Genomic DNA, 105,197 nt, shown 5'->3' with positions numbered 1-105,197 from the left:
GCTCCACACTTGCATGTCCCCACTTCCCCCTTTTATTCAGGCTGGCAGTGAGGAGAGGAGGTGCAGCACAGCGGGAGGGAGTACAGTCCAACGCTGAGATCCACACAACTGCACAGCCGTTGACACCATAGCACAGCGCACACTGACAGCGCACAGCACACATTGAGACCAGTCTGCTCACAGTGCTCAGGCTGAACTGCTGGACACCTACATAGAGCACAAGGAGAAGAAAACTGCACAAACTGGAAGGCTGCCACTCTCATGTCAGGGTAACTTTCAGTGAGCGCTGCACTGCATACCTGGGACACCCGGAGTGGTAATTTTCGCAATCCTCCACCTGACTCATTACTTCCTGCTCTCTGCTCTCCAGCTACATTGGTCGGGGGGAGGGGGGCAGGCTCAGAGAGGTCATACTGTTGGGTCCCATGGCTTAATGAGAATTGTAAGGAGAGCACCTGTGTACTGCTCTGCCTGTGCACGGCTCACCAGACTACTTTTCCCGAGCATGCACCTTTCCTCTTCGGCCGCCAATCGCATCGGGGCTCTAAGTGTAGGCACAGATTGAAGGGACATTGGTCATCCAGCCCTGTCATCACTCGCCCCCAGCTTAAATCCACTCGCCAAATGCTAGCAGGCGAGTGGAAATTTTGAGGGCTGACATATAATAAAAAAACAGAGAGGCACAGGATCTGTAGGAAGAGTTCTGTCCTCTTCTCTGCTGCCAGCTGTTGAGATGGGGGAAGCAGAGACAGGGGGGGTACCACAGCTTCAGGAGAGGTGCTTGGGCCACAGAAATTGGGCCTGGCAGACCAGATTCGGCCCACGGGCCTTGTGTTTGACATATGTGATTTGTACCATTTAGCTAAATGTGTGGAATGATTCAAAGGATCAAACTACTTTGAAGCCCTTCCACTATCCTGGATGAAAGTGTGTGCATTACTTTTAGGAAAATAAATCCAAAGAGAATTTAAAGCGGAGTTCCACCCAAAAACGGAACTTCTGCTTTTCTCCGCTGTCACATTTGGCACCTTTTAGGGGGAGGGGGGTGCAGATACCTGTCTAAGACAGGTATTTGCACCCACTTCCGGGAACAGACTCATGCGGGAGTCATGCCCCTTCCCGCACCCCCGCTGTCTTCTGGGAAACACACTGTTCCCAGAAGAGAGTGGGGAACCAGTGACGGCGTGCCGCGTTACTCACGCATGCACAGTAGGGAACCGGGCAGTGAAGACGCAACGCTTCACTTCCCGATTCCCTCACCGAGGATGACGGCGGGTGCAGCCGGGGGACGAGCGATTGCTTGGCCTCGGCTGCCGACATCACGGGCACGCAGGACAGGTAAGTGTCCATATTTTAAAAGTCAGCAGCTGCAGGATTTAAAAAAATCTGCGGATCCTCCGCTTTAAGGATGAGTTTCACTGTTTACCTTCTGCTTACCTATCGCTTGGTTGTCCTCATTTCAGATAGTTGCCCATCTAGCATTGTCCTGCTGTGATCTGCTTCTCCATGGCCATTGCTCAGGTTCTGCGCTCCCATCATCTGCCCAGGGAGATGATGGGAGCACTGGAGGGGGGGAACTCCGCCATAACAACTATTGACAGCAGAAGAAAAAAAATCATATATAGTAGTAGGAGATCAGATCAAACTGCTAACTTATCCCTAGTGAAGAATAGCCTATGTAATGGAAGAGTTTGTATATTAAAAATGATCCTTTGTTCTGAAGTTTATCTGTGTCTGCGATCTGTCACTTGTTTGCCGTTTAAAGTGGCCACGCATATCATTCAAAGTGGCAGTCGTCGGTGTGGCCCAGTATGTCTGTGTTTTGCTTACACTGTGTATAACATTAAATTATTTTATTTCCTTATTAGTATTTTTTGACATTTTTTGGCGTCTGCTTTTATTATAACTTGAGGCTCCAGACTTTGGGCTTATCTCCTCCACTTATATTGTCAGCACCAGCACAAAGTACCGAAACGACGATTTGTTGCGCTAAACAACAATAAATAATAAATGAATAGCTGCTAACACAATATTGTTGGGTGCAATAATAAAAAATAGGGGATAAAGGTGTAGCGCTATAAAAAGGGTGGTATTAAAAAAAATTCATATAAAGTAACCCCAAAATAATGAGGCTACAAAATGGATGAGAGCACAGTCCATCATTGGAGAAAAACGGTGAGTTGAAGAAAAGGGAAGAGCCGTCACCAACACCCAATATAACTGACCCTGATCAATGTTTTTTTTTTTTTTTTTTTTTGAAAAGCCTATGGCGTGCAGAACACACCCAAAAGCTCCACCCGGTGCCAAAAAATTGTGCACACACATCAAAAGTGAAACACAAAAACGTGCAACGGGTGCTACGTCTATCCTCCATAAAGAACGACCTGACCCTGATACCCCGGGACGTTAGGCTCCAGATAGGTACTTCACATGGTCCGAGCAGCCAAAGCCACACGGATCCCATTCTTTGGAGGGTCTGCCGAAACAGAACCCACCGAAGTACTAGGTGGGGCTCCCCCGAAGGGTGACCCCATGAGAGCAGGCGAACTAAGCCAGAAGGCCATGTCCACCCACTCCCAAGACGTTCAGGGCAGGCCCAAGGACCGCCACCCTACTAATCACACTGTGACAAACGTGACATCAAACAAAAAAATACATAAAAGTGACAACACGGGTAAATAAAAAGATAGTGGAGAAGGAAGATGAGGAGAGTGAAAAGTGACCATCGTGCAATACGATGGCCGGCCCTCCGGCCAGGAAACAAAAATTCCTCTGGTCCCAGCAAAAAGGCCCGACCCTAGAGGCAGGTGTAATAAAAGTGTGTATATGGTGAAGTGACCACGGTGCCAAAAAGCAAAAGTGCTGAGAGGACACTAGTGCAAGTATGGCACCCCTGAAATGCAACTCCAGGGGTACATTCACCATAGGCTTTTCTCACAACCCTGACCAACAGCCCGGACAGTCACAGCCCCCTTCCCCACCAGGAAGGAACGAGAGCTCAGGGAGAGAGCCCATTCAATCAGCAAGCTCTCCCCGTCGCCTCTTTCGCTCCCTACCTAATTATACTCCAGAGGTACTAGCCATACTATTGTCCCCCCTTAACAGTAGGTTGAGGACGACGTTCCCTCTCGAGAAACTGGCAAGGTTAGGAAGGAACTGCATCAAATCCAGGCCAGAAGGCCAGGGACCCGACCCTTCAGCTTCGACCGCATGTTTCTCTGTCCCGATCAGAAGGCTTCCACCTCCACGCCAGCAGGTTTTGCATCTGCCACCGCAATCCCTTTCCACCTCGCCGTGTACTAAGGACGGTTAGCATCAGTATATGGGATATAAATATATATAAATTACTAAAGGTAAGAAACACGATTCCTCATTTTCACAAAATGATCCACTAATTGAGAGTGATGTCCTTCTTCTACTGGCCCACCAGGTATAAGCAAACTTAATCACAGAAAAAGCACGGCTAAAGATTTGCTCCAAAAGTATAACAGTGGTAACATATGTACGGAAATGAAAGAAAAATTCTCATTGCGCAGACATCCAAAAGAAGGCAGATTTATTGTTTAAAAGCTATAGGTACACTCACATGTAGTATATGTAAAATAGACAAAAGAGGAAAGCGACCAGCGGTCGGCCGACAAGATGGTGGCCACGCCTCCGTCAACATCGATACGTCAATAGTCCCTCACTCCACCCGACTGTTCATCTTCAGGGGCACAGTACCAACAGAACAAAAATGGCTGGAGCTCCCTTGTCTATGTAAAGGGAAGAATCATAAATCAGAGATAGGGACATCGGGCATGTGAAGGTGAGAGTGTGCCTGTGAGACATGGAGGAGACGACATAAAACAAAAGGGATAGATAGCATCATCGAAACAATAAACATGAAGTTAAAGTGGTTGTAAACCCTTACAGACCACTTTTACCTACAGGTAAGCCTAGATTAAGGCTTACTTGTGGGTGCAAGAAATATCTCCGAAACTTACACGGTTTGGGAGATATTTCCAAAAGACATGCACCGATGTGCAGGCGCACTGAGCGTGTCGTTTCTAACGGGATCATGTCGTTAGTGGCGTCACCCGCGTGCATGGGTGGGAGTGACGTCATCGCGGCTCAGGCCAGTCACATCCGGAAGTCACTCCGGGAGAGAGGCAAACGAGGATGGCTGCGGGGGCTTTGATCTCAGGTAAGTACTTCACAATGAGCTAGTATAGCTCATTATGCCTTTGTCTTGCAGGGTGTATTTTTTTTTTATGGAGGCTTTACTTCGTCTTTAAGCAAGCTACGGGAGGCAATGGAGGATAGAAACGCCTGATGGGCTATGATCCATGTGGTCACAAAAAGTCAGACACGACTGAACAACAACAATTATTTCAGGGTGGCCAATTTGACAATGCATAATGTCCCCCACATACTTCAAAAGCTTGATTGTATAAAGTTGTAGAACGAAAGCTGCAATTACTTAGTTCCACACAAGATGGCAGACTCATCCATATGACTCACACAGACAGGAAGTGATTTTAGAAGCAAATGGGAAGTGATGTCACATACAAAATAGGAAGTTCCGGGTGAGAGGTGAGTCGGGAGGAAGTATAGAGGAGACATTGCTGGAACTGGCAGCAGAGGAGGTAATAAGATCTTATTTTCTATTTACACCCAGTAACCCCCGTCTTGTCCGTCCTCTTCCTTCATAGTCACTGTGATGTCTTACAAATATATAAGTAATACGGTTTAGCTACATATGTAGAATAAATGTTTAATCTGTATATACTAATGGCCAGACACATATAGTATATATAATAATATCTAGCTAAAGGCACTCCTAGTGTAATCCTTTACTATAGTGATACTGACGACAATCACCGCAATCAGTAGACTTGGAGGTCCATGACAGTCATAATAGTCCAAAGACAATTATTAAAAGATGTGGGCTGTATAGTGCAGAGCCCTAGAGTTCAAATATTTCTCAGATTATTACCCGTCCTACAGAGAGGAGAGTCCTGTATAGATCACATGACCACCTCGATGAAGATGGACGAGGAAAACTTGACTGAGAGGATTTTGGACCTCACCCTTGAGATCATCTACCTATTGACCGGAGAGGTGAGGAGGATTCTGGGAGGTCACATGACATCAAACTTATCTCTATTAATAAAACACAGACCTGACCGGAGAGGTGAGGAGGATTCTGGGAGGTCACATGACATCACACTTATCTCTATTAATAAAACACAGACCTGACCGGAGAGGTGAGGAGGATTCTGGGAGGTCACATGACATCAATCTTATCTCTATTAATAAAACACAGACCTGACCGGAGAGGTGAGGAGGATTCTGGGAGGTCACATGACATCACTCTTATCTCTATTAATAAAACACAGACCTGACCGGAGAGGTGAGGAGGATTCTGGGAGGTCACATGACATCACTCTTATCTCTATTAATAAAACACAGACCTGACCGGAGAGGTGAGGAGGATTCTGGGAGGTCACATGACATCACACTTATCTCTATTAATAAAACACAGACCTGACCGGAGAGGTGAGGAGGATTCTGGGAGGTCACATGACATCACTCTTATCTCTATTAATAAAACATAGACCTGACCAGAGAGGTGAGGAGGATTCTGGGAGGTCACATGACATCACACTTATCTCTATTAATAAAACACAGACCTGACTGGAGAGGTGAGGAGGATTCTGGGAGGTCACATGACATCACTCTTATCTCTATTAATAAAACACAGACCTGACCGGAGAGGTGAGGAGGATTCTGGGAGGTCACATGACATCAATCTTATCTCTATTAATAAAACACAGACCTGACCGGAGAGGTGAGGAGGATTCTGGGAGGTCACATGACATCACTCTTATCTCTATTAATAAAACACAGACCTGACCGGAGAGGTGAGGAGGATTCTGGGAGGTCACATGACATCACTCTTATCTCTATTAATAAAACACAGACCTGACCGGAGAGGTGAGGAGGATTCTGGGAGGTCACATGACATCACACTTATCTCTATTAATAAAACACAGACCTGACCGGAGAGGTGAGGAGGATTCTGGGAGGTCACATGACATCACTCTTATCTCTATTAATAAAACATAGACCTGACCAGAGAGGTGAGGAGGATTCTGGGAGGTCACATGACATCACACTTATCTCTATTAATAAAACACAGACCTGACCGGAGAGGTGAGGAGGATTCTGGGAGGTCACATGACATCACTCTTATCTCTATTAATAAAACACAGACCTGACCGGAGAGGTGAGGAGGATTCTGGGAGGTCACATGACATCACTCTTATCTCTATTAATAAAACACAGACCTGACCGGAGAGGTGAGGAGGATTCTGGGAGGTCACATGACATCAATCTTATCTCTATTAATAAAACACAGACCTGACCGGAGAGGTGAGGAGGATTCTGGGAGGTCACATGACATCACTCTTATCTCTATTAATAAAACACAGACCTGACCGGAGAGGTGAGGAGGATTCTGGGAGGTCACATGACATCACTCTTATCTCTATTAATAAAACACAGACCTGACCGGAGAGGTGAGGAGGATTCTGGGAGGTCACATGACATCACACTTATCTCTATTAATAAAACACAGACCTGACCGGAGAGGTGAGGAGGATTCTGGGAGGTCACATGACATCACTCTTATCTCTATTAATAAAACACAGACCTGACCAGAGAGGTGAGGAGGATTCTGGGAGGTCACATGACATCACTCTTATCTCTATTAATAAAACACAGACCTGACCGGAGAGGTGAGGAGGATTCTGGGAGGTCACATGACATTGAATTTTTTTTTTCTTTCAATACAGAGTTTACCTGCTGTCAAGAAGTCTGGTGACTGTGTGACCATCAACGTGCCTCCACCCCACTTCTGGACACCCGATAGACAGAACAATAGGAAGATTCTGAATGTCACCAACAAGATCATTGAGCTGCTGACAGGAGAGGTGAGGAGGATTCTGGGAATTCTGGGACATTATCCAGTAACAAACAAGGGATGTGTCTGGATGGTGACTGTATCATTGTGTGTGTCAGGTTCCTATAAGGTGTCAGGATGTCACTGTCTATTTCTCCATGGAGGAGTGGGAGTATTTAGAAGGACACAAGGATCTCTACAAGGACGTCATCATGGATGACCACAAGAACCCTAAGGATTGTCAGGTAGAAGCTTAACAATAGATGCAATTTATGGTTCGGCCTGTACACATTCTGCCTCGTTACTATTATTATTCTTTTTTTTTTTATACATTCAGAGCGAAAGCCTGAGTTATTTTAATGTTATTGTTAAAGAAGAGGTTAATGATGAAATAGATGAGGATGATGTTACAAAGGAGTGGAAGTATTTAGAATACAAGGATCTCTACAAGGACGTCATGATGGAGAATCAGCCGCCCCTCACATCACCGGGTAAGAGGAGACTTTATTGTAAAGGAGAGAGCAGTACGGAGGCTCCACCTAGATCCCCCATCATCTGATAAACACATAGAAACAATGTATTCAGTCAGTGTGTGTGTTTCCTACAGATGGATCCAGTAATGGGAACCCACCAGAGAGATGTCCCCGTCCTCTGTATTCCCGGGATTCCACACAGGAAGATCACACCATCCCTCACCATCGTCAGGTAGGTGGGACTGAGCAACTAGAACTTAAAAGTAATTCTAATTTGTGTGAGATTGTGTTTCTCTTTGTAGTCTTGGAATATTCGCACTCTCAATTTAAACATCTTTTCTTCGATTATTTTGTGACTTTTAGATTGATGTACCAATTGACATGAAAATGGAAGTTAAAGAGGAAGAACAGACGTTTGTGAGAGGTAATCCGCAGTCGGCAGAGGAGGTTGGAGAAACAATTTAAAAAGAGAGTAATGTTGAGATATCGGCTTCATTTCTCAATATAATGTCATGTTCCCAACAAATGAGGAGGAGATACTGTACACCATATGAAAGATCCATCTCCATTCCTCAATATAACGTCATGTTCCCAACAAATGAGGAGAAGATACTGTACACCATATGAAAGGTCCATCTCCATTCCTCAATATAACGTCATGTTCCCAACCAATGAGGAGGAGATACTGTACACCATATGAAAGGTCCATCTCCATTCCTCAATATAATACGTCCTTTATCTTCTTTCCAGAATTTAAAGAAGAAGATGATGTCATAATACAACACTCTACAGAAGTAAAGGATGTTACTCAAAATCTACATCCAGGACTTTACCATGAAAACAGATCATCACATCTGTCTAATACTCAATCTTCTCCTAATAAGTCCCGTACTGTTTCCAAAAAAGTACAACCAAGAAATAGCAGTGTGGATAGATCCTCTGATCCCTCTAAACCTCCTGGGATTACTTCTGGTAGTTTAGATAATGATATACTTGGAGAAGATAACAAGTCCCCATCCTCTGAAGCTGATAAATGTCTAATATCAAAATCATTGCTTGCTGTAAATGAAAGGACAAACAAACCCGAAGTACCATATCCATGTTCCGAGTGCGGGAAAGGTTTCACTTCGAAACAGGACCTCCTTAGACACCAGAGAAGCCACACGGGTGAGCGACCTTTTCCCTGTCCAGTGTGTGGGAAAAGTTTCGCCCAGAAAGGAGACCTTCTTAGACACCAGAGGACTCACACAGGCGAGCGCCCTTATTCATGCTCAATTTGCAGCAAATCTTTCAGCCGTAGGGGGCACCTTCTTACCCACCAGAGAGCACATACCGGCGAGCGTCCTTTTTCGTGTTCGCAGTGCGAGAAATCTTTCGCTCAGAAAGCAGCATTCGTTATTCACCAGAGAAGTCACACGGGGGAACGTCCTTATTCATGTACGGAGTGCGGCAAATGTTTTGCACAAAAAAAGTTACTTACTATCCACAAGAGAAGTCACACCGGTGAGCGTCCTTTTTCTTGTACAGAGTGTGGGAAACTTTTCACTTACAGAGGAGACCTTCTTAGACACCAGAGGAGTCACACGGGGGAGCGTCTTTTTTCGTGTAGCACTTGTGGCCAGTCTTTCTTCCGGAAAGGGCACCTTCTTACCCACCAGAGGAGACACACGGGTGAGCGGCCGTATCCATGTTCGTATTGTGAGAAGTCTTTTGCGTATAAAGCTGCAATTGATGCTCATCAAAGAGTCCACACGGGCGAGCGTCCTTTTTCATGTTCAGAGTGCGGGAAATGTTTCACTCAGAAAGGAGTACTTACTGCACACCAGAGAAGACACACAGGCGAGCTTCCTTTTTCCTGTTCGGAGTGTGGGAAAGGTTTTGTAGAGAGAGGACGCTTCCTTAGACACCAGATAAAACACGCAGGTGAGATACCTTTTTCCTTCTAAGAGTGCGGGAAAGGTTTCACTGAGAGGAGTAGTTGTTGTACACAAGAGAAGTCATGTGATCAAGTGTCCCTCTTGTTTTTTAGAGTCCAGGGAAGGTTTTGCTTTGAAAGGAAATGCGGATCCCTTCAAGAATGCAACAGTTGACAATCAGCCACCCCTCACGTCACTGGGTAAGAGGAGACTTTATTGTAAAGGAGAGAGCAGTACGGAGGGTCCAACTAGATCCCCCCATCATCTGATAAACACATAGAAACAATGTATTCAGTCAGTGTGTGTGTTTCCTACAGATGGATCCAGTAATGGGAACCCACCAGAGAGATGTCCCTGTCCTCTGTATTCCCAGCTAACAGTGGGGCCCAAACTGTAGGGTGGTGCACATGTTACCGCCTCTTTAGAACTGCATGCAATGAACTACTTTTAGGGCTGTTATGCAAAGGTAGTCTCTGGTTGGATTACTAGCAGTGGAAAAAAAACACAGCTGAATCCGCTCACTAGTCCTGGTATACCGCAATCCTTGTCCTGGGCACTTGGTGGTCTGCAGTCTTTAGGGTCCTGATCCTTGGTGGCTTACCTCTCTGGTGCAGGAACAGACAGGCCAGAGCAGCAGGTCTGTACCCCACAGTCTGAAGCACAAGACGCTTTCAGGAGACTTTATTGTAAAGGAGAGAGGAGTACGGAGGCTCCACCTAGATCCCCCATCATCTGATAAACACATAGAAACAATGTATTCAGTCAGTGTGTGTGTTTCCTACAGATGGATCCAGTAATGGGAACCCACCAGAGAGATGTCCCTGTCCTCTGTATTCCCAGCTAACAGTGGGGCCCAAACTGTAGGGTGGTGCACATTATTGTAAAGGAGAGAGCAGTACGGAGGCTCCACCTAGATCCCCCATCATCTGATAAAGACATAGAAACAATGTATTCAGTCAGTGAGTGTGTTTCCTACAGATGGATCCAGTAATGGGAACCCACCAGAGAGATGTCCCCGTCCTCTGTATTCCCGGGATTCCACACAGGAAGGTCACACCATCCCCCACCATCATCAGGTAGGTGGGACTGAGGATCTATAAGTCTAATATTGATTCTTAACCTGTGAGATTATATTTCCCTTTTTAATCAGGCTATTAATGCCCACATTTTAAGTTTTTTTTTTTCTTTGTTTTTTAGGATAAAGAAACCAATGATATAAAAGTTGAGGAAAATGAGATTGATGTCAAGGGTAATCGCGAGTCTACGGCGGAGACGGGAATGAAGGTGACCATTAAGGAGGAGGAATATCCTGTAACTATAGGCACAGGTGAGTAGCGAGGGTTAAATCGAGAAATGGTTCATGTCTTTTAATTTTAAAGTTTAACCACTTCAGCCCCGGACCATTTGGCTGGCCAAAGACCAAAGCACTTTTTTGCGATTCGGCACTGCGTTGCTTTAACTGTCAATTGCGCGGTCGTGCAACGTGGCTTCCAAACAAAATTGATGTCCTTTATTTCCCCACAAATAGAGCTTTTTTTTGGTGGTATTTCATCACCTGTTTTTTTTTTTTTTTTTGCGCTATAAACAAAAAAGAGCGTCAATTTTGAAAAAAAAACAATATTTACCGGTATTACTTTTTGCTATAATAAATATCCCCCAAAAATATAAAAAAAAATAATGTTTCCTCAGTTTAGGCCGATACATATTCTTCTACATATTTTTGGTAAAAAAAAAAAACACAATAAGCGTATATTGATTGGTTTGCGCCAAAGTTCTAGCGTCTACAAAATGGGGGATAGTTTTATGGCATTTTCATTAATAATTTTTTTTTTTTTACTTGTAATGGAGGCAAAGAGCGTTTTGTTTTGTTTTTTATCGTGACCGCGACATTATGGTGGACAATTTGGACACTTTTGGCGGTATTGTGGAACCATTCACATTTAAACAGCGATCAGTGCTATAAAAATGCACTGATTCCTGTGTAAATGTGACTGACAGGGAAGGGGTTAACCAGGAGGGGGCGCTGAAGGGGTTAAGTGTGTCCTAGGGAGTGATTCTAACTGTAGGGGGATGGGCTGTGTATGATACATCACTGATCACCGCTCCCGATTACAGGAAGCAGTGATCAGTCCTGTCACTAGGAAGAATGGGGAAATGCTTGTTTACATCAGCATTTCCCCGTTCTTCCTCTCCGTGAGACGATCGCGGGTTTGTCCGCGGGACCCGCAATCACACTCACGGAGCTTGTGGCAGGCACGTGTCCACAATGCCGCGTCTTAAAGGTAAGGTATATATACGTTGATCTGCCAAGCCGTGCCATTCTGCTGACATATATCAGCGTGAGCCAGTCCTTTACCAGTTAAACTATGCCGATTAAATAAACATTTTGGAGAATTGGCAGACCTTCACGTCATCGGGTAAGATGAGACTGAATTTGAAGTGTTGGACCAATAATGTTTGAATTGCAGTATGATTTGCAAAAGTGCAGGTATTTGGTTTACTGTTGGAGATACTGTACACCATATGAAAGGTCCATCTCCATTCCTCCATTCCCAACAAATGAGGAGATACTGAGATTGCAGGCTTGGCTGGCTTAAATAAGGTTTGGTCTCCACCCGGAGACTGGCCACATTAATCACCTTGCAGGTGGACAGACAGATATAAAGAAGGCCATATGAAAGGTCCATCTCCATTCCTCAATATAACGTCATGTTCCCAACAAATGAGGAGGAGATACTGTACACCATATGAAAGGTCCATCTCCATTCCTCAATATAATGTCATGTTCCCAACAAATGAGGAGGAGAAACTGAGATTGCAGGCTTGGCTGGCTTAAATCAGGTTTGGTCTCCACCCAGAGACTGGCCACATTAATCACCTTGCAGGTGGACAGACAGACATGGAGAAGGCCATATGAAAGGTCCATCTCCATTCCTCAAAATAACGTCATGTTCCCAACAAATGAGGAGGAGATACTGTACACCATGTGATATTAGGTATTTCTTTCCCGCTGATAGACACAATGTTCAGAATTCCTCAGATCCATTTTTTTATCTTCAGGTTATAAAACAGAAGACGGCCTCGTACAATATTCTTCACAATTAAACCAGGTTGCTCAAAATGTACATCTTGCTGTAGATCAAAGGCCACAGAAACCTAGGAATCCGTATCTATGTTCCGAATGCGGGAAATGTTTCTCACAGAAAGGAGACCTTCTTAGACACCAGAGAATCCACACGGGTGTGCGTCCTTTTTCATGCTCCGAGTGCGGGAAATGTTTCACTCAGAAAGGAGACCTTCTTGCGCACAAGAGAAGACACACGGGCGAGCGTCCCTTCTCATGCTCGGACTGCGGGAAAAGTTTCACTCAGAACGGAGACCTTACAAGACACCGGAGGATCCACACGGGGGAGCGTCCTTTTTCGTGCGCAGAGTGCGGGAAATGTTTCACTCAGAAAGGAGTCCTTACTGCACATCAGAGACGTCACACGGGCGAGCGTCCTTATTCGTGTTTAAAGTGTGGCAAGCGTTTTGTCCAAAAAGGACAACTTCTTACCCACCAGAGAACACACGTGGGGGAGGACCCTGCTTTATGTTTGTAGTGCGGGAAATGTATTACTGAGAATAGAGCAATTGTTACACAGAAGGGAAGTCACATGGGTGAGCTTCTGTTCCCTAAATCTTCTGTTTTGAGGTCCACTTGATACAAAGTCTTCCTTCACCTTGTATATCTCTCCTGGTGGATGAAAGGGACCTTAATGACTATTGTATAATCAAGTAGTATTCATAACAGAACTATTCATCCTGTGAATCTACATACACATTTGTTCTCTGAGGCAATAACAAAAGTTATTAGGCTATTTTTCCCCCAGGCTGAATTTTTTTCCTCATAGGCTGGATAGGGAAAATACCACATTATGGCCACTAGATGGAGCTAACAGCCACAGGAAACCAATACGTATTTTCTATGATCATTATCTCCATCTAGTGGCTGAAATGTAGTATTTTCAAGATTTACTTTATACTGTATGAAGAATAGACATGTGCACTGCCGAAAAATGTGTTTGTTTATTATTTTTGTGGGGTATTTCCTTATGATCGCAATTTGTAAAATCGTAAATTTGAAAATTTGTAGATTGGAAAATTAGAATATTCGCAAATTCATAAATTAGAAAATAAGAAAGAAAATCTGAAAGAATAACTTAACTAATAATAAATAACTATTAAATTGTAGGTATTGTAATTTAAAAATGTAAAAAAAAAATATTATTGTAATTTATTATTATTAATTTGTTACATTCCATTCGTTTAGAAACGACATCCGTTAGTTTGGATAATTCGTAACTTTGGATAAATTCCTATTCGTTACATTCACAAACATCAAATTTGAAAGGAAATTCTAATACTAAAAAAAAAAAAAAAAAAAAATTATAGGTATTAGAATTTCCTTTCAAATTTGATGTTTGTGAATGTAACGAATAAAAATGTATCCGAAGTTATTATCATTTTTAATTTGTTCCATTTGTTTAGATAAGGCATTCGTTATTTCGGATAATTCTTAACTTCGGATAAATTCATATTCGTAATGTTCACAAACATCAAATTTGAAAGGAAATTCCAATACCTACAATTTAATAGTAATAGTTAAGTTATTATTAGTTCGTTTTTTTTTTTCAGATTTTTCAGGTTTTCGAATTGGCAAATATTCATTCCTAAATAAGAGAACCCGAAAATCGGAAATAACTTGATACCTATAGTTTTTTTATTTATTTTTTTAGTATCAAGTTATTTCCGATTTTCGGGTTCTCTAATTTATGAATGAATATTTGCCAATTCGAAAACCCGAAAAATCTGAAATAAAAACGAACTAATAATAACTTAACTATAACTATTAAATTGTAGGTATTGGAATTTCCTTTCAAATTTGATGTTTGTGAATGTAACGAATACGAATTTATCCAAAGTTACGAATTACCCGAAATAACGAATGCCGTATCTAAATACATGGGATGGAAGGAAGTAATAATAAATAATAATAATTAAAAGTTTTTATTGTTATTTATTTTTTTGTTCCATTTGTTTAGATAAAAAATAACAATAATAATAATAAAAACGTTTTATTTATTATTAATTTGTTCCATTTGTTTAGATGCAGCATTCGTTATTTCGGATAAATGCGTATTCACTAACAGCCACATTTGAAAGGAAATTCTAATACCTATAATTTTAATAGTTAGTTATTATTAGTTTAGTTATTCTTTTGAATTTTCAGATTGTCTTTCTTATTTTTGGAATTTACGCATTTTTTAATTTACACATTTCCGATATTTGTCAAAATTAGTTAAAAAAACAAATTTGGAAAGAAACTAATTGCACATGTTTAACCACTTAAGCCCCGGACCTTTAGGCAGCTAAATGCCCAGGCCAGGTTTTGCGATTCGGCACTGCGTCGCTTTAACAGACAATTGCGCGGTCGTGCGACGTGGCTCCCAAACAAAATTGGCGTCCTTTTTTCCCCACAAATAGAGCTTTCTTTTGGTGGTATTTGATCACCTCTGCGGTTTTTATCTTTTGCGCTATAAACAAAAATAGAGCGACAATTTTGAAAATAATTCAATATTTTTTACTTTTTGCTATAATAAATATCCCCCAAAAACATATATAAAGAATAACTTTTGACCTGGAGAGAAAATAGCCTAATAACATTCGTTTTTTTTTATTAAATACACCCCAAAAATGTAACATCATCATGGAACATTTGGAAATCTTTTAACAAACTTTTCCCTTTGCGTCTACGATGCCAATTATTCTGCAAGACAATGTGATTGGATGTTCAATAAACGCTTTTTTTTTTTTTTATGGTTATAAAAGCTTTCATCTAATACTCCTTTTTATTAGGATTATATGTTATATTTTATGCCTAATAATTCATTATTATGAGACAGTCGTCTGGTTTTGGTTAATAAACGTCATGTAAAGCAGTCTTGTGCATTTCATTTTCTATGTTTTTTTTTTTTTAATACATTTTTTGGAAGAATAATTTAATGTTATAAAAAATGTCCTTTCCTACAAACAACCGATGCAATATGGCAACCTGGAGGCTTTTTGTACACAGCGGACTTGATGTCTACCGGGACACGCCGATCATCCAGCAGAGAGGCAAAACAAGCAGTTTGCTTATGTAAACAAGGCAGATCGCTGTTCTGACAGGAGGGAAGGCACTGATCCTGTGCTCCTGCAAAGCACAGACAAGGCTACATGTCTTCCCCTAGTAAAAACACCTATCATGTAGTACACTAAAACACTGACTAGGCACACAGCTAACCCTTTTGATCGCCCCTGATGTTTAACCCCTTCCCAGCCATTGTCTTTAGTACAGTGACAGTGCATATTTTTTTTAGCACTGATCACTTTATTAGTTGATTGAAGAACATATGACTCGTTCTAATGGTTTTGAAATGGTGAGATGAATTCAGCTAGTGTAGACACCACAGCAGAGGCAGCTCTTCAATTAGGCAAATTAGGCGGTCGCCTAAGGCCTCGCTCTCACAGGGGCCTCGCGGCTGCCTTACTTGCCCAATGCATTAACCCAGTTTTGAGGGACAGGGGACCTTAATGCTGCTGTGCTCAGGCTGCGTTGAGAGCCCTGACTCAGGAGCGGGGCCGCCAGTGTCCCTAAAAACCAGTGAATATCGGTGACACCACCCCTTGTGACGTCAATGACCCTACATGCCCTCAGTCAATGATGTCACAAGGGACGGGTTCACCGGGTGGCCTTCGCCCCTTAGTTATTAAAGAGAAGGATCTGGGGGCTGCCTTGTTAAAGGGGGCTTCCAGATTCCGATAAGCCCCCTGTCCACAGACCCCCACAACCACTGGCTGGGGTTGTGGGGAAGAGGCTATTGTCCTTGAATTAGTGGTTAAGTAAAAAATATTGTACTTACATTTAAAAGTTTAAAATTTGCACATAAAATAAGAAGCCGGCCGGCTACAAACAAACTCCCGTCCTCCTGGGGAGACAGCATGGCAACATCAGCACGTACCCTCCGCCCGACGCGTTTCATCATACGGGACAACTCTTTTTTTAGAGTATAACTAGCGTGGCTTATCCTAGACAATTACATATTTGTGTATATCTCACATTAAGCTGCTGCTTTTTCTGGACTATATTTTTTCATTATTAATTTTTCTTCCTTCTATTAGCGCGTTTTTTCCCCCCTTTATACTGTATTAGTGTCACTGGTTCCCACACAGTGTCAGACTGTCCACCGCAATATCGCAGTCCCACTATAAGTATTATACACATACACACATACACATTATGGCACAAATTTATGAAGAAATTCGATTTTTTTAAAGTTTTTTATTAGATATGTTTTTTTTTTTGTAAATGCTATAACTTTTGTGCAAACCAACCAATATACGCCTATTGCGCTTTTTTTTTTTTACCAAAAATATCTAGAAGAATACATGTCAGCCTAAACTGATGAAGATTTTTTTTTTTTTATATTTATTATAGCAAAAAAGTGTAAAATATTTTTTTTTTTTCAAAATTGACGGTCCTTTTTTTTTTATAGTATATAAAATCTTTATTTTTGACACATAGAATACAACATAGCCAACAATGCCTCATTGATGAAAGTTTTCAAATTAGCAAAAATAAATGCATCAACATGTCTGATTCCAAAAACAGGGAAAACAAAGGGGAATGGGTAGGGGGATTAGGGAAGTGGAGGTAACATACAAGGCCACATTTCCAAGGAGGTATCTCCTAAGTGATCCTGAGTAGTAACAGGAACCATGCTATAGGTCAACATCATCCAACAGCGTCCTTATGCGTGTTTAAAGTGTGGCAAGCGTTTTGTCCAAAAAGGACAACTTCTTACCCATCAGAGAACACACGTGGGGGAGGACCCTGCTTTATGTTTGTAGTGCGGGAAATGTATTATTGAGAATAGAGCAATTGTTACACAGAAGGGAAGTCACATGGGTGAGCGTCTGTTCTTTAAATCTTCTGTTTTGAGGTCCACTTGATACAAAGTCTTCCTTCACCTTGTATATCTCTCCTGGTGGATGAAAGGGACCTTAATGACTATTGTATAATCAAGTAGTATTCATAACAGAACTATTCATCCTGTGAATCTACATACACATTTGTTCTCTGAGGCAATAACAAAAGTTATTAGGCTATTTTTCCCCCAGGCTGAATTTTTTTCCTCATAGGCTGGATAGGGAAAATACCACATTATGGCCACTAGATGGAGCTAACAGCCACAGGAAACCAATACGTATTTTCTATGATCATTATCTCCATCTAGTGGCTGAAATGTAGTATTTTCAAGATTTACTTCATTCTGTATGAAGAATAGACATGTGCACTGCCGAAAAATGTGTTTGTTTATTATTTTTTGGGGTATTTCCTTATGATCGCAATTTGTAAATTCGTAAATTTGAAAATTCGTAAATTGGAAAGTTCGAAAATTAGAATATTCGCAAATTCATAAATTAGAAAATTTGAATATTAGAAAGAAAATCTGAAAGAATAACTTAACTAATAATAAATAACTATTAAATTATAGGTATTGGAATTTCCTTTCAAATTTGATGTTTGTGAATGTAACGAATAAGAATTTATCCGAAGTTATGAATTATCCAAAATAACGGATGTCGTTTCTAAACGAATTGAAAATCCCCCGACTTTTACCACAGGAGGGTCAACAAAACTTTCTGTAACCGTCTGCTCTGCTCTGAAGGAGTTTAAAAAATAATTCATAAAAAAAAAAAAAAAAAAATATGTGTGTCCATCATAACCAGTTTGTCAAATACAGTACTGTACGATGTAATGAAGGCTGCAGTTCGTGTATTCTCCACAAGGTGTGTATGTTGACAGGAAGTGATGTCACACACAAGCAGGAAGTGACATATGTGTACAAACAGGAAGTTCCAGGTGAGAGGTGAGTCGGGAGGAAGTAGAGAGAAGACATTGCTGAAACTGGCAGCAGAGAAGGTAATTATTGTGTTTAAAAAATGTTTTCTACCCCCTCCTTCAGTGGTGGAGTTCTGGTTACAGCCGGGTACACACTTGTGCAGGCGCTGCGTCTCGCGTTTGCTTGGGCACAGCAGTCCCGTCATTTGAAGTGGCTACCGTTCCTACCGGGAAAATGTCACTGACTTTTTTAAACGGTGCTTCGTCGTGCTTTTCACGCACACGACACGAAAACATGCTGCGTTTTCCAATGTATGGGGATGCCGTTAAACCTGAATGGCACCCCTGTGCGTTTGCTAAAGAGCAGATTGGGGGATGTATTAAATTATACAGGGTTCCCGACCTGGACAAGTGTGAGCCTAGCCTATATCAATACAATGTATAAATAGCAGCATTGATCAACATGATTAAAAAATAGTATAATGTATAAATAGTAATATCCAGATAAAAGCATACAAAGGATAATAACACAAATGTATAAATAGTAATATCTAGCTAGAAGCAGCCACCGCCATTGGTAGACTTGTATGATGAATGATTATTGCAAACGGCAGAGACGGTTTATGTTTCATTATATATTAATAACACTGTCTTTGCCGTTTACGTGTCTGTATTACAGTGAAAACACATAGCATCATAGTCCAGATAATTCTCAATGTATTGTCACTCTACAGAGAGGGGCATACTGTATAGATCACATGACCAGATCAATGAGAATGGACAAGGACTGGAGTCACATAACCGAGAGGATAATAAACTTTACCCTGGAGATCATCTACCTGCTGACTGGAGAGGTGAGGAGGATTCTGGGAGGTCACATGACATCACTCTTATCTCTATTAATAAAACACAGACCTGACCGGAGAGGTGTGGAGGATTCTGGGAGGTCACATGACATCACTCTTATCTCTATTAATAATACAGACCTGACCGGAGAGGTGAGGAGGATTCTGGGAGGTCACATTCATCACTCTTATCTCTATTAATAAAACACAGACCTGACCGGAGAGGTGAGGAGGATTCTGGGAGGTCACATAACATCACTCTTATCTCTATTAATAAAACACAGACCTGACCAGAGAGGTGAGGAGATTTTTGAGGGTCATGTGACATAAAGTGTTCCTCTTTTAAAACAGAGTTTTCCTCCGGTGAAGTCTGGTGATCAGGTAACTATCACAGTGCCTTCACCTCACATCTTGACACCTAAGAGAAATAATGAGCAGAAGATTCTAGAAGTCACCAAGAAGATCTCTGACCTTCTGACAGGAGAGGTGAGCGGTGCCGGGAATTCTGGGACATTATCCAGTAACAGACAAGGGATGTGTCTGGATGGTGACTGTATCATTGTGTGTGTCAGGTTCCTATAAGGTGTCAGGATGTCACTGTCTATTTCTCCATGGAGGAGTGGGAGTATTTAGAAGGACACAAGGATCTCTACAAGGACGTCATGATGGAGAATCAGCCGCCCCTCACATCACCGGGTAAGAGGAGACTTTATTGTAAAGGAGAGAGCAGTACGGAGGCTCCACCTAGATCCCCCATCATCTGATAAATACATAGAAACAATGTATTCAGTCAGTGTGTGTGTTTCCTACAGATGGATCCAGTAATGGGAACCCCCCAGAGAGATGTCCCCGTCCTCTGTATTCCCGGGATTCCACACAGGAAGGTCACACCATCCCCCACCATCATCAGGTAGAAGAAACCGAACATATGCAACTGAAGGTGATTCTAAATTGTATAAGATTATTTTTCTCATTGTAATCTCAAGCTAGTAGCACTTACATTTTGTTTTTTTTTGTTTTTTTTAGGGCAATGACCCAATTGATATGAAAGTTGTGGTTAAAAAGGAAGTAGAGGAGACATGTATGAGAAGTGATCAGCTATCTATGGAGGAGGCTGGACTGACAGTGATAATAAAAGAGGAGGATTCTTCTTTAGATATCAGCACATGTGAGTAATGATGTCCAAACAGAGAAATTCTTTTCAGTTTTGCACACTGATGGACACATTTTGTTGTGCCCCTTAACATAAAATGTGCCTATCAGGCGTGCACATTTAAAATATACCCATCAGCGTGCCCCTTAAAATAAAAGGTGCCCATCACTGTGACCCTTATTTTATGTTAAGGGGCATGTTTTGTTGTGCCCATCAGAGTGCCCCTTAATTTAAAATGTGCCCATCAGCGTGACCCTTATTTTATGTTAAGGGGCAGCGTGTCCATTAACATAACATAAGGGTCACGCTGATAGGCACATTTTATGTTAAGGGGGACTCTGATGGAGAGATCTAAAGTAAGGAGGCATTTTAGTGGGAATGCCTGATGTAAAGGAGCGCTGTTATTGGGACATTGATGTAAAGGGGCACTGTGATGGGGACACCTAATGTAAAGGAGCGCTGTGATGGGGACACCTAATGTAAAGGAGCGCTGTGATGGGGACACTTGATGTAAAAGAGAGCTATGATGGGACACCTGATGTAAAGGGGCACTGTGATTGGGATACCTGATGTAAGGGAGCCCTGTGATGGGGACAAATGGGGACTTGAGATTCGGACCTCGGCCCAAAGAAAATGTTAGTGACCGGACCTCCTTGAATTTTAATTCAAGACCCCTGCTGTACACCATATGAAAGGTCCATCTCCATTCCTCAATATAACGTCATGTTCCCAACAAATGAGGAGGAGATACTGTACACCATACGAAAGGTCCATCTCCATTCCTCAATATAACGTCATGTTCCCAACAAATGAGGAGGAGATACTGTACACCATATGAAAGGTCCATCTCCATTCCTCAATATAACGTCATGTTCCCAACAAATGAGGAGGAAATATTGTACACCATATGAAAGGTCCATCTCCATTCCTCAATATAACATCATGTTCCCAACAAATGAGGAGGAGATACTGTACACTATATGAAAGGTCCATCTCCATTCCTCAATATAACGTCATGTTCCCAACAAATGAGGAGGGGATACTGAGATTGCAGGCTTGGCTGGCTTAAATCAGGTTTGGTCTCCACCCAGAGACTGGCCATATTAATCACCTTGCAGGTGGACAGACAGACATGGAGAAGGCCATATGAAAGGTTCATCTCCGTTCCTCAATATGAGGTCATGTTCCTAACAAATGAGGAGAAGATATTGTACATCATATGAAAGGTCCATCTCCATTCCTCAATATAACGTCACGTTCCCAACAAATGAGGAGGGGATACTGTACATCATATGAAAGGTCCATCTCCATTCCTCAATATAACGTCATGTTCCCAACAAATGAGGAGGAGATACTGTACACCATATGAAAGGTCCATCTCCATTCCTCAATATAACGTCATGTTCCCAACAAATGAGGAGGAGATACTGTACACCATATGAAAGGTCCATCTCCATAAATATGCTTTTATTAATCAAATATTAATTTCTTACAGATGGCCGTGACGTTCGGAATTCCTCAGAGGGACATTATATGTCATCTCCACTATATAATGCCATCATGAATTATTCTTCAGAAGTAAATAACGATACTCAAAATTTCCATCCCGAACTTTACCATGAAAATAGATCAACAGATCCCCTTAACCCCGAAAATTTTGATGATAAGCCACATCCGAGACTTCACAGTGCAGACAGATCCTCTGATCGATCGACTCTGCAGGGATCATCGTCTAGTAGCTTAGACACTGTTGCACACAGGGATGAAAAGACGCTCCTCTTGTCTGAAGCTGATAATTGTTTCATTTCGAAACCATCCCTCGCTTTCGATCAAAGAGTACACAACCGCAAGGTTTCGTTTCCATGTTCAGAGTGCGGGAAAAGTTTCACTCAGATGGCAGACCTTCTTAGACATCAGACAACTCACACTAGGGAGCGTCCTTATTCACCTCCAAAATTGGAAAAATCTTTTTTCCGGAAAGCAGACCTTCCTACCCATGAGGTAATTAACTCGGTCGAGCGTTCGTTTTCATGTTCCCGGTGCGGGAAATGTTTTGCCCAGCAAGCGGACCTCCTTAACCATGAGATAATACACATGGGCGAGCTTTCTTTTTCATGTTCCTGGTGCGGGAAATGTTTTGCCCAGCAAGCAGACCTCCTTACCCACCAGAGAACTCACACAGATGGGCGCCCTTTTATATGTTCAGAGTGCGGGAAATGTTATACGCAGAAAGGGACGCTTATTGCACACCAAAGAAGACACACGGGCGAGCGGCCGTTTTCCTGTCCACAGTGCGGGAAATGTTTTATAGAAAAAGGACACCTTCAAAGACACCAGAAAAGGCACACGTCAGATCGCCCTTATTCGTGCCCCGAGTGCGGGAAGCGTTTCTTTCAGAAAGATGAACTTGCCACGCACCAGAGAAGCCACACCGGGGAGCGGCCTTTTTCCTGTCTAGAGTGCGGGAAATGTTTCACTCAGAGGGGAGTGCTAATTGCACACCACAGGAGTCACGTGGGGGCACGCCCCTATTGCTGTTCAGAGTGCGGGAGAGGTTTTACCGTCAAAGGGCATCTGGTTATTCATCAGAGAATCCACACGGGGGAGCGTCCTTTTTCCTGTTTATTGTGCGGGAAACGTTTTATAAGGAAGGAACATCTTGTGAAGCACGAGAAAAGTCGGATATGTTTGAAACCAAAATCAAAGGCAGCTTCACATGCCAGCTAATGCTAGGGAGACGTGAATGGGGGAGGGGGGGGGGGTTCAGAATTGCTTCTTTGACCTCAATTAAAGTACTTTGTATGTTTTTTTACGACCTTTGTCTATTGTAATGATGTTTCATTTTAATTGGAGGAATCCAATTACCCAGCACTGTATATGTGAAGGGGAGAAGAGGACCTTTCTTCAAGGCGGATGAGATGTAGAAACTTTATGAAGTTCAGGGATCACAATTTTACAATTTACAGGGGTAAAAAAAAAAGGAATTTGGAGATGCGGAGGAGACTGAGATCTACAGAAAGGACTTTTTTTGGGTTAAAAAAACTTACCTTAACCACTTGCAGACCGGAAGATTTTTTTCCCCCCTCAATGACCAGGCCATTTTTTTGGCGTCGCTTTAACTGACAATTGTGCGGTCGTGCGACATTGTACCCAAACACAATGGACGTCCTTTTTTTTTTTCCTACAAATAGAGCTTTCTTTTGGTGGTATTTGATCACCTCTAAGTTTTATTTTTTGCGCTATAAACAAAAAAAAGTGACAATTTTGAAAAAAAATATTTTATACTTTTTTTTTCTATAGTAAATATCCCCCAAAAAATGTATTACTTCATCAGTTTGGGCCGATATGTGTTCTTCTACATATTTTTGCGTAAACCAAAAAAAACCTGCAATAAGTGTATATTCATTGGTTTGTGCAAAAGTTATCGTGTCTACAAAATAGGGGATAGATTTATGGCATTTATTTTTATCTTTTTATTAGTAATGGCGGTAATTGCGATTTTTTTTTTAGCGGGACTGCGACAGACACATCGGACACATTATTGGGACTATTGACATTTATACAGCGATCAGTGCTATAAATATGCACGGATTGCTGTGTAAATGTCACTGGCAGGGAAGGGGTTAACACGAGGGGGCGATCAAGGGGGTTAAATGGGGGGGGGGGTGTGATAGGACTGACTGGGGGAGGAGACCTACTATACTTAGTAGGAACAAATGATATGTCTCCTCTCCCCTGACAGGACAGGGATTTGTGTGTTTACACACACAAATCATCGTGCTGGTGCTCATGCACGCGATCGTGTGTGGCCGGCAGCGATCGTGGCCACGCACATCGGGTCCCCCCACCGTGAAGCTGGCGCATGCCTGCTATCGCCCTTAAAGGTGTCGACGTACACCTACGGCGATTTGTCTTTTTTTTTTTTTTTTTAATCCTACCTAAAACACACTGATACGAATTAAAAAAAATAATAAAAATTCCTGACTCTGACCCCAACACTAATCCTAGCACTGACCTAGATCAATATCATTATTATTATTATTTATATATATTTTATTTATATTTTATTATTTTTTTCTACGCACACTTTTTTTTTCCTTCTATCTCTGCAAGAAAAGAAAGTGATGGAATATCTCTCGTCCAATCACAGAGACAGAAAACGCGGGGGCAGGCTTCATACTGAGTGGCCAATCGGAGGCTTTTACACCGATCGGGTGGAATCGGACGTTTCGGGTCCCGATCGTTAGATCAAACCCTGATCTAGAATTTTTTTTTATTATTTAGTATCTCTCTCCTCCATTCACAGAGAAAGAAAACACGGGGGCGGGCTTCACAGAAACAATAGTGCACATTTTTGCTTTTTCTTTTTATTCTACATAAATATTTTTTCCCTGTGTACTTCCATTTTATTACACAGAACTTCATTTCTGAATGTAGTTGTTTTGGTGTTTTTGTACAAATGGATTACATGGGTTGTTACCGACATGTGGTAAAAATGTAATGTCAATATCACCTTTACCAATATATTTACCTAGAAAAATAGTGACGTGTTCAATACTTATTTTACCCGCTGTATAGTGCTTTGAAAAAGTATTCATACCCCTTGAAACTTTCCACATTTTGTCATCTTACAACCAAAAACATAAATGTATTTTATTGGGATTTTATGTGATAGACCAACACAAAGTGGCATGTAATTGTGAAGTGGAAGGAAAATGATAAATGGTTTTCCACATTTTTTTTACAAATAAATATGTGGCATACATTTGTATTCAGCCCCCTTTACTCTGATAACTAAAATCTAGTGGAACCAATTGCCTTCAGAAGTCACCTAATTAGTAAATATAGTCCACCTGTGTGTCATTTAATCTCAGTATAAATACAGCTGTTCTGTGAAGCTCTCAGAGGTTTGTTAGAGAACCTTAGTGAACAAACAGCATCCTGAAGGCCAAGGAACACACCAGACAGGTCAGGGATAACGTGAAGTATAAAGCAGGGTTAGGGTATAAAATAATATCCCAAGCTTTGAAGATCTCACAAAGCTCTTTTCAACCCATCATCGGAAAATGGAAAGAGTATGGCACAACTGCAAACCTACCAAGACATGGCCGTCCACCTAAACTGACCGGGCCGGGCAAGAAGAGCATTCATCAGAGAAGCAACCAAGAGGTCCATGGTAACTCTGGAGGAGCTGCAGAGATCCACAGCTCAGGGGGGAGAATCTGTCCACAGGACAACTATTAGTGGTCTCTCCACAAATCTGCCCTTTATGGAAGAGTGACAAGAAGAAAGACATTGGAGAAAGAAAGTCATAAGAAGTCCTGTTTGCAGTTTGTGAGAAGCCATGTGGGGGAGGGGACACATCAAACATGGGGAAGAAGGTGCTCTGGTCAGAATTTAACTTTTTGCCATAAAAGCGAAACCCTATGTGTGGGGAAAACTAACACTGCACATCACCCTGAACACACCATCCCCACTGTGAAACATGGTGGTGGCAGCATCATGTGGTGGGGATGTTTTTCTTCAGCAGGGACAGGGAAGCTGGTCAGAGTTGATGGGAAGATGGATGGATCCAAATACAGGACAATCTTAGAAGAGAACCTGATGGAGTCTGCAAAAGACTTGAGACCGGGGCAGAGGTTCACCTTCCAGCAGGACAACGACCCTAAAGTACAGCCAGAGCTACAATGGAATGGTTTAGATCAAAACATATTCATGTGTTAGAATGGCCCAGTCACAGTCCAGACCTAAATCACATTAAGAATCTGTGGCAAGACATGAAAATTGCTGATCACAGACGCTCTCCATCCAATCTGACAGAGCTTGAGATATTTTACAAAGAAGAAAAATGGGCAGAAATGTCCCTCTCTAGATGTGCAAAGCTGGTAGAGACATCCCCAAAAAGACTCGCAGCTGTAAATGCAGAGAAAGGCAGTTCTACGGGGGGCGCCATACAAATGTACCCCCCACACTTTTCACATATTTATTTGTAAAAAAATGTGGAAAACCATTTATCATTTTCCTTCTACTTTACAATTATGTGCCACTTTGTGTTGGTCAATCACATAAAATCCCAATAAAATACATTTATATTTTTGGTTGTAACATGAGAAAATTTGGGAAATTTCAAGGGGGTATGAATACTTTATCAAGCTGCTGTATGTATAGGTAGGGATAAAAGATGACAGGGAGATAGTGATGATGAGCAGTATGTGTATATATATATATATATATATATATATATATATATATATATATATATATATATATATATATATATATATATATATATATATATATATATATATATATATATACAGGGCTTTTTTTACAGGGGGAACTCAGTTCCACCACCTCTGGCTCAGACCCTTTGGTGCCTGCTCACTACAATCACTTGTAAACACAGAAGTCTGGTTTATGTGTTTACAAGTGACAGCTCTGCACTCTGTGTGTAACCCCTTGAACTCTGCACTCTGTATGTAATGCAATCCTGGTATTTAATGCCCCTTTAAGACCCTTCTACTGTTTTTGAAATCTGAACAGGGTCGTGGTTGAGTTCCTTCACCTATTTTCTGAGAAAAAAAGCTCTGTATATATATATATATATATATATATACACACACACACACACACATGTACAGGATGGAATCATATGACAGTGACAGTTGTCACATGTACTGTATGTAAACAGAATTGGGGCTGTAATTCAGTCACTGACCACCAGAGGGAGCTCCATTGTACATATAGCTACAGACAGGAAGTGATGTCACAGACTTACAGGAAGTCGTTTTCTGTGAGGAGGAGAGTGAGGAGGAAGCTCTGAGGTAATGATGGGATTGTATAGAGTCTATACTATAGACTGTATATATAGAGGATGAGGGGAGGGGGGAATGAGGTAGAGAAGAGACATTGTATGTGAGAGAATATTAAAGAGGGGGAGGGGATGTTATACAGATCGTAGGGGGGAGGGGTTGTATTAAACAGTATAGAGGAGAGGTGATGTTATATAGTATACAGATCGTGTGTGTGGTAATAATATATAGTACAGATAATATAGGAGGGGGAGGAGTAGAAGAGACGCTCTATGTTTCTGTGAGGTAAATCAGTATGAGGAGGTTGCTGTAATTATTGCTGGAAGTTGAGCAACAACAGCAGCAGTAGCGCAGTACATAGTTATCTGTCACTACCACATCCCTAAGGCCCCTTTCACATTGAGGCGTTTTTCATGCGGTACATCGCTAAAAATAGCGCTGCTATACCGCATGAGAAAAACCTGCCCTGTAGTGTTCAATGTGAAAGCCCGAAGGCTTTCACATTAAAGCGGTGCGCTAGCAGGAGCGCTCCAAAAGTCCTGCTAGCCGCATCTTTACTGCGGTATAGGAGCGGTGTGTTCACCGTTCCTATACAGCGCCTTCCCATTTGAAATCAATGGGAAACCGCGGTATTAACCCCTTTTTGGCCGATAGCGGGGGTTAAAACCTCACCGCTAGCGCCCGAATATCGTGGTAAATACGACGGTATAGCCGCGCTACAAATATCGCGGCTATACCGTCACCGCGGCTCTATCCCCAATGTGAAAGCAGCCTAAGTTGGAATTCCATCACAGTCACTGGACAGTGGGTTGGGGGGAGAAATGATGACGGGGAGGGGGATTAATTACGGTAGGAAAGGAGAGGGAGAAATAACGATAAATGATGCAGAGAAGATAGAGAAATTATGAGGGGGAGAGAGGAGAAATGATAGAGAGGGGAGAGAAATGTTTGGGGGGAAGAAAGGAGGAATAATAGAGGGGGGAGAGGAGAATCTATGGAGGGGGAAAGGGAAATGATGGAGGGAGAAATAAAAGAGGAGACAGAGAAATGATAACAGGGGAGAGGGAAAGGAGAGAGAGGAGAAATGATAGGTGGGGGGGAGAGTAGAAATGATAGAGGGGGGAAGAGAGGAGAAATGAGGGGGAAGAGAGAGGAGAAATGATAGAGGGGTAAATGATGGAGGGAGAAATAATAGAGGAGACAGAGAAATGATAACAGGCGAGAGGGAAAGGAGAGAGAGAAATGATAGAGAGGGGAGAGAGGAGAAATGATAAAGGGGGAGAGGGGAGAGAGAAATGAGGGGGGGGGGGGGGGAGGAAAAATTATGGAGGGGGAGGAGGGAGAAATGATGGAGGGAGAAATAGTAGAGGAGACAGAGAAATGATAACAGGGAAAGGGAAAGGAGAGAGAGAAATGTTGGGGGAGAGAAATTTTAGTGATGGAGAGAGAGGAGAAATTATAGGGGGGTTGGAGAGGAGAAATGATGGAGGGAGAAATAATAGAGGAGACAGGGAAATGATAATGGGGAGAGGGAAAGGAGAGAGAAAAATGATAGAGAGGGGAGAGAGAAATGTTGGAGAGGGGGGAGGTTAGGGAGGGGCGAGGAAGAAATATTAAGGGGAGAGGGGGAGAAATTATTGAGGAGACAGAGAGAGAAAAGTTGGAGGGGGAGGTAGAAATGATAGAGGAGACAGGGAAATTATAGCGTGGGGAAGGGGGAAAAATTATGGAGGGGGAGGAGAGGGAGTCAAATTGGGGGGAGTGGGGGGGTAGGAATGCTAATGGGGGAAGGAAGAGACAGAAAAGGGAGGGGTGAGGGAGAAATGTTAAGGGGGGAGGAGAGGGAGAATTGATAGAGGAAACAGAGAAACGATAGAGGGGGACAGAGGGAGAAAGGATGGGGGAGGGAGAAATGTTGGGGAAGAGGGAGAAATGTTGAGGGGAGAGAGAGAGAAAGGATTGAGGAGACAGAGAAATGATGGAGGAGGGAAGAGGGAGAAAAGTTGGAGTGGGGGAGGTAGAAATATAATGGGGAGACGGAAAGGAGAGAAAGAAAGGGGAGCAGCGAGGGAGAACTGTTGGGGTGGAGGAGAGGGAGAATTTATAGATAGAGAAGGGAGAGGGAGAAATGATAAAGGAGACAGAGAAATTATAGCAGGGGGGACTATAGATATGATGGAGAAGGAAAGAGCAAGAAATGGGGGGGGGGGGGGGTTGTAGGAAGGGGGAGAAATGATGGAGGGGGAGGAGAGGGAGAAATGATAGATGTGGAAGAGAAGGAGAAATGATAGATGTGGAAGAAGGTGCTCTGGTCACATGAGGCCAAAATTGAACATTTTGGACTAAAAGAAAAAAGCTATGTGTGGTGGAAAACTAACACTGCACATCACCCTGACACACCATCCACACTGTGAAACATGGTGGTGGCAGCATCATGTGGTAGGGATGCTTTTCTTCAGCATGGACAGGGAAGCTGGTCAGAGATGATGGGAAGATGGATGGAGACAAATACAGGACAATCTTAGAAGAAAACCTGTTAGTGCCGTTCACATTGCCGCAACTTGGGATTCGACTTGTGTCGCCCCAAGTCGCGCGTCATGAGAAATTCATTTGAAGTGAATGAGAGCCGTCTTAATGTACACTATTGTAGTCGCTCCGACTTGAGAAAAGGTTCCTGTACTACTTCAAGGCGACTTCTAGGCAACCTGTACCCATAGATTTCTATGAAAGTCGACTCCAAGTCGGACCCCACAGTCTTAACTGAAGCAACTTTACAGGAAGAGAAAATGGTTTTCTCAGGCAAACCCCTCCCTCCCACAGAGCTGATTATTCTGTGATTGGCCACAGCCAAACTCGCCTGTCCCGGAGGCAACTTTGAGGCCGCGTACACACCATCGGTCCAAACCGATGAAAACGGACCGAAGTTCAGTTTCATCAGTCCAAACCGTCCGTGCAGGGCCGTCTTTAATATGGTTTGGGCCCAGGGCAAACATTTTTTTTGGGCCCCCCTCCAGCTTATTTTGGGCCTGGCTGGTTCACATGTATGTTTTGGCGGTCCTCATTTGTGCAGGCACAGCAGCCCATTGATTTGAATGGGCTGCCATGCCTTTGTTTCCTGCAGAAAAAGGTGCATTCAGCATTTTAAAAATACAGTTGCCTTGAAATCCATTCTGCTTTTGCACCATGCTACTTACCTGCAGTTCTTGCACACACAAACGCACTGTGTTTTTAAAAGCGTGACCTAAACATCTAAAAATGCAGCAAGTTTGACAGTGCGGGAACTGCAGATAAGTCACAGCAGACAGCAGAATGGACAGACAGTGCTGTATTTCAGTGCTTGATGGGCATAGGCGTGCCGTGTGCGCAGCCTATTACATGAGGCATGCGCTTTTCTTTGCAGGAAACGCAGGCATGGCGGCCCACTCAAATGAATGGGCTGCTGTGCCTGCGCAAATGTGCGCCAAAACACATACATGTGAACCAGCCAGGCCCAAAATAAGCCCATCAAGCAGTTAAATACAGACAGTAATGTCATCTGCTCTGAGGCTTTACTCAGCCTGGACTGCAGGTCTGGTCTGTTATTTAAAAAGTTCCTCTATTTTACACATGGCATGGCATGGGGTCCCATGGTGCTAAAGCAGAATGGACAGACGGTGCTGTGACCCCATGCCATGCCATGTGTAAAATAGAGGAACTTTTTAAAACACTGACCAGACCTGCAGTGAATCATCAAATATTATAAAGACTTTGGGCACACTCTACAGAAAACTTCAATTTACAATATAGATTAGCAAACAGTGACATACCTTGAGGAGCAGGACATGAAGAAGTCAGCCTCAGGAAGAGCAAACTGGGGATGTTATAAAATCACATTCTAATTCACTTTTATATGCAAGCAGCACCCAGTGGCAGGAAGGGAGAAGTGCGCATCTAAAGGGAAGCCAGGGGTGTTGTACATTTTAAAACACTGGGAAGGGAAGCAGTACTGTCACTGGCTGCGTGCCGCTGATGATTTTCAGCCTGATTTGTGGGCAGCACAGGGGCTTAACGGGCGGCAGGGCCGCCATCAGGAATTATGAGGCCACTTACACAGCTTCAGGCATGGGCCCCCTGGAGCAGAGAACCGGGATGGGGGGTGCTGCCACCTAAAATTAATAAAGCAGGGGGGGCTGCCACAAATTTAGAAGCGGGGGGCCATTTACAAAAAAAGAAATAAAGAAAGAAATAAAGAAAAATATATATAAAAAAGGGGTGTAGCCATCCGGGGCCCTGGGGACCTCTGGGCCCTTTAATAAAAAGAAAAAATAAATAAAAAATATATATAAAAAATATATTTTAAAAAGGGGGTTGCCATCTGGGGCCCTGGGGACCTCTGGGCCCTTTAATATTTTTTTTTTAATAAAAATAAATTACAAAAAAAAGGGGGTTGCCATCCGGGACCTCTGGGCCCTTTAATAAAAAATATATATAAAGAAACATTTATAAAAAAAAAGGGGGGGTTGCCATCCAGGGCCCTGGGGACCTCTGGGCCCTTAAATAAAAAATAAATAAAAAAATATATAAACAAAAATAAAAAAATAAACATTTATAAAAAAAATAAAGGGTGTTTGCCACATGGGGGCCCTGGGGAACTCTGAGCCCTTTAATAAAAAAAAAGAATTATATATATATATATATATATATATATATATATATATATATATATATATATATATATATATATATATATAAAAAGAAAAAAAAGAAATAAAATATATAAAAAAAATGTTTTTTATAAAAAATAAGGGGGGTTGCCATCCGGGGCCCTGGGGACCCTTGGGTCCTATAATAATAATAATAATAATAATAATAATAAACATTTATATATATATATATATATATATATATATATATATATATATATATATATATATATATATATATAAATAAAAAGATTTTTTTTTATAAAAAAGGGGGGTTGTCATCCGGGGCCCTGGGGAACTATGGGCCCCTGGGGACCCCCAGACCTCTAAAAAAAAATTGGCCCTTTAATAAAAAATAAAATAAAAATATATTAAAAAATTGTCTGTTTAATAAAAATATATAATTTTTTTTTTTTTAATTTAAAAATAAATAAAAAAAAGGGGGGGTTGCCATCTGGGGCCCTGGGGTCCTCCGGGCCCCTGGGGGCCTCCGGACCCCTAAAAAAAAAAAAAATATATTTTTTTTTTTTTCAAAGGGGGTTGCTTTGGGCCCCCAACAGTGACAGGGCCCAGGGCACCTGCCCCATTTGCCCTGCGGTAAAGACGGCCCTGCGTCCGTGTGTACGCCCCATCGGTCTTTTGTCCTTCGAACAAAAGTTAGAGAACTTGCTTTAAAATCGAACCAATGGACCGCTGACCGATAGGTCCAAACCGATGGTTAGTACACAAAAGCATCGGTTCAAAACCTGCGCATGATCAGAATCAAGTCGACGCAAGCTTGGAAGCATTGAACTTTTTTTCAGCACGTCGTGTGTTTTACGTCACCGCGTTCTGACCCGATCGGGTTTTGGAACGATGGTGTGTACGCACATCAGGCCATCAGTCTGCTTCAGCGGTGAACCGATGAAAATGGTCCGTCGGACCATTCTCATCGGATGGATCGACCGTGTGTACGCGGCCTAAGTCGCGTTGTAAGTTGCCTTTCAAAGTCGCGCTGTAAGTCGGGTTGCCCCTGTGTGAACCGGCTCTTTAATCCAGAGACCTGCAGTCTACATCATCCTTATTTTTTTTTCTCCTTCTGCTGAGAGAAGAGGCCCAGGTCACATGATCACCTAAAGAAGGATGGATAAGGAGCAGAATGACCGGACCAATAGGATATTAGACCTTACCCTGGAGATCATCTACCTGCTGACCGGAGAGGTGAGGAGGATTCTGGGAGGTCACATGACATCACTCTTATCTCTATTAATAAAACACAGACCTGACCAGAGAGGTGAGGAGGATTCTGGGAGTGCTGTGTGACATCATTATTGCCTTTTCTTTGCAGAGTTTTCCTCCAGTGAAGTCTGGTGACCATTTAAATATCATAGTGCCTCCACCTCACTGCCTTACTCCAGACAGATGGAATGAGAAGAAGATTCTAGAAGTCACCAAGAAGATGGTGGAGCTGCTGACAGGAGAGGTGAGCGGTGCCGGGAATTCTGGGACATTATCCAGTAACAGACAAGGGATGTGTCTGGATGGTGACTGTATCATTGTGTGTGTCAGGTTCCTATAAGGTGTCAGGATGTCACTGTCTATTTCTCCATGGAGGAGTGGGAGTATTTAGAAGGACACAAGGATCTCTACAAGGACGTCATGATGGACAATCAGCCGCCCCTCACATCACCGGGTAAGAGGAGACTTTATTGTAAAGGAGAGAGCAGTACGGAGGGTCCACCTAGATCCCCCATCATCTGATAAACACATAGAAACAATGTATTCAGTCAGTGTGTGTGTTTCCTACAGATGGATCCAGTAATGGGAACCCACCAGAGAGATGTTCCCGTCCTCTGTATTCCCGGAATTCCACACAGGAAGGTCACACCATCCCCCACCATCATCAGGTAGAAGGAATTGGAGGTCTACAACTCAAACATAACTCCAATTGATAACATTTTTGTATCCTCAGGGGTCATATTTAAAAGATTATTTTATATCGCATACGGTTTTAGGGAGAAGAACAAATTGATATTAAAGTTGAGATAAAAGAAGAAGTGGAGATGTATGTGATTGGTGAGCAGCATCCTACGGAGGAGAATAAAATAAAGGTGGTGATTAAACAGGATGAATCTTCCCTAGATAGTGACAAAGGTAAGTAATTGATGCAAACATTGATATTTCCGTTTTAAATATGTTGATTATAATATATGGAGACCGATTGATGGTGATCAAAATATGGCAGAACTTCATGTCATCATGTCAAAGATTAGACTTTATTATAATTAGTACACCAGAAAAACAGAAATGCCTTTTTATGTTGGTAAAAATTATATTCCCAACAAATGAGGAGGAGATACTGAGATTGCAGGCTTGGCTGGCTTAAATCAGGTTTGGTCTCCACCCAGAGACTGGCCACATTAATCACCTTGCAGGTGGACAGACAAACATGGTTCATATGAAAGGTCCATCTTCATTCCTCACTATAACGCCATGTTCCCAACAAATGAGGAGGAGATACTGTACACCATATGAAAGGTCCATCCCCATTCCCCAATATAACGCTATGTTCCCAACAAATGAGGAGGAGATACTGTACACCATATGAAAGGTCCATCTCCATTCCTCAATATAACGTCATGTTCCCAACAAATGAGGAGGAGATACTGTACACCATATGAAAGGTCCATCTCCATTCCTCAATATAACGTCATGTTTCCAACAAATGAGGAGGAGATACTGTACACCATATGAAAGGTCCATCTCCATTCCTCAATATAATGTAATGATTCTGCAGTAATGTTTCATGCCCTGTCTGTTACCAACAAATGAGGATGGAGATACTGCACACCATATGAAAGGTCCTTACTAGGACCATGACCTGGATAAATGAGAACCTTCATAGTTAATATTATGGAATTTTTGCACCAAAGAGACGGACATAGCCCATTTACAGGGTTAGGGTGTGCCATGGTTTCTTCTCCTATGCTGTTTTATCCAGTACATGTTGAAGCCCAGTTAAATCACAAACTTCAAGAATGGGGGTCAGTTTACTGCCCTTTAGACTTCAGGGGGGCGGACTGTTACCATTGGGAGTAGAAAATATCCTGGCATCGGTATGAGTAAAACATGCCATAGGCTTGGTGGACAGTGGGTGTAAAACAATTACATGTTAGTGTCAATGGGAGGAATAGTGCTCTGTCATTGGTATCTATGGGAGGAATAGTGCCCCCATCATTGGTATCTATGGGAGGAATAGTGCCCCCATCATTGGTATCTATGGGAGGAATAGTGCCCCCATCATTGGTATCTATGGGAGGAATAGTGCCCCCATCATTGGTATCTATGGGAGGAATAGTGCCCCCATCATTGGTATCTATGGAAGGAATAGTGCCCCCATCATTGGTATCTATGGAAGGAATAGTGCCGCCATCATTGGTATCTATGGGGGGAATAGTGCCCCCATCATTTTTGTCAGTGAATGGAGAAGTTCCCCATCATTGGTGTCAGTGAATGGAGAAGTTCCCCATCATTGGTGTCAGTGGATGGAATAGTTTTCCATCATTGGTACTGTTATACCTGAAGGGTTCCACATGTACTGGCACTTTAAGGCTGGCTCCACCCAGCAGTGATGACAAGGGTCAAGGGGCATAGTAGCCATTTTAGAGAGACCACATGTAGAAAGCAGAGATATGTAATGTCCTGAGATGCATGTTCCAGTGTACAGCCTGTACTGAATAAACATCCATTGTACCAGACCAGAGTCTTGTGTCCCTCACAACACAGAGGATATAACAGGTACCAGTAAGAGGAATAGTGCCTCATCATTGGTGTCAGTGGAGGAATAGTGCTCCATTATTGGTGTCAGTGGATGGAGAAGTTCCCCATCATTGGTGTCAGTGGATGGAGAAGTTCCCCATCATTGGTGTCGGTGGACGGAGAAGTTCCCCATCATTGGTGTCGGTGGACGGAGAAGTTCCCCATCATTGGTGTCGGTGGACGGAGAAGTTCCCCATCATTGGTGTCGTTGGACAGAGTAGTTCCCCATCATTGGTGTTGGTGGACGGAATAGTTCCCTATCATTGGTGTCAGTGGGAGGAATAGTGCTCCATCATTGGTGTCAGTGGGAGGAATAGTTCCCCATCATTGGTGTCAGTGGGAGGAATAGTTTCCCATCATTGGTGCCAGTGGGAGGAATAGTTTCCCATCATTGGTGTCAGTGGGAGGAATAGCGTCCCATCATTGGTGTCGGTGGGAGGAATAGTGCCCCATCATTGATGTCAGTGGGAGGAATAGTGCCCCATCATTGATGTCAGTGGGAGGAATAGTGCCCCATCATTGATGTCAGTGGGAGGAATAGTGCCCCATCATTGGTGTCAGTGGGAGGAATAGTGCCTCATCATTGGTGTCAGTGGATGGAATAGTGCCCCAACGGCCAGATAAAGGCATGCAAAGGGCCACAGTTTGGAGACCCCTGTTCTAGAACAACATACATGCCTCCTGACCACAAAACAAACAATTAACTTGCTTATTATATATTTCCAATAGATGAATGTGATGAGCTCCTCTGTGCGGGAGACGTTCTTCTATCCCTGGATTATAATACAGAAGATGATGACGACAATTTACAGTTTTCAACAGAATCAGATATACACCAAAGGCTTTCCTGTGGAGATATACCGATGGATTCCACTTCCTCTGACTCACGTACTTTTACCAACATTGTCCATACAAGTCCTCAAGGTGCAGAAAGATCTTCTGATCCTTCTAATCACCTCGGAACCTCCTCAAGAGATTTAGAAAATGTTCTACCAAGAAATTATAACATGTCCATATCTTCTGACCCTTCTTCTCTCACGGGAATCTCCTCTAGGGGTTTAGAAACTGTTCTACCGAGAGATGAGAACATATCCATATCTTCGGATCCTTCTTCTCTCCTGGGAACCTCCAGGTATCTAGAAACTGTTCTACCAAGAGATGAGAACATATGCATCTCTTCTGATCCTTCTCTCCCAGGAACGTCCTCCAGGTATCTAGAAACTGTTCTACCAAGAGATGAGAACATCTCCATATCTTCGCATCCTTCTCTCCCAAGAACCTCCTCCAGGTATTTAGAAACTGGTTTACAAAGAGATGAGAACATCTCCGTATCTTCGGATCCTTCTCTCTCAAGAACCTTCTCCAGGTATTTAGAAACTGGTTTACCAAGAGATGAGAACATCTCCGTATCTTCGGATCCTTCTTCTCTCCCTGGAACCTCCTCCAGGTATCTAGAAACTGGTTTACCAAGAGATGAGAACATCTCCGTATCTTCGAATCCTTCTCTCTCAAGAACCTTCTCCAGGTATTTAGAAACTGGTTTACCAAGAGATGAGAACATCTCCGTATCTTCGGATCCTTCTTCTCTCCCAGGAACCTCCTACAGGTATCAAAACTTATCCATATCTTCTGGTCCTTCTTCTCTCCCGGGAACCTCCTTCAGGTATCTAGAAACTGTTCTACCAAGAAATGAGAACATCTCCATATCTTCGGATCCATCTTCTCTCCCAGGAACCTCCTACAGGTATCAAAACTTATCCATATCTTCTGGTCCTTCTTCTCTCCCGGGAACCTCCTTCAGGTATCTAGAAACTGTTCCACCAAGAGATGATAACATCTCTGTATCCTCGAATCATTCTCTCCCAAGAACCTCCTCCAGGTATCTAGAAACTGTTCCACCAAGAGATGAGAACATCTCTGTATCCTCGAATCCTTCTCTCCCAAGAACCTCCTTCAGGTATTTAGAAACTGTTTTACCAAGAAATGAGAACATCTCCATATCTTCGGATCCTTCTTCTCTCCCGGGAACCTCCTCCAGGTATCTAGAAACTGTTCCACCAAGAGATGAGAACAATTCCATATCGTCTGATCCTTCTTCTCTCCCAGGAACCTCCTCCAAGTATCTAGAAACTGTTCTAAAAAGAAATGAGAATATCTCTGTATCTTCTGATACTTCTCTCCCAGGAACCTCCTCCAGGTATCTAGAAACTGTTCTACCAAGAAACCCGGGAACCTCCTCCAGCTATTTAGAAACTGTTCTACCAAGAGATGAGAACATCTCCATAACGTCTGATCCTTCTTCTCTCCTGGGAACCTCCTCCAGGTATCTAGAAACTGTTCTACCAAGAGATGAGAACCTCTCCATATCTCCTAACGTTGATAAAGGTTCAATATTAGAATCACCTCTTGTAGACTGTAGATCAAAAACACAAGAGCGTCCATTTCCATGTGCTGAGTGTGGTAAAGGCTTTTCTCAGAAAACAGACCTCCTTCGTCATCAGAGAACCCACACGGGCGAGCGTCCTTTTTCATGTCCGGAGTGCGGGAAGAGTTTCACTTGTAAAAAGGTGCTTCTTGCGCATGAGAGGGGCCACACAGGCGAGCGTCCTTTTACCTGCCCGGAGTGCTGGAAGTGTTTCATACGGAAAGGAGACCTTCTTAGGCACCTGAGAAGTCACACAGGCGAGCGTCCTTATACTTGCCCCGAGTGCGGGAAATGTTTCGCTCAGAAAGGAGAACTACTTGCTCATCAGAGAATTCACACTGGCGAGCGTCCTTATTCGTGCTCACAGTGCGGGAAACGTTTTACTCAGAAGGGAATACTTGTCGCACACCAAAGAAGTCACGTAGGCGAGCGTCCTTTTTCTTGCCCAGACTGTGGGAAGACTTTCACTCAGAAAGGAGGTCTTCTTAGACACCAAAGAATCCACACAGGAGAGCGTCCGTTTTCCTGTTCAGAGTGCGGGAAGTCTTTCTTTCAAAAAGGAGAGCTTCTCACACACCAGAGAGTTCACACGGGCGAGCGCCCTTTTTCCTGTTCAGAGTGCGGGAAATGTTTTACGCAGAAAGGGGTGCTCATTGCACACCAGAGAAGCCACATGGGTGAACGACCGTTTTCCTGTTCGGAGTGTGGGAAATGTTTCACTCAAAAGGGACATCTTCTTTCACACCAGAGAAGTCACACAGGGGAGCGGCCTTTTTCATGTATCGAGTGCGGGAAATGTTTCACACGGAAGGGGTATCTTCTGAAGCACCAGATCATTCACATGAGCGAGCATCCTTTTATATGTTCGGAGAGTGGTAAGTATTTGCTTCCGGGAGGGGAACTTCTCGTGCAGCAAAACAGACAAACAAAAGAGCGCCCTTTTTCCTGTCTAGAGTGCGGGAAACGCTTCACTCACAAAGGAGTACTTATTGCACACCAGAGGAGTCACACGGGCGAGCGCCCCTTTTCCTGTTCCGAGTGCGGGAAATGTTTTACACAAAAAGGACATCTCCTCTCACACCAGAAAAGTCACACGGGGGAGCGTCCTTTTTCCTGTTTGGAGTGCGGTAAGTGTTTCATACGGAAAGAAGCTCTTTTCAGACACCAGAGAAGCCACACGGGCGAGCGCCCGTTTTCCTGCCCGGAGTGTGGGAAGTGTTTCTTACGGAAAGCGCATCTTGTGGCGCACCAGAGGAGCCACACAGGCGAGCGTCCTTATTCCTGTACGGACTGCGGGAAAAGTTTCCTGGAGAAAAGAAAACTTCTTGTGCACATGAGAGTTCACACGGGCGAGCATCCTTTTTCATGCATGGAGTGCGGGAAATGTTTCATGTTGAAGTCACATCTAATTACACATCGGAGGAACCCTTGTCAGATGACACCTGCAACCAACGTGTGTGGTGTGGTGTCCCCACAGGAACTTAATATCGACTTGGGTTTGAGTTGTGTTATTAAGGATGAATAAATATCTATTATATGGATTTATTTTTTATGTTTTTTTTATATTTTATTTTGTTTTAAGGGTCTCTGATTTTAGGTTGGGTGGGAATGCACAGGTAATGTATAGCAACATGGCTTGTTGTAAAGAGGAACAAGATATACGCTATATTACCAAGTATTGGGACACCTGCCTTTACACACGCATCCCAGTCTTAGTCTGTAGGGTTCAATATTGAGTTGGCTCACCCTTGACCAGTAGCAAACAATATATCCCCTGAAGAAGCCCAGCAGGCGAAACATGTTGGGATTCTATCATCATAATACCGCCTTGAAAAACAGGACTTACTGTACACTAAATTACCAAAAGTATAGGGACGCCTACCTTTACACGCACATGAACTTTAATGGCATCCCAGTCTTAGTCCGTAGGGTTCAATATAGAGTTGGCCCACCCTTTGCAGCTATGACAGCTTCAACTCTTCTGGGAAGGCCATCCACAAGGTTGTCTATGGAAATGTTTGACCATTCTTCCAGATGGAACTCAGGCACTGATGTTGGATGGGAAATCAGTCTCTAATTCATCTCAAAGGTGTTTTATGAAGTTGAGGTCAAGACTCTTGACTTGCGCAGGCCAGTCAAGTTCCTCCACCCCAAACTTACTCATCCATGTCTTTATGGACCTTGCTTTGTGCACTGGTGGGCAGTCATGTTGGAACAGGAAGGGGCCATCCCCAAACTGTTCCCACAAAGTTGGGAGCGTGAAATTATCCAAAATGTCTTGGTATGCTGACGTCTTAAGAGTTCCCTTCACTGGAACTAAGGGGCCAAGCCCAACCCCACACTATAACCCCCCCCCCTCCACCCCCAATCTTGGCACAATGCAAGTCAGTCAAGTACCGTTCTGGAAACCACCAAACCCTGACATGTCCATCGTATTGTCCATCTAAAGAAAACGTATCCACTGCTCTAGAGTCCAGTGGTGGTGTGCTTTACACCACAAGTTCCCCCAACCCAAACTCACTCATTCATGTCTTTGCTTTGTGCACTGGTCCAAATCATTTGGTGGAGGGGGGATTATGGTGTGGGGTTGTTTTTCAGGGGTTGGGTTTGGCCTATCAGTTCCAGTGAAGGAAACTCTTAAAGCCTCGTACACACGATCAGTCCTTCCTATGAGAACGGTCTGAAGGACCGTTGTCATAGGTTAACCGATGAAGCTGACTGATGGTCCATCACGCCTACACACCATAGGTTAAATAACTGATCGTGTCAGAACGCGGTGACGTAAAACACAACGACGTGCTGAAAAAAAACGAGTTCAATGCTTCCAAGCATGCGTCGACTTGATTCTGAGCATGCGTGGATTTTTAACCGATGGATGTGCCTACTAACGATGGTTTTTTTTACTGAAAAGATCTTTATTTTGAAGAAGACAAAATACAAAATACATCCAACAAGGTTGGTTATAAGCATGAACAGTCAGACTAACGATGGGTTTTGACCTATCGGTTAGGGATCCATAGGTCAATTTTAAAGCAAGTTGGCTTTTTTTTAACCTATGGTTAAATAACCTATGGGGCCCACACACGATCGGTTTTGACCGATGAAAACGATCCATCAGACCGTTGTCCTCTGGTTAACCTATCGTGTGTACGAGGCCTTAAGGCATCAGAATACCAAGCCATTTCGGACAATTTCATGCTCCCAAGTTTGTAGAAACACCTAGCAAGTTTGTGAGAACAGTTTGGGGATGGCCCCTTCCTGTTCCAACGTGACTGCGCACCAGTTCACAAAGCAAGCTCCATAAAGACATGGATGAGCGAGTTTGCCGTGGGGGAACTTTCGAAACTTGGAATGGCAGGAGAGCAAAGACCTTTGTATGAGGTTGGAACTGTGTAGTCTGAAAGGCAGCAGGTGGGGGGGGGGGGGGGGGGGGGGGGGGGGGGGGGGGGGGGGATAAGCATGACCTTTACACAGATTGACAAGCTTAGGACTCTGATCACATTGCGATGTAAGCGCACTCCGATCTGGAGTGGCACGACGCAAAGGCTGACAGTACAGCCCTTGATCTTGTTGGTGCTGCATAGTCACCCTATTAAAGGATGTGGAAGTAATCAGATGCCGGGATCCTAGGTACATAACATGCCCCATTTTTACAGACAAGTACTGCCATTTTCCACAGGTGTTGGATTTTCTTTGCATGGCCTATTTTCATTGTTGACCGTAGTTCTACCTTAATGTTAACTCCTCTGCGGTATAACCTGGGTCCGATGGTGTGTTTGTCACGTCTGTAACATTTATTATTATGTACATAAGATTAATAAATTGCTTTCCCATGGCCTCTGCTATCCTTTCAGACTATCTGTGGGAAAAACATGACAGAGAATATCCTCCTGAGCTCCCTGTGGCATGATTATCTGACAGATTTTTGGGTACACATGAATAGGATAGAGATTCTCACCAAAACATTACTTTAGACCGTGGTTAAGGTTACACACTGGATGAGGGTTGTAGGAGTTTCCTCCCAATCATATCGGGGGTCTCCAAAAATTTATTTGAGAACCAGTGAAAATTCCGACAGAAAATGTCCAATGGAGCCTACACACGGTCGGAATTTTCGACAACAAGCTCCCATCGAACATTTGTTGTCGGAAATTCCGATCGTCTGTATGCGGCGTTAGAAGGTCCCTTTGCTATTTGAACATTCGTATCTTTACCTCAGTTGTTGACTTGACTTCTGACTGACACAGTGCTGTATGAATCTGGACTTTCACCTAAGATGTCCTTCAGATATGAGAATGGTCCCATAGCTCCTCTTTGCTGGACAAGGTTTCACAAAATGTTTCCAGTTTGATGAAGTAGAAAGGGCAGGGCTGGACTGGGACAAAAATTTGGCCCTGGACTTCATCCAGACTGGCCCACTTTGACAGGTCTCTCCCATGGCGGTCGGACAAACCCGCACCCCCCCCCCCTGGCCGGCCAACCCAAGCCCCCCTTCCCTAGCCATTAGCTGTTCTACTTTATTAGTGTAGAATGGCTGGTACTGGTAGTCTTATAGGCAGTACCAGTGGGGAAGTTAACGGGAGAGGAGGTGAGCGCTGCGGGGAGGGAGAGGAGGTGAATGCTGTGGGGAGGGAGAGACAGAGGAGCGGAGGGGGGCGATGGTCTGCTGTCACTGAAGCCAGCCCACTGAGCCAGCGGCCCACTGGGAAACTCCCAGTAGTCCAGATGGCCAGTCCATCCCTAGGGTATAAAAGGAACCGGAAAGGCAGGTTGACCAAAGTTCAGAAAGGCATTTTTCTTTTTCCCTTAACCATTATACTTCCCTTCCTTACCTTAAACCAGAGTTTTTTTTGTTTGTTTTTTTACTGAGGAAAGCTCCAGTCACTGAGCTCCTAGCCTTAAAGGTGCCTCAGATACTCCTTATATAAGTGATGGCCGACAGCCATTAAAAAATGGCTAGTGATACCATTCCAACAGAGTGAGAAATATTCGTAAGCCCTGGTGTCAACCAAAAATTACAATTTGCTAAAAAAAATGTGAAGCTGCCCCTTTAATTGAATAAGCCACCTCTGAAAAGCAAACAAATAAAATCAAGGCGCTAACACATATGTGATAATTGCACGTAAACATAGGATAAAAAACAATGCAAATGTACTTGAGAGTCCAAAGATTAAAAACATTTTTTATTTATGAGAATTATTAATAAATATTGCACAGTTCAACATTTTTTCCTAAATCTTGCTGAAGAAAGCTCCAATCACCGTGCTCCGGGTCTTAAAGGTGCCTCAGGTACTCCTCATATAAGTGCTCCACCACAAAGTGTACAAAATGCACGCTTACCAACTGCATCTATGATGTGCGCCTTTGGTGTCATAGGGTACCACTCTTTTTTGCGTGTTGTTTTCACAATGTCCCCCCTAAGAATGGTATATGGGGAACTACCACCAGCTGATCTCCTCAAACATCAATAACCGAGACCCAGGCAGAGATAATAATCCAGGATAGTGTGATACCATTTTATTAAAAGTCAAAAGAAGGATTAAAAATATAAACTTGCCACTTACACTGAGAGCTCATTTACACTTGCTTCAACACACATTAACGGCTAGTGCCTTCTAACGCCTTGGAAATAATTTTGTACCCTTCTCCTGACTGATACCTTTTAACAATGAGATCCCTCTGATAATTTGGAAGCTCTCTGCAGACCATGGCTTTTGCTGTAGGATACAACTACGAAAATGTCAGGAAAGACCTACTAGAAAGCTGAACTTTATTTTGGGTTAATAAGAGAAAGGCCGCATACACACGATCGGTCCATCCGATGAGAACGGTCTGATGGACCGTTTCCATCAGTTGACTGATGGTCAGTCGCGCCTACACACCATCAGCTAAAAAACCGATCGCGTCAGAACGCGGTGACATAAAACACAACGACGTGCTGAAAAAAACAAAGTTCAAAGCTTCCAAGCATGCGTCGACTTGGTTCTGAGCATGCGTGGATTTTTATCGGTTAGGAATCCATCGGTTAAATTTAAAACAAGTTGGCTTTTTTTAAACAGATGGATAAATAACCTATGGCGCCCACACACGATCGGTTTGGACCGATGAAAACGGTCCATCAGACCATTCTCATCGGTTTAACCGATCAATTGTACGCGGCAAAACACTTTAAATGATGGCAGGTGTGCACCGACTCTTATTTAACATGAGTTTGAATGCGATTCACTGAAGCAGAGCATGATCACCTCCCCTCGGAGACTGGGCCGCACACAGGGCAGTATTCCAACATGATAACGACCCCGAAACACACCTCCAAGACCACCACTGCCTTGCTAAAAAAGCTGAGGGTAAAGGTGATGGACTGGCCAAGCATGTCTCCAGACCCAAACCCTATTGAGCATCTGTGGGGCATCCTCAAACGGAAGGTGGAGGAGCGCAAGGTCTCTAACATCCACCAACTCTGTGATGTCATCATGGAGGAGGGGAAGAGGTCTCCAGTGGTAACCTGTGAAGCTCTGGTGACCTCCATACCCAAGAGGGTTAAGGCAGCGCTGGAAAATAATGACGGCCTCGCAAAATAATTTGGACATTTTCACTTAGGGGTGTACTCACTTTTGTTGCCAGCGGTTTAGACATTAATGGCTGTGTGTTGAGTTATTTTGAGGGGACAGCAAATTTACACTGTTATACAAGCTGTACACTCACTACACAACATTGTAGCAAAGTGTCATCTCTTCAGTGTTGTCACATGAAAAAGATAGAAGAAAATATTTACAAAAATGTGAGGGGTGTACTTACTTTTGTGAGATACTGTATTTCATATAGCTCTTACTACAGTCTGTGACCCCCCCTCCGCACCCCCTGGGGGGGTTGACTTTCGCACGGCCGATCCCTGGTGTCTGGGAGGTTGGGGACCACACAAGATATATGTATCTTGCGTTTGCTTTGATCGCTTCAAAAATTATACCCCATGTCACTTTAGTGGTGCTTCAAAGTGTCTTCAAAGCCTCCATAGAAGTCTATGGCAAAGCTCACTTGAAGCACCTGCAGCTTTTGAGAGGCTTTTACCACTTCATTACCCAGCCATAGTCATTTGACGTCCACAGATGGGATCTCCCATCCTGGGTGGGCCGTCATATGACGTCCTGGGCTTTGTGAGGGGAAATCTGAATGATGGGTGCAGCTAGAGGCATCATTCAGATATCCTTCTCTTCAGCCGGCGATTCTGTGCACAATAAGAACCATCACAGCGGCAGTTCCGCCGCTTTATCGTTCTTATAGGCGGTGGGAGGGGCCATCCGGTGCTTCTCCGGGCTCTCCCGTGCCATCGGGGGCCCGGAGAATGAATCGCCCTGCGATAGATAGGAAGCATAGAGATAACTGGTGACCAGATGGTCACCAGTCATCTCTATGACCGTCGGAGGCCGGGCGCGATGTGATGACGTCACGCCCGGGTTCCCAGAAGTAAACAAAGCCGCGATTGCGGCTAGTAAGCATGAGATCGGTGATTTTTTTTTTCACAATCTCATGCTTTCCAGCCTGGAGGAGAGATGCGGGGTCTTATTGATATGGGGCGTGGCTGGACATGTGACGTCAGTGATCGTCTTTCCCTATATCAGGGAACAGACGATCCCTGACATTGCCACAATGAAGAACGGGGAAGGTGTGTTTACACTCACCTCTCCCCGTTCTTCAGCTCCGGTGACCGATCGCGGGCCACCGGCCGCGATCGGGGGCGTGGTCACGGAGTTTCGGACCGGGTCGCGAGCGTGCCGGCTGGGCCTTAAAGCGGTAGTTCACCCTCCTTTCCATCATTAGACCATTAAATTCGGCATCGTAGCGCGAGCTACGGTATGCCGGTCTTAAATTTTTAATCCCCGTACTCACTGTGGTATCGTTGATTGAAGAATCCGACTCCCGCGGGGAATGGGCGTGCCTATGGAGAGGGAGGATGATTGACGGCCGGCTCTGGCACGTCACGCTCCCCGAAGACAGCCGGAGTAGGTCTCGGCTATTCACGACGCCTGCGCACAGGCTATGCGCAGGCGCCGTGAATAGCCAAGCCTATTTCGGCTATTTCCGGAGAAGCGTGACGTGCCAGGGCCGGCCGTCAATCACCTTCTCTCACCATAGGAACGCCCATTCCCCGATTCTTCAATCATCGATAGCACGGTGAGTACGGGGATAAAAAATGTAAGACCGGCATACCGTAGCTCGCGCTACGATGCCGAATTTAATGGTCTAATAAAAAAAAACTTTTTTTTTTTAACAGGGTGAACCCCCGCTTTAAAGAGACACGTACAGGTACGTGCTTGTGCCCAGCCGTGGTTAAAGTAAAGCAATACCCATTTTCACTTCTCAATGCATGTAAATACACCAGCTCTATGGGAAATCTTGGTCAGCTTGACATGGCACTGCTCCCCCGAACCATAAGTGACAGGGACACCAAACTTGGGGAGCAGGTTAAGGGGACCCACGACATGGTAGACTACCTAGGCAAGCTCGCCGGCCAAAAAAAATAAAAATCTATGGGTCCCCTCTCGGAGCTGCCCAAGTTTGGTATTCCTGTTTAGTTGTGTTTCAAAGCGTCTTCAAAGCCTCCATAGAAGTCTATGACAAAGCTAGCTAAAAACACCTTAATCTTTTGAGAGGCTTTAATTTCTCTTTGTTTTGGAGAAATTGTAGCTATGGAATATACACACACACACACACACACACACACACACACACACACACACAGGGCATCTGCCAAGCTTTATTAAAGCTTCAAAAAAATAAAAATAAATCACCACCGAAGCATCATCAAAACACCACTGAAGCATCATCGAAACATTGCAAAAGCATCAAAAACACATCAAAAAAGCACATTAAAGCTTTAGGCGCTATAATGTGTGTTGAAGTCGAAGTAAGTACACTTGGGTCAAAACAAGGCTTCGGACAGGCTTTTTTTAAAGCTCTCTGAACTCCAGTCAAAGCTCCTGTCACTAAATAAAATGGCGAGCTTGCAGTCCTGTTTACACCTTGTGTTTGCTTTACTTCAAAAATGATACCCCATGTCCCTTTAGTGGTGCTTCAAAGCATCTTTAAAGCCTCCATAGAAGTCTATGGCAAAGCTTGCTTGAAGCCCCACAAAGCATCATTGAAGCCCCACAAAGCATCATCGAAGTCCCATTGAAGCTCCACCAAAGCCTCATCGAGGTCCCATTGAAGCTCCACCAAAGCCTCATTGAGGTCCCATTGAAGCTCCACAAAAGCCTCGTCGAAGCCCCACCGAAGCACCAAGAAAAAGCAAGGTGTAAACAGGACTGTAAGCTAATCATTTTATTTAGTGACAGGAGCTTTGGACTTGCGTTCAGAGAGCTTTAACAAAGCATGTCCGAAGCCTTGTTTTGAAGCAAGTGTAAACTAGATACACACACACACACACACACAGAGCATATGCCAAGCTTCATTAAAGCTTCAAAAATGCACCACCGAAGCATCAACGCCCCACCAAAGCATCAAAGCACCACGGAAGCATCAAAGTCCCACCAAAGCATCATTGAAGCACCACTGAAGCATCATCAAAGCACCATCGAAGAATCATTGAAGCACCACCAAAGCATCATTGAAGCAGCATCAAAGTACCACCAAAGCATCATTGAAGCATGACCGAAACATCAAAGCACCACCGAAGCATCATTGAAGCACCACCGAAGTATAATTGAAGCATCATCTAAGCACCACCAAAGCATCATCAAAGCACCACTGAAGCATCATTGAAGCAGCATTAAAGCACCATCGAAGCACCACCAAAGCATCATTGAAGCATGACCGAAACATCAAAGCACCACCGAAGCATCATTGAAGAATGACCGAAACATCAAAGCACCACCGAAGCATCATTGAAGCACCATCGAAGTATAATTGAAGCATCATCTAAGCACCACCGAAGCATCATCAAATCACCACTATTGTTATGGGCTAATACGAGCTTACACTACTGACATGCAAGGTTGACTCCGCCTCCGGGATCTACACCTTTACTATATGATCAAGGTTATTTATAACCCTTGGTTATAACCGCTTAAACCCATATTTAGGTGACATATGTCCTAAATAAATAGTGCACACCACTAACTCTGTACTACTTGCCTCCGAGACGGTTATGTTAAAACTTTTTTCTTACTTTTGTTCAACTTTACTGTTCCAACTCCGGACCACAATGATAACTCCTTCATAAACCCAAGTTTTGTGTTCTCTTTCTCGGACCACAAGAACACAACCCATCCACAAAGTGACCTCCCACACTCCCACCAGAGTCATCTTTTGACACTTTTGTCTTTCTCATAAACAAGAGTGTCTACGGGCCCTAACACCCGTTACCCCAACTAGGGCCGTGACTCACGCGAGGTGTCTGTTGGTGCTCCATACGGACTCCTCTCTACCACCCCCCCTTCCACCCCCACATATCACTTATCCACCCCATCCTTCCCTCCCCCCCCCCCTTTTCCCTTTTTTTTTTTCTCTCCAACTCTCTTCTCGCCTCACCAACCCCCAATAATGGCCTATGCATTTCTAGGCAAATCTCCCACATTAATTTCCCTCCTGTCAAACCAATGTAATGTTTAATACATAGACCAGCTTTTCATCCTGATAAATGATACACTCCTTCCCTTCCCCCCCCCCCTTTTTTTTTTTTTTTTTCTCCCCCTCTCCTCCTCTCCCCCCCACCTTTTCTCACCCCTCCCTCCCTTCACCCCCCATCCCCCGACCCCTCCTCCCCTCCCCAACCTCATACTCTGAAATGCACATATACGAATAGAATAATTATTACTAGATCTTGTCCGAAACCCCATTGCTAATTCAAAATTCTTTTCTCTGTATAATGTTTGTTATTCTGGACATCTAACGTCAATACTATGTAAGATGTAATTTGTAATCATTTCTTGCACATTAATAAACCTGATTGTGAAAAAAAAAAATCACCACTGAAGCATCATCGAAGCACTACCAAAGCATCATTGAAGCATGACCGAAACATTAAAGCACCACCGAAGCATCATGGAAGCACCACTGAAGCATCATTGAAGCACCACCGAAGTATAATTGAAGCATCATCTAAGCACCATCAAAGCACCACTGAAGCATTATTGAAGCACCACCGAAACATCATTGAAGCACCACCGAAGCATCATTGAAGCACCACTGAAACATCACCGAAGCACCACCGAAGCATCATTGAAACACCACCAAATGCATCACCAAAGCATCATCAAACCACCACGGAAGAATCATTGAAGTTTCACCAAAGCATCACTGAAGCATCATCAAAACACCATCAAAGCACCATAAAGGCATGTTGAAGTGGTAGGCGCTTTGATGTGTGTTGACACTGAAGCAAGTGTAAATGAGCCCTTAAAAGACAAATTTTGATTGGATTGTACTACATTTAATTTAACGATCGTGTTTGCACCCATTAGGCCGGATACAGACGAACATTTCTTTAGGAAATAAAATCATCACATCATCTATTGGTCATAACTGGGAAAGCTTGGCTTACAATGGACATCCTGCCCCATTCACTGAAGAGCTTGCCAGTGTTCGATCTCAAAACCTGCGAGCCTTTCATCGCCTAAAGGGAGTTGAAAAATTGTATTCCTTCGTCTCAAAATCTTCAACATCAGATATTCAATGGAGTATTTGAAGATGTCGGAGAGCGATACCATCCAATACTACTCTTCATATCATTCCAAGGTGGTCAGGAACTGTATCGGGAAGATCCCACCATTCGATTCTCCGTGAATATATGACTTTTATAGGGGCGTGGCCCTTTAAATAGTTATATTTTATTAGACGTTCGTTCTATGGATGGAGCAGTTTCCATCAGTTAATCAACATTTGTCAATAAAGTCAACGGGCGTGAGTTTTCTGATGTGTATTTAGATTGCTTTTAAGTGTAAAACATTTCCCGCACTCTGCACATGAATAAGGCCGTTCTCCCGTGTGACTTCTCTGGTGTCGAATAAGTTTCCCTTTCTGGTCGAAGCACTTCCCGCACTCTGAACACGAATAAGGCCGCTCACCTGTGTGAACTCTCTGGTGTGCCGTAAGCTTTCCCTTGTCGGGAAAACATTTCTCGCACTCCGAACATTTAAAAGGGCGCTCGCCCGTGTGAATTCTCTGGTGTATAACAAGGTTTGCTTTTTGGGTGAAACTTTTCCCGCACTCTGTACAAGAAAAAGGGCGCTCCCCGGTGTGAACTCTCTGATGCCTGGTAAAGTCTCCTTTCAGAGTGAAAGATTTCCCACACTCGGTACACGAATAAGGATTGTGACTTTTCTGGTGCGCAAGAAGCTCGCTCTTCTCGGTAAAAGATTTCCCGCACTCTGAACACGTGTAGGTCACTTTGGTGTGAGACCTGAGATGCGCAAGAAGTTCGGGTCTCGTCGTGAAAGATTTCCCGCACCCCAAACACGACATTGGACTCTCGCCTGATTGAGAAGAAGCTTTCTCCCCCGTGTGAATTTTCTGATGAGAGCGAAGTTCGCTTTTCTCGCTGAAAGGTTTCCCGCACTCCGAACAGGTATAGGTCACGCTGGTGTGAGATCGAAGATGAAGAAGAAGTTCGGATTGCATTGTGAACGTTTTCCCGCACCCCAAACACGACATCACACTCTCGCTTGAGGGAACTGCTTTGTGGCTTGCGGAAGATTCCTTGGGATTTGGTGGATTGGTTGACCTCTCCGCACTCTGAGATCTGAGATGTTGGTCTGGAGTAACAGTATGTGAGTTATCTGATGATGTCCTGGGTTGGGAGGGATCTGCTGATCTGTCCGTATTCTGAGATCTCAGATGTACGTTTGGAGTAACAGTAAGTGATGTATGGGAAGATTTCTCGGGATTGGATGGATCTGTTGATGTATCCATACGTTGAGAGTCTAGATCTAGATCTGGAGTAACAGTATGGGATCGCTCAGAGGACTTCTTGGGATTAGATGGACCTGTTGATGTATCCATACTCCGAGACCTCAGATGTATATCAGGAGTACCAGTATGGGATCGCTCAGAGGACTTCTTGGGATTAGATGGACCTGTTGATGTATCCATACGTTGAGAGTCTAGATCTAGATCTGGAGTACCAGTATGGGATCGCTCAGAGGACTTCTTAGCATTAGATGGACCTGTTGATGGAGCCATACTCCGAGACCTCAGATGTAGATCTGGAGTACCAGTATGGGATCGCTCAGATAACTTCTCTGGATTTGAGGGATCCATTGATGTAGCTGAACTGTGAGAGCTCAGACGTATATCTGAAGGAACAACATGTGATCCACCAGAAGGCTCTTCAGAAGTAGAAGGATCCATTGATCTCTCCAAAGGGTAAGGACTCTGAGTAATGGGATTCATTCCTGGAAAATGTTCTACGATGCCATTATCTTCCAATTTAAGTCCAGATATTGAAATAGGTCTTTCTGAGATATTCCCGAAATAGCGTCCATCTGTTGAAAAACAGGTTTTAGATTAAAAAAAATGTAATGTTTTACATTTAAAGTACAGTAAAACCTTGGATTTGCGAGTAAGGCGGTTTACGAGCATTTCGCAATACGAGCTGTTTAAAAAAATAATAATTCTGACTCGATTTGCGAGCATTGTCTCGAGAGACGAGCAGGATTTAAGCCTCTGGGGTGTGCAGTACCGCATGTGGCCAGAGGTGGGGAGACGCTTGGAGACCACTCGGAGACGCCTCTGGCCACATGCGGTACTGCATACACTAGCCGTGACACTGGAACAAATGATCTGGAGTTTCCATTGATTCCTATGGGGAAACTCGCTTTGATATACGAGTGCTTTGGATTACAAGCATGCTTCTGGAACAAATTCAGCTCGTAATCCGAGGTACTACAGTATATGGAAACTCAAACTGTATACAACGTCCCAAATGATACCTATAATATTGTTTTGTAATCCTTTAATGATTATTTTTAACCACTTCCATTTTTTTTGCTCGAAAATTACTCAGAACCCCCAAAAATTATATATAGATTTTTTTAGCAGAGACCCTAGAGAATCAAATGGCGGTTGTTGCAATTTTTTATGTCACACAGTATTTGGAAACTGATTGTACTAAGCGCTATTTTTTTTGTAAAAAATACACTTTAACCCAGGGTTTGACAAATTTGCTTGGAACCTAGGAGCCAGCAAAAAAAGTTAGGAGCCAGAAAACGTGCCCTGTCCCGCCAAGCTTGCGCGCAGAAGCGAACACATACGTGAGCAGCGCCCGCATATGTAAACGGTATTCAAACCACACATGTGAGGTATCGCCGCGATTGGTAGAGCAAGAGCAATAATTCTAGCCCTAGACCTCCTCTGTAACTCAAAACATGCAACCTGTAGAATTTTTTAAACGTTGCCTATGGAGATTTTAAAGGGTAAAAATTTGTCGCCATTCCATGAGCGGACGCAATTTTGAAGCGTGACATGTTAGAACACTATGATGGTTATTTTTGTATTTATTTGCAGTGATGTGACCGCTTACTTTCTGTCCTGGTGAGAAGCTGGAGGAGACTCCGAAGAGTACTGACAGATATTAAGTATATTAATGAAAAGACAGTAAAGGAAGGGAGGAGCTTTATGTGGTTTTATATAAATCTGCAAATTCTGAAGAACTTTTGGTTAAACTCCATACCTTATATTTAAAGAAGGAAAATTACAACTTTTTCAGCCTTACTGTTCATTACCTGTGCCGATATCAAAAGCAGATTGCCCCAGTTTATTTTTCGTAGTCATCTCCACCTTCTCCGTAGGCTGCTGATCACCCATCGCATACGTCTCTTCTTCTTCCTCTTTTATCTCAGTTTTTATATGAATCGGATCTCCACTCTAAACCCCAAAAATTATTGAAATTGATGTTTGTGAGAAGGAAGAATTAATAACAAGATACTACATTGAAGAATGTCATCTCACAAAGTTTAGAATCACGGTGAAGTTCTAGGCACCCAGGTCCACCTACCTGATGATGGTGAGGGATGGTGTGACCTTCCTGTGTGGAATCCTGGGAATACAGAGGACGGGGACATCTCTCTGGAGGGTTCCCAATACTGGATCCATCTGTAGGAAACACACACACTGAATACATTGTTTCTATGTGTTTATCGGATAATAGGGGATCTAGGAGGACTCTCTGTACTGCTCTCTCCTTTACAATAATGTGCACCACCCTACAGTTTGGGCCCCACCGTTAGCTGGGAAGACAGAGGACAGGGACATCTCTCTGGTGGGTTACCATTACTGGATCCATCTGTAGGAAACACACACACTGACTGAATACATTGTTTCTATGTGTTTATCAGATGATGGGGGATCTAGGTGGATCCTCTATACTGCTCTCTCCTTTACAATAAAGTCTCCTCTTACCCGGTGATGTGAGGGGCGGCTGATTCTCCATCATGACATCCTTGTAGAGATCCTTGTGTCCTTCTAAATACTCCCACTCCTCCATGGAGAAATAGACAGTGACATCCTGACACCTTATAGGAACCTGACACACACAATGATACAGTCACCATCCAGACACACCCCTTGTCTGTTACTGGATAATGTCCCAGAATTCCCGGCACCGCTCACCTCTCCTGTCAGCAGATCAATGATCTTATTGGTGACTTCAAGAACCTTTTTGTTTCTCTCAATTGTCAGGGAAGGAGGTGGGGGCACCTGGCCAGTAGACTTCACAGGAGGCAGTATCTATAAACAAAAAGAGCAACGATGATGTCATAACACTACCAGATTTTTTTTCAGCTCTCCAGCAGGTCTGTTCTACTAATACAGATAAGAGTGATGTCATGTGACCTCCCAGAATCCTCCTCACCTCTCCGGTCAGGTCTGTGTTTTATTAATAGAGCTAAGAGTGATGTCATGTGACCTCCCAGAATCCTCCTCACCTCTCTGGTCAGGTCTGTGTTTTATTAATAGAGCTAAGAGTGATGTCATGTGACCTCCTAGAATCCTCCTCACCTCTCCGGTCAGGTCTGTGTTTTATTAATAGAGATAAGAGTGATGTCATGTGACCTCCCAGAATCCTCACCCTCTTCGGTCAGGTCTGTGTTTTATTAATAGAGATAAGAGTGAAGTCATGTGACCTCCCAGAATCCTCCTCACCTCTCCAGTCAGCAGGTAGATGATCTCCAGGGTGAGGTCCAATATCCTTTCCTCCATCTGAATCTGGTCCTCGTCCATCCTCATTGAGGTGGTCAATGTGGAAAGCCCTTTAATCTTTAAGCAGATAATAAATTATGGTAATCTGCCCAACAGGGGCACAGAGAGAAACAAAAACTTCACAAAGGTTGTAACCTCCCCCCACTCTGTCCAAACCTAACATAAAACATTTTTTCTTTAATCGAGTTTCAAAAAGTGACTCTGTCACCAGGATATTTAACAGACCCATGTAAAATCAAGAGTGTTCTTTCTTACCTATTCGAGGTGGCACTGAATAAATTGTCTCTTTGCTCAACATCTACAGACTCTGAAAAACCATCAACATTCAACCAGCTTCGACAGTTGGATAAATGGCTCTATATTTAGGATTGAATGAATGAATGAATGAAAGACTTATATAGCGCGGCACATGCGAACTGAATCGCCTCTGGGCGCTTGTTGTTCCTGTCTCTTGACATCAGAAGAGCAGAGTTTTGATCTGCCTTCTGAAGGCCAGGTGGTTTTCCTCCAACCGAATGCTGGCTGGTAAAGCATTCCATAGTCTAGGACCCTGGAAAGCAAACCTTCTTTCTCCTTTGGACTTGTATCTTGCTTTGGGTACCTTGACCAGATTTTGGTCGGTAGATCGCAGAACGCGATTGGAATTATAGGGTTCTATCCTGTTTCAAAGATATTGCGGAGCCTTCCCATGGATGCACTTATGCGTCAGACAGATTGATCAGGTCTATAAACCAGAGGCTCTGGATGGACATTTGGATAAATAGCTCTATATTTAGGATGTATCTGGTCTATAAACCAGAGGCTCTATGTGGACAGTTGGATAAATAGCTCTATATTTAGGATGTATCTGGTCTATAAACCAGAGGCTCTGGATGGACAGTTGGATAAATGGCTTTATATTTAGGATGTATCCGGTCTATAAACCAGAGACTCTGGATGGACAGTTGGATAAATGGCTCTATATTTAGGATGTATCCGGTCTATAAACCAGAGGCTCTGAATGAACAGTTGGTTAATTGGCTCTATATTTAGGATGTATCCGGTCTATAAAGCAGAGGCTCTGGATGGACAGTTGGATAAATGGCTCTATATTTAGGATGTATCTGATCTATAAACCAGAAGCTCTGGATAGACAGTTGGATAAATGGCTCTATATTTAGGATGTATCTGATCTATAAACCAGAGGCTCTGCATTGACAGTTGGATATTTGTGCACATGCCATCACACTGACTATGGAGGAAGAGGACGGACATGACGGGGGGGGGGGGGTTACTGGGTGTAAATAGAAAATAATATCTTATTACCTCCTCTCCTGCCAGTTCTAGCAATGTCTTCTCTCTACTTCCTTTCGAATCACCTCTCACCCGGAACTTCCTGTTTTTCCTAAAATCATTTCCTGTCTGTGCTTTCCACTTGCGTTAGGTGAGATTGCCACCTTGTGGACAATAAAAAAAAAATGCAACCGACTTTTCTGGACCTCTTCGCTGTGGTGCACTTTTCACTTTATTTATTTTGGACATCTGCTTGTGTTTGTATGTGTATATACAGCAGATATGCATTATCTTTATATATATATATATATATATATATATATATATATATATATGTAGCACTACCCCTGGAGGAGCTGCTGGTTTGTTTTGGGTGGCACATTTACCTTGTGGCTCTTCCGCTGTCTTAGGGGGTGTATGGTACATATAGCAGTAGTAAAGGAATGACCACGACAAGTGTCCTTTTGCTGTGCTCTTTATTACCCAGCCGGGTAAAAACAATAAAACTTGTGGTGAAGAAGGTAGAGTTGAAAGGAGAAGAAGAATAGCGAATTCAGGCGTAGCAATAGGGAAACAGTCCTGCTCCCACGTGTAACACTTCTTGCGCGACTCCTGCCTGAGTGGGTATAGCATACCCGGACAGGCCTCTCTCACTGACCTGGCAGCCAGAGTATCGCTCGAACCTTTGAGGAAAAGCCTCTGCCACAGACCCTCCAGGAATGAACTGGAACCTCTTGGGAAAAGTCTCTGCCACAGACCCTCCTGGAATGAACTGGAACCTCTTGGGAGAAGTCTCTGCCACAGACCCTCCTGGAATGAACTGGAACCTCTTGGGAAAAGTCTCTGCCACAGACCCTCCTGGAATGAACTGGAACCTCTTGGGAGAAGTCTCTGCCACAGACCCTCCTGGAATGAACTGGAACCTCTTGGGAAAAGTCTCTGCCACAGACCCTCCTGGAATGAACTGGAACCTCTTGGGAAAAGTCTCTGCCACAGACCCTCCTGGAATGAACTGGAACCTCTTGGGAGAAGTCTCTGCCACAGACCCTCCTGGAATGAACTGGAACCTCTTGGGAGAAGTCTCTGCCACAGACCCTCCTGGAATGAACTGGAACCTCTTGGGAGAAGTCTCTGCCACAGACCCTCCTGGAATGAACTGGAACCTCTTGGGAGAAGTCTCTGCCATAGACCCTCCTGGAATGAACTGGAACCTCTTGGGAGAAGTCTCTGCCACAGACCCTCCTGGAATGGATTCAGTAAGGAACCTCTGCCACAGGCCCTCCTGATTGTGGTTACGGAGATGATCCTCCTCGGTAGAATTGCGCCTGGATCTCCTTCAAGTTGCTTTCAGGTACCGACTGACAGGTGACCAGCCTCTCAGTGTCCAGATACCTCGATCCCCGGTGGATGTCGAGACCCTATTGGATCGCCAGCCTCTCATTGGCTCTCCTCAGATGGACTCCCCACCGAACAGCCATACCGCTTGGGATCTTCAGGATTGGGAACCCAGCCGACCACTGGGTTCCCTGCCACAGCTCAAATGTTCCGACCCAAATTGGTCCCAGAACCAGGAACTCTGTGTGGCACACACACCCCAGCCTGGTAGGCCATAACACCGGGGCGCCTTGTTGTAGGCATCCTAAAGGTGGATGCCGCACTCCGAAGAAAAAGACCCAGAACTTATGGCGTCTGCCCAATAAATACCCTCCCCCAGCATGCACAGCGAGGCCAAACCCTCCTGATTGGCTGCTGGGGAAAAGCACCAAAACCTTGACTCCACTGCTGCCACCTACTGCCCTGGGGTGGGAGGAACACCCCAGCACAACAGAATGGCTCACAGCACAGCCAAGCTGAGACAGAGAACCACATTTGGACACATTAGCTTGATCAGAGTTTAACTAACACTCTGATCTCCCTCTAAATTTAAATAGTACCGGTACTTTAAAGTAAACAGGCGCTACATATATATATAAAAAAAAACACACATTGGGGTTGATTTAGTTGATTGGCTACCATGCATTGATTGTCTCAGTGAATCGGTGACCACATCGCACACCGCGCGCACCTGTTGCGCGTGCAAAGCGGAGGACGTCTATTGACATCCTCCTGGATTTTCAGGCCCGCGCTTTAGCCGTCATTTGACTATAACGCGGGCCTCTAGTGGTTAAAGGAGCAGGATACATTATTATATTTTTGGGGGGATAGCAAATGCTTTAATATGTACTTTCTGGAGGAAAGAAGGGAAATGGGAGATATGACTGAAACCTTTAAATAGATAAAGGGGGGGAAATAAATAAGAAAAAGTAAATTGGACTTAGCTATATGCTGATCCCAGGTCGCAGCCCCTAGATTCCCCTTGTTCTAATATATGGAGATTATCCCACACTGGCAGAAGTGGATGCACACGGGATGATTCTTGTGTGAGCGATGAGGACAGGAACTTTGCTGCAGAGAGGAACTGTGAAGCACATTGGAACAGACTGGAAGAGGGTGGAGACGAAGAACTAGAACACAGGCCGGGAATAGGGGCAGGTGGCAGGCAGGGCAATCCAGGGAGAGGGCCGAGGTCTTTGGATGGTCTGCAGGGGAGGAGCTCTGAGGAAAATGGAAGCTTTGCTTGGATATTGGACATATGGGTTCCCATTAAGAGTCATGTACCTACAATGTCATCTTCCACAGCATTACATGAGAAACGCAGAAGAACCCCAGACTGGGGGGGAAGGGGAACCCCACGTTGTAGAAATATGTAAGGAAGAAATATATTTGTAAAAAAAAAAGACGAGAATATAAGTGTAGAAGTTTCTTGTTTATTTAACAAAATCAAAATAATTGATTACCGCACAATAAAACAATCACTGACATGAAATTATATATTATATTTGTAGAAGTAAAATTCTAAATACAGTGGAACTTTGGATTACGAGCATGATCGGTTCCAGGAGAATGCTCGTAATCCAAAGTACTCGTATATCAAAGCGAGTTTCCCCATTGAAGTCAATGGAAACATTGAAGTCCATACCGCACAATAAAACAATCACTGACATGAAATTATATATTATATTTGTAGAAGTAAAATTCTAAATACAGTTGAACCTCGGATTACGAGCATGATCGGTTCCAGGAGAATGCTCGTAATCCAAAGTACTCGTATATCCCCATTGAAGACAATGGAAATGAAAAGAATTTGTTCCGCATTGACTTCAATGGCATGCAATACCGCATGTGGCCAGAGGTGGGGGGTGCCAGGGAGCCTCAGATCGGCTCTGCATGGCTCCAGCGCCCCCCACCTCAGGTCAACTGTGGTACTGCACACCACTGTGGATTGAATCCTGCTCGTATTGCAAGACAACACTCGCAAACCGAGTCAGGATTTTTAAAAATACAGCGCTCGTATTGCGAAACTCTTGTTACCACGTTACTCACAATCCGAGGTTTCACTGTACACCAAATGTATTAGTTATTTGTCATTGGACCAACGACAAGCCACCATCTTTTGTAAAGCAAAATAAAGATCAATGTCAAGCATCATCCAACTAAAAGTTTCATTTGTGAGCAGTGAACGAGCGACTCCTACTCTCTCTGAAGAGCTTTTCAACAATGAGCTTCTTACAACAACATGTTATCTGCCAACTGTAATGACCTTTTTACTGCAGCTTCTACAGGATGTGCACTACATGTGGGGGCTCGTCCGGGATCCCTCTGAGCACCAAGGTGAGTGAGCAGTGAATGAGCGGCTCCTACTCTCTCTGATGATCTTTTCAACAATGAGCTTCTCATAACAACATGTTATCTGCCAACTGTGATTACCTTTTTACTGCAGCTTCTACAGGAGGTGCACTACATGTGGGGGCTCGTCCGGGATCCCTCTGAGCACCAAGATGAGTGAGCAGTGAACGAGCGACTCCCACCCTCTCTGAAGAGCTTTTCAACAATGAGCTTCTTACAACAACATGTTATCTGCCAACTGTAATGACCTTTTTTACTGCAACTTCAACAGGAGGTGCACTACATGTGGGGGCTCGTCCGGGATCCCTCTGAGCACTAAGGTGAGTGAGCAGTGAACGAGCGACTCCTACTCTCTCTGAAGAGCTTTTCAACAACGAGCTTCTTACAACATGTTATCTGCCAACTGTGATGACCGTTTTACTGCAGCTTCTACAGGAGGCGCACTACATGTGGGGACTCGTCCGGGATCCCTATAAGGAGCACCAAGGTGAGTGAGCAGTGAACGAGCAACTCCTACTCTTTCTGAAGAGCTTTTCCACAATGAGCTTATTACAACAACATGTTATCTGCCAACTGTGATGACCTTTTTTACTGCAGCTTCTACAGGAGGTGCACTACATGTGGGGGCTCGTCCGGGATCCCTCTAAGGAGCACAAGGGGGAGTGAGCAGTGAACGAGCGACTCCCACTGTCTCTGATGATCTTTTCAATTCTTATAACAACATGTTATCTGTTACCGGTATATATGTCAACAGCATCAACAGCCATGTGCTAATTATTTAGCATTTAATAGTTTTCCCACACTCCGAAATGAAAAAGGATCTTCACATGTATGAATTCTCTGAGGCCTCGTACACACGACGAGGAACTCGTCGTAAATTAAACATCGTTTTCCTCGACGAGTTCCTTGTTAGGCTTGTCGAGAATCATGACAAGCTTTCTTTGCGTACAAACTGTCAAGACAAAATCTCGTTGTTCTCAAACGCGGGGACGTACATCACGTACAACGGCACTATAAAGGGGAAGTTTGATTCCACTAATCTCATGTTACTGCGTGTTAAGTAAAAGTTTGGTGAGAGACGATTCGCGCTTTTCAGTCTGTTACAGCGTGACGAATGTGCTATCTCCATTACAAACCCTACTTTTACCGAAGGTGCGCTCCCGTCTCAGACTTTATTCTGAGCATGCGCAGGTTTCTAAGCATACACACGAACGTGTTTCTCGTCGTAAACCAGCCCGACGAGGAAATTGAAACTCCCGACGAGGAAAAAGAGAACTTTTTTTCTCGTCAAGTTCCACATCAGTTTTCTCGACGAAAAACATACACACGACCGTTTTCCTCGGCAAAAAGGCTCTGCCACCAAGTTTCTTGATGGATTCTGTCGAGGAAAACGGTCGTGTGTACGAGGCCTCAGGTTTAAAAAGTTTTGTTTCCTCAATAAAAATGTATAATAGATTTTGCTTCCTCAGTGATTTTTTTTCTTCTTTAAGTGTGTGGCTCTTCACAGGTTAAGGTCTTACTTTACGTTATCTTACGTTAGTGAAACATTTCCCACACTCTGAATATGACGAAGAACATTCTCCTTGTGAATTACCTGGTGTTTTTTAAGGTCAGACCAAAACATTTTTCGCACTCTAGACAGTAAAAAAAACAAAAAAAAAACCAGCTCAACAGGTCTGCTGTAGGTCTGTTTTCCGATTGCAACATTGCCCGCACTCTGCACATGACTAAGAGCGTTCGCTCATGTGAATTTTCTGGTGTGTAAGTAGACTTCCTTTTTGAGTGAAACTTTTTCCACAATCTGTACACAAAAAAGGACGCTCACCCGTATGAATCCTCTGGTGTCTAAGAAAGTTTTGCTTCATAGTGAAACATTTCCCACACTCTTGACATGAGAAAGGACGCTCGCCTGTGTGAATTCTCTGGTGTATAATAAGGTTTTCTTTCTCGCTGAAACATTTCCCGCACTCTGGACAGGAGAAAGGTCGCTCACCTGTGTGAGTTCTCTGGTGTTTAAGAAAGTGTTGCTTCATGGTGAAACACTGCCCGCACTCTGAACATGAAAAAGGACGCTCGCCCGTGTGAATTTTCTGGTGAGTAAGAAGACTTCCTTTTTGAGTGAAACTCTTCCCACAATCTGAACATAAAAAAGGACGCTCCCCCGTGTGAATTCTCAGGTGTCTAAGAAGGTCTACTTTCTGAGTGTAGCATTTCCCGCACTCTGAACACGGGAAAGGTCGCTCACCTGTGTGAATTCTCTGGTGTTTAAGAAACTGTTGTTTCATAGTGAAACATTTCCCACACTCTAAGCATGAGAAAGGACGCTCACCAACATGAATTCTCTGGTGTATAAGAAGGTTTCCTTTCTCACTGAAACTTTTCTCACACTCAGAACATTGATAAGGACGCTCACCCGTGTGAATTCTCTGGTGCCTAAGAAGATTTCCTTTCTGAATAAAACCTTTTCCGCACTCCGAGCATGAATAAGGACGGTCACCCGTGTGAATTCTCTGGTGTCTACGAAGGTCTTCTCCATGAGAAAAACATTTTCCACACTCTGAACAGGAAAAGGGGCGTTCACCTGTATGAGTTCTCTGGTGATGAAGAAGCTGTCTCTTAAAAATAAAACTTTTTCCGCACTCTGAACAGGAAAAAGGACGCTCGCCCGTGTGAATCTTCTGGTGTCTGAGAAGATCTGCTTTCTGAGCGCAAGATTTCCCACACTCTGAACACGAATAAGGGCGCTCACCCGTGTGAATTTTCTGGTGTGTATGTAGACTTCCCTTCTGAGTGAAACTTTTTCCACAATCTGTACATAAATAAGGACGCTCACCCGTGTGAATTCTCAGGTGTCTAAGAAGGTCTACTTTCTGAGTGTAACATTTCCCACACTCTGAGCATTCAAAAGGACGTTCACCTGTGTGAATCCTCTGATGTTTGAGAAGTTTTTCTTTCCGAGCGAAAGCTTTCCCGCACTCTGAACATGAAAAAGGTCGCTCACCCGTGTGAATTCTCTGGTGCATAACAAGTACTTTTTTCTTACTGAAACATTTCCCGCACTCTGAACACGAGAAAGGGCGCTCTTCTGTGTGACTTCTCTGGTGTATAAGGAGGTCTCTGTTTTCAGTGAAACTTTTCCCACACACTGAACATGAAAGTGAACGCTCCTCTGTGTGAGCTCCTTCAAGACCTAAAGAAGATTCCTGGGGAATAGATAGATCTGTTGATCTGTCAGCACTGGGAGATCTCAGATGGATTTCTGAAGGAACAGGATGTGATTTATGAGAGGACTCCTCGGGGGTGGAGCAATCCATTGATCGCTCCAAAGGGGAAGGTCTGTGATGTATAATTTCCGTGATGGGAGAATATTGCGTGATGCCTTTTTCTTCCACATAATCTTGAGATAATAGAAGACATCTTTCTGAGGTATCATTGATATAACGTCCGTCTGTTGAAAAAAAAAAAAAAAACGTTAACCACTTAAGCCCCGGGACCATTATGCAGCTAAAGGACCTGGCCCCTTTTTGCAATTCGGCACTGCGTCGCTTTAACTGACAATTGTCGTGCGGCGTGGCTCCCAAACAAAATTGACGTGCTTTTTTTCTCACACATAGAGCTTTCTTTTGGTGGTATTTGATCACCTCTACGTTTTTTATTTTTTGCGCTATAAACAAAAATAGAGTGACAATTTAAAAAAAAAATGCAATATTTTGTACTTTTTGCTATAATAAATAACCCTCAATTTTTTTTTTTTTAAAAAGCTAATTTTTCCAAAAGTTTTTAGGTTCATATGTATTCTTCTACATATTTTTAGTAAAAATTAAATAAAAATAATCGCAATAAGCGTTTATTAATTGGTTTGCGCAAAAGTTATAGCGCCTACAAAATAGGGGATAGTTTTAAGCCATTTTTATTATCATTTTTTTTTTCTACTAGTAATGGCGGTGATCAGCGATTTTCGAAATGACTGCGACTTTATGGCGGACACATCGAACACTTTTGACACATGTTTGGGACCATTGTCATTTATACTGCGATCAGTGCTATAAAATGCACTGATTACTGTAAAAATGACACTGGCAGTGAAGGGGTTAACCACTAGGTGGCGCTGAAGTGGTTATGTGTGTCCTAGGGAGTGATTCTAACTGTTAGGGGGAGGAGCTACCAGTGACACGTCACTGATCACTGTTCCCGATCATGAGGGAACAGTAGATCAGTGACATGTCACTAGGCAGAACAGGGGAAAGCCTTGTTTACAAAGGCATCCCCCTGTTCTGCTTTGCAGGCCGCTCGGGAACATCGAGTTTCCGGGACTCACAAAGGCATGCATCGGGTGTGCGCAAAAAATTTAAAGGGACATACAGGTACGCTAATTTGCCTGTCCGTGCCATTGTGTCGACGTATATCGTCGTGCGCCGGTCGCTATGTTGTTAAACCATCTTCCCAACTTTGGTGGCTTTCCATTTCTAATTCGATCTCATCTTACTGGATAATGTGAAAGTCCGCTAATTCCCAAGAACTTTTGGTCAAACTTCATTTCTAATACTCGGGGAAGGAATATTAAAATGTGAACTATTTCAGCCTCAATGGTCATTACCTGCACCGATATCTAGGGAAGATTGCTCAAGTTCATTTTCCATATTCATCTCCACCTTCTCCGTAGGCTGGTGATCTCCCATCACATACGTCTCTTCTTCTTCCTCTTTTATCTCAGTTTTGATATCAATTGGATCTTTGCCCTATACCCCGAAAATTATTAAAAATTATGTCTGTAAAAAGTATTAATACCTAGAGACTACATCGAAGAATGTTATCTTATAAAGAGTGTAGAATCTCTTTAAAGTTCTAGGTGCCCCATTCCACCTACCTGATGATGGTGGGGGATGGTGTGATCTTCCTGTGTGGAATCCCGGGAATACAGAGGACGGGGACATCTCTCTGGTGGGTTCCCATTACTGGATCCATCTGTAGGAAACACACACACTGACTGGATCCATTGTTTCTATGTGTTTATCAGATGATGGGGGATCTAGATGGAGCCTCCGTACTGCTCTCTCCTTTACAATAAAGTCTCCTCTTACCCGGTGATGTGAGGGGCGGCTGATTCTCCATCATGACGTCCTTGTAGAGATCCTTGTGTCCTTCTAAATACTCCCACTCCTCCATGGAGAAATAGACAGTGACATCCTGACACCTTATAGGAACCTGACACACACAATGATACAGTCACCATCCAGACACATCCCTTGTCTGTTACTGGATAATGTCCCAGAATTCCCGGCACCGCTCACCTCTCCTGTCAGCAGATCAATGATCTTCTTGGTGACTTCTAGAATCTTCCTATTGCCTTTTTAGTTGTCATGGAGAGGCACCTCAAAGCCGATGGGCCACCAGACTATACAGTCTCTCTATATATATATATATAAAAAAAAAAAAAAAACGTTAAAACACTACCATATTTATTTCCAGCTCTAGAACTCTTGTTTTTATGATGTCATGTGACCTCCCAGAATCCTCATCACCTCTCCAGTCAGGTCTGTGATTTATTAATAGAGATAAGAGTGATGTCATGTGACCTCCCAGAATCCTCCTCACCTCTCCGGTCAGGTCTGTGTTTTATTAATAGAGATAAGAGTGATGTCATGTGACCTCCCAGAATCCTCCTCACCTCTCCGGTCAGGTCTGTGTTTTATTAATAGAGATAAGAGTGATGTCATGTGACCTCTCAGAATCCTCCTCACCTCTCAGGTGAGCAGGTAGATGATCTCCAGGGTGAGGTCCAATATCCTTTCCTCCATCTGAATCTGGTCCTCGTCCATCCTCATTGAGGTGGTCAATGTGGAAAGTCCTTTAATCTTTAAGCAGATAATAAATTATGGTAATCTGTCCTACATAAAAAAAAAAACTTTAATCGAGTTTTAAAAATAGACTCTGTCACCAGGATATTCAACAGACCCATGTAAAAGCAAAAGTGTTAATTTTTACCTATTCGAGGTGGCACTGAATACATTGTCTCTTTGCTCAACATCTACAGACTCTGAAAACCCATCAACATTCAACCAGCTTCGACAGTTGGATAAATGGCTCTATATTTAGGATGTATCCGGTCTATAAACCAGAGGCTCTGGATGGACAGTTGGATAAATGGCTCTATATTTAGGATGTATCTGGTCTATAAACCAGAGGCTCTGGATGGACAGTTGGAAAAATGGCTCTATATTTAGGATGGATCAGGTCTATAAACCAGAGGCTCTGGATGGACAGTTGGATAAATGGCTCTATATTTAGGATGTATCCGGTCTATAAACCAGAGGCTCTGGATGGACAGTTGGATAAATGGTTCTATATTTAGTATGTATCCGGTCTATAAACCAGAGGCTCTGGATGGACAGTTGGATAAATGGCTCTATATTTAGGATGGATCTGGTCTATAAACCAGAGGTTCTGGATGGACAGTTGGATAAATGGCTCTATATTTAGGATGTATCTGGTCTATAAACCAGAGGCTCTGTATATACAGTTGGATAATCGGTTCTATATTTAGGATGTATCCGGTCTATAAACCAGAGGCTCTGGATTGACAGTTGTATATATTGACATGCCATCACAGTGACTATGGAGGAAGAGGACGGACATGACGGGGTTACTGGGTGAAATAGAAAATAAGATCTTATTACCTCCTCTCCTGCCAGGTCTAGCAATGTCTTCTCTCTACTTCCTTTCGAATCACCTCTCACCCAGAACTTCCTGTTTTAGCCTAAAATCATTTCCTGACTGTGCTTTCCACTTGCGTTAGGTGAGATTGCCACCTTGTGGACAATAAAAAGACATCTGCTTGTGTTCGTATGTGTATATACAGTAGATATGCATTTATATATATATGTATGTAGCGCTGGTCTCCCAACGAGTCGGGCGCTATTGTTAATTTAGGGGTGTTTTACAGTCTGCCGGTTTGGCTTAAAGGCTCTTTGGCTGTAAGGTAGGAAGTTCTGGACTAAAATCCTGTGGCAGCGGATTCCTGACTATCCATCCTGTGCTCTCAGACGGCCTGTGGCAATACTGTCCGTGCGTCATTCTGGCTGCTGGGCCATGTGAGAGGGGTCAATCCGGGTGAGCAATACCCACTCAGGAGCGAGTGGTGAATACTGGAACTTTGAATACTTTTTGTGCATTCTGTACCGCCTACCTGAACCTTCACCTTCTCTCTACTTCCCTCACAAGATTTATGCAGCAAAAATAAAACCTAACAGTTGAAGGTTTTACATCTTGTGTGGACATTGCAATTTCTACAGACTTTCTTCCCTAGACAACGAACTTAGAGGTAATGTGCAAAACCCAAAATCTAAACCAGCAGCTCCTACGGGGGTAGTGCTACATTTATATCACTAGAGGGGTCACCAGCAGGAGGAAGGAGGTCCTGATTCCTCTATATAGATCTTTATATCACTAGAGGGGTCACCAGCAGGAGGAAGGAGGTCCTGATCCCTCTATATAGATCTTTATATCACTAGAGGGATCACCAACAGGAGGAAGGAGGTCCTGATCCCTCTATATAGATCTTTATATCACTAGAGGGGTCACCAACAGGAGGAAGGAGGTCCTGATTCCTCTATATAGATCTTTATATCACTAGAGGGATCACCAGCAGAAGGAAGAAGGTCCTGATTCCTCTATATAGATTTTTATATCACTAGAGGGGTTACCAGCAGAAGGAAGGAGGTCCTGATTCCTCTATATAGATCTTTATATCACTAGAGGGGTCTTCATCAGGAGGAAGGAGGTCCTGATTCCTCTATATAGATCTTTATATCACTAGAGGGGTCACCAGCAGGAGGAAGAAGGTCTTGATTCCTCTATATAGATCTATATATCACTAGAGGGGTCACCAGCAGGAGGAAGGAGGTCCTGATTCCTCTATATAGATCTTTATATCACTAGAGGGGTCACCAGCAGGAGGAAGAAGGTCTTGATTCCTCTATATAGATCTTTAGTTAGACCTCATTTAGAATACTGTGTCTATGAGTTCAGAGAAAGGTAACAAAAATGGTGAAGGATACAACACATCAGGAACTTAAAGTGGTTGTTAAGCCACTCTAACCTGTATATACCATCAGCACTGCCTCCTATTGTAGTATCCCCCTCGGTGTGTGATTTATAAAAAATAAATGCTGCAAATACCTCATTTCACTGACGAGATTGCGATCACATGACTGACTAGCTGGGCTGAGATTTCCATGCTGATGTCAGTTTGGAGGGGAGGAGGAGAGAGAGCTGGCTGGTCTAGAACTAGAACACAGGCCGGGAATAGGGGCAGGTGGCAGGCAGGGCAATCCAGGGAGAGGGCCGAGGTCTTTTGATGGTCTGCAGGGGAGGAGCTCTGAGGAAAATGGAAGCTTTGCTTGGATATTGGACATATGGGTTCCCCTATAAGAGTCATGTACCTACAATGTCATCTTCCACAGCATTACATGGGAAACGCAGAAGAACCCCAGACTGGGGGGGGAAGGGGAACCCCATGTTGTAGAAATATGTAAGGAAGAAATATATTTGTAAAAAAATTACGAGAATATAGAGAATATAAGTGTAGAAGTTTCTTGTTTATTTAACAAAATCAAAATAATTGATTACCGCACAATAAAATGAATCACTGACATGAAATGAAATATTATATTTGTAGAAGTAAAATTCTAAATACAGTGGAACCTCGGATTACGAGCATGATCCGTTCCAGGAGAATGCTCGTAATCCAAAGTACTCGCATATCAAAGCGAGTTTCCCCATAGAAGACAATGGAAATGAAAATAATTTGTTCCGCATTGACTTCAATGGCATGCAATACCGCATTTGGCCAGAGGTGGGGGTGCCGGAGAGCCTAGGTAACACTTGGAAAGCCCCGAGGACAGCTCAGCTGAACTCGGAAAGGCTCAGGAACTGAGTATTTCCGAACGGCTCAGATCGGCTCTGCATGGCTCCGGCGCCCCCCCCCACCTCAGGCCAAGTGTGGTACTGCACACCACTGTGGATTGAATCCTGCTCATATTTCAAGACAACACTCGCAAACCGAGTCAGGATTTTTAAAAATACAGCGCTCGTATTGCGAAACTCTTGTTACCACGTCATTCGCAATCCGAGGTGTCACTGTACACCAAATGTATTAATTACTTTTCATTGGACCAACGACAAGCCACCATCTTTTGTAAAGCAAAGTAAAGATCAATGCCAAGCATCATCCAAATAAAAGTTTCATTTGTGAAGGACAAATTCTGATTGGCTACTGTAGGTTCCTGCATTTTATTACATTGAGCTTTTGTGCACCTAGCAAAATACATACACATTCATTAAGTTATTCAGTAAAATACCAAAATAATATTAACATTCAATTAGATCAACAGCGTTGTTTAATCAAAAGAAAAGAGAACCATCTGCTTGTTCTGCTTCCTAAGTATAGGAAATGTTACAGATTCAAATCTGCGCTTCCCAAAAACAGAGTTTAAAAAAACAAATTTCTAATGCCGCGTACACACGACCATTTTTAATGGTCTAGAAAAAACAAAGTTTTTTTCAACCCGATTATTGTTAAGTCAGCCTTGCCTACACACGATCGTGAAAAAAAAAAATGCTCTAGCAAAGCGCGGTGACGTACAACACGTACAACGGCACTATAAAGGGGAAGTTCTCAATAAAAATATCTTTAAAAATAAATAAATAAAGGGGAAGTTCCGTTCAGATGGCGTGTTAGTAAATGTTTGGTGAGAGACGATTCGTGATTTTCAGTCTTCGTGCTATTTAGTCTGATACAGCGTGACAAATATGTTATCTCCATTACGAACGCTAGTTTTACTAGAACGAGCGCTCCGTCTTATAACTTGCTTCTGAGCATGCGTCATTTTTTACATCCCGAAAAACAGTCGTGTGTACGCGGCATCAGTAACACAGGGTTATGCCATCCAAAAGTAAGATCTTTATGTTTGGTAGATGCCAGAGAACTAAAAGGACCGGACAGTGTCCTATATCTCACAGGTGGTAGGATCTCTGCATTCTGTTATGCCAACTGTGATGACCTTTTTTACTGCAGCTTCTACAGGAGGTGCACTACATGTGGGGGCTCGTCCGGGATCCCTCTAAGGAGCACTAAGGTGAGTGAGCAGTGGACAAGCGACTCCTACTCTCTCTGATGATCTTTTCAACAATGAGCTTCTTACAACAACATGTTATCTGCCAACTGTGATGACCTTTTTTACTACAGCTTCTACAGGAGGTGTACTACATGTGGGGGCTCGTCCGGGATCCCTCTAAGGAGCACCAAGGTGAGTGAGCAGTGAACGAGCGACTCCTACTCTCTCTGATGATCTTTTCAACAATGAGCTTCTTACAAAAACATGTTATCTGTCACCGGTATATATGTCAACAGCATCAACAGCCATGTGCTAATTATTTAACCTTTAATAATTTTCCCACACTCCGAAATGAAAAACAACGCTTGCCAACGTGAATTCTCTGGTGTCTAAGAAGGTTTCCTTTCTGAATTAAACCTTTCCCACACTCCGAGCATCAACAAGGATGGTCACCCGTATGAATTCTCTGATGTATAATAGATTTTGCTTCCTGAGTGAATTTTTTTTTTCTTTTTTTAAGAGTGTGGCTCTTCGCATGTTAAGGTTTTACTTGTTAGTGAAACATTTCCCACACTCTGAACATGATGGACATTTTCCTTGTGAATTACCTTGTGTTTTTTAAGTTCTGACCAAAACATTTTTCGCACTCTAGACAGTAAAAAAAAACCAGCTCAACAGGTCTGCTGTAGGTCTGTTTTCCGATTGCAACATTTCCCGCACTCTGAACATGACTAAGAGCGTTCGCTCATGTGAACTTTCAGGTGTGTAAGTAGACTTCCTTTTTGAGTGAAACTTTTTCCACAATCTGTACACACAAAAGGACGCTCACCCGTATGAATCCTCTGGTGTATAAGAAAGTTTTGCTTCAAAGTGAAACATTTCCCACACTCTTGACATGAGAAAGGACGCTCGCCTGTGTGAATTCTCTGGTGTATAATAAGGTTTTCTTTCTCGCTGAAACATTTCCCGCACTCTGTACAGGAGAAAGGTCGCTCACCTGTGTGAGTTCTCTGGTGTTTAAGAAAGTGTTGCTTCCTGGTGAAACACTGCCCGCACTCTGAACATGAAAAGGGACGCTCGCCCGTGTGAATTTTCTGGTGAGTAAGAAGACTTCCTTTTAGAGTGAAACTCTTCCCACAATCTGAACATGAAAAAGGACGCTCCCCCGTGTGAATTCTCAGGTGTCTAAGAAGGTCTACTTTCTGAGTGTAGCATTTCCCGCACTCTGAACACGGGAAAGGTCGCTCACCTGTGTGAATTCTCTGGTGTTTAAGAAACTCTTGTTTCCTAGTGAAACATTTCCCACACTCTAAGCATGAGAAAGGACGCTCACCAACATGAATTCTCTGGTGTCTAAGAAGGTTTCCTTTCTCACTGAAACTTTTCTCACACTCAGAACATTGATAAGGACGCTCACCCGTGTGAATTCTCTGGTGCCTAAGAAGGTTTTCTTTCTGAATGAAACCTTTTCCGCACTCCGAGCATGAATAAGGACGGTCGCCCGTGTGAATTTTCTGGTGTCTACGAAGGTCTTCTCCATGAGAAAAACATTTCCCACACTCTGAACAGGAAAAGGGGCGTTCACCTGTATGAGTTGTCTGGTGATGAAGAAGCTCTCTCTTAAAAATAAAACCTTTTCCGCACTCTGGACAGGAAAAAGGACGCTCGCCCGTGTGAATTTTCTGGTGTCTGAGAAGATCTGCTTTCTGAGTGAAAGATTTCCCACACTCTGAACACGAATAAGGGCGCTCACCCGTGTGAATTTTCTGGTGTGTATGTAGACTTCCCTTTTGAGTGAAACTTTTTCCACAATCTGTACATAAATAGGGACGCTCACCCGTGTGAATTCTCAGGTGCCTAAGAAGGTCTGCTTTCTGAGTGTAACATTTCCCACACTCTGAACATTCAAAAGGACGTTCACCTGTGTTAATCCTCTGATGTTTGAGTAGTTTTTCTTTCCGAGCGAAAGCTTTCCCGCACTCTGAACATGAGAAAGGGCGCTCTTCGGTGTGACTTCTCTGGTGTATAAGGAGGTCTCCGTTTTCAGTGAAACATTTCCCACACACTGAACATGAAAGTGAACGCTCCTCTGTGTGAGCTCCTTCAAGACCTAAAGAAGATTCCTGGGGAATAGATGGATCTGTTGATCTGTCAGCACTGGGAGATCTCAGATGGATTTCTGAAGGAACAGGATGTGATTTAGAAGAGGACTCCTCGGGGGTGGAGCAATCCATTGATCTCTCCAAAGGGGAAGGTCTGTGATGTTTATTTTCCGTGATGGGAGAATATTGCGTGATGCCTTTTTCTTCCACATAATCTTGAGATAATAGAAGACGTCTTTCTGAGGTATCATTGATATAATGTCCATCTGTTGGAAAACAATAAAAAAAAAAGCGTTAATAGTCATTATTCATTAGACACGTGCACACTGAAATATTTTGTTTCGCAATTTCACGTGCATCCAAAAAATACATTTATTTTGTTACTCGTGAAATTCGTTTTTATTTATTTTGTTTCGTAAAAAAAGAAGATTCGACTGTACTGTAAACTGTACGATGCCGCGATCGTACATTTCTGGTCGAATGCTCCGCCTACAAGCTATATTAATTATTATTACTAGTCAGCCAACATTAGAATTCTTCTATAGCCTATGGGCGGAGCATTTGACCATAAATGTCCGCTTGTGGCGATCATATGTTTTTAGCTGCTTCGTCGAATCTTCATGTCTCTATAATGTCGACTCTTTTCTCTCTGTGCCGACTCTTTTCCCTCTATGTCGACTCTTTTCCCTCTATGTCGACTCTTTTCTCTCTATGTCGACTCTTTTGCCTCTATGTCGACTCTTTTGCCTCTATGTCGACGCTTTATGTCTCTTTAATGTTGAATCTTTTCTCTCTATGTCAAATCTTTTCTCTATAATGTTGAATCTTTTCTCCCTATGTCGACTCCTTTCTCTCTATAATGTTGAATCTTTTCTCTCTATGTCGAATAATCTCGGACTAATAGAGTTAGGTTAGGCATATTAAACCGCAGATTCGATAGACACAGATCGCTATTGTCACCATCATGTCGAATCTTCTATCAATATAAACTGTTGTCGCAACAAAATAAAAATAAAGCATTTTTAATGTCGGATCTTTCGAAATCTGTGCGTTCGTTATCATTTGTTAAAACGAACGCGATAATCCCCGAAATTCAGACGAAAATACCACGATTGCACCTGTCTATTATTCATGTTTTACATTTAAGAGTCACCTATATCAGTCAACATTTCCCTAGCGCTCTGGCAATGAAATTAGAGTAGAAGTTAAAAACAGATAAAGCTTATAATACACCCAAAATATGTGACAACAGTTAACAGTGTTTGTATAGTGATGATATTGTTATGGTGAGGAATCCTTCCTCTTTGCGGGAAATAATGTTATATTATGAGGAATGGAGATGGACCTTTCATATGGTGTACAGTATCTCCTCCTCATTTGTTGGGAACATGACGTTATATTGAGGAATGGAGATGGACCTTTCATATGGTGTACAGTATCTCCTCCTCATTTGTTGGGAACATGACATTATATTGAGGAATGGAGATGGGCCTTTCATATGGTGTACAGTATCTCCTCCTCATTTGTTGGAAACATGACGTTATATTGAGGAATGGAGATGGACCTTTCATATGGTGTACAGTATCTCCTCCTCATTTGAAATTCCGACCGTGTGTAGGCCCCATATGAAATTTTTTGTCGGAATTTCCAACAACAAAGATTTGAGAGCTGGTTCTCAAATTTTCCAACAACAAAATCCGTTCTCGTAAATCCCGAGCGTGTAGACAATTCCGACGCACAAAATTACACGCATGCTCTGAATCTGAAAGTACAAGACGGAAGCGCTCGGTATGGTAAAACTAGCGTTCGTAATGGAGATAGCACATTCGTCACTCTGTAACGGACTGAAAAGCACAAAGCTGAAAAACGCAAATCGTCTCACACCAAACTTCTACTAACACGAGAGCCTCGGAAACAGCCGGAAAGTCAGAGGACAATTCGGCTGACCTCGGAAAGACTCTGTTCACGAGCCTTTCCGAGGTCAGCCGAACTGTCCTCGGGCCTTTCCGAACGGCGATGATCGGCTGCAATCGACTCCAGCGCCCCCCCCCCCCCCCCACCTCAGGCCAAAAGCGGTACCGCACGTCGCTTTGGCCTGAATTCTGCTTGTTTTGCGAGACAACACTCGCAAACCGAGTTAGTATTTTTAGAAATACAGTGATTGTATTGCGAAACGCTCGTTAACCACGTTACTCGCGATCTGAGGTTCCACTGTAGTCCCAAAGCAGGTCAGATGCAGCCGTGAATGAACTTTGAAAGATCCCAGAAGTGTCTAAAACTGATCTCAATAACAAATCGAGAAATGGCATCCCTTATGCTTTAGCTTGTTATAGATATGGTGACTATTGCAAATTAAACCATCTTCCCAACTTTGGTGGCTTACCATTTCTAATTCGATCTCATCTTACTGGATAATGTGAAAGTCCGCTAATTCCCAATAACTTTTGGTCAAACTTCATTCCTGATACTCAGGGAACAAAAATTAAAATGTGAAACTATTCAAGCCTCAATGGTCATTACCTGCACCGATATCTAGGGAAGATTGCTCAAGTTCATTTTTCATTTTCAACTCCACCTTCTCCGTAGGCTGGTGATCTCCCATCACATACGTCTCTTCTTCTTCTTCCTCTTTTATCTCAGTTTTGCTATCAATCGGATCTTTGCCCTAAACCCCGAAAATTATTGAAAATTATGTCTGTAAAAAGTATTAATACCAAGAGACTACATCGAAGAATGTTATCTTATAAAAAGTTTAGAATATCTTTAAAGTTCTAGGTGCCCCATTCCACCTACCTGATGATGGTGAGGGATGGTGTGACCTTCCTGTGTGGAATCCCGGGAATACAAAGGACGGGGACATCTCTCTGGTGGGTTCCCATTACTGGATCCATCTGTAGGAAACACACACACTGACTGAATACATTGTTTCTATGTGTTTATCAGATGATGGGGGATCTAGGTGGACCCTCCGTACTGCTCTCTCCTTTACAATAAAGTCTTCTCTTACCCGGTGATTTGATGGGCGGCTGATTCTCCATCATGACGTCCTTGTAGAGATCCTTGTGTCCTTCTAAATACTCCCACTCCTGCATGGAGAAATAGATAGTGAAATCCTGACACCTTATAGGAACCTGACACACACAATGATACAGTCACCATCCAGACACATCCCTTGTCTGTTCCTGAATAACGTCCCAGAATTCCCGGCACCGCTCACCTCTACTCTCAGCAGATCAATGATCTTCTTGGTGGCCTCTAGAATCTTCCTATTGCCTTTTTAGTTGTCATGGAGAGGCAAAGCCACTGGGCCACCAGACTATACAGTCTCTTTATAATATATAAAGACTCTATAGATAGTCTCTATAAAAAAACATTACCATATTTATTCCCAGCTCTGTTTTTATGATCTCATGTGACCTCCCAGAATCCTCCTCACCTCTCCGGTCAGGTCTGTGTTTTATTAATAGAGATAATAGTGATGTCATGTGACCTCCCAGAATCCTCCTCACCTCTCCGGTCAGGTCTGTGTTTTATTAATAGAGATAAGAGTGATGTCATGTGACCTCCCAGAATCCTCCTCACCTCTCCGGTCAGGTCTGTGTATTATTAATAGAGATAAGAGTGATGTCATGTGACCTCCCAGAATCCTCCTCACCTCTCCGGTCAGGTCTGTGTTTTATTAATAGAGATAATAGTGATGTCATGTGACCTCCCAGAATCCTCCTCACCTCTCCGGTCAGGTCTGTGTTTTATTAATAGAGATAAGAGTGATGTCATGTGACCTCCCAGAATCCTCCTCACCTCTCCGGTCAGGTCTGTGTATTATTAATAGAGATAAGAGTGCTGTCATGTGACCTCCCAGAATCCTCCTCACCTCTCCGGCCAGGTCTGTGTTTTATTAATTGCAATATTTAATGTCACACAGTATTTGCGCAACGCTCTATCGAACTGTATTTTTGGGGGAAAAATTAATTTAAATTAATAAAATAAAAAAATAAAAAACAGTAAAGTTAGCCCAATGTGGAAGATTATGTTACACCGCGAGAATCGTGAATCTTTATTCTAAGAAAAAAAAATCGTGATTCTCCTTTCATCCAGAATCATGCAACTCTAGTACAGATTGAGGACTCTGCATCCTAGATAATAAACCAGAGGCTCTGGATGGACAGTTGGATAAGTGGCTCTATATTTAGGATGGATCCGGTCTATTAACCAGAGGCTCTGGATGGACAGTTGGATAAGTGGCTCTATATTTAGGATGGATCCGGTCTATAAACCAGAGGCTCTGGATGGACAGTTGGATAAATGGCTCTATATTTAGGATGTATCTGGTCTATAAACCAGAGGCTCTGGATGGACAGTTGGATAAATGGCTCTATATTTAGAAAGCATGTGGACATCACAGTGACTATGGAGGAAAAGGACGGACATGACAGGGGGGGGGGGGGGGGGTTACTGGGTGTAAATAGAAAATAATATCTTATTACCTCCTCTTCTTCCAGTTCCAACAATGTCTCCTCTCTACGTCCTGCCGACTCACCTCTCACCTGGAACTTCCTGTCTGGACCTGACATCACTTCCTGTCTGGACCTGACATCACTTCCTTGCGTTCCACTAACGATAAGTCAGACTGCCACCTTGTAGGCAAAAAAAAAAAAAAAAAAACCTGCATCCTTTGTTGGAAAATTGGAGCGCTTCCCCTGTGGTGCATTCTTCCTTTACGTTGCATACATTGTTTTACTTGCATGTTATACAGCGCCTTGAAAAAGTATTCATACCCCTTGAAATTTTCCACATTTTTTCATGTTACCACCAAAAAACGTAAATGTGTTTTATTGGGATTTTATGTGATAGACCAACACAAAGTGCCACATAATTGTGAAGTGGAAGGAAAATGATAAATGGTTTTCAAAATGTTTTACAAATAAATATGTGAAAAGTGTGGAGGGGGGGGGGGCATTTGTATTCAGCCCCCTTTACTCTGATACTCCTAACTAAAATCTAGTGGAACCAATTGTCTTCAGAAGTCACCTAATTAGTCCACCTGTGTGTAATTTTATCTCAGTATAAATACAGCTGTTCTGTGAAGCCCTCAGAGGTTTGTTAGATAACCTTAGTAAACAAACAGCATCATGAAGGCCAAGGAACACACCAGACAGGTCAGGGATAAAGTTGTGGAGAAGTATAAAGCAGGGTTAGATTATAAAAAAAATCTTCCAAGGTTCTCACGGAGCTTCTGTTCAATCCATCATCGGAAAATGGAAAGAGTATGGAACAACTGTAAACCTACCAAGACATGGCCATCTACCTAAACTGACCAGGCCAGGCAAGGAGAGCATTCCTCAGAGAAGCATCCAAGAGGCCCATGGTATCTCTGGAGGAGCTGCAGTGATCCACAGCTCAGGTGGGAGAATCTCTCCACAGGACAGCTTAGGGTCGTTCTCTCCACAAATCTGCCCTTTACGGAAGAGTGACAAGAAGAAAGACATAAGAAGTCCTGTTGACAGTTTGTGAGAAGCCATGTGGAAGAAGGTGCTCTGGTCAGATGAGACCGAAAAGGAACTTTTTAGCCTAAAAGCAAAACACTATGTGTGGCGGAAAACAAACACTGCACATCACCCTGAACACACCATCCCCACTGTGAAACATGGTGGTGGCAGAATCTGTCCACAGGACAACTATGTACAACCTGGCACGCACTTGAGTGCCAAGAAGAGAGCCACATACATCGTTGTTGCATTCTGTGATTTTTCCCGATCAATGTGCCTTCCCAACGGGCTTGTTGTGAATCGCTGAACTTTAACCACCTCAGCCCCAAGTAAGGTTTACCCCCCTTCATGACCAGGCCATTTTTTTTGCGTTACTTTAACTGACAATTGCGCGGTCGTGCGATTCTGTACCCAAATAAAATTGATGTCCTTCCCCCCCCCACAAACAGAGCTTTCTTTTGTTGGTATTTGATCACCTCTGCTTTTTTTTGGCACACGCCCTTTGGACGCACCATAATCAATCAGACGCACAATAATCCCCCCCTCCACCGAATGGTTTGGACCAGTGCACAAAGCAAGGTCCATAAAGACATGGATGAGCGACTCTGTGCAGGCCAGTCAAGTTCCTCCAACCCAAACTCGCTCATCCATGTCTTTATGGACCTTGCTTTGTGCACTGGTCCAAACCATTCAGTGGAGGGGGGATTATGGTGTGGGGGGTTGTTTCTCAGGGGTTGGGTTGGCCCCTTAGTTCCAGTGAAGGGAACTCTTCAGGTGTCAGAATACCAAGACATTTTGGACAATTTTATGCTCCCAATGTTGTGGGAATAGTTTGGGGTTGGCCCCTTCCTGTTCCAACATGACTGCCCACCAGTGCACAAAGCAAGGTCCATATGGGTGAGCAAGATTGCACAACCTCGTCTCACCAATGTCAATGCAGGATCGCGTCTCAGTGTATCTGCTATGGGGGCGGTCCAGGACTGGGTAAGCAGAGTGGCTGAAGTGGACTGGACTCACTGATATGCACTACCACCGAGCTAAGAAATTCCTCACTGTCACAGCGTGAACCCACATAGAAGTTGCCATCCACGATCTTTGGTTTTGAAGTTTGCGCATGGGGATGGGTGTTGGAATGTTCAAAGAAACAAAGAATATATGCAAATCACATGTGTCAGTTTTACAAACTTTATTTAGATACAGTTTGTGAAGTGCCATTTGGATTCATTTGTATATAACTGTTCAATGCAGGATCTCGTCTCATTGACGTCAATGCACGACCACGTTTCATGGACGTCAATGCACAACCACGTCTCACTGGCATCTATGCACGACTGCGTCTCATTGACGTCAATGCAGGATCGCGTCTCATTGACGTCACTGCAGGATCTCGTCTCATTGACGTCAATGCAGGATCGCGTCTCATTGACGTCAATGCAGGATCTCGTCTCATTGATGTCAATGCTGGATCGCGTCTCATTAACGTCAATGCAGGATCTCGTCTCATTGACGTCAATGCAGGATCTCGTCTCATTGACGTCAATGCAGGATCTCGTCTCATTGATGTCAATGCTGGATCGCGTCTCATTGACGTCAATGCAGGATCTCGTCTCATTGACGTCAATGCAGGATCTCGTCTCATTGATGTCAATGCTGGATCGCGTCTCATTGACGTCAATGCTGGATCTCGTATCTTTGACGTCAATGCACGACCGCGTCTCACTGACGTCAATGCAGGATCGCATCTCATGGACGTCAATGCAGGATCTCGTCTCATCGGCGTCAATGCAGGATCTCGTCTCATTGATGTCAATCCAGGATCTCGTCTTACTGACGTCAATGCAGGATCGCGTCTCATTGTATCTGCTATGGGGGCGGTCCAGAAAAGGGTAAGCAGAGTTGCTGAAGTGGACTGGACTCACTTATATGCACTACAACAGAGCTAAGAAATTCCTCACTGTCACAGTGTAAACCCACATAGGAGTTGCCAGGCACGATCTTTGGTTTTGAAGTTTGCGCATGGGGGTGGGTGTTGGAATGTTCAAAGAAACAAAGAATATACGCAAATCACACGTGTCGGTTTTACAAACTTTATTTAGATACAGTTTGTGGAGTGCTATTTGGATTAATTTGTATATAACTGTTCAATGCAGGAACTCTCGTCTCATTGACGTCAATGCCCAACCACGTCTCACTGGTGTCTATGCAGGACCGCGTCTCATTGATGTCAATGCACGACCGTGTCTCATTGACGTCAATGCACAACCACGTCTCACTGGCGTCTATGCACGACTGCGTCTCATTAACGTCAATGCAGGATCTGGTCTCATTGATGTCAATGCAGGATCTGGTCTCATTGATGTCAATGCAGGATCGCGTCTCACTGACATCAATGCACGACCGCGTCTCATTGACGTCAATGCACGACCACGTCTCACCGATGTCAATGCAGGATCGCGTCTCACTGTATCTGCTATGGGGGCGGTCCAGAAAAGGGTAAGCAGAGTTGCTGAAGTGGACTGGACTCACTTATATGCACTACCACCGAGCTAAGAAATTCCTCACTGTCACAGTGTGAACCCACATAGGAGTTGCCGGGCACGATCTTTGGTTTTGAAGTTTGCGCATGGGGGTGGGTGTTGCAATGTTCAAAGAAACAAAGAATATACGCAAATCACACGTGTCGGTTTTACAAACTTTATTTAGATACAGTTTGTGGAGTGCTATTTGGATTAATTTGTATATAACTGTTCAATGCAGGAACTCTCGTCTCATTGACGTCAATGCCCAACCACGTCTCACTGGTGTCTATGCAGGACCGCGTCTCATTGATGTCAATGCAGGACCGCGTCTCATTTATGTCAATGCAGGATCTCGTCTCATTTATGTCAATGCAGGATCTCGTCTCATTGACGTCAATGCGCGACCTCGTCTCATTGACGTCAATGCACGACCTCGTCTCATTGACGTCAATGCACGACCTCGTCTCATTGACGTCAATGCACGACCTTGTTTCATTGCACTTTCTGAGTGCATAATTTCCCGCACTCTGAACATGGAAAAAAATGGTCACTCACCCATATGAATTTTTTGGTGTTTACTCAGGTGTTGTTTTATAGTGAAACATTTCCCGCACTCTAAGCATGAGAACGGACGCTCGCCCGTGTGAATTCTCTGGTGCACGGTAAGTTTCCCTTTCTCTCTGAAACATTTCCCGCACTCGGAACATGCATAAGGACGCTCGTCAGTGTGAATTCTCTGGTGCATGTCAAGGTTATGTCTCCCATTGAAACTTTTTCCACACTCCGAACATAAGAAAGGACGCTCGCCGGTGTGAATTCTCTGGTGCTTAATAAATGTTTGTTTCCGCACAAAACGTTTCCCGCACTCTGAACATGCAAAAGGATAATCACCCGTGTGCCTTCTCTGGTGATAAGTAAGGCTTATTTTATGGTTGAAAGATTTCCCGCACTCTGAACATGAAAAAGGACGCTCCCCCGTGTGACTTCTCTGGTGGCAAAGAAGTTTGGCTTTCTGAGAGAAACATTTGCCGCACTCGGAGCATGAGAAAGGAGACTCTCTAGTGTGAACTATCAGATGTCTTTTGAGGCCTCGTTTACTGGTGAAACATTTCCCGCACTCGGAGCATGAGAAAGGAGGCTCTCTAGCGTGAACTAACAGATGTCTTTGGAGGCCTTGTTTACTGGTGAAACATTTTTCGCACTCGGAACATGAGAAAGGACGCTCGCTAGTGTGAACTATCAGATGTTTACGGAGGTCTCCTTTATGGATGAAACATTTTTCACACTCTGTACATGAGAAAGGAGGCCCTCCAGTGTGGACTATCAGATGACTTTGGAGGCCCTGTTTACTGGTGAAACATTTCCCGCACTCGGGACATGAGAAAGGATGCTCTCTAGTGTGAACTATCAGATGTTTACGGAGGTCTCCCTTATGGATGAAACATTTTTCACACTCTGTACACGGGAAAGAACGCTCTCCAGTGTGGATTATCAGATGACTTTGGAGGCCTCGTTTACTGGGGAAACATTTCCCGCACTCTGAACAGGAGAAAGGACGTTCTCCAGTGTGAACTACCAGATGTCTTTGGAGGATTTGTTTACTGGAGAAACATTTCCCGCACTCAGAACATGAGAAAGGACGCGCTCTAGTGTGAACTATCAGATGTTTACGGAGGTCTCCATTAAAGGCAAAACATTTTCCACACTCTGTACATGAGAAAGGACGCTCTCCAGTGTGGATTATCAGATGTCTTTGGAGGACTTGTTTACTGGTGAAACATTTCCCGCACTCTGGACAGGAGAAAGGACGTTCTCCGGTGTAAATTGTTTGTTGGGTCAGATGTTCTGCTTTCTTGGGATGAGATGTGGAGGCCGATTGATCTGCACTGTGAGAACTTAGATGGACATCTGAAGTCACAGTGTGGGGTTTAGGAGAAGATCCCTCAGGATTACGAGGATCCATTGAGGTCTGTAAACGGCGAGGTCTCTGATGTATATTTTGAGGAATGTGATTCCCTCCTGGAGAATATTGGGAGATGCTTTTGTCTTCTGCATGATGATCCTGAGATGAAATAGGATGTCCCTCTGATGTACTTCCAACATAATGTCCATCTGTGGAGAGATTATTTATTGCATGTATTCCGAAGTCAAAGATGTTCTATTCCACCAATCACACATTTCACATCCAAATATTAGTAATAAAAAAAGGAAACGTAGCACCGTGTGTGTGCATTATTGATAATGTTATATTGAGGAATGGAGATGGACCTTTCATATGGTGTACAGTATCTCCTCCTCATTTGTTGGGAACATGACGTTATATTGAGGAATGGAGATGGACCTTTCATATGGTGTACAGTATCTCCTCCTCATTTGTTGGGAACATGACGTTATATTGAGGAATGGAGATGGACCTTTCATATGGTGTACAGTATCTCCTCCTCATTTGTTGGGAACATGACATTATATTGAGGAATGGAGATGGACCTTTCATATGGTGTACAGTATCTCCTCCTCATTTGTTGGGAACATGACGTTATATTGAGGAATGGAGATGGACCTTTCATATGGTGTACAGTATCTCCTCCTCATTTGTTGGGAACATGACGTTATATTGAGGAATGGAGATGGACCTTTCATATGGTGTACAGTATCTCCTCCTCATTTGTTGGGAACATGACGTTATATTGAGGAATGAAGATGGACCTTTCATATGGTGTACAGTATCTCCTCCTCATTTGTTGGGAACATTGGGTAGTGTGGCAAATATAATTGCCTTCTCCTGAGAAAGACTAGATATGATGCTTTCATATAGTATGCAATGCATAGGAAGGTGTATGGTAGGTATATCGATGATGTTCTTACTGTTAGTGGTTAAGGATCAACTGGTTCTTTGAATTCTCTTTTTTTTTGGAGGAGTTTAAAAGACATATACCCTTTCTCAACCGATGTAGCAATACATACTCTATGCTCACAGAAGTAACATGAATATATAAAAATGGTTTCTGCATTTAATATTTATTACTTACGTATGCCAATGTAAAAGGAAGTTTCCTCCTGTTTAGTTTCCATAATCATCTCCCCCTCCTCCATAGACTGCTGATCTCCACTCACCAACCTCTCTTCTTCTTCCTCTTTATACTCAACTTTGATGTCTTTCAGTTCTTCACCCTAAACCCCAAAGGTGATAGAATACATTGGTAAAAAGAAACAAGAGATTACACAGAAGAATGTCCTCTCATAGATTAGAATACATTTTGAGTTCTACATGCTCAGTCCCACCTACCTGATGATGATGGCGAGGGATGATGTGACCTTCCTGTGTGGAATCCCAGGAATACAGAGGACGGGGACATCTCTCTGGTGGGTTCCCATTACTGGATCCATCTGTAGGAAACACACACACTGACTGAATACATTGTTTCTATGTGTTTATCAGATGATGGGGGATCTAGGTGGAGCCTCCGTACTGCTCTCTCCTTTACAATAATGTGCACCACCCTACAGTTTGGGCCCCACTGTTAGCTGAAAATACAGAGGACGGGGACATCTCTCTGGTGGTTTCCCATTACTGGATCCATCTGTAGGAAACACACACACTGACTGAATACATTGTTTCTATGTGTTTATCAGATGATGGGGGATCTAGGTGGAGCCTCCGTACTGCTCTCTCCTTTACAATAATGTGCACCACCCTACAGTTTGGGCCCCACTGTTAGCTGAAAATACAGAGGACGGGACATCTCTCTGGTGGTTTCCCATTACTGGATCCATCTATAGGAAACACACACACTGACTGAGTACATTGGGCTAGATTCACAGAACAATTAAGATGGCGTATCTACAGATATGCAGCGTAAGTGAACAAATGCGCCGTCGTATCTATGTGCCCTATTCTCTTAACTAGATACGCCTGAATTTGGCCTTTATCCGACCAACGTAAGTCTCCTACGCCGTCGGATCTTGGGCGCATATTTACGCTGGCCGCAAGGGGTGCTTCCATTGATTTACGTGCCGAATATGTAAATGACCTAGATACGCCTATTCACGAACGTACTTGCGCCCGTCGCTGTAATCTACGCCGTTTACGTAAGGCGTACGTCCATCGTAAAGTTATCCCTGCTATAGGTGGCGCTACCCATGCAAAGGTATGGACGTCGGAACGGCCGTCGAATTTTATGTCGATTACGTAAGTCGTACGGGAATGGGGCTGTGCGTAGGCTACGTTCACGTCGAAAGCATTGAGACGACGTAGCTTAGGGAGTATATGTGACGTGATTCTGAGCATGCGCCGTTCGTACGGCGCTTCATTTACATGGGGTCACGATTCATTTCAATACAACATGCCCACTACCAGCCTACTTTGAATTAGGCGGGCTTACGCGGACCATATTACGCTACGCCGCGGCAACGTATGGGGCGTATGCTTTGTGAATACTGCTCTGTGCGCGCCATTGGCGTAGCGTATATTCGATACGCTGGCAAAACTATGCGCCGAGCTACCTGAATCTAGCCCATCGTTTCTATGTGTTTATCAGATGATGGGGGATCTAGGTGGAGCCTCCGTACTGCTCTCTCCTTTACAATAAAGTCTCCTCTTACCCGGTGATGTGAGGGGCGGCTGATTCTCCATCATGACGTCCTTGTAGAGATCCTTGTGTCCTTCTAAGTGCAGTATATGCAATATAGTCTATAAAAAGAAAAAGGCATGTTGCATTAAAAAAATGGTCCAGTGCGATTGTGATTTGGTTGTGTAAGAAAGGAGCACCTTAATTTAAGATGTGACAACTATATACTGTATATATAAAAAAATTAAGAAAGAAAAATGTGTATATAAATATTCCCCAGTGAGCTCCTTATCTAACAGTGATGACAGCTAACAACCCAGAGGCAATGTTATGTGGTTCTAAATTTAGAAAGCATGTGGACTATCAACCATAACAGACATCATAGTGACAATGGAGGAAGAGGACGGACATGACGGGGGATTATTGGGTGTAAATATAAAATAATATCTTATTACCTCCTCTGCTGCCAGTTCCAGCAATGTCTCCTCTCTACTTCCTCCCGACTCACCTCTCACCCGGAACTTCCTGTCTGGACCTGACATCACTTCCTGTCTGGACTTGACATCACTTCCTTGCGTTCCACTGATAAGTCAGACTGACACCTTGTAAGCAAAAAAACCTGCATCCTTTGTTGGAAAATTGAGCGCTTCCCCTGTGGTGCATTCTTCCTTTACGTTGCATACATTGTTTTACTTGCATGTTATACAGCGCCTTGAAAAAGTATTCATACCCCTTGAAATGTTCCACATTTTGTCATGTTACCACCAAAAACGTAAATGTATTTTATTGGGATTTTATGTGATAGACCAACACAAAGTGCCACATAATTGTGAAGTGGAAGGAAAATGATAAGTGGTTTTCAAAATGTTTTACAAATAAATATGTGAAAAGTGTGTGTGGGGGGGGGGGGGCGCATTTGTATTCAGCCCCCTTTACTCTGATACCCTCTAGTGGAGCCAATTGCCTTCAGAAGTCACCTAATTAGTAAATGGAGTCCACCTGTGTGTAATTTCATCTCAGTATAAATACAGCTGTTCTGTGAAGCCCTCAGAGGTTTGTTAAAGAATCTTAGTGAACAAACAGCATCATGAAGGCCAAGGAACACACCAGACAGGTTAGGGATAAAGTTGTGGAAAAGTATAAAGCAGGGTTAGGTTATAACAAATTATCAGAAGCTATGGACATCCCATGGATCACTGTTCAATCCATCATCGGAAAATGGAGAGTATGGCCCAACTGCAAACCTACCAAGACATGGCCGTCCACCTAAACTGACCAGCCGGGCAAGGAGAGCATTCATCAGAGAAGCAGCCAAGAGGTCCATGGTAACTGTGGAGGAGCTGCAGAGATCCACAGCTCAGGAGGGAGAATCTGTCCACAGGACAACCCGGCACGGGTGCCAAGAAGAGAGCCACGTACATCGTTGTTGCATTCTGTGATTTTTCCCGGTCGATGTGCCTTCCCACCGGGCTTGTTGTGAATTGCTGAACATTAACCACTTCAGCCCCGGAAGGTTTGTGATGTCCCTCCCCAACAAACAGAGCTTTGTTTGGTTGATATTTGATCACCTCTGCTTTTTTTAGCACACGCCCTTTGGACACACCATAATCAATCAGACTCACCATAAACCCCCCCCCCCCCACTAAATGGTTTGGACCAGTGCACAAAGCAAGGTCCATAAAGACATGGATGAGCGAGTCTGTGCAGTCACACAGACTCATCCGAGTCTTTATGGACCTTGCTTTGTGCACTGGTCCATACCATTTAGCGGAGGGGGGATTGTGGTGTTTGTTTTTCAGGGGTTGGGCTTGGCGTCAGCATAACAAGACATTTTGGAAAATTTCATGCTCCCAACTTTGTGGGAACAGTTTGGGGACGGCCCCTTCCTGTTCCAACATGACTGCCCACCAGTGCACAAAGCAAGGTCCATAAAGACATGGGTGAGCAAGTTTGGGGTGGAGGAACTTGACTGGCCTGCACAGAGTCCTGACCCCCAACCAATAGAACACCGTTGGGATGAATTAGAGCGGAGATTGCGAGCCAGGCTTTCTTATCCAACATCAGCATACCTCCCAACTTCTTGAGATGGGAATGAGGGACACCTATCAGCGAAAGTATGCAGGCATAGGACACACCCCTTGCCACGCCCCATTAAAGGAGAATTGCACACAAAAAAACAAGATTGGTTAAACCCACAAGTGCATTTTTTTTTACCACTACTATTCCTTTATATTGGCTCTTGGAACTTACAAATGCAGCAATTTGGAAATCAGATGAAAGATTTACCGTTGGAAAACACTTTTTGAAAGATAAAAAGTGCATTTTTTATACATCTTTATAGATCAGACCAAAATGAGGGACAAATGAGGGCCAGAGGGACATTGCTCCAAATCAGGCACAGTCCCTCGAAATCAGGGACAGTTGGGAGCTATGCATTAGCAGTGCCTGACCTCAGGAATGTGCTTCTGGAAGATTGTCTATGGGAATGTTTCACCACACTCCTAAACCTTGTGGACGGCCTTCCCAGAAGAGTGGAAGCTGTTATATCTGCAAAGGGCGGGGCCAACTCAATATTAAACCCTACGGAATAAGACTGGGATGCCATTAAAGTTCATGTGCGTGTAAAGGCAGGCGTCCCAATACTTTTGACAATATAATGTTATCAACTGGGTAAGCAGAGTGGCTGAAGTTGACTGGATTTACTGATATGCACTACCACCGAGCTAAGAAATTCCTCACGGTCACAGTGTGAACCCACATAGGAGCACAGCTGCCGGGCACAATCTTTGGTTTTGAAGATTGTTGGTTTTTGGGTGTTGGAATGTTTAAAAAAAATACGCAAATCACACGTGTCAGTTTTAAAAACTTTATTTGTATATAACTGTTCAATGCAGGATCGCGTCCCTGTGACGTCAATGCACGATCTCGTCTCACTGACGCCAATGCACGATCTCGTCTCACTGACGCCAATGCACGATCTCGTCTCACTGACGCCAATGCACGATCTCGTCTCACTGACGCCAATGCACGATCTCGTCTCACTGACGTCAATGCAGGATCTCGTCTCACTGGCGTCAATGCAGGATCTCGTCTCACTGGCGTCAATGCAGGATCTCGTCTCACTGGCGTCAATGCAGGATCTCGTCTCACTGGCGTCAATGCAGGATCTCGTCTCACTGGCGTCAATGCAGGATCTCCTCTCACTGACGTCAATGCAGGATCTCGTCTCACTGACGTCAATGCAGGATCTCGTCTCACTGACGTCAATGCAGGATCTCGTCTCACTGACGTCAATGCAGGATCTCCTCTCACTGACGTCAATGCAGGATCTCCTCTCACTGACGTCAATGCAGGGTCACGTCTCACTGACGTCAATGAAAGGTCGCGTCTCGCTGACGTCAATGAAAGGTCGCGTCTCGCTGACGTCAATGAAAGGTCGCGTCTCTTTGAGGTCAATGCACGACCGCGTCTCATTGAGGTCAATGCACGACCGCGTCTCATTGAGGTCAATGCACGACCGCGTCTCATTGAGGTCAATGCACGACCGCGTCTCACTGAGGTCAATGCACGACCGCGTCTCATTGAGGTCAATGCACGACCGCGTCTCATTGAGGTCAATGCACGACCGCGTCTCATTGAGGTCAATGCACGACCGCGTCTCATTGAGGTCAATGCAGGATCTCGTCTCACTGACGTCAATGCAGGATCCTGTCTCACTGACGTCAATGCACGACCACGTCTCACTGGCGTCAATGCAAGTTCGTGTCTCATTGACGTCAACGTAGGATCGCATCTCATTGACGTCAGTGCAGGATCCTGTCTCATTGACGTCAGTGCAGGATCCTGTCTCATTGACGTCAGTGCAGGATCCTGTCTCATTGACGTCAGTGCCGGATCCTGTCTCATTGACGTCAGTGCAGGATCTCGTCTCACTGGCGTCAATGCAGGATCTCGTCTCACTGGCGTCAATGCAGGATCTCGTCTCACTGGCGTCAATGCAGGATCTCGTCTCACTGGCGTCAATGCAGGATCTCGTCTCACTGGCGTCAATGCAGGATCTCGTCTCACTGGCGTCAATGCAGGATCTCGTCTCACTGGCGTCAATGCAGGATCTCGTCTCACTGGCGTCAATGCAGGATCTCCTCTCACTGACATCAATGCAGGATCTCGTCTCACTGGCGTCAATGCAGGATCTCCTCTCACTGACGTCAATGCAGGATCTCGTCTCACTGACGTCAATGCAGGATCTCGTCTCACTGACGTCAATGCAGGATCTCGTCTCACTGACGTCAATGCAGGATCTCGTCTCACTGACGTCAATGCAGGATCTCCTCTCACTGACGTCAATGCAGGATCTCCTCTCACTGACGTCAATGCAGGGTCACGTCTCACTGACGTCAATGAAAGGTCGCGTCTCACTGACGTCAATGAAAGGTCGCGTCTCGCTGACGTCAATGAAAGGTCGCGTCTCTTTGAGGTCAATGCACGACCGCGTCTCATTGAGGTCAATGCACGACCGCGTCTCATTGAGGTCAATGCACGACCGCGTCTCATTGAGGTCAATGCACGACCGCGTCTCACTGAGGTCAATGCACGACCGCGTCTCACTGAGGTCAATGCACGACCGCGTCTCACTGAGGTCAATGCACGACCGCGTCTCATTGAGGTCAATGCACGACCGCGTCTCATTGAGGTCAATGCACGACCGCGTCTCATTGAGGTCAATGCACGACCGCGTCTCATTGAGGTCAATGCACGACCGCGTCTCATTGAGGTCAATGCAGGATCTCGTCTCACTGACGTCAATGCAGGATCCTGTCTCACTGACGTCAATGCAGGATCCTGTCTCATTGACGTCAGTGCCGGATCCTGTCTCATTGACGTCAGTGCAGGATCCTGTCTCATTGACGTCAGTGCAGGATCCTGTCTCATTGACGTCAGTGCAGGATCCTGTCTCATTGACATCAGTGCAGGATCCTGTCTCATTGACCTCAGTGCAGGATCGCGTCTCAGATCTATATTTGAAAATGATGAGCAGCTACCAACTAAAACATTCATTGGTGAAAGACAAACTCTGATTGGCTGCTGTAGGTTTCTGCATTTTGTTAGGCTTGTCAACAGGATCAGCAGGCGTGTGTTTAAATCTAATCGGATTTTTACCATGCACTCCGATTATAAAAAAATAAATAAAAAAAGGACTTTCCTACCTAGGACTTCCCCGTTTAATAAAACATTTCCTTCCTTGGCTAAACTTTTCCCGCACTTTGAACACGAAGAACGCTCCCATGTGTGACTTCCCTGATGTATAACAATTTTCCCTTCTTTTTTTATGCATTCCAAACATGAGAAAGACATCTGAAATAGTCCCGTCTTAAAGGGTATAATAAAGTGTCCTCTATTCTTTAAGAAGATCACTTTCTGAGTGCAACATTTCCCGCACTCTGAACATGGAAAAAAAAATGGTCACTCACCAATATGAGTGATCTGGTGTTTACTCAGGGTTTGTTTTAGAGTGAAACTTCTCCCGCACACTAAGCATGAGAACGGACGCTCGCCCGTGTGAATTCTCTGGTGCCCGGTAAGTTTCCCTTTCTCTCTGAAACTTTTCCCACACTCGGAACATTTATAAGGACGCTCGCCCGTGTGAATTCTCTGGTGCATGCGAAGGCTATCTCTCCCACTGAAACCTTTTCCACACTCCGAACATATGGAAGGACGCTCGCCGGTGTGAACTCTCTGGTGCGCAATACATTTTTCTTTCCGCACAAAACCTTTCCCGCACTCTAAACATGTAAAAGGACACTCGCCCGCGTGCCTTCTCTGGTGATTAGTAAGGCTTATTTTATGAGTGAAAGCTTTCCCGCACTCTGAACATGAATAAGGACGCTCGCCCGTGTGACTTCTCTGGTGGAGAAGAAGTTTGCATTTCTGAGAGAAACATTTGCCGCACTCGGGACATGGGAAAGGACGCGCTCCAGTGTGAACTATCAGATGTTTTTGGAGGTCTCCTTTATAGGTGAAAGATTTCTCGCACTGGGAACAAGAGAAAGGACGATCTCCTGAGTGAATTCGCATATGTTTATGGAGGTCTCCTTTATAGACGAAACATTTTCCACACTCTGTACATGGAAAAGGACGCTCTCCAGTGTGGACTACCATGTGTCTTTGGAGGCCTCGTTTACTGGTGAAACATTTCTCACACTGTAAACAGGAGAAAGGACGTTCTACGGTGCGAATTGTTTGTTGGGTCAGGTCTGCATTCCTGGGATGAGATGTGGAGGCCGATTGATCTGCACTGTGAGAACTTAGATGGACATCTGAAGTCACAGTGTGGGGTTTAGGAGAAGATCCCTCAGGATTACGGGGATCCATTGAGGTCTGTAAAGGATTCCCTCCTGGAGAATATTGGGAGATGCTTTTGTCTTTTGCACGATGATCCCGAGATGAAATAGGATGTCCCTCTGATGCACTTCCGACATAATGTCCATCTGTGGAGAGGAGATTGTTTATTGCATGTATTTCAAATTTTTCTCTTATTTTGTATTCAGAAGTCAAAGATGTTCTATTCCACCAATCACACATTTCACATCCAAATATTAGTAACAACCAGAAGTAGAAAATAAACCTAAAACAAGCGTAGCACATGGTGTAACCATGTTTGTGCGTTATTGATATTGTTCTATTGAGGAATGGAGATGTTCCTTTTATATGGTGTACAGTATCTCCTCCTCATTTGTTGGGAACATGACGTTATATTGAGGAATGGAGATGGACCTTTCATATGGCCTTCTCCATGTCTGTCTGTCCACCTGCAAGGTGATTCATGTGGCCAGTCTCTGGGTGGAGATCAAACCTGATTTAAGCCAGCCAAGCCTGCAATCTCAGTATCTCCTCCTCATTTGTTGGGAACATGACGTTATATTGAGGAATGGAGATGGACCTTTCATATGGCCTTCTCCATGTCTGTCTGTCCACCTGCAAGGTGATTCATGTGGCCAGTCTCTGGGTGGAGATCAAACCTGATTTAAGCCAGCCAAGCCTGCAATCTCAGTATCTCCTCCTCATTTGTTGGGAACATGACGTTATATTGAGGAATGGAGATGGACCTTTCATATGGTGTACAGTATATCCTCCTCATTTGTTGGGAACATGACGTTATATTGAGGAATGGAGATGGACCTTTCATATGGTGTACAGTATCTCCTCCTCATTTGTTGGGAACATTGGGTAGTGTGGCAAATATGATTGCCTTCTCCTGATAAAGACTAGAAATGATACTTTCATATAGTATACAATACATAGGAAGGTGTGTGGTAGGTATATCGATGATGTTCTTACTGTTAGTGGTTAAGGATCAACTGCAGCTTTGAATTTTCTTTTTCTTTTTGAGGAGTTTAAAAGACATATACCCTTTCTCAACCGATGTAGCAATACATACTCTATTCTCACAGAAGTTACATGAATATATAAAAATGGTTTCTGCATTTAATATTTATTACTTACGTATGCCAATGTAAACGGACGATTCCTCCTGTTTAGTTTCCACAATCGTCTCCCCCTCCTTCATAGACTGCTGATCTCCACTCACCAAGATCTCTTCTTCTTCCTCTTTAATCTCACGTTTGATGTCTTTCATCACTTCACACTGAACCTCAAAGATGATGGAATACATTTGTAAAAAAAGAAACTCAAAATGCTACATAGTAGAATGCAATCTCAAAGCTTGGAATACATTGTTGGGTCTACTTGCTCAGTCCCACCTACCTGCTGATGGTGAGGGATGATGTGACCTTCCTGTGTGGAATCCCGGGAATACAGAGGACGGGGACATCTCTCTGGTGGGATCCCATTACTGGATCCATCTGTAGGAAACACACACACTGACTGAATACATTGTTTCTATGTGTTTATCAGATGATGGGGGATCTAGGTGGACCCTCCGTACTGCTCTCTCCTTTACAATAAAGTCTCCTCTTACCCGGTGATGTGAGGGGCGGCTGATTCTCCATCATGACGTCCTTGTAGAGATCCTTGTGTCCCTCCAAGTGCAGTATAGTCTCTAAAAAGAAACAGACGTTTAGCAATAAAAAAAATTTCCAGTGCGATTGTGTGTTGGTTCTGTAAGAAATGAGCTCCTAAATTTAAAATGTGACAACTATATACTGTATATAGAAATAAAAATGTGTATATAAATAAATATTCCACAGTGAGCCCCTTATCTAACAGTGACAACCCAGAGGCAATGTTATGGAAGATGGATAAATGGCTCTATATTTAGGATGTATCCGGTCTATAAACCAGAGGCTCTGGATGGACAGTTGGATAAATGGTTCTATATTTAGGATGTATCCGGTCTATAAACCAGAGGCTCTGGGTGGACAGTTGGGTAAATGGTTCTATATTTAGGCCCGGATTCACAAAGCACTTACGCCGACGTATAACAAGTTACGCCGACGTAAGTGCAAATGTGCGCCGTCGTATCTGTGCGCAAGACCCACAAACAGAGATGCGCCTAAAACCAGGCAACACCCCGCCGACGTATCTTGCTTACGCCGGCGCAGGGTGGGCGTACATTTAGGCTGGGTGCATGGTGCCGCTCCCATTGATTAGCCATTCAAACATGCAAATGGGGGAAATACGGCGATTCTTGAACCTGCGTGTGCCCGACGCAGGCTATGAGAGGTGTGCGTAAGTTGTACGTCCGGCGTAAAGTTAAGCCCCATAAAGGAGGTGCAACCCGGCAGCAGACATGCAAAGCTCTGCACCAGGGAGCACAAGCCGGCGTATTTTACGTTGGACGCGTGTCTGGCTGGGCGTAGGATACGTTCATTGGCGTACGAAGTGATCCGGCGTATCTTAGGCAGGTGTTCCGACGTGGTTGTGAGCATGCGCAGGGGGATGCGTCCACGTCACGGCGCATTTCGTTAAACGTACTTGTCTGGCGCTTGGCCCATCATTTGCATGGGGTCACGCCTCATTTGCATGGGTCAAGCCCACTTCCACCTACGCCGGCCTGCGCCTTCGAAACCTACGCCACGCCGACACAGCGTTGGGAGCACTGGCTTCCTGAATTCCATGCTTGTTTGCGTTACCGCGGCGTAATGTGCGCCCAACTCTCTGTGAATCTGGGCCTTAGGATGTATCCGGTCTATAAACCAGAGGCTCTGGATGGACAGTTGGATAAATGGCTCTATATTTAGGATGTATCTGGTCTATAAACCAGAGGCTCTGGATGGACAGTTGGATAAATGGCGCTATATTTAAGACAGGGCTCGACAAATCCCGGGTCGCCAGGTTGACTAGAAATTGTGTCCTAGCGAGTGGACATGGCCCGTAGGCCTTCCAGACAGAGTACTGCCCGTCACTGTCATGATTAGGGAACGCGATTAGCGGCAGCAGTGGGGACAGAGTAGTAAGAGAGCAGCGCGGCAGCCACTGACATGGCTGGAGGAGCAAGCGGACATTAGAGTGCAGTCCAGCTGGGGATGCCTGGCGGCTCGTCATCCCCCGCTGCTGTCGCTCTCACCCAGGGTATTACTGGAGCAGGGGCTGAGGGAGCTGGCGACCGGGCTCAGGGACATGGAGGCTCGAGAGTCTGAGGTTTCCTGGCACAAGAGCGCCCTGCTCCTCTGGGTGGAAGAGAAGCTGAGCCGGGGAGACGAGGTGCTGAGCTGGAATGCTGGAGAGCCGGGCCAGTGGCTGGGAGGAGTGCGAGGAGGTAATCCCCTGCCTGCCATCCTGTCGGGCACACAGCAAAAGTTCCCCCCCCCCCCCATCAATTAGATTAGAATTTATAAATCATTATATATATATATATATATATATAATCTCATATTGTATATTTTCTCATAGTAGGCTTGCTGAGCCTAGTAGTCCTTAAAACTTTTTATTGCATATTTAATTTTCCTTGTGCAGGATTGAAGTGGATACTGTGATATGAGCCCCGTGTATGAGAGTGTGGTGCGCAGCCCTCTGCATGAATTGTCCAATACCTGAGAAAAAAGGTGACGCCCTCCCTGAAATCCGCCCCCCCCCATGTGCAGCCCTCTTAAAGGGGTTGTAAAGGTAAAAAAAAAAATCCCTAAATAGCTTCCTTTACCTTAGTGCAGTCCTCCTTCACTTACCTCATCCTTCCATTTTGCTTTTAAATGTCCTTATTTCTTCTGAGAAATCCTCACTTCCTGTTCTTCTGTCTGTAACTCCACACAGTAATGGGAGGCTTTCTCCCTGGTGTGGAGTGTCGTGCTCGACCCCTCCCCTGGACTACCGGAGAGTCAGGACGCTCTCTATGTTACAGATAGAGAAAGGAGCTGTGTGTTAGAGGGCGTCCTGACTCTCCTGTAGTCCAAGGGAGGGAGACTAGCACGACACTCCACACCAGGGAGAAAGCCTTACTGTGTGGAGTTTCAGACAGAAGAACAGGAAGTGAGGATTTCTCAGAAGAAATAAGGACATTTAAAAGCAAAATGGAAGGATGAGGTAAGTGAAGGAGGACTGCACTAAGGTAAAGGAAGATATTTAGGGATTTTTTTTTTACCTTTACAACCCCTTTAACAAGGACTATATACGACGCAGACGTTGAATCTGACAGTTCCCCCGAGAGGGCTCATTGCAGAGTAAGGCTGCTCTCACACTGGAGCAGTGCGCTGGCAGGACGGTAAAAAAAAGTCCTGCCAGTCTCATCTTTGATGCGCTGTAGGAGCGGTAAATACACCACTCCTAAAGCTCCCCTGCCCATTGAAATCAATGGGGCAGCGCGGCCGTGGCGCTTTGTGAGCAGTTTTAACCCTTTTTCGACCGCTAGCGGGGGGTAAAAGCGCCCGCTAGCAGCTGAAAATCGCGGCAAAAACGATGGTAAACTTTACCGCCGACACCCGTGACGCCCCAGTGTGAAAGTACCCAAATACCGAAAAAAAAAACTGGCTCCTAACTTTTTTAGCTGGCTCCTAGGTTCAAACAAATTTTGTCAAACCCCGATTTAGGATGTATCCGGTCTATAAACCAGAGGCTCTGGATGGACAGTTGGATAAATGGTTCTATATTTAGGATGTATCTGGTCTATAAACCAGAGGCTCTGGATGGACAGTTGGATAAATGGCTCTATATTTAGGATGTATCTGGTCTATAAACCAGAGGCTCTGGATGGACACTTGGATAAATGTCTCTATATTTAGTATGTATCCGGTCTATAAACCAGAGGCTCCGGATGGACAGTTGGATAAATGGCTCTATATTTAAATTGTATCTGATCTATAAACCAGAGGCTCTGGATGGACAGTTGGATAAATGGTTCTATATTTAGGATGTATCTGATCTATAAACCAGAGGCTCTGGATGGACAGTTGGATAAATGGCTCTATATTTAGGATGTATCTGGACTATAAACCAGAGGCTGTGGATGGACAGTTGGATAAATGGTTCTATATGTAGGATGTATCCGGTCTATAAACCAGAGGCTGTGGGTGGACAGTTGGATAAATGGCTCTATATTTAGGATGTATCCTGTCTATAAACCAGAGGCTCTGGATGGACAGTTGGATAAATGGCTCTATATTTAGGATGTATCTGGACTATAAACCAGAGGCTGTGGATGGACAGTTGGATAAATGGCTCTATATTTAGGATGTATCTGGACTATAAACCAGAGGCTCTGAATGGACAGTTGGATAAATGGTTCTATATGTAGGATGTATCCGGTCTATAAACCAGAGGCTGTGGATGGACAGTTGGATAAATGGTTCTATATGTAGGATGTATCCGGTCTATAAACCAGAGGCTCTGGATGGACAGTTGGATAAATGGCTCTATATTTAGGACGTATTACCTCATGAAGCAGTTTCAGCGCTGTCACCTCACACTACTGCCTTGCTTCTCACCTCTCACCCATAAGTTCTTCCGTATGTATTGCATCACTTCCTGTTTGTACCATAGAGTCCATCCTGCATGAACATGAGATCACTTCCTGTCCATGTTGTTGCCAGAGAACAAGTTTGCTACCATCTAGTGGTGAAAGTTAAAGCTGAAGCCTGTTATTTTTCGAGGTGGCTTTTTTTACGTATGGCTCCCTGTGCCCGAGCCGTCTCGGCTCTCTCTTCGGTACAATTCCCATCGTCATGGTGGAAGATGAAGGAATTCCGGATCAGATCCCAAAGAGAATGGGAGAGATTCATTAATTCAGCTGCAGAAATGTGCTTTGAGCATTCTTTGACCCCCTAGAACTACGGCCCTCCAGTTGTTCAGGAACTACAATTCCCATCATGCCTAGTTTCATTTCAGGGAGTCTTGCAATGCCTCATGGGATGTGTAGTTCCGCAACAGCTGGAGGGCCGTAGTTTGAAGATCCCTGTCCTAGATGTGAATAAACGTTCTGGGTTTTCTGCAAGATAGGTCTTGGTGAAGGCCTGAATTGCAATTCATTAACCACTTGAGCTCTGGGAGGTTTTACCCCCCTTCATGAAGGAGCATTTTTTTTGCTATTCAGCACTGCGCTACTTTAACTGCTGCTTGGTGGTCATGCAATGCTGTACACAAATGACATTTTTATTTAAAGAAAATGTTCACACACATAGAGCTTTCTTTTGGTGGTATTTGATTACCACTGGGTTTTTACATTTTTAATATAAAAACCGAAAAATTTGAAAAAATAAAAAATAAACGATTCCACTATCAGGGCTCAAAATGTAAAGTCCTGAGCTACTAGCCAGGCCTCAAGGGTTACTCGCCACCAGTTGCCCCGCCCAATCCCTACCCTGCACTGCCCCTAATTCCGCCCTCATAAATTATCTCATGAAATGACATTAATATGTTTTATGCAGAATTAAGTTACAAACTTTATCAGTGCAGCCACACCCGTGCCCATCATTGTAGCCTCTGCTCACTGTGCCCACCACTGCGGCCTCTGCTCACTGTGCCCACCATTGTAGCTTTTGCTCACTGTGCCCACCATTGTTGCCTCTGCTCACTGTGCCCACAATTGTAGCCTCTGCTCACTGTGCCCACCATTGCGGCCTCTGCTCACTGTGCCCACCATTGCATCCTCTGCTCACTGTGCCCACCATTGCGGCCTCTGCTCACTGTGCCCACCATTGCAGCCTCTGCTCACTGGGCCCACCATTGCAGCCTTTGATTACTGTGCCCACCATTGCAGCTTTTACTCACTGTACCCACCATTGTAGCCTCTGCTCACTGTGCCCACCATTGTAGCCTCTGCTCACTGTGCCCACCATTGTTGCCTCTGCTCACTGTGCCCACCATTGCAGCCTCTGCTCACTGTGCCCACCATTGCGGCCTCTGCTCACTGTGCCCACCATTGTAGCCTCTGCTGACTGTGCCCACCACTGCAGCCTCTGCTCACTGTGCCCACCATTGTGGCCTCTGCTCACTGTGCCCACCACTGCAGCCTCTGCTCACTGTGCCCACCATTGCGGCCTCTGCTTACTGTGCCCACCATTGCAGCCTCTGCTCACTGGGCCCACCATTGTAGCCTCTGCTCACTGTGCCCACCATTGTAGCCTCTGCTCACTGTGCCCACCATTGTAGCCTTTCCTCACTGTGCCCACAATTGCAGCCTCTACTCACTGTGCCCACCATTGCAGCCTCTACTCACTGTGCCCACCATTGCAGCTTTTACTCACTGTACCCACCATTGTAGCCTCTGCTTACTGTGCCCACCATTGCAGCCTCTGCTCACTGTGCCCACCAATGTAGCCTTTACTCACTGTGCCCACCATTGTAGCCTCTGCTCACTGTGCCCACCATTGTAGCCTTTACTCACTGTGCCCACCATTGTAGCCTCTGCTCACTGTGCCCACCATTGTAGCCTTTCCTCACTGTGCCCACAATTGCAGCCTCTACTCACTGTGCCCACCATTGTAGCCTCTGCTCACCTGTGCAGAGGATCGCCCCAGGGGAAAGAGGAGCTGGTAGTGGGGGGGGGGGGGGCGCGGGTACTGCTGGCATGCGGGGATTGATCGGGAGCCGTAACCAATCGTGGCTGAAAGCATGAGATCGGTGATTTTTGTTTCCCAATGTCATGCTTTCCAGCCTGGAGGAGAGATGTGGGGTCTTATTGATCCCGCATCTCTCCATAAAGAGGACCTGTCACACACATTTCCTATTACAAGGGATGTTTACATTCCTTGTAATAGGAATAAAAGTGATAAAAAAAATGTAAAAATAAAAAAAATGTAAGTAAAATAAAAAATGTAATAATAATAATTTTTTTTTAAACGCCCCTGTCCCCAGTAACTCGCGCTCAGAAGCGAACGCAAGTCCCGCCCACATATGTAAACACCATTCAAACCACACATGTGAGGCATCGCCGCGTGCGTTAGAGCGAGAGCAATAATTCTAGCACTAGACCCTCTCTGTAACTCTAAACTGTTAACTTGTAAAAAAAATGTAAGCGTCGCCTTTTTAAGTACCGAAGTTTGGCGCCGTTTCATGAGTGTGCGCAATTTTAAAGCGTGACAAGTTAGGTATCTAACGTAACGTATCGGCGTAACATCATATTTTTTTAATTCATGAAACCGTTTTTCTTTTCAAATAAAGGCGTTTGAAAAATTATTGCGCAAATACCATGCAAGATAAAAAGTTGCAACGACCGCCATTTTATTCCCTAAAGTGTATGTTAAAAAAAATATATATATAATGTTTGGGGGGTTCTGAGTAATTTTCTAGCAAAAAAATATGATTTTTACATGAAGGAGATTAGTGCCAGAATAGGCGCAGTATGGAAGTGGTTAATGCTACATCCTCTTAGATCAGGGGGTCATCAACCCCCGGGCCCACTACTGGGCCGTGGCCTTACTACAGACGGGCCACGGTTGCGGGCGGCCGGCATGACAGAGACAGGTGGCTGGGATATAAGCGCCGGGTGGAAGAGATAAGGCGAGCGAACGGGCAGGCAAGCAGAGATGACATCATCTCTCTCCGCCCCCCGCATCACTGCTCTTCCGCCCGTTCAGCATTAATGTCGGAAGTGCACGGGGATCAGAGAGATGACATCTCTCACCGCCCCCCCCCCGCTCTTCACCCACCACATGGACTAGTGCTGCCACCAATGCAGTGACAATTTGCATCTGGTGTAGGGTGCCCACGTGTCCGGGACTGTCCCGCAATTGATATGTCTGTCCCGGGTCCCGGGCACCTTCATTCCGGGACAATACAGTGTCCCGGAATGAAATAGATGACACAACCACCCCCCTTCTAACTACATTTCTAAAACTGGTTGCTAGTGCCGGCGCTGCCTGGCGTCTTGCAACCAGTGACAATTTACTCTGACAGTGAGACCGGGAGTGAGGCCTGTGCCTAGTGCAGCGTTGCTGTCCCCACCCACCTCGGCACCTCCTCCTGCACCAAGTGGCAAGCAGCAGGGACTGGTGTGATCTTCACTCTCCAGATAGTGACGCCACTCCTTACCTTCAATGCACGTGGCTCATGCAGAGGGAGTGACAGCAGCACTGCATCTGGTGGCAAGTGGCACATTCACCTGACAAATAACCCGACGCCAAATTCCCCATCAACCCGAGACTACATCCCCCCCATCATCTTTTTTTGGGGAAGGTGAGAGAGGGTGTGTGTCCCTGAATGGCAGTTTGGAAATGTGGTCACCCTAGTCCCTGCAGACGTCTCCGCAAACAGCTTCCGCTCCTAGCATCCCCCTACAACACTAAGCAATCTGTCCTTGTAATTAGGGCTCCGGCTGGCGGCCATTTTGTTGTGGACCAAATTGCATTGATTTTAATGGGAGAATTCTCAAACGCTAGAGAACAAACGTGTTGAGTCTTCGGCCAGGTGCCACCATTTTCCTAAGAAAAACACCTCCTTACAACATAGGACAATATATATATATATATATATATACACATACACACACACACAGACTGTTTATTTGTTATGTTTTTTACTTTATTTCAGAGCAGATTTTTATATATATATATATATATATATATATATATATATATATATATATATATATATATATATATATATACATACATACATATACACACACACACATAATCTGCTTTGAAGTAAAAAAATAACAAGTGTATATGCAAAATCTCACCAAAGCCCCCCAAAAAATAAAAAATAAAATATATATATATAAAAAAAAAAAGGTGTAAAAAAACGTAATAAAAAACGACTGACACCACTCTACCCTGCCCTACCAACACTGTCCACTGCCCCAACCCCCTCCCTCCAAAAAGCATTGTGAAAAAAAATAAAGAAACAAATTCAATTGTAAAAAAAACTATTAAGAATAAAAAAAGCGAAGCGCCACCTCCCTGGAATGAGTTTTTGCAGGTTGGGATGTCCGTAGGGCTGGGAGATTTTAGGCAAAAAAAAATCTGCGATTTTTAAAGAAAAAAACTTGATTCACGATACGAATCAAGTTTTTTTTCCCCATGGACACCGCGCCGGTCCTACATTTTTAGGCGAGACCGCGGCTTCAGCCTAGTCCGCCGCAATCCTGGGAAAAGGCCGCAGACTAGGTCGCCTAAAAAAACCCTGCCCGCAGCTCACAGCTATCCTGGGAAAATGCCCCGGGCGACGTCCGGCCTTGCGCCCTTTTCCCAGGATCGCGGCGACCTGTGGACAGGGTTTTTTAGGCGAGGCCCCAGCTTCGGCCTAGTCCTCCGCGATCCTGGAAAAAGGCTGCTCGCCGCGATCCTGGGAAAAGGCCGCTAGCGGCCTCACACCCTATTCCCAGGATCGCGGCGAGGCAGGATTTTTTGGCGAGGCCGCGGCTTCGGCCTAATCCACGGAGCGCCGACCTATGGAAAAAAAAAATCGAAAAAAATCGATTTGATCAAAATTTGAATCGATTTGCCCTCGCAACTCAATTCAAGATTCAAAACGATTTTTTTCCCAGCCCTAGATGTCTACATACTGGTATGTTAATTGGCTCCTGTCTAAACTGGCCCTAGTATGAATGTGAGTTAAGGACCTTAGACTGTACGCTCCTTGGGGGCAGGGACTGATGCGAATGATGTGAATGCACAGTATATATAAAAAAAGCTCTGAGTGACCGACCAGCACTTAGTTGTACCAGCTAGCAGTCTATGGCGACCCCAACGAAGGCACAGAGAGCTTGGCGTGCCTGCTTGATTTGTAATGGTGAAGGACCTAAGGAACCGCCTTGTACTTACTAGAGGTGGAGATATTATGCTGCAAACCCAGGTTGCAGTCCTCTGACTCACCGGGTATAAAATGTAGGAAATACCAAATAATGCATGTCAAGCTAAAGACATCTACAGCCATATATACACTATATTACCAAAAGTATTGGGACGCCTGCCTTTACACACACATGAACTTTAATGGCATCCCAGTCTTAGTCCGTAGGGTTCAATATTGAGTTGGCCCCGCCCTTTGCAGCTATAACAGCTTCAACTCTTCTGGGAAGGCCGTCCACAAGGTTTAGGAGGGTGCCTATGGGGATGTTTGACCATTCTTCCAGAAACGCATTTGGAAGATCAGGCACTAATGTGGACGAGAAGGCCTGGCTCGCAGTCTCCGCTCCAATTCATCCCAAAGGTGTTCTATCGGGTTGAGGTCAGAACTATGCAAAGGCCAGTCAAATTCCTGCATCCCAAACTCGCTCATCCATGTCTTTATGGACCTTGCTTTGTGCACTGGTGGGCAGTCATGTTGAAACAGGAAGGGGCCGTCCCCAAACTGTTCCCACAACGTTGGGAGCATGAAATTGTCCAAAATGAATTGTGTTTTGGAGCTCCAAGCCAAGTGCCCAATCACAGCGGGTCACAAATGTCAACAAACTGCGGTAACTAGCTGTTACTGGGTACTCCACCTCACACACCGATCGTGTGTGAGGAGGAGATTGTGGTATCAGCTAGTTACCGCTTACAGGGCACACTAAAACACACTGATTGCCCACAGATAAAGATTACTTATCACCAGCCCACCAGAGTACCCGAGTACCTGTCACTAGACCATCTGAGTAACCGAGTACCTGTCACCGGCCCATCAGAGTACACGGGTACCTGTCTCCAGCCCATCAAAGTATATGTCTCCAGCCTAGAGTACCTGTCACCAGCCCATCTGAGTAACCGAGTACCAGTCACCAGCCCATCAGAGTACATGAGTACCTGTCTCCAGCCCATCAGAGTACATCTTTCTAGCCCATCAGAGTACCTAAGTACCTATATGAAGCCCATCAGAGTACCCGAGTACCTGTCTCCAGCCCATCAGAGTACCCGAGTACCTATCTGCAGGCCATGGCTCATCCATACCTTGGGGTGTTTGCTTTTCAAAATGGGGTAATTTTGTAGGTAATTCCACTGTCCTGGTGCTCCAGGGCCTTCAAAATTATCATAGGTCATCAGGAAATTAGATGTGTCATTTATGCTCCTAGAACACCCGACAGTGCTCCCTGTATGTTGGGCCTCTCTATGTGGCCAGGCTGCCACATAGAGAGTCTCACACATGTGGTATCGCCATACTCGGGAGGAGTAGCAGAATATATTTTGGGGTGTCATTTTTGCTATGTACATGCTTTGCGTTAGAAAAATCTTAGAAATTTACCACTTTGTGTAGAAAAAATAAGTTTTCATTTTCTTTCCACATTTTCCGAAAACTTGTGGAAAAAAATGACATGTTCAAAAGACTCATAATGCCTCATAGAAAATACGTTGGGGTGTTTGCTTTCCAAAATAGGGCAATTACACTGTCCTGGTGCTCCAGGGCCTTCAAAAATGTCCTAGGTAGTCAGGAAATTAGTAGTCATATAATTTATGCTCCTAGAAAACCTGAAGGTGCTCCCTGCATGTTGGGCCTCTCTATGTGGCCAGGCTGTGTAAAAGTCTCACACATGTGGTATCGCCATACTTGAGAGGAGTAGCAGAATGTATTTTGGGGTGTAATTGGAAGTATGCATATGCTGTGTGTGAGAAATAACTTGTTATTATGACAATTTTGTGTAAAAAAAAAAAAAAATCTTAATTTTCCAAACAATCTTGGGAAAAGATCACTTCAAAAAACTCACCATGCCTCTTACTAAATACCTTGGACTGTCTACTTTCCAAAAAGGGGTCATTTGTGGGGCATTTGTACTGTCCTGACATTTCAGGGCCTCAAGAAATTAGATAGGCCGTCAGTACATCAGGTGTGATAACATTTTTATGATTGGCACCATAGCTTGTAGACTCTATAACACAGACTAAATAATATCCACTAATTTGGGTTATTTTTTTACCAAAAATTTGTCCCAAATTTATGAACAAAAATGAATTATTTGCAAAATTTTACAATAGACACAAGAAAAAAAAAAGATGTGAGGAAAAACAGGGATCCACCGCTCCAGTCCAGACCAGGACTTGCCGAGTCTTGGTCCTGCAACCATCTTGTGACCTTGAGACCCTCTCAGCTGCTCTGCCACAGTTGGGGGGCAACGCCAAACTCACGTCTCACAGGCGCCGCCTATTGGATGCCTCGGGATGCGCTCCTGCTGCGAATGGCGGAGAGGAGTAGCTACCATGGCTGTCAACCATCCAGCTTTCAGGCAGCAGATAAAAATACCTCCGGGGGGCCTGAGTGCCGCAGGATGCCTGGGCCCCCTACACATGTATGCTTGTCCCCCCCCCCCCCTAATGGTGGCCCTGTTTGTGCACCCTGTTTAATAAATACACACACACACACATTTATTCAGTAAAATACCAAAACAATAGTCACTTTTATTTCATCAACAGAATTGTTCAACAGAAAAGAAATTTCATGAGACTCATCGGCTTGTTTGCGCACATTCATTTGCAAACCACAACGGAAGGACTACACAAAGCATTAGCAGAGAAGAAGTCGCTCAACTAAGTAAACGTTACAGATCGGAATCTGTGTCCCCTGGAAATCGAGGTTAGAAAAACACAGGGACACCCCATGTTTGGTGACTGCAATGGCAGGCTGTGTGTTTTCTAAGTCCAATCAGTCCTAAGGTTTCCCGCACTCTGATCATAAAAACGAACGTTCACACCCATGTCTTCTCTGATGTTTACGAAGTTTTGCTTCCTCGTTAAAACTTTTCACGCACTCTGAACATGAAAAAGAACGTGAGAAACAATGTTCACCTATCTTAACCACTTGACGCAAATTAACGTACCCCGTATTTCGGTACTTTGACGTTGAATACCAGGGTTATGACAGCAGCTATCTGCCATAACCCCGGTATTTTCACGGAAGGGCGTGTGGTTCTCTTTGGGGGTAAAAGTGGTCTCTGCGGTGGATTCGCCGCAAGATCAATTTTATCGGGGGCGGGAGAGGGCGCCCCACCACGCTCCGGTAGTCCCCACCGCTTACCGGAGCCGCTTCCTCTCACTTTCTTGAATGCTGAGTAAGGGAAAAATGGCCCCCGCGCGGCTCAATAGCATTGGAGGGCGGAAGCAAAACCAAACATCACTTCTGCCCAAGGCTCTTAAAAAGGAATTTTTTTCTTTTTCTTTTTTAATAACATTTAATTTTTTTTTATTGAATTTTAAATAAATATGAGAAGTGAGGTCTTTTTGACCCCAGATCTTATATTTAAAAGACCCTGTCATGCTTTTTTTCTATTACAAGGGATGTCTACATTCCTTGTAATAGGAATAAAAGTGACACTATTTATTTATTTTTGTTAAAAAGGACAGTGTAAAAATAAAAAGGTAAACTAAATAAGATTTTTTTTTTTTTTTTTTTTAAAGCGCCCCGTCCCGACAAGCTCACGTGCAGAAGCGAACGCATTCGCGAGTCGCGCCCGCATATGAAAACTGTGTTCAAACCACACGTGTGAGGTATCGCCGCGATCGTTAGAGCGAGAACAATAAATTCTAGCACTAGATCCCCTCTGCAACTCAAAACTGGTAGAAATTTTTAAACGTCGCCAATGGAGATTTCTAAGAGCCAACATTTGTCACCATTCCACGAGCGGGCGCAATTTTGAAGCGTGACATGTTGGGTATCAATTTACTCGCCTTAACATTATCTTTCACAGTATAGAAAAATTGGGCTAATTTTACCGTTTATCATCTTAAATTTTAACTCAAAAAAAGTATATTTTTTCCCCACAAAAATTGCGCTTGTAAATACGCTGCGAAAATACGATGTGACACAAAGTACTGCAACAACCGCCATTTTATTCTCTATGGTGTGTGGAAAAAATTAAATATTTGGGGGTTCTACGTAATTTTCTAGCAAAAAAATAATAATTTTAACTTGTAAACAACACGTCGCGAAACAAGGCTCGG

At 44.1% G+C, this 105,197-nt stretch overlaps 9 protein-coding genes and 1 long non-coding RNA gene across 11 annotated transcripts; 4 read left to right on the top strand and 6 right to left on the bottom strand.

The window, feature by feature from the left end:
* The first annotated feature begins 7,615 nt into the window (after window positions 1-7,615).
* LOC120910549 (zinc finger protein 501-like) lies at window positions 7,616-9,615 on the top strand. The gene is made up of 4 exons (XM_040322305.1): window positions 7,616-7,651; window positions 7,783-7,843; window positions 8,170-9,342; window positions 9,449-9,615. Exons 2-4 carry the CDS (start codon window positions 7,801-7,803, stop codon window positions 9,613-9,615), a joined length of 1,383 nt encoding a protein of 460 aa, XP_040178239.1. The 5' UTR covers window positions 7,616-7,651; window positions 7,783-7,800.
* A 762-nt stretch (window positions 9,616-10,377) lies between these two features.
* On the top strand, window positions 10,378-13,523 carry LOC120910184 (gastrula zinc finger protein XlCGF49.1-like). Its single transcript, XM_040322069.1, has 3 exons — window positions 10,378-10,411; window positions 10,533-10,662; window positions 12,396-13,523. Exons 2-3 carry the CDS (start codon window positions 10,614-10,616, stop codon window positions 12,935-12,937), a joined length of 591 nt encoding a protein of 196 aa, XP_040178003.1. The 5' UTR covers window positions 10,378-10,411; window positions 10,533-10,613; the 3' UTR covers window positions 12,938-13,523.
* A 4,668-nt stretch (window positions 13,524-18,191) lies between these two features.
* Window positions 18,192-23,328, top strand: LOC120910548 (gastrula zinc finger protein XlCGF57.1-like). Its single transcript, XM_040322304.1, has 7 exons — window positions 18,192-18,342; window positions 18,996-19,115; window positions 19,458-19,592; window positions 19,679-19,705; window positions 19,948-20,046; window positions 20,133-20,274; window positions 21,755-23,328. Exons 1-7 carry the CDS (start codon window positions 18,259-18,261, stop codon window positions 22,984-22,986), a joined length of 1,839 nt encoding a protein of 612 aa, XP_040178238.1. The 5' UTR covers window positions 18,192-18,258; the 3' UTR covers window positions 22,987-23,328.
* A 10,269-nt stretch (window positions 23,329-33,597) lies between these two features.
* Window positions 33,598-39,517, top strand: LOC120909976 (oocyte zinc finger protein XlCOF7.1-like). Its single transcript, XM_040321779.1, has 4 exons — window positions 33,598-33,639; window positions 33,748-33,886; window positions 36,281-37,652; window positions 37,776-39,517. The coding sequence occupies exons 2-4, from the start codon at window positions 33,796-33,798 to the stop codon at window positions 39,499-39,501; spliced, it is 3,189 nt and encodes a 1,062-aa protein (XP_040177713.1). The 5' UTR covers window positions 33,598-33,639; window positions 33,748-33,795; the 3' UTR covers window positions 39,502-39,517.
* A 9,300-nt stretch (window positions 39,518-48,817) lies between these two features.
* On the bottom strand, window positions 48,818-53,001 carry LOC120910057 (zinc finger protein 37-like). Its single transcript, XM_040321908.1, has 3 exons — window positions 52,969-53,001; window positions 52,697-52,838; window positions 48,818-51,457 (listed from the first exon to the last, which is right to left on the bottom strand). Exons 2-3 carry the CDS (start codon window positions 52,776-52,778, stop codon window positions 49,869-49,871), a joined length of 1,671 nt encoding a protein of 556 aa, XP_040177842.1. The 5' UTR covers window positions 52,779-52,838; window positions 52,969-53,001; the 3' UTR covers window positions 48,818-49,868.
* A 7,616-nt stretch (window positions 53,002-60,617) lies between these two features.
* LOC120910035 (gastrula zinc finger protein XlCGF26.1-like) lies at window positions 60,618-74,211 on the bottom strand. Of its 2 annotated transcripts, none has more exons than XM_040321884.1 (3): window positions 74,179-74,211; window positions 63,766-63,907; window positions 60,618-62,616 (listed from the first exon to the last, which is right to left on the bottom strand). In XM_040321884.1, exons 2-3 carry the CDS (start codon window positions 63,845-63,847, stop codon window positions 60,896-60,898), a joined length of 1,803 nt encoding a protein of 600 aa, XP_040177818.1. In that variant the 5' UTR covers window positions 63,848-63,907; window positions 74,179-74,211; the 3' UTR covers window positions 60,618-60,895. The 2 variants fall into 2 exon arrangements, with proteins under 2 accessions (XP_040177818.1, XP_040177817.1); XM_040321883.1 differs by lacking the exon at window positions 74,179-74,211 and adding an exon at window positions 64,036-64,070.
* On the bottom strand, window positions 69,136-74,005 carry LOC120910050 (gastrula zinc finger protein XlCGF26.1-like). The gene is made up of 2 exons (XM_040321901.1): window positions 73,906-74,005; window positions 69,136-71,651 (listed from the first exon to the last, which is right to left on the bottom strand). Exons 1-2 carry the CDS (start codon window positions 73,985-73,987, stop codon window positions 70,015-70,017), a joined length of 1,719 nt encoding a protein of 572 aa, XP_040177835.1. The 5' UTR covers window positions 73,988-74,005; the 3' UTR covers window positions 69,136-70,014.
* A 4,736-nt stretch (window positions 74,212-78,947) lies between the features above and the next one.
* LOC120910058 (gastrula zinc finger protein XlCGF26.1-like) lies at window positions 78,948-91,761 on the bottom strand. Its single transcript, XM_040321909.1, has 4 exons — window positions 91,726-91,761; window positions 91,465-91,612; window positions 90,313-90,449; window positions 78,948-81,335 (listed from the first exon to the last, which is right to left on the bottom strand). Exons 2-4 carry the CDS (start codon window positions 91,595-91,597, stop codon window positions 79,941-79,943), a joined length of 1,665 nt encoding a protein of 554 aa, XP_040177843.1. The 5' UTR covers window positions 91,598-91,612; window positions 91,726-91,761; the 3' UTR covers window positions 78,948-79,940.
* On the bottom strand, window positions 86,659-90,319 carry LOC120910019 (histone-lysine N-methyltransferase 2D-like). Its single transcript, XM_040321855.1, has 2 exons — window positions 88,973-90,319; window positions 86,659-88,432 (listed from the first exon to the last, which is right to left on the bottom strand). Exons 1-2 carry the CDS (start codon window positions 89,122-89,124, stop codon window positions 86,674-86,676), a joined length of 1,911 nt encoding a protein of 636 aa, XP_040177789.1. The 5' UTR covers window positions 89,125-90,319; the 3' UTR covers window positions 86,659-86,673.
* Window positions 91,762-91,804: 43 nt separating the features above from the next.
* LOC120910208 lies at window positions 91,805-96,178 on the bottom strand. The gene is made up of 3 exons (XR_005741411.1): window positions 95,786-96,178; window positions 91,940-92,020; window positions 91,805-91,823 (listed from the first exon to the last, which is right to left on the bottom strand). It is a non-coding gene; the product is annotated as an uncharacterized LOC120910208 (long non-coding RNA).
* Between the last annotated feature and the right edge of the window lie 9,019 nt (window positions 96,179-105,197).

The sequence above is a fragment of the Rana temporaria genome, chromosome 8 (genome assembly GCF_905171775.1).
Source record: "Rana temporaria chromosome 8, aRanTem1.1, whole genome shotgun sequence".
NCBI lineage: Eukaryota > Metazoa > Chordata > Amphibia > Anura > Ranidae > Rana > Rana temporaria.
The sequence above is the reverse complement of the archived record's forward strand: the minus strand, read 5'-3'. Positions and strand labels throughout refer to the sequence as shown.

Excerpts from the sequence above, each read along its gene's own strand:
- LOC120910058 (XM_040321909.1), bottom strand. The coding sequence starts at position 91,597 with ATGAAAGACATCAAACGTGAGATTAAAGAGGAAGAAGAAGAGATCTTG. Across the intron at positions 90,450-91,464 it reads GTCCGTTTACATTGGCATAC|ATGGACATTATGTCGGAAGT; the intron begins GTAAGTAATAAA and ends TCCTCTCCACAG. Across the intron at positions 81,336-90,312 it reads TGGATCCCCGTAATCCTGAG|GGATCTTCTCCTAAACCCCA; the intron begins GGATCTTCTCCT and ends CGTAATCCTGAG.
- LOC120910050 (XM_040321901.1), bottom strand. The coding sequence starts at position 73,987 with ATGGGAGATCACCAGCCTACGGAGAAGGTGGAGTTGAAAATGAAAAAT. Across the intron at positions 71,652-73,905 it reads TTCCCTAGATATCGGTGCAG|ATGGACATTATATCAATGAT; the intron begins GTAATGACCATT and ends GTTTTCCAACAG.
- LOC120910548 (XM_040322304.1), top strand. The coding sequence starts at position 18,259 with ATGTGTACAAACAGGAAGTTCCAGGTGAGAGGTGAGTCGGGAGGAAGT. Across the intron at positions 19,706-19,947 it reads TAAGGTGTCAGGATGTCACT|AGATGTCCCCGTCCTCTGTA; the intron begins GTCTATTTCTCC and ends AACCCCCCAGAG. Across the intron at positions 20,047-20,132 it reads CCGAACATATGCAACTGAAG|GGCAATGACCCAATTGATAT; the intron begins GTGATTCTAAAT and ends TGTTTTTTTTAG.
- LOC120910184 (XM_040322069.1), top strand. The coding sequence starts at position 10,614 with ATGAAGGTGACCATTAAGGAGGAGGAATATCCTGTAACTATAGGCACA. Across the intron at positions 10,663-12,395 it reads TCCTGTAACTATAGGCACAG|GTTATAAAACAGAAGACGGC; the intron begins GTGAGTAGCGAG and ends TTTTATCTTCAG.
- LOC120910057 (XM_040321908.1), bottom strand. The coding sequence starts at position 52,778 with ATGGGTGATCAGCAGCCTACGGAGAAGGTGGAGATGACTACGAAAAAT. Across the intron at positions 51,458-52,696 it reads TGCTTTTGATATCGGCACAG|ATGGACGCTATTTCGGGAAT; the intron begins GTAATGAACAGT and ends GTTTTTCAACAG.
- LOC120909976 (XM_040321779.1), top strand. The coding sequence starts at position 33,796 with ATGTATGTGATTGGTGAGCAGCATCCTACGGAGGAGAATAAAATAAAG. Across the intron at positions 33,887-36,280 it reads TTCCCTAGATAGTGACAAAG|ATGAATGTGATGAGCTCCTC; the intron begins GTAAGTAATTGA and ends TATTTCCAATAG. Across the intron at positions 37,653-37,775 it reads TCGTCTGATCCTTCTTCTCT|CCCGGGAACCTCCTCCAGCT; the intron begins CCCAGGAACCTC and ends TCTACCAAGAAA.
- LOC120910549 (XM_040322305.1), top strand. The coding sequence starts at position 7,801 with ATGAAAATGGAAGTTAAAGAGGAAGAACAGACGTTTGTGAGAG. Across the intron at positions 7,844-8,169 it reads AGAACAGACGTTTGTGAGAG|AATTTAAAGAAGAAGATGAT; the intron begins GTAATCCGCAGT and ends TCTTCTTTCCAG. Across the intron at positions 9,343-9,448 it reads ACACCAGATAAAACACGCAG|AGTCCAGGGAAGGTTTTGCT; the intron begins GTGAGATACCTT and ends CTTGTTTTTTAG.
- LOC120910035 (XM_040321884.1), bottom strand. The coding sequence starts at position 63,847 with ATGGGAGATCACCAGCCTACGGAGAAGGTGGAGATGAATATGGAAAAT. Across the intron at positions 62,617-63,765 it reads TTCCCTAGATATCGGTGCAG|ACGGACGTTATATCAATGAT; the intron begins GTAATGACCATT and ends TTTTTTCAACAG.
- LOC120910019 (XM_040321855.1), bottom strand. The coding sequence starts at position 89,124 with ATGGTAAAAATCCGATTAGATTTAAACACACGCCTGCTGATCCTGTTG. Across the intron at positions 88,433-88,972 it reads TCATTTTCAAATATAGATCT|GAGACGCGACCTTTCATTGA; the intron begins GAGACGCGATCC and ends ATTGACCTCAAA.